The 144,179-nt window shown below is 37.4% G+C and overlaps 9 protein-coding genes and 1 long non-coding RNA gene across 11 annotated transcripts; 4 read left to right on the forward strand and 6 right to left on the reverse strand.

Moving 5' to 3' along the window:
• Positions 1 to 14,538: 14,538 nt before the first annotated feature.
• On the forward strand, positions 14,539 to 28,613 carry LOC114242881 (uncharacterized). Its single transcript, XM_028174182.2, has 6 exons — positions 14,539 to 14,882; positions 14,972 to 15,188; positions 15,279 to 15,683; positions 15,755 to 15,811; positions 24,198 to 24,325; positions 25,202 to 28,613. The coding sequence occupies exons 2-6, from the start codon at positions 15,050 to 15,052 to the stop codon at positions 25,463 to 25,465; spliced, it is 993 nt and encodes a 330-aa protein (XP_028029983.2). The 5' UTR covers positions 14,539 to 14,882; positions 14,972 to 15,049; the 3' UTR covers positions 25,466 to 28,613.
• On the reverse strand, positions 21,237 to 22,745 carry LOC149503016 (uncharacterized). The gene is made up of 2 exons (XR_016323172.1): positions 21,801 to 22,745; positions 21,237 to 21,357 (listed from the first exon to the last, which is right to left on the reverse strand). It is a non-coding gene; the product is annotated as an uncharacterized LOC149503016 (long non-coding RNA).
• Positions 28,614 to 29,593: 980 nt separating the features above from the next.
• Positions 29,594 to 35,123, forward strand: mRpS31 (mitochondrial ribosomal protein S31). Its single transcript, XM_028174142.2, is given in 7 exon segments — positions 29,594 to 30,183; positions 30,275 to 30,543; positions 30,814 to 30,937; positions 31,589 to 31,637; positions 31,640 to 31,788; positions 32,632 to 32,855; positions 33,911 to 35,123. Coding segments are annotated over 7 exon segments (1,089 nt in total). The 5' UTR covers positions 29,594 to 30,172; the 3' UTR covers positions 34,174 to 35,123.
• On the reverse strand, positions 34,216 to 67,989 carry LOC114242816 (uncharacterized). The gene is made up of 8 exons (XM_028174095.2): positions 67,847 to 67,989; positions 66,988 to 67,039; positions 42,240 to 42,298; positions 40,446 to 40,602; positions 39,815 to 39,995; positions 39,141 to 39,297; positions 38,142 to 38,293; positions 34,216 to 37,632 (listed from the first exon to the last, which is right to left on the reverse strand). The coding sequence occupies exons 1-8, from the start codon at positions 67,911 to 67,913 to the stop codon at positions 37,624 to 37,626; spliced, it is 834 nt and encodes a 277-aa protein (XP_028029896.1). The 5' UTR covers positions 67,914 to 67,989; the 3' UTR covers positions 34,216 to 37,623.
• Positions 67,990 to 69,759: 1,770 nt separating this feature from the next.
• Positions 69,760 to 82,246, forward strand: ERp57 (protein disulfide-isomerase like protein ERp57). The gene is made up of 9 exons (XM_028174114.2): positions 69,760 to 70,016; positions 70,099 to 70,307; positions 70,550 to 70,778; positions 76,346 to 76,462; positions 77,061 to 77,193; positions 78,059 to 78,219; positions 80,338 to 80,566; positions 80,891 to 81,028; positions 81,592 to 82,246. Exons 1-9 carry the CDS (start codon positions 69,868 to 69,870, stop codon positions 81,700 to 81,702), a joined length of 1,476 nt encoding a protein of 491 aa, XP_028029915.2. The 5' UTR covers positions 69,760 to 69,867; the 3' UTR covers positions 81,703 to 82,246.
• A 273-nt stretch (positions 82,247 to 82,519) lies between these two features.
• On the reverse strand, positions 82,520 to 84,393 carry Ak6 (adenylate kinase isoenzyme 6). Its single transcript, XM_028174121.2, has 4 exons — positions 84,037 to 84,393; positions 83,800 to 83,951; positions 82,900 to 83,045; positions 82,520 to 82,722 (listed from the first exon to the last, which is right to left on the reverse strand). Exons 1-4 carry the CDS (start codon positions 84,074 to 84,076, stop codon positions 82,533 to 82,535), a joined length of 528 nt encoding a protein of 175 aa, XP_028029922.2. The 5' UTR covers positions 84,077 to 84,393; the 3' UTR covers positions 82,520 to 82,532.
• A 5,190-nt stretch (positions 84,394 to 89,583) lies between these two features.
• eEF1alpha1 (eukaryotic translation elongation factor 1 alpha 1) lies at positions 89,584 to 91,853 on the reverse strand. Of its 2 annotated transcripts, none has more exons than XM_089727454.1 (2): positions 91,805 to 91,853; positions 89,584 to 91,216 (listed from the first exon to the last, which is right to left on the reverse strand). In XM_089727454.1, exon 2 carries the CDS (start codon positions 91,203 to 91,205, stop codon positions 89,814 to 89,816), a length of 1,392 nt encoding a protein of 463 aa, XP_089583580.1. In that variant the 5' UTR covers positions 91,206 to 91,216; positions 91,805 to 91,853; the 3' UTR covers positions 89,584 to 89,813. The 2 variants fall into 2 exon arrangements, with proteins under 2 accessions (XP_089583580.1, XP_089583581.1); XM_089727455.1 differs by having other exon boundaries at positions 91,742 to 91,853.
• Positions 91,854 to 93,319: 1,466 nt separating this feature from the next.
• Positions 93,320 to 114,687, forward strand: Frmd5 (FERM domain containing). The gene is made up of 12 exons (XM_089727456.1): positions 93,320 to 93,790; positions 93,874 to 93,978; positions 94,056 to 94,098; positions 94,217 to 94,393; positions 94,678 to 94,778; positions 95,088 to 95,228; positions 95,366 to 95,518; positions 104,728 to 104,816; positions 105,436 to 105,571; positions 107,151 to 107,232; positions 108,631 to 108,744; positions 112,009 to 114,687. The coding sequence occupies exons 1-12, from the start codon at positions 93,707 to 93,709 to the stop codon at positions 112,347 to 112,349; spliced, it is 1,566 nt and encodes a 521-aa protein (XP_089583582.1). The 5' UTR covers positions 93,320 to 93,706; the 3' UTR covers positions 112,350 to 114,687.
• fray (oxidative stress responsive kinase frayed) lies at positions 114,679 to 116,793 on the reverse strand. Its single transcript, XM_028174194.2, has one exon. The coding sequence runs from the start codon at positions 116,791 to 116,793 to the stop codon at positions 115,321 to 115,323; it is 1,473 nt and encodes a 490-aa protein (XP_028029995.2). The 3' UTR covers positions 114,679 to 115,320.
• Position 116,794: 1 nt separating this feature from the next.
• LOC114242890 (acyl-coenzyme A diphosphatase NUDT19) lies at positions 116,795 to 123,175 on the reverse strand. Its single transcript, XM_028174195.2, has 5 exons — positions 122,829 to 123,175; positions 122,241 to 122,385; positions 119,730 to 119,927; positions 117,691 to 117,889; positions 116,795 to 117,124 (listed from the first exon to the last, which is right to left on the reverse strand). Exons 1-5 carry the CDS (start codon positions 123,128 to 123,130, stop codon positions 116,910 to 116,912), a joined length of 1,059 nt encoding a protein of 352 aa, XP_028029996.2. The 5' UTR covers positions 123,131 to 123,175; the 3' UTR covers positions 116,795 to 116,909.
• Positions 123,176 to 144,179: the final 21,004 nt, after the last annotated feature.

Here is a 144,179-nt window from a genome sequence, read left to right on the forward strand (position 1 = left end):
TGCAACCTAAGCCATGCATCAGCTCGCTGAGTTTCTCGCCGGATCTTCTCAGCGGGTCGCGATTCCGATCCGGTAGTAGATTCATTCGCGAAGCAGCTGCTCTTGAGCTCCTCCTGCGGTCTCCTTCGGAGGCGCAAGGCCTCCGGGCCACCACCAATCCTTCAATCATAAAAAAAAACCCTGTTAAGCCCTGAATTAATACAAAAATGTAATATTTTTTGATAATAGTAATGGTTTTAAATAGTAAAGAGAATACTTTGGAAAGATTAATTATCTAGAAATGTAAATTTGATGGCAACGTTCTTATTTACTTTTGGGATTAGAACTAGAAGAATCACTCCTATTTTGAAGGTGGTAACTTTGAGTACTCTGAATCTATGAAACTTTTAATCTATTTTTTTATAAATGGAGGACGATATATCATTAAAAGTTAATAGACTTTTATTTCTGGGTTTCGGTAAGAGCATCATGTGCTTAAAAGAATAATTATATATGTTAGAGATGGTTGAGTATTTTTATATTATTAATTTTTTAACAACTCGACTTTTATAATTCCTAATACCGTTCAATACAACCCTTATACTCAGTTCAATCGTGAGGTTTTAGGTCAATATATTCTTCGTCTGCTTGTCGATTATTTTTCGCCTTGATCGTTATTAATTTAAGAGCATGGGCAACGTCAGGCGCGCTGCCAAACCTACCGTCAATCTACCACTGAATATTCTTGTAGAACCTTTTTGAAGAAACTTAAACAGTCTAAATAAGATTTATTTAAATTTTATACAAACTGATTTCCATAGCCGGTAGATATATTCTCTTAGCTCTCTAAAGGTATATCCACTCAGGCGCTTCCCTATCAGTAATAACAACAAACCGTCGTGTGACATAGTGCATACGTGACTTACTCATTGTTTCATGTTACGGTTTCCCGTACACAAGATAATGGCAACACGTGGTGTAAAACATGGTAGGCTTCTACGGGTAATGGCTTCGGGAAACTGACATTAGGTCAGGGGAGACAGACTGTAAACAACTTTGGAGTACGTACCCTATTTAAACAAGCGTTGTTTATGAATCAACATTGAAATAACGCGTTTTATATCTACACAGTTTTCACCGAAGGCACAGTTTGTGATTTTCAGCGGGTAGATTATATATGAACTGATTTATTTGACAGACAAATAAAAAACCTCAAATTGTTGATTATTACTCAAACTATCTTTCTTTACTTTGTTTTGAACTATGTTTTCCAAATCCAAAAGTACATTAAAGACTAATAGTATACTAGGTATGAGCGTTAGGATATTGAAATAGACTACCAAAGAAATTAAGAGACCTAGACGATTTTCATTTTAAGAAAAAACTAAATGATAATCTTATTAGTGAAAATTATTATCACATAAATGATTTTCTTACGGATGACATTGAAAATATCTATCTATCTATCTCTTAGGTAGATAGATAGATATTTTCAATGTCATCCGTAAGAAAATAATGTTTTTTTTTTAATTATTAGTTGAATTATGTCAAATAATGACAGACAGACAAGCATACACGCTGCTTTTAACTTACGTAATAACTCATTTTCACTATGCTTGGCGAATAAATGATTTATTTCTTTCTTGTAGTCGACATACTACCGAAAATTGAAATGCCGGCGCTGGCCACTGCGACTCTAACTTATTTCTGACGCAAACATTAATTCTAATTTCAATTTAATTGAATTCTAATTCTAATTTGAATTTAATCCTTACATATAACGGTTCTATTACTGAACCTCATACGCTTTTCTGACTTTCAAAGTAAAATGTTAAAAAAGCGAGTGACCGTCAATGACCCAACGTTTAAAGCTACAGTTTTCTAATTAAAAAAAAACCTTACACGTGTTGTCGAACGACTACGCAGTTTTGTCGTTTCTCATTATTTATTAAAAATAAATTAATTAATGTAAATGTGTAGAGAAGTGCTATAATAAGATATGCGAACTTCGCAAATTCTGTCGAGTGTTTACTTAGAGTACCTACACATGTTTACCAATATCTTGTCCATTTCTATTGCGTCCCGGTTTAGATGTACTAATACATTCAAATCTATGTCCAATTATAAGTAGCGGCACTCATATTGTGAAACATATGAGCTCAGATATCAACCTTGCCCCAGATCGTTTCGGTTTGAAGGGTGGAACTTTCGTAGAACTTATATCTCGAGGTGGGTGGCGCATTTACGTTGTAGATGTCTATGGGCTCCAGTAACCACTTAACACCAGGTGGGCTGTGAGCTCGTCCATCGATCTAAGCAAAAAAAAAAAAAAAAAAGCCGTTTTACTGTTAAAAAATGAGACCATAGAACTCTTGTCTTATGGTGGGTGATGGCATTTACGTTGTAGATGTCTATGAGATCCGGTAACCAGTTAACACCAGGTGGGCTGTGTCCTTATCCACCGATATAAGCAATAACTTGTTTTATTAAATATGAGCATGTTTGCACAGCTACTATGGTAAACGAAATTAAATCTTCCGCTCCAAGACCCTCAGTGATATTTGGCTAAATAGTTCTGAGGCGTATGTTTAGTTCCAACACACGATGATTGATGATAGATCTGATATTCACCAGTCGTATAGCTCTACCAGTCGTACAGTATCTTTTTAGACGAATTATATACATTATTAATGCAAATAGCAAATAATTTAGGCATCTATCTCCTTTTTTCTGAAATGAGAATAAATAAAAATTTGAAATACTTTTAAATAAATTCTTCGTTGTTAAATTGATATATCACGAGTAATTCCTGGATTCCCGTTCGATGTATTTGTTGGAAAAATCAGTAATTTTCACTCCATTACTCACCTTTACGAATAAACAGTGCGCATAAAATATGAACATGATACCCGGAAATCATATGAAAATACTGGGTGAGGGTGTTGACCTTTAGTGACTAATTTACGAACTAGGCGACTTGGGTTTGTTTTTAGGAACTTTCACAATTGGAGACGAGATGAAAGCGAGACTGAAGACGAAACGGTACCATTTTGTGTTTGTGACCCACATTCTTAAGGACATAACGGTTGCCGATCTTCGGGTTGACGACCTGCCGAATTCGAATATGAATTCAAATCAAGCAGCCAGCCATTCTTTCACCTTATTTTTGTTTTTGTTTCCAAAAATAAATTCCACAATCAACCCTTCTCTTCTTGCTTTTAAATACACGATGCGCATTATGTTATTCTTTAATAATTACACTAATGTGCAACAAACAGTCCTGAGAAATATTTTAGTTGGTTAAAATCAAAACATCACGTGTATTCTTAATTTAAATTATTTCTACCTCATATGACGATAAAAATAATATATAAATATTGAAACCAATTGCCACATGCATGATGGAGTATACCTTTAGAACGGCTAGATTTATTTGGCTGATATGTCTTATGTCGCATTGTCAGGACAAGGTTTTCAAGAAGAAATAATACAGGAAAATTCACGGAAAAACATTATTTTTTACACCTAAGTGTAAATAAGATATTACATGGTAACAGCAAAGCGTGTAAGGTTTCAAAGATAGATTAATAAATAAAAAGTTATTTAATGACTTTTTTGAAGTGAAACTTCTTTAGAATCGTTGTGATTTCAAACTAGATGAAACGAAAAAATACGTCCATAGAGACACAAACACATAAATGTATAGGATTCAGCCAGCGAGATAATGAGATAGAACACATTAGACGTTCTCGGTCTCCTCTTTGTACGACTCTTCGTAGCATCCCCACTATTGTCTACTAAACATTGTTTTTAAGTATGCTCCTGGAATAGTCAGTATATCTATATCTTATTTATAAGTTTCACTTCTACCGTGTGTGACTTGCACACACATACTTCTTTTTTTCTGTTTCTGCAACCCTAATGTTCTCTCTTTGTATTTAGAAGCATCCGATTGAAGTAGAAGAGCAACTACTTTACTAAGTAGGATATTATGCCCTGTTCCACAAGCGTCGGATCTTTCCCGCTCACTTCGGCGACCTGCTCCTCCGGCTGCTAGGGTGCTCGGTAAATTGGACTGGCTTTTTTCAAACACAAAGAAACCGGAACAGGCGACGCCCCGCCTCTACACGATCGATGGTCGTGTACGAAACTTTCGTATTAATTCCTAACCGTAACAATGGAGAAAAGGCTACCTGGATGCCCCAGCTCACCATCACGGTCGGGGCTAATTACAGGGATTCAATAACAGTGTTATTACCACACCTTTCTTCCTTTAAAGCGACATACATGTTAGCAGGGACGCCGTACTAGATTTGAGAGGCAAAGGCACTCGCTACTGATTACTAGTAGTGATCTCCATACCACGAGCGTGTTACGACTCGATCGTAGTACTCATGCGAGCGTGGAAGCCCCAATATCGGTAGACCACGCTGAAAGCATGGTTCAGGCGGCTGGTCGTTCCTTCTTTTTTTTATGATTGAATGTTTACTGGTAGCCCGGAAGCCTTTCCAGTTTCACCAGCACAGCTGGGCGAGCAAAGGCTCAGCCAGAAGGGATGGGATTTGCTAATAGCTGCCCGAGCGCCTCCGAAGGAGACCTAACAACTCAAGAGCAACTGCTTCGCGAATGAATCTACTACCGGATCGGAATCGCGACCCGCTGAGAAGATCCGGCGAGAAACTCAGCGAGCTGATGCATGGCTTAGGCGTTCCTACTGCCGGCCTGCGACCGTAGGGACAATTTGCCAGAACGTCTCATCTTCTTTGGGGTGCGGGAAGCCAGTCTTAAAACATATATGATGTAATTATTTATTAAAATGTGCAGATACTTATTCTACAATTTTGTCAATAACTACAAAACACTAAGAACTTTTGCAGGCCAGTTTTTATTACAATTCTGTATTACATGACACTGTTATTCTTGTTTATTAAATACATTGTATTTGTCAAACACCCGAATCATCGTAAAATATAAAATAACGCAGGACATAACCGCAAATGTTGAATCGCAATTGAATCATCTTTCACAACACACAAAAGCTTCAGAAAATACTAAACGATTTGTACCTAAATACCACAGACCTAACATAAAACCTAAATAAATCCAATATGCTTAGTGCGAGTTTTTTAATTTGTATGAAGTTGGAACAGCGTCCCTACGTTTGCCGCTAGGGGCGCTGTTCCAACTCCATACAAATGAGAGTTAATTTTTTTTTTTTTTACCCGAACGAGAATTTAAAAAACTCGCACTAAGCACACAGAACGACACTGTTTCCTACAGTTTCTATTACGCCTTGTAAATTGATGCTTCTGTTTAAAAATAATTCTAGTTTTACGTCACATAATGTGCTTTTAATATTTCATAACGTTGTTTTCATCAACATTTTTTCTAGGTACGGCGTACATGACCAAATGAAAGTAGGTAAGGTAAACAACGCAAAATGAAAAAAAAAAGGTCGTTCAACCTATTTTCTGAGTCATGGCAAAGGCTTCCGTTACTCTAACGTTTCTGAGATTTATTACACAATCTTTCATTACCTAGTACGAAATGGAATTTGATGATCGTGCTACCTCAGAGACAATAGCAGGGCTAGTCACATAGCCTAAAATGATTCTAAGAATAATTTGCGTTTAACAACAAAATACTTGTTCGATTACACCTTCACTTCAACAAAGTTTATACTTTACATAAATAGTGCCATCGATAAATGTGTTTTTTTATTGCTTAGATAGGTGGACGAGCTCACAGCCCACCTGATGTTAAGAGGTTCTGGAGCCCATAAACATCTATAACATAAATGCACCACCCACCTTGAGATATAAGTTCTAAGGTCTCAGTATAGTTACAACGGCTACCCCACCCTTCTAACCGAAAAGTATTACTGCTTCACGGCAGAAATAGGAGGGGTGGTGGTACCACTGGTACCTACCTTGGTACGGACTCACAAGAGGTCCTACCATCAGTAAAAATATGTAACGACATACCTTTTGTAAACCTATGAAAACTTAACCTTTTTTTGTGATTAATCACCGAAACATCGCCTTATCGATAGTTCTATTAACGATGAATATTTTTCATAATTCTTTTCTAATCTGATGAAAAAGAAAATAACAAAATTATGCTGTTCCACTATAACAATCGTTCGAAGTCTCGAATCACATAACAATATCGGCTTCTCTCCAATGCTGCACGGTAGACATAGACATGATGGTTATACCAACTTGCACGGGCCTACAACAAGTTGAAGTCGTTGTGGCCTAACGGATAAGACGTCCGGTGCATTCGTGTTGAAGCGATGCACCGGTGTTCGAATCCCGCAGGCGGGTACCAATTTTTCTAATGAAATATGTACTCAACAAATGTTCACGATTGACTTCCACGGTGAAGGAATAACATCGTGTAATAAAAATCAAACCCGCAAAATAATAATTTGCGTAATCACTGGTGGTAGGACCTCTTGGGAGTCCGCACGGGTAGGTACCACCACCCCGCCTATTTCCGCCGTGAAGCAGTAATGCGTTTCGGTTCGAAGGGTGCGGTAGCCGTTGTAACTATACCTGAGATCTTAGAACTTATATCTCGAGGTGGGTGGCGCATTTACGTTGTAGATGTCTATGGGCTCCAGTGACCACTTAACACCAGGTGGGCTGTGAGCTCGTCCATCCATCTAAGCAATAAAAAAAAAAAAAAAAAGAATAATCAAGTTTTTATCATCCGTGAAGTAAGATCCCTCGACTTAATACGTAAACCCTGAAAAAGATTGTACAAAAGTGCAAATGGTATATAGCATAATGATTCTGTTCCGCCCTTCTGACCTACATTCTCCAAATGGCTTTGTTTACAATTTAAACTAGATACCAGACTAGGCATGAGATTTGATAGATGACCTATTTATTTATCTCAAATTACCGCTGATCTAGATTTTGGATTGCGTGTCAAATTCGATAAGATCTAGGAGAATATAGATCAAGAGAATTTCTATTTGAATTCACAAACAAATTTTTGAGTATCTCTGATTAAGCGCTCCTGTTAAACTACAATCTATATATATAAAAATGAATTGCTGTTCGCAAAAACTCGAGAACTATTTGGCTAATTTTGGTCTTGAATTATTTGTGGAAGTCCAGAGAAGGTTTAAAAGGTAGATAAATATGAGAATGCTCGGAATTAAATAAAAATAACAATTTTGTTTTTCCTTTGATGTGTTCCCCGTCGGACGGATTCCTTTTGTTTGTTTTAAGTTTATGTTATACAAAAGTTTAGGTCCTTTAGTTATAGATTGAGGCACTATGAAGTCTGCCGGGTCAGATAGTTTATTTATATATTTTTGAAATTATATATATTTTTATTTTCAATATTAGGGTACGTAATAGTTTTCATCATTTATTTCCCGCTTCTATCTAAAATCGCTCTACGCTTTTTTCCGTCTCATTTACTCCACAATATACATAAAAAACATCTATATAGTTTAGTGTTCCTATCAAGTATTTCGGTCTAAGGGTCGGATTACCGTTAAACGATATTAAGACTTGGACATCATGTAATCCCAGCCGTAAGTGAATTCGTCAATGCAAATTGAAATTATACTATTCCATAGCTAATAATAGGGTGTTAGGCAACACATAACAATATTAGGTGCAAAATTGCCTAAAGGTTTTGTCTATTTTGATAAATCACTCTGAAGTATCGTTAAGTACATCGCAACACACCTGACTACATCTTTTTGAAAATTTCTATGGAGAAATTATATTGAGTATATTGCATTCCAAATATATATTTGGTGTGAAATGTACTCCTCTCTCTCTTCGCTCTCTAAAATCTTCGAATCATCAAATTATTATACTATAAATAAAAAGGCTTTGATGTAAGAAGGTCATATTAAAAAAAACTCCATAAAATGTAATCGTTATCATATGAATCATTTAGTGTTCGAAGTTGTTTAATTCTGAATCATTGACGTTTCAAATTACTATAATACAGGGCATACACTCATTCTTATTTAATTAATAATAACAATAATAATAATATTCTGTTTCTTGCAACAATTAATGGGTATGAAAAATTAGTCACGTAGATACTTGACACGGATGTCTTAAGTCTTAACCATATGTACATACATACATCGCTATAGTTATAAATTATTTGTCAAGTGTTGAAACACTTTCAGGTTTTATCCTCGTTTATCTAAGTCAACACTTTTATTTATTAAATCACTTCTATGGACATAATAAAAATACTTTTATGGTGTAATCACGCGTTTTTATTATTATTATATTTATTACTAGCGATCCGCCCTCGCTTCGCTTCGGGAACATTTAATTTAATTATTAATAATAGCTGAGTCCCACGATGTTACCCGCGGTTATTTTCGTACCGCGGGTGACGCCACCGGGTGAAGCTAGTCTAAAAAAGTAGCCAAAGTTACTCCTTATATCATTAGTTACCTATCAGTGAAAGTCTCGTCAAAATCGGTCTCGCTGTTCCAGAGATTAGCCGGAACAAACAGACAGACAGACACACAAAAATTGTAAACAATGTTATTTTGGTGTATGTACCGTATATACATATTCATATGCATGTAGTAAAAAGCGGTTGTTTCAATATTACAAACAGACACTCCAATTTTATTTATCTATATATTAATACGGGAAGCAAAAACTTTGTATCCCTTTTTACGAAAATTGCGCGGACGGGGGAGTATGAAAGTTTCCACACTTATAGAGAGTATAGAGAAGAAGTGCACAATGCCAATATTTTTTTAAAGAATGCATAAAACATACATTAAATCAATAAAGAAAACATTACGCACTCAACATTTTTTTTTTTTTTTTTGATCAGGAGGAAATCGCCGGATTTCCGCCCTTTTCTGGGGATACTGGGCGGGGTATGTCAGAGTCGAACTGACTAAAACCTCCTGTCGCTCAACAACCAACGTCCAAACCTCGCATGAGACAGAACTCATGACAAGGCAAAGGGGGGAAAGTGAAGCGTTTAGTGCGGAGCACATCTCTCCCATCACCCTCCCCCTCGGGACGTCGGACTGGCGGTCGTCGGCGCCACGACCACCAGCCCTCTCGGCAGACTGTCCGAAGCCCGCCTAGATGGCGCCGGTTAGAGTGGGTTACCCTACGGAATACCCCGCTGGGCCAGAACCAGCGTGGGTCGAGGATAGCCGGCCTTCCATCACCCGGATGCTCTTGCGTAAAACGCGTGCAGAGCAGCTTGCACGTCGTCTTCTTAGGCCCCCTCGCCGGTCCCCAGACCGACATGTGAGGGGACCCGAAACACTTAGAGGGCCAGGGCTTGGGCGAGATCCGCCTCCCTGGCCCCCGCTCGACGGCGGCGGGATTGTGCGTCTCTCACGCGCCCCGCCGCCTCCTTCTGCGAGATGGTGCACTCGCAGAAGTCGAGCATCGCCTTCCACGACTCGTCGTCGCCGAGCATCGATGCCACAACACTCGGCAACGACAAGTCGGTTCCTATTTTTGCGACGAGGACACGGCGCCACCCCTCCCATGCGGGGCAGGCGACGAGCGTATGCTCTGCCGTGTCCAAGTCGCAACCACAATGGTGGCACTCTGCCGTCGGCTCGGCTGTGATCCGGTGCAGGAACTCACCGAAACAACCATGCCCAGTGAGCACCTGCGTGAGCCGGAAAGTGAGGCGTCCTCTGTCACGATTCACCCAATCCACAAGGACCGGGCGAATCGCCTCGACGGTCCTACGACCAGCCGAAGGATCAGCCAGCCGTCTGGACCATGACTCCAGCACGGACGCACTCTACATACCGTGTATTTGACGCACACACGCATGCATACTATTTATTGTCAAACTTTTGTTCTTGACGTCTGTTGTCAAATTGAGAATAGAATATGGTTTGTCTTTGTTAATATTTTTTATAGTGTAGTCTTGGCGAAATTTGTGATTATAGAAGTATAAAATACAATCATAATAGTGTACAAACTTACAATTCCAATTAATTATAGTCGAATTTCGACTACTGTGGGACCTCTAGTATGTATTGCGACGTTTCGAATTCTTCACAATAGGAGTCGCCAAATGGCGGACCGCGGTACGCATCCGGACAGCCGATTTATTTTGTGCGGATCGCAAGAACGCAGCAACTTGCACTACAGAGTACGGAAGTTTCCAGTGAAGAGTTCTGGAGGAAATATGTGTGTGGTAGTAAATACCCAAACTACAAAACATAGCTGTGAAACTTCTTATTTTGTTTGGGTCAACAAATATTTTTGAAACAGCAATTTCGAAGACGAACTTCATTAAAAACTAGCCACCCGCCCTCGCTTCGCTTCGGAACATTACCGCGGGTGACGCCGCGAGGCGAAGCTAGTCTAAAAAAAGTAGCTTAAGTTCCTCCTTATATCATCAGCTACCTATCAGTGAAAGTCCCGTCAAAATTGGTCCAGCCGTTCCAGAGATTAGCCGGAACAAACAGACAGACAGACAGACAAAAATTGTAAAAAATGTTATTTTGGTGTATGTACCGTATATATATTCATATGCATGTAGTAAAAAGAGGCTATTTCAATATTACAAACAGACACTCCAATTTTATTTACATGTATAGATATAAATGTGAGGCTTAAGTGTAGGTAGGGATGAAGCACGGTGGCAGCTTCCTTCAGACCTTAAACGGTAGGCAGCGGCTTGGCGAAAATAGGAAATATTATGTACGATTACGAGAGGATGTTGGGGAAGCAACAGTAATATGTTATAAAAAGCCGGACAGGCTATTTTCATAGGCAATATAGAACCAAAATATTAATAAACATACCATTTTTATGCTCTCTATAAAACATCTGGATGCACGCGCTTTGCAAAATCTGAGCGCATGTGCAGTTTGGCGCGTGGCTACAGAAATAGCAACGTTCTCGCAGAGCCGGCACTTATTTCGAAAAAAATTATCGGTGAAAATTATGGCAGCTGTCATATCAATTCAACCTCAACCCTCAAGGTATCTTTTTATTTATTTATTTTTTATTGCCTCGATGTGTAGACGAGCTCACAGCCCACCTGGTGTTAAGTGGTTACTGGAGTCCATAAACATCTACAACGTAAATGCGCCATTATTTTATAATAATAATATAATTATAATATAATATACCGTATAATTTACTGGTGGTAGGACCTCTTGTGAGTCCGCACGGGTAGGTACCACCGCCCCGCCTATTTCTGCCGTGAAGCAGTAATGCGTTTCGGTTTGAAGGGTGGGGCAGCCGTTGTGACTATACTGAGACCTCAGAACTATATCTCAAGGTGTGTGGCGCATTTACGTTGTAGATATCTATGGGCTCCAGTAACCACTTAACACCAAGTATGCTGTGAGCTCGTCCACACATCAATGCAATAAAAATAAAAACTTACCTTGAGATATAAGGTCTCAGTATAGTTACAACGGCTGCCCCACCCTTCAAACCGAAACGCATTACTGCTTCAGGGCAGAAATAGGCGGGTGATGGTACCTACCCGTGCGAACTCACAAGAGGTCCTACCACCAGTATCTCATCGTATCACAAAATTCAATATTAAAAATTTTCATTGAAGCACATACAAACTATTTGAAATATGGAAATTGATAAACAAAAAAACAAAAATGCTGTTTCTGTGACTCGGTCGTGGGTTATTAAGCGATACGGGGTTTAAGGTTTTAGGGTTTTTAGGCTTCGACTCCGACATGCCCTGCGTGCCCTCCCCAACGACGAGAAAGTCTGTTCTCCTGTGTGCTTAGTGCGAGTATTAACGTGTTCGATAGCGTAAAAGCTAACTCAAATTTGCATGCAGTTGGAACAGCGCCCCTAGCGGCAAACGTAGGCAAACGTTTCAACTCCATACAAATTTGAGTTAACTTTTACGTTAACGAGAATATTAAAAAACGCGCACTAAGCACACTGAACCAAAAGAAAAAAAAAGTAGTTTCAATATCACAGTCAAAGCCCAAAAAGAATAGCAAAACTGAACGAAGACAAAAGACCTGAAGGGTTGTTTTATTTTAATATCTGCCTTGAAGCTGGTTCTTGTATTTCTTTTATTTATACCGAAAAACCTAATTATGTTTCGGCTTTTCAAAAGCAATTTTCCGTACGAAATTCTGAGATACACGAACCATCGTTACACAAATATTTGCGAATTTCTCAGTCCGTTGTAACTTTTGTGCTCTTTGTTAAAGGTTAAATACCTTTTCGCCCGCCGGGAAAAGGCTAACTTGACTTTTTTAATTCGTTTTTTTTTTTATATTGTTTTGATAAAGAAATGTTTTAGCTCTAAGAAAAGATGTTATTGCTCTGAATACAAGTAGGTACCTACTGTTCTTTAGAATTAGATTAATTACATATGTACTTTAATATGTTATGTAATATTTAGTTTTACTGGTATGGTATGGTATGGTATGGTATGGTATGGTATGATATGGTATTATATAAATGAATTCAACAATTGTGTACCTTTTTAAATTAACAACTTAGAGTATTCAATTCTATCAGTAAAGCCGCACTATCTAATCAATTGAATATTTAAAAATAATTTTAGTAATATTTATTGGCTTCTGTTAAGATTTACAGGCGCTGCAGAAAAAGTCTTTTGTAAACTTTTGTGTTTATGGTATTATATACTCAGCCAGTGTCTGTCTGGACAGTTTCGATCAATAGTCTTGCCAGTGATCAATTACGTCACTTAGGCTTTAGACTTTCGTTCACGTTGGGCTCCGTAGAAGGCAATGAGTTGAAAACACTAAACAAAGGATAATGAGGACTATATTGGCAATTTCCCTGCGCCAACGAATTCTTGAGTAGCAAGTTAACTGTCAAAGCGTGAAAATGTGCTAAAGTGTGCTTAGTGCGAATTTTAGATTTCGAAGGGACGTTTTCCGCTAGAGGGGCTGTTCCAACTAAAAAATTGTACAAATTTGAGTTAACTTTTACGCGATCGAGAAGTTAAAAAATTCGCACTAAGCACACCGAAGTTGTAGTAGGCGTATAACTTCTACATCATCATCATCTTAGGCCTTGCAGCCTTAGCCTAGTCCAGTATGTCTCTCCAGACTGCTCTGTTCAGGGCTTTCTCCTTCCAGTTCCTGACACCGATAACTTTATAACTTCTTCATAACAATATAAAAATATATCATTCCCTAGTATAGTCACGTATGATAAATTAAGGAATTGATCTGAATTCGTATCTGCCGTAGACTTCTATATTCGGAAATATTCAGGGTAGGCATGAACCGAGATGTTAGCAGCTGGTGCTATGTTCTGCATTCCTTATCGAGCACAATTTCTAATTTTAAGTAATTTTGATTAATTCATATTTCAGCTTTATATAATTATTAAATTAAAGAAAAAATGTGTAACAGTGTACATTAACATACTTTAGACATTACATTAATATTTAATTTTTTTAAATTAATGATATATGTACATATACCTATTTTACTTTACTATACATATTATTACCCCGTTAGATAATAATAGTAAATACACATTTACAATAAATGCTAAGTTTGACTTATATTCTTAAGGTTCGCTTTCCAAACATAAAACACTTCTGAATGGTTTTTGCATTTTAACCTCCAAAAGTATACTTCGTAAAACCATTTGTGTAAATACTCCATATCTTAATATCCCAGTTCAAATATTCCGTTTCAAATAACCTTAAGACGGTAAATGAATGCCATGTTTTGCAGGTACTACTTGTACCTGCGCTTTATTGAGAACCCTTACTTCAAAATCACTTTGAACAATGAAAAGCGCATTATCAACGAGAACAAGAAACAGTTTCTATGAGATTAGTGGTTAAAGGTAAAGCCTACGACGAAATTGAAAATTACCACGTGAAACTTTGATGTTAATTAAGATTATAACTTGCGTAATTGCTATACAATTATCAAATATATTCGCATTGTCATGCCTAATAGACTCCCGTAACCACTACATAAATTGAACAATGACCCGTCAAAAAATTTTTGCTATAACTTTTCAAAGCTTTATAGTACCTATTTATGATTACATTAGCGTATTTCAAAATGTTACCACTAAGAGGATGAACTAAGGGTTGAAAGTTTATAAAGGAATTATGATTATTTGTATACAATGTACGTTTAACGTCTATGTTTCTAACCCATTCATTCGATTGTGAGAAAAATTGAACAGTTGTTTTTAGCACATTAGGGCAGCTTTCGAAAAAAATAGACTTTAATAGCAAATCGAACTAATAATTAAATATTTTTTTGCGTTACTAGCCGGGATACTGAGCAAAATTATAAATTGCTTGTATCGTGAACGGTCCTGTGCGCAAATTTTCACAGACGGAAGTTTTAAATTTGCCAAAAATCACCTTGCAAAATGGTTATACATGAATAGTACACACCAAACTAATAAAAGCTTTTGAAATAAAGGAACCATATTATTATCAAATAGCAAAACAAAACGTGGGAAAACGCTGCGCTCACAAAAAATCTGTTAGATAAATACAAATAAAAGGGGCATCGTTGTATCATTTCGATGTTATGTAGCATCCAGTGCTCATCGATATTTTCCTGGGGCGATATACAGTTATTCCGTGGCACTTGCTTGAATCACTTCACAATTAGCATTGGCTGTGCGACGCACGCGCTTGCAACTCAGTTCAAATTTGGCGCGCCGCCGTAGCGTTCAACGTCAAACAGCTCGTAAGTTGCTCGCCCTTGCCGAATGCCGAATCGGTACGACCGACCGAACCAGGACGGCCAAGCGTAGTGCGAACGAGTGAAGGGGTCATTTGTTTCTGTTTATTTTTGTTTTTGCAAACTTGTTAAAAACCACTCGCTAAACTTTAAAGTGTAAATAAATGTTTATATAAGTGAATAAAACTAGTGCAAAATTAATGTTAAGACTGATATCAACCCAGTTCAGGTATGTGAGTGAGCAATATTTTTTTATCAAAGCGCGGTTATCATGTGCGGTCAGCGCAAACTTTTAAAAGTTTCATGTCCTTTGTTTAGGTTCGACGCTAACGCCAATGCTCGAGTAAACAGTAGTACTACACTACACCGTTCGTAGATACTACAATAATATTTATAATGGACGTTGAAAGGAAGATACATTTAGGGGAAGGTGTTCCATTAAACTCGTCAGGTGCAAATATATTTTTGAACACCGGTAAAAGCAAAGATGCAAAACTAGGCTCTCGAGATTGCCCAGTTATACATCTAAAAACAGGTAAGTTACTTTAATATAAATAATAAATTAATTACAATATACCACGAGAATGTGCGTTGATTAAAAACGTTGTTTGTTTTTTTTTTGCAGAGAAACCATCAGACCTTGGTGTACATATAAATACAACATTCTCGATAGCGTCTTCCAAGAAAATAAAGCTTTTGTTCATTTTAAATTTTATGCTAAGTGTCATATGTATGGTTATTAGTTGTTCCATAGCTTTCTATTACTGGAATGAAATGATTTTAATGAGGAGGCAACTGGATATGATAAAAGACCATTTCGTGTTTCAAAACATAGGACATGAGACACTTGTGCAGAGTGCTCTGGTTGCCCCAAAACCACAGTCCTCAGACAGAGAACCCAGAATGAACAATGAGAATGCTAAGAAATACTTTGTGGAGGACCTTGGTGAGGACATGCTACTTGTAGATTCAAGAAAGAAAAACATGACTCAAGATATTCTTGATAACAATATCTCAGTCCTACAAAAAGGTATACTAAGGCAAAAAGTAATGATAAAAGATAATTTAATAAACAATATATTCACTAATAAAAAATTTCAGATTTACTGGTTGTCCATTTCAACGGAGCATACCAGGAGAAAAATATGAGTACGCAATGTGAGTACTATTAAATTGTTTCTCAATCTCTGTCACTTTTTAGCAAACTATAAAAATAATGTTCTCAATGAGAACAAACACATGCCCATAGAAGTTTTGTTTCACAAACGTTTAACTGTCAAGGGAAGTACTAAATTAAAAATATATTGGCTCACTTATTTGGCATAAGTTGTGTACACTGACATAATAATATTCATCAAATACTATAAAGGGTACTTACTGAATTGCAACATATTGAAAATTAATAGTCGTTATTGCAAAATTATGTGCTTTACCCTTTTTTTTTTAAATGGTCTGATTTATATTGCAAACAAAACATTCCATTCAAAGCAAAATAAATAAAAGTATGCAGTACAAAATTCTTATTGACATGAATAATAATATAGAAACAATAAAAATCATGTTGCATAATTATCATATCGTTATGGCAAACAACTTAAAACAAGGTCATAAGGTTTATATTTGTTTACCAACATAAACATCAACTAACAAAGCTACCAGTACAAAGAAGTATGCGACTGGAACAATGATAATAATACAGTGTGCCACAGGATGTGTGCTTAGATATTCGCATTGCTCTGCCACTGATATTTAAGTTTATTTATAAACCTTAAGCCTAGGGAATAAGACTAAAATTAGTTGACAAATATTTAAACAATGCCACATTCGTATTGTGGAGGCCCATGTGCCATATTCCTGTAATTAATTCGATACTCCTACAATTAAGAAGCCAGACATTGTTCTATAATTTTTATTGTGAATAATACTATTGAAATTGTTCGTTCTATCGTACATACGCGAAAATATTATTACCCTTTAATTGGATTTTTCTTAAACTAATAACGAATGCTTCCTATTCCATAATTCTATTACGTATGTGAGTGAACAAGCACACGCCCCCCTGATTTTAAGTGGAAGCCTCTTTCTTTTTTAACGCGCCCCATTCTTAAGAGTTTCACCAGTATCTTCAAGAAAAGTAAAACAAATAAATACTATATTAACTACGTAATATGTTAACATCGTAAATAAAGCTAATAGGCCACATTAGGCCTGTTGGAAGCCCGGCGGTTATAATGATGTTTCTCACTTATGAGGTCAAGGTCTGAAACACGCACGCATATTTTAAATTTTACTCGAATACAATCTAGGACCGTAATCTGTTGTCAAGAGTGCTCACAGTTCGCGACCTGTCCCAGTAACTCATAATACATATCGAGGGGTGAAAGTCTGTTTGGTTTACGCGACATTTCCCTTAATACTGGTGGTAGGACCTCTTGTGAGTCCGCACGGGTAGGTACCACACCACCACCCCGCCTATTTCTGCCGTGAAGTAGTAATGTGTTTCAGTTTGAAGGGTCGGGCAGCCGTTGTAACTATACTGAGACTTTAGAACTTATAACTCAAGGTGGGTGGCGCGTTTACGTTGTAGATGTCTATGGGCTCCAGTAACCACTTAACACCAGGTGGGCTGTGAGCTCGTCTACCCAACTAAAATATATAAAAAAAAAATTATACGCGTCATTTATCTTTGTAATAAAAGATGCGTTTTATTTGGTATTAGCATCAACAGTTCGATGTTTTTAATTGAACTTCAATTAAGTATAATCCATTGAAATAGCTGAAGAAGTTTTACTTGTTCTAATATTTTTTTCCAAATTTTAAACTTTAATTGGCTCGCCAGTAAAGTTGCAAAAATGTCGCTCAAACCAAATATCGTTTCACCCCTCGAATTGTGAGTAATGTAATACAACACATTAGTTCTGATTTTATTTGTTCAACTTTAAAAATTCGTCACTGTTATCGAGTTTCACGCCCGATAATACTGTCATTGTCATGCTAGCTTTAAAATAAGCGATGCTCGCGCTATTTAATGAAATCAATAACAAGTTGTTCATGAAATTTTAACTGTTACGTGGTACATAGTGATGGTTTTGCATCATTGGCTTTGAATTATTTGCTCATAGTAAAAAGAAAAGGAAAAAAGAAGGAAAGAGGTTGTTAAATATAATTTAGAATTCGATTTCACGTTATGATTTCCGTGGGCTCCGGCAAGCACTCAACATTAGCCCCCCATAGACACAGCTCAATGAGTTTCTCGCCGGATCTTCTCAGTGGGGTCGCGTTTCCGATCCGGGGGTAGAAGCACTGCTCTTGCTAGGGCCAGTGCTAAAACTCCCGGTTTGAGCACCGTGAGCTCACCTACACGCCATGCAGAAGTTAAAATAGCCTCTCAAGGCTATCAGCATAGGTAGTAAAAAAAAAAATTAACCTTAGAACACATAGAACATTTAATAATTTTTATTCATTAATATTACTTTCGTAAAATAACAATAGAAAATTTAGTAATTTTAAATCATTAATACTACTTTCGGCTTAATTATCATAATTATTTTATGACATCCACTTTTACTAGATCATTAACATTCACTAATTTTTTTCTTGATCAGGTCCACCAAAGTAAACAGTAGTCATTCACAACGAAATAGTTATAATAAATTAGTTAGCAGGCATAACACGGAAGGAATTCACATTACTACACATCACATAAGTACAAACCCAAGTGCTTCTGAATAATATAAATAGGCGGATGTAGGCATTAAGATGCCTTCGCTGGAATGTTTAAAAACTCTGCTGCAGGAAGTCCCGTTTATCTTAATGTTAGTTTATATTAGTCTCTACTTCCGTTGTGTGGTTCCCAGCGACTGTTTTTAACCAAAACAACTAATTTTTAGGGTAGTGGATCTCGCAAAATCACCATCGACTTTACCATCTTGAATACCTAATCATTAAATGACATCGATTTCTTGGCAAAAATACGTATTCCAATGAAACCAATTTGCATGGCCACACAATATTACCTATAAGCATTATTAAACGTAGAATGTTTTTGGAAAAATAGCTAATGTACCAATCAGACTTCATCTAAAAATTGCTCAGAAGCAATAATGTACAGGAAAGCTGTGCCATTTCATACAAACTACAACATCACCATTCAAATAAAACTGAGAAAGAAAAATTAGAGATGTTTTTGTAGTTTGCTAATATATTTGCGTGCTTATTCTGCAACATTATTGTTACAGTTTACGATAAAGAATCACACTGGTTAGGCCTGAATGCAATTCCTACCTGTCTTTTTGTGTCAGTTTATATTCTGATACAAAAAATAAACAGGTGACTAGTGTTCTTAACAATTATATGCAACATCCGACCGACTTTATGCGTGCATTCCTTATGTCGATTATCCGTTAGCAGAGTGTACTTTGTAATGCTAGCTGATCGATAAACTATTTCACTTCTTTCAATACTTTAAGCTGTAGTCGGACAAATATTTCGATAGCCACGAAAATTATTGCGAGAACTTGGGACTTGTGAATTTATTTCAGTTTGAATAACAGATGTGAGGCAGAAGAACCACGTGAAAAGAACACGTGGTATGTCACAACGCTTGTATTAGCGCGCTGTTAATAAAAAATCCATGACCTCATTAGATAACCATTTGATTAACACGTGATAAAACAAAAAAAAAATATTTTTAATTAAATCACATGAACACGAAACTGCAATGCAAAAAAAAACGATTGAGATTCTGGCAGTTCTATGGTTTGGGGGAATATACATAATATTATAAACAGTTCAAACGTTGAACTCCTTTTTGGTATAAAACATAAATATTGCGTCTCACTGAAGAACACATTTGCATCGACAACATTTTGCACGATGCTTTTATAAGATAAAATTTTCTTCGGTTTTCGCGATTTGTAGACGTAATTAAAATTACATTTACGGTTTAATATCGCGTTTTTTTTTTATTGCCGTATAGGCAGACGAGCATACGGCCAACCTGATGGTGAGTGGTTACCGTCGCTCATGGACGTCAGCAATGCCAGGGGCAGAGCCAAGCCGCTGCCTACTGTTTAATACTCTCCACAAGCCTCGTTTGAAAAAGGACATGGGTAGACGAGCTCACAGCCCACCTGGTGTTAAGTGGTTACTGGAGCCCATACACATCTACAACGTAAATGCGCCATCCACCTTGAGATATAAGTTCTAAGGTCTCAAGTATAGTTACAACGGCTGCCCCACCCTTCAAACCGAAACGCATTACTGCTTTACGGCTGAAATAGGCAGGGTCGTGGTACCTACCCGCATCAAGTCCTACCATCGTAATTACGCAAATTATAATTTTACGGGTTTGATCTTTATTACACGATGCTATTCCTTCACCGTGGAAGTCAATCGTGAACATTAGTTGAGTACGTATTTCATTAGAAAAATTAGTACCCAGCTGATATTCGAACATCGCTCAACACGAATGCACCGGACGTCTTATGCTTTAGGCCACGACGACTTCGGACTTCGAAGCACTGCTCTTGCTAGGGCTATTGTTAGCAAATTCTCTGAGGTTCAGCCCGTGACCTCATCAGTCCACGCGTAGGAATAGCTCCTTAGGCTACCACCAAATAGGTAGGGGAAAAAAGATATAAATGTGATCAAACATTTTTCTATAGCGCAAAATTATTTTTTAAAATATACTATAGATAAAATGAAAATAATAGACAATATTTATCGACACTATCTACCACAGGCAATAAATAAATAAAAATGAGAAAAAAAAAACTATAAAATTTTTATTAGGAATCTTCTTTGTCATTTAAAATAAGATGACGTAATAATATTGGCAATGTACGTGTTAAAAAAGTTCCGAAGCTTACTGTGATATTTATTACTATAAACTAACATACACGTGTATATTTATTAATTGCTTACTGTGGCTCCCTGTAATTAGGGTGACGTTCACCACATTTTTATATTTCGGCCGTCTCACAGTGGGTCGATACTATGATTTTAGTGACTTAGGCACCAACTTTGTTTTTTTACATTTTTCTTTATGTAGATAGATAGAGCTCGTTAATCTAAATAATAATTGTTTTAGGCAAAAATGAAAAAAACTTTATAGTTTGGTCAGAAAAATGTGTTTTGTGATTTTTTTGTATGGAGCGGGTCACATTAAATTAAATTCCTGCTAAGTACCGCGAGGTCCCGCTTTGAAACTTTATTTTCCTTACACCTTGTCTAGTCTACTATCATTTGATGCTATGAACATGTGCATAAAGTTGCAACTCTGCCAAATAAATGGATCGAAAAAAATGAAAAAATACATAGAATAAAAACCTTTATATTTTTTTTCGTAAGTGCTTTTAAGTTAAATTTGATATGGATTAGTAAGTAAAAGCACGTAATGATACCCATAATTACATAATACCTAACAACAATACATTTAGTAGGTCTCTAATTAAGCAATCTCTCTAAGTTTTATATATTTTGTTTCACCATTCGATCTTTAGGCCAGAAGACAAAAGAAGATTGTGTAAAATATCCTCATTAGTCGACGTTCTACTTATTTTTCTAAAATAACAACTCTCTGTATATTTCCGAAAATCTTTATTGAGAGCTTCCGCTGCCTCTTCCGAGAGCTTACCTATTCGAATGGCACCAAAGTTCTTCATTATTGTATATCACCGCCATGAGCCAACAATTTATGGATACTGAAAGGCATATAATACCAGGGATATAAATTAACATACAATTCTGCAGTATATCTACAAAATTCGGAAAAATTGGAAAGGTCCACGCGCTCTCCAGATGCAACAGTCTGAAGAATCACGTGAAACCTCTCTATTCAATCTTTACGTATTCCTGTTATGCGGGCTGTTCCTTCTGCATCCCTGAAAAATCTTCTGGCAGTATTGTCATCATTGGTTGTTCCTACTTCTTGCTTGAAAACATCTATAAATAAACCGCATTCCTTTTTAAACGCTTACTGTATAGCGCTCTTTCTGATTGATATTTTTTCTTTGTCATCCCCCCCTGTAACCCCATTTCTTGAAGTCCAAACGATAAGACGAAAACAAAAAAGTGTCATAAAAAAATAATCTCACAGGAAACCACGTACGATGAAAAAATTGTGAAGTAATAAAATTATATTTACCGATATGAAGTAAGCACTCCATGCATCTTATCCAGGCATGTAAAGATGGCATTCCATACTGGAATATTTCTTCATTATTTTCTCTTTGACAAGCAAGTGACTCCAAAAAACTCTGACGGTTTTGCTTTGCAAATATCACAGATAGCAGAAAATGTTTCTAACAAATATGAGGTTATTTTGCCGTCTATCATCGTCATGTGCAATTGATGCTTCACTTCAACTTGTTTGATTTTTGATGGCTGAAGTCATTCTATTTCTTCTGTTATGCTAGCTTTTATAATTGCCACTGTTGACTGCGTTTCTTTTGTAAATTTAAACATTATTGGACGGCAATAAAAAGTTGATTAGGGTAGATCGTTTTCCCAAGCAACTGTTCCATCAAATGCCTGAAGCCTTATAAGAACTAGACTGACCATGAAAATAGATGAATCATCAAACTCTGTTTCAGTTTTCTGTTTATAATTACTTTGACCTGGGGCTCTATCAAAGCCTATTTGCTTATAAGCAGTAGCTCTCTTGCTGAGTCCAAATCCGAAGTAATCACATCTAAGAGCCTATATAGCGCCAAGTTTAGTAATGCTTGCATTTTAATAGCAGCTCCTTCTTCAGTAATAATTACCTCGTCTTTCCCTGGATAACATTTGGTTTTTCCTTGCTTAATTTTATATTAAGAAGGGTATAAATCAGACCCATTTTCACTTGCTGCTTCTCTTAGGTTTATATACTGCCACTTACTTAATTTAAGTGAAACTAATAGTGCCTTATCGGGAGAATATGTACTACTTTTCACTTTACTTGTACTTAAACACTCCTTAACTTTTTCTAGATCTTCGGGGTGATTTGACAAGTGGTTTATTATTTCTCCTACATCTTCATTTCCAGTGTTTCTCAAACTAGCAATTGTAGTAGCTTTCATTTCATCCGGGGATAACGAAAGCGATTGGTAAATTTGCTCAATGCGTCTTCGTTTTTGCCTGGATCCCAATTCTTCAAAAGGTTTCGAGGTGTAAAAGTAGATGTCGAGGCTTCTGTAGTAAATTTGAGGGTGGTACATTTTCAACATCTTCAGTAGTAGAAATCTCGAGTCTTTCCTGTACAGTGTTGATAGCTTCAGGTATCATTCCTACGGGCCAGTTTATTGCACCTTCTAACCAATCACATTTTTTCTTATAAACTGTGCTAACATGCGACTACTTCGTTTTTATATTGCACTTATATTTGAACAAAAGTGCGTATAGAATTTTTGGAGCTCAATACTTCGGTCTTGATTTGATTTTGTAGGAATTGAAAGAGTTTTTTATTATCAGACAGCGACTGTAGTTGCTCTCTTAAAATCATAAATAATTCTAAATTGTTAACAAAATTATTCATTATAACGGAAAAAGGAAGATCACAACGACAATCACGAGATGTTAGTAGTAGTTAGTAGTAGTACGAATAAACGAACACTAGTTAGTATATAATAAACATGGTCACTTTATACTTCCAGAGACAAACAAATATTTACTATATTTTCTACTACCCAGTAATGGTTGCTTAACTAGTTATCCTCATTAAATAATGTTAACTATCCTAATAATTAGAGAGATTGCTTAATTAGAGACCTACTAAATGTATTGTTGTTAGGTATTGTGTAATTATGGGTATCATTACGTGCTTTTACTTACTAATCCATATCAAATTTAACTTAAAAGCAATTACGAAAAAAAATATAAAGGTTTTTATTCTATGTATTTATTAATTTTTTTTCGATCCATTTATTTGGCAGAGTTGCAACTTTATGCACATGTTCATAGCATCAAATGATAGTAGACTAGACAAGGTGTAAGGAAAATAAAGTTTCAAAGCGGGACCTCGCAGTACTTAGCAGGAATTTAATTTAATATGACCCGCTCCATACAAAAAAATCACAAAACACATTTTTCTGACCAAACTATAAAGTTTTTGTCATTTTTGCCTAAAACAATTATTATTTAGATTAACGAGCTCTATCTATCTACATAAAGAAAAATGTAAAAAAACAAAGTTGGTGCCTAAGTCACTAAAATCATAGTATCGACCCACTGTGCGTCTGGTGTAGTGGTAAGTGACATGGTCACTACACAAGGGGGTCGCGGGTTCGAATCCCGCCAAGGGAAGATATTTGTATGGTAAATATAAATGTCTTTTCCAGGGTTATGGATGTATATTAAATATATGTATGTGTATAATAAAAAATCTTACATTTATTTCCGTTATCTGGTACCTGTAACACAAGTTCTTTACGAACTTATCACGGGACCAGTTAACGTGGCGTGATTGTTTATTTATTATTATTATTATTTATTTCGATAATGTAATATTTAAAAATATAAAATTTAGTTAATGGTTTGATTGATGTAAAAATTATTGTTACAGCATTAATGGGTCCATGGGTTCGAGACACCGAAGTCTCTTCTAAACAGAGCGACGAGAAAATCAAACTGAACAGCGACTTCAACTACGTAACGATTAATGAGAGCGGACTTTATTTAGTTTATACACAAGTGAGTCATTCTTTGTTTTCATTGCACTATATCGTAATCCGACATTAAAATCCCTAGTGTTTTGTTCAAATTCATTATTCATTAAACCATGCTTTATATTATTTATTACCATTTAAAAAAAAAAAACCGTTATAGCAGAATATTGAGTCTTCGGCATCGCATTTCAAAGCGAATGACGTAATTTTAACCCTTTGAGCGCGAACCGTCGATAGATCGACTACTAATGCGTATAAAGTGTGGAGCGTCGGAATATCGACTATTTGTGCAGTTTGATTATAGGTATTAAGTATCGACCTGTAGGGACGTATCTTAGCGCGTACATGTATAACGTTTTTAATAAATTTATTTATAAATAACCATTTAAATTTTTTTTGCTACGTAGTTAGCATTGATCATACCTGATCCTGCGGACCGAATGGTAAACAGTCGACGTCGCCCTAAACACGACATTTTGAATCCTCCCGATCCACTAACGGTGCTTTTAGGTTCCTCAAGCACCGGTCATCGTTCTCGTCGAACCCGTCGCTTGCGACGAAGGGCTCGGCGAGTAAAGTAATCCACAGACCTAGCCCACTAAATTTCTCATCGGATCTTCTCAGTGGGTCGCGTTTCCGATTTGATAGTAGATTCAACGAAGCACTGCTCTTGCTAGGGCTAGTATTAGCAACGTCCTCAGGTTAGAGCCCCATGACCTATCTACTCGCTCGGTTACATAGCCCTCTAAGGTTACCAGCTTAGGAAAAAAAAGCATTGATATCTGTATTTTTTTTTTAAGTTACTACTTTCTTTTTTCAAATATGTTTTAGCAATGTCTACAAAATATTTGAAAATCAACTCGGCAATAAAACGATGCAAATGTTTCTTGTGTCGTCCCAGGTGGTGTACTTAACTAAAGAGTCGAACTGTTACTTCGTGTGGGCCCACCAACCGGACAAGGAGCCCCGGCTGCTGTCCACGTGCGCCACGGGCGACGACTCCAGCCGGCGGCCGATAGCCAAGTCCCAGATGTCGTGCTCGGTGCAGACCGTCGCGAGACTGTACAAGGGCGACACCGTCAATATCGCTCAACGTGAACCCAACAGGAGGGTGTGGCTGCGACCCGGCTACTCATACTTCGGTTTCGTGAAACTTAGTTCCTAAACGGCTGTGAATGTAGCCTTAAGTAAGCTATAAACCCCGCATTTTGTTGATCGTTCAAATTTCTAAACGATTTTCTGGCGTGGAACGTGCCTTATTTGCTTATATGCAATAATTGAGTCAAACATTTTTCAGTTTTAGAGCTTTTGTGTGCTATTCACAAAATGTGGGGTCGCGTGGTGGCGAACTCGTCGCCGCAAGCGATGGTGCTAATACGATTTCGTGTATCCGATTAGAATAGATTTACGTGCCATAATTGTTGTACCTACATGAGGGAATATGTACTGTTTACATCACACCGCACCGAATTGAAAATAAACAAAGTCTTTGTCAAAATGTAAACAAACAGGCTTTTTAGAAAAGACAAAAGGACTTTGAAAATTTAGCAAAGTTAGAAATTCGAAGATATAATTGTCTGCACAACGTGTTTTGCTAATTATTATTTAAAGAGTCAATTAATACCAATAACCAACTAATTAATTTGGACAAGAACTCTGGCATAACACCGCTTTGAAACTAACCGAATCAAGAAACATACGATGCTAATAGTTTACCAATTAGAATACAGTGCTGGGTCACGTAATACAAAACTGGTGCAGATATTTATATTTTTACATTTTATAATTAAGACAATGATCTCGAAAATTCGATAGGATGATGTGGACCAAAATTTCGTCATTAACCTATACATTGCGTTAAGTAGATGTTACTGTGTTCAAAATACTATATATAAATTTAGTATTTTCTTAATTTTGTAATTAATACGACTCGAGGGCACATTACAGATAAATGTGTAGATTAAATTACAAATAATTATCGGTGGGCAGTCAAACTCACTCGCCGGATCTTCTCAGTGGGTCGCGATTCCGATCCGGTGGTAGATTCAGCACTGGACTTGCTAGGGTTAGTGTTAGCAAACTTCTCAGGTAGAGTCAGCTAACTCACCTACCGGTCCGCGTGAGGTTGGAATAGGCCCTTAGGCTACCAACGATTAGATATGAAGAAGAAAAAAAAAGGTTTGCGTTTTTCCGAATTGTGGGACAAAAAATGAGTGATTAGCGTTTTCGTAACGACATTGAGAATTTCAATCAAAAAACGACACCGATTGAAACATTTAACTCAAGTACTTTACAGGGATGAAAGCGTTTCGATATATCTATATGTAATAGACGTTTTCAAAAATCATATGACATTATTATAAAATGTAACTCAAAGAAATAACATAACCGTATCCAAAAACTTTAATGCAAAAACTCGGTTATTATTATTTCAATATTAGTGGAATTATAGTATTCTCTTCGGTACGCGAGTCGTAGTCATAGTTAAATATTACTTTTAAGATTTAATTTCGTGGTTTATAATGTCCGACTTTGTAATATTATTTCCGATTTTTGGAATACTTTACAGTTTTTGTGGTCACAGACGACTTTTCATTACTATTAGTGTAATTAACAAAATAAGTTACAATATTCTCCCATACGAGTCGAGGGCAATCTGAATTTTCATTTTTTGTGGAAAAAAAATATTATATGGTGGTTTCGTGAAGTATTTCCATTGCCACTATTATTGACATGTGCAACTTATCCTAATAAGAGATCAGACTAGAGATAATATGCTAGACTCGAAAAACAAAAAAACAAATCTTTCTGTTTTGCTCAAACGACATTGTAATTTTAATTGTAACTTTGTTAATAATACAATTGATAATTATGTGTTTTGTATACTTGTGTTCATGTCAACAGAAATATTTTAGCTCAATTCTTAAGTATCAATACATATTTTGCAATATTATAAAATGTATAAGTACTCATTCAAGAAAGATGAGCGCGTTCACTGGGAAGAATAGCCTGTCTTCAATAGTGACACAAACCTCTGAAACTGTTGGGGTTTTTGGGGTTTATTTTTCGAGTGATATTCAGTCTTAACACTCGCGATCAGAGCAGCATTTGAAACCACTGCTTTCATCCAAAGTGCCCTTCCAGAGATCATTGACACATACCATATTGCTCTAGCATGAACTCTCCTCCAGAGTGTTGGCTGAGCGTTATGACATGTCCTTCTAACGAGGATCTAAACGGATACTCCTCAACAGTCCGTTGCGGCTTAGCTGTGCCCTTGACATTGCCGATGTCCATGAGTGACGCTGGTAACTATAAAAGCAGGCCGTATGCTCCTCTGTTCTCGAAAACAAAAAAGTCTTAATTAATTTAAGCGTAACCATTAACACTAATCATACCAATACTTACTGATACCTATTTCTACCATAGCGAATAGATAGGTAACGGTATACGGCAAGTATTACTCTAAATAAACAAAACAAAGCACCAAAAAAAAAGGTATAATAACTGTAGATTAATTGGTAAAAAAGAGTGATGAAGTCAAATGTGCAAAAGCAATAAGATGATATGTGCATTTTCAATGCAAAAGTTCAAATTGGGTCATTTGACCCGTTATGGTATGTTTAGTGTTAACGTAACTTGTACTAACTAGCTAGTACTTATATTAAGATAAGAATAAAATTGGTAATAAGCTTATTTTAGCTCTAGTTGATATAATAAGCTTAGAATCTTCAAACGATTCGTTTATGAATATTTTGGAAACATTTAAAATAAATGTTTGTTTTTAATACTTATTTAGTCAAACTTCAAATAGTAATTAACAGTTTCTTGTTATCGAACGAATCCAATGAGTGCACTTGCACTCATTGTACCTAGGCCACAAACATCTATCCAAAAAAAAAAGATGTATATTTCAAACTTTTGATGATTTTGATTAAAGTTCAGCTAAACTACTGGAAAATAGGGAAAACTGTTAAATTAAACTTGATACTTTGTTCTTAGTAAAGCCATATTTTGTGCTATGTAAGGTAGAATCCTGTGAAATGGTGCTGCAGTGTATAATCGCCTGATTATGTAAACGTTTTTTTGACGAATGATTCATTTTTATTATTATTATTATTATATCTTGTTCAGTTGTAGAATTAAGTCGCAAATGTGATGTCTTTAGTTATAATTCTGAGTTAATTTTCATTGATTATTATTGTGTAATTATTAAATTGAAACTTTATGTATGTTTGTCTATGTTTTGTATTTTTGGTAGTAAGTAGTACCCGTCCACAAATAAAGTGCCTTGCGTATATACGCAATGTAAACGTTTGTTTTATTATAATTTAAATCCTGCCACACTTTGCTGTCATCATCGCCAAATATCCAATACCTATTAAGTTTATTGTCTATGTCCAATATCTTTGTTGAAACGATTCGCGAGCCATCTAATGCGCCAATTGTGTTATGTGCATGATATCTATTTGTACTATTTGGTGTTTGGCTTTAATTGAAACAATATTGGAAACGAATTGTCCTAAATTTGACTGAAACTTGCCAAGTTTAAAAGGTAAATTTGGGGAATTATGATTAGTGAATTGTATAATTTTGAAACATGCCTTGTCGGATCCCCCGGATTCACTCTTGGTGCTTTTAGGAGCCTCAAGCACCGGTCACCGTCCCCGTCAATTACAACGAACTAACTCATACAGCCTACTAAATTTCTCGCCGGACCTTTTCAGTGAGTCGCGATTGCGATTCGGTAGTAAATTCTGCGAAGCACTGGTGTTGCTAGGGCAAGTGCTAGCAAATTCTCTCAGGTTGAGCCCGTGAGCTCACCTACCCGTCCGAGCGTAGCTGGAATAGCCTCCTTGGCGACCAGCGAATAGTTAGGTGGAAAAACTCTCGATTTGGACTACATACGACATAAAAATATATGTATGGTAAAGTATGATTTTTTTTGCGAGAATTTTCGTTGTTGGTTTCGGTATTCGTCAAATTTAAAGGTATAATGATGGTGGCTTAGAATTTGTGAAAGTGTGAAGAGAAAACAAAATCATGGAGTGTGGTATCTCGAGTCCATCCAAAAAGTCCATGTAGAAGTCTTAGTAGATTCCCATTATTTCATTGAAATATTTTTACATTTCGCCTCATCTCCTTTCATTTATTTCAATTTTATGCAATAATCAAGTTGGGATTAATCAATTTCGTTGCATTCCAATCAATATGAACCTGTCATTAGTTAATGAACTAATGATAGGTTCATATTGATAATGTAATGACATTACTTGGGTTTCTTACAACATCAAAGATTAGGTTTTATAGCAGGTTTCTTTGATTAATATTGAAAAAGAACCACACTGTCAGTCAGGCACTTTTTGGCGGGAACGCGAGAAGTGCGTTGTGTGATTTGTTTTATTTTGTCTCTTTAGTGTTTCTTCAGGTTTAAATGTGTAATAACGGTGGTTTATTATCTGTTTAATATCTGTGAAAGTGCACAAATGTGGGAAAATGAAACAAAGCTGCTGGACGTAACTTCTCGGAATCCTCCAAAAATTCCACTGAAAAAATCTCAGTAAATGACCACCATTTTACTAAGATTATAATTCATCCCATATCATCTCATTTCATTTAATTTCATCTCAGTTGATTAATGTCTCAAATTAATCATCTTCATTTCATTTCACTCCATATTATTATTTGTCATAAAAATAAGAATATTTATAAAATAAGACATGACTTAAAGGTCTTAGTGACCAGGTCATAAAATCCTTTAAAAAAACCACACTGTCAGTCAGCTGTCAATAAATTTGTAATAACAAAACCACAGAGATTTAACCTAAAAAAGAAAAGTAAAATTGCCTAATATTTCGAATAGTTAGTTACTATGTTAACAAGGTTTGTTTGTAAATATATTTAAATATATGGTTAAAGTAAGTAAACATTGTCTTTGTACCAAATTTTATTCAAAAGTAACTATCAATTCCAGACTCAAGTTCAGAAAAGATTTAAGGGTAATCGCACGGTGTTTGTCAGACAAATCCAAGGATAATGATGGGAAGCCTCAAGTAATTCAAGATGCCAAGAAGAAAACCGTAAAAAATGATCCGGCTACTGAAAAGATTCAAGAACTGTTGAAAAGCATGATGGCACCTCCAAAAATAAGTGAAGCTGAGTACAGAGAAAAATTCGCAACATCTCCAGATACTAGGCGAAGTAAACAAGCGGACGAAATAGAAGTGAAGACTGAAAAAATAGGTTAGAATAAAATAATTTGTTTAATGATGTGTCTTTGAAACATTAAATCATAATTGACAGACTATTTAACATACCCCATACACAATCGATATTTCGATAATAATAATAAATACTCAATGCCCTGTAACCTTGAACTTAATGCACTCAATCACTTTTTGTCGATAGCCTTGCAGTGGGTCACAATCGATTCAGACCGTAAAATATTATTTATTATTACAAACTCAATTTCAGTTGTAAAAAAAGTTATTTTATATCCCAAATAAATTTCAGAGGAGAGCATCACAAAAGCTGCTATTGATGTTGCTCAAGCTATAGGGGGTGATGTCAAACAAACAGAAGCAGAACTTCTATCTCGTGTACTTGGGAAAATCAATCAAACTTCTACCACTCTCAGGTAAACATTAAATCAAATTTTAACCTCTTTTTTTGCATTTTACCATTCACCATCACCAAAAAGATTTACAAGTTGATGCTAACACATAAATAGCTCATATCATACAAGAGAGTAGGAGTAATTCTGAACACAAGTATATTAGTTTTTACTTTTTTCTTATCTACTGGTAATGGCCAAGAGGGGCTATTCCTCACCAGGTGTCTGGTGGGCTTACGAAACTCAGCCTGAAAGGCTTTATGACATCCACCCTAACAAGAACAGTTCTTTGCTGAATCTACCTCTCGATGAATATTGTGACCCACAGAGAAGATCTGCTAAGAAATTCAGTGGGTTGTGGGGTATACTAATAAAAAAGCACAACATTACGCTAATATTATTTTATTCTTGAATTATTGTATTTGCATCCTCAAATCGGATTTAAAAATATTTAAAAAAAAAGTCTTATAAGTTTATGTTTAAATTGTAGTCAATAACTTTCAATCAATGAATGGGACACAGTTCAGATTTACAGACAATAGTTAAGTAAATATTCATCTTTCATTAAGCATAAAATTAAAATCAAAAGTAATAGTTTTATAAGACCAGTGTTCTCAATGAAATGCTTTTATGTAATTTCAAGTTTTTCATCTACTACCAATGGAACATTTCCAGTGACCTTTTAGTTGGGATGAAGGTAGACAGAACAGTAGAACCTGATGAAGTCCAAAAAAACCAGATACTAGAGAGCAGCAAGTGAAAAGACTTGTAAGCAAATCCAAGACAACTGAAGCTTCTCCTACTAGATATTCACAACGGAAATCAGCATATGTTCCCAATGACAGGACAAGGCAAGGAAGAGACAGTAACAGAAGGTAATAAATATTTTATAATTATTTATCTGTTTAATATACTCCCAAAGTATTTCCGTCACCTATTTATCACATATATTTGAGTCTGGTAACAACTTCACGGTTAATCGCAAACCTGGGCATATTATGAGTTCATGTTTCTTGGTGTTCAATGATTAGTAGAGACCATAAATACAGGTTTTTATGAGACTTTGGGAAGGTCTATGTCCAACAGTGGACATCTGTGTACTGAAAGACGAGAGAAAGCGTTAGAGATAGATATCATAATCTAAATGCCACTGCCCATGATATGACAAACTGAAGGCATTAAGTACATTGGAATTATAGCTATGCTGCCCTTGAAACTGAAATATGTAATTGATTTAAGGCAACTAATAATATATGAGGTTTGCCTAGGTGTTTCAGAGTATGTGGTGTGTGTCCTTCAGTAAGGATAACCACTCATGAGCATGGGCATGTCTTTGTGTTTGAGGTGTTTGTGTCTTTGTGTTAATCACACATACATTTGGTTGTTAGCACCACTGCAAGTTAAGGTGCATATTAAGACCTCTGATATCTCAATAAAGATATTTATCTTGGCAAAAAAATATATTAGTCTAAGAATACCCTTATAGAATGTTATAGGGAATACCACAACTTTTTAAGCAGTCTTTTAAGAACTCTCTGATAGAATCATATATTTTACTTTTTTAGGTTCTTCAATAGGTGGAATAAAAAAGTTTAATTTCATAATTATTTACATAATCAATTTATTATCGCTTAAATATACAATATATGTATTTAGTGCAGTAGAATGGCATTTTAAAATTTTAATAATCTGTTTCATCTTATCTTTCTAACTTTCAGTGGTACTCCACAAATCACAGAAATTGATATATTTGGTGGTGAGCCACTTGGTATATTCAAGATAACAGAACCAAACTATGGAACAAAACTGGATGTTTGGGAGAACCTAAAAAAACGAGAGCTAAGTTTAGCAACGGCACAGCCCCCGGCCAATTATTTCCAGAAAATGATCCTGTGGACCAATCAGGGTAAAGTTTGGAAATTCCCCATTGACAACGAGCAAGGTACGTGAATTGTAATAAATAATGCTACAGCACTCAACATTGTGAGATGAGAAAGAAATCTCAGTAACAAGAAACTAGTATGAATCCTATATGGATAACGGCAGAGATGACTCCAATCTTACACTCTGCTAAGCTTTAAAACCTTTTAAACTCCTTACAAAATATACTAAGGTTTTTATAACTAATGTTGTGCAGATGTCCTCACAGATCAACTGGTATGTTGGTTACCGGAGCCCATTGACCTCGAAATGTGAAAGCCGACACTCACCTTATAACTCCGCCGCAAATACTACCACACTCTTCAAACTAGAACTCATGATTTCGCCGCGTCAGAAATATATCTATATAAGCAAGCTGCACAGAGTGCTCTAATAATAACGTAAATACAGACTAGCGTTCCCAGTCATTAAAATCTATCACTAAAACAATGTAATTTATATAGGATATTTAAAAAATAAACAAAAAGTCTGATAGCTCGGCTAAAAATCGTTAATAGATCACGCCAATTAAAGCTAGCATTATCCCTGGTTACTAGCAACACGTAAGCAGTAAGTTAATAGATACTAAACAAAACAAGTTTCATAAACAGTGAGAAAATAAACATTGGTGGTAGGACCTCTTGTGAGTCCGCACGGGTAGGTACCACAGCCCTTCCTATTTCTGCCGTGAAGCAGTAATGCGTTCCGGTTTGAAGAGTAGGGGCAGCCGTTGTAACTATACTTGAGACCTTAGAACTTATATCTCAAGGTGGGTGGCGCATTTACGTTGTAGACGTCTAAGGACTCCAGTAACCACTTAACACCAGGTGGGCTGTGAGCTCGTCCACCCATCTAAGCAAAAAATAAAAAAAAACACTTCGCTGTTTCGTCTTTGCCAGTGTAATGTAAAAGATCCATAGGTTCGATTTTCTTTTTTTTTATATTATATTTTTATCTGGAAAAAATGGGAACCAGCACAGTAGCATCACTCTATGTGTAGTGTAGTGGACACTGGCCGACTTACCTGTAGCCACAGACGCTTTACTAAGTTCAAATTGGTCGTTTTCGTTATTCTAGGACTGGAAGAGGAACAAAAGATACATTTCTCCGAGCACATATTTTTGGACACACATCTAGAAGACTGGTGCCCGAAGAAAGGACCGATACGCCACTTCATGGAGCTCGTCTGCGTCGGACTCTCAAAGAATCCATTTTACACCGCCCAGGAGAAAAAAGAACACATCATGTGGTACAAAGACTATTTTGTAACGAAAAAGGATTTATTGACCGAAGTAGGAGCTTGGGATCTACCTAACAGCAACAAAGAGGCATCGGTCTAATCATACAGTATAGAGGGTAGTTCTGTTAATAAAATAAATAAATAAATGTTTAGTTTACTTTATTGCACCTACAAAAGTACACTTCGTTGTAACAATGTCACAGATCTAAATTATTACTAGTATTACTACATTAAAACAATGGACATTATAGTCTTAATTGACTTATTCAAATGGAATATCTTAAAACTTACCGAGTAAATGAGAGCTTAAAAATGCGACATAAATATGATAACCGTAGGATAAAAATAAACAAGACATCAGAAACTACTTAATATTATAATAATATCCAAAACAGATATAAAATATTGGAAGTAAAAAACCTTAAGTTCATTATGTCGCATACAACCATTTTTAATTAACATACTAATAATAATGTTTGTGTGAAAAGGTGTACTCTTCGATCGTTCGAAAAAAAAAAACCAAGGAACTCGTATTATCTAAGTACTTAATTCTTATATTAGTCGTCGTATACTTCAAAAGCCTCCAAAAATGTCTCAAATATTAAGAGAAAAAAAAATGTATTTAAAAATCACAATTTAATACAGATTTGTACTTCTTATGTATGTACACTGTACATTTTTTTGTATATAAAATAACACATTTTTAAAGGATCCGTTAACAGAATTTACAATTGAAAAGAAAAAATCAAGAGGCTTTTATGACAACTATCGAGAAAATAGGATTAGTAAAAATGGCTGGATTATTTATTGAGGATAAATCAGTGCTTAATTCAGTTATTTTCAGATAGAACTATCATTTAATGGACATTTTTAATGGAGACACAACTGAACATTTTTTACGCTTACAATACATATAAATTTCAAAATTATATTGGGGCAGATTAAAATTATGCAAATTTAAAATTTTAATCTAATTATTTTTATTACTATTAAAAAATCCTAACAATGAACATCCTCTTAACACATCTAATAAATTGTCTCCAAAACTGATTCGTGTTCTGAACTTTATTGGTGTATTTCAAAAGCTTCGCTCAACAGGATTAAGAAGAATAAGGCGAAATTTGAAGAAATGACGCTTGATGTCGACATTGACCCAGTTATTCAAATGTCCAACTTCAAAGAAATACATGATGAATTTCAGATTTCAAAAATTATTCATACAGGGAAGCACCGTCTTTTGTATTAGAATTCATATAACTTAGACACGTAAACACAATAGAACAATATTATAACGAGAACAAGATTGAAACAAGAGAACCCTAAGGGTAAAAGGCAAGTGAGATTTACAAAATCTCTCGCTCATTATGCTTTTTTATTTTAAACTACCCGCTAAAAATTCTAAACGGCCATATAAATTTCCGAATACACCACACAGCTGACGTGTAATATTTACTTGTCTACGTTTTTATTTTAGAAATTACCGATATAGATGTTGCCAACAAATTTTCCACTATTTCTCAAATTTTTTTATAATAGTTTAAAATAAAAAGCAAAATAAAAACGCATAGGAAGCTCTGTAGTACTTAAAATATATTCAACTAAGTAAGTAAATCTGTAATTAATTAAATTTACAAAAAGGAATGTTTTTTCTGTTATGTTCCACAATCAAATTAGAAGTTTAGTATTTGATGAATTAATTGTATTATTACATTACAGTAACGCGGGCCTGCCCTACTGAACTTTAAAAACCATAAATATAACATGAACAATATTCAGTAAGAAAATCTACGTACTAAATCAATTCGTACATCAAGCATTCGGAATGATATATAAACGAAATTACCGTAGCTGCCAATGCTATATAGCTTGGTGAGTCAACTCACGACCATCTGTGTGCTTGGTGCGAGTTTCTTAACGTTCAAGATAGCGTAAAAGTTAACCTAATTTTGTATGCAGTTGGAACAGCGCCCTAGCGGCAAACGTACGCAAACGATCCCATTCCATACAAATATGAGCTAACTTTTACGCTATCGAGAACGTTAAAAAACTCGCACTAAACACACTGGTAATAAACAGTTATCGCAGCCTATGGAAATCATGTATTGTATTGCATAAAAACGGTCCCTTCAAATCAGAACGTATGACAGCTTCGCTTAAAACTGCTTTCAGACTACGCTATACTATAGTGCCATATAGTATGGCAGCCTGTACTTAACCAATAATATATAGTACAGTACACAGTGTGAACGTGTCCATAAACATGTATGGTGCGCGATATTGTTGTGCTATGAGCTATATACTATATGCTATTATATTATAGCGTAGTCTGAAAGCGGCTTCAGGAATAGTCGAGATGGTGGCACCTACCCGGACAGGCGTAAACTGTATTTTAATAAATTATGATAAAATTTGTAGGCCTCTATGAGTCATGCTAATCTTAGGAACCACCAAGTAACACAGCAACGAATGCTCTTATAAAGTTCATTCGTCAAACTGAAAGATTGTGGGTCAATAAACCGGCGCGCCATCTGTAAGGGCCTACAGTACAAAGGTCTACGTTTGGAAACCGAAGGCTGTGTTCACACGGCATTGTCCTGTACGTTTTTTTTTGTATTCGTTATTTTAACGTACAATCACTCGGGTGTTCATACGGTAGATTTTCATTCGAAGAACGAACGTGTGAAGGAGATAGAGCTATACTATTCGTCACTCCAACGTTATAGTTCATATGATTTTATCATGCATATATGCATTATTGCAGTACAAATAACATGCGAATGGTTCTATGTACAATGTACCTAAGTGCCACTATTCCTTTCTTAAGACGTATACTGCAAACAAACGTGCAGGACAATACCGTGTGAACTCGGTCTAACGCGCACAATTTAAACACAAAGAAAATTTAAACTTAACATTAACTTAACGTACAACAGATTTCGAAATTCATTTATTAACTTTTTTATAACGTTTTAAATTTTTTTTTAAATATAGCGTATTCAAGTTACCTATTTAATACAAGTAACTAGATATTGTTTGCAATTTAATAGTTGTACAAAATTTTTAAAGACGCCGCATGAAATGGAACCGAAGAAAAAAAAATAATTTTAGAGATTGTACGGTAGTTATATTTTAGAAACGGTAGCTATTTTCCGAAGACGAAAAATAATGGAATTCTTTGACATCAACGTTAATTAATTTAAAACGAGAACAACCGACGAACACTCTATGCTTCGAGGTCATCGAACCCGCGTGACGGTTGCTTTTATTCGTATTACATTACGCGTTGTTCCAAAATGTACAATATTAATTTTTTTAGTGTTTCCAATACAACTTTTACAGGCTTTTATTTTTAAATCCTTTCTATCTTTCTAGCAAAAATCGAATAAACTTAACCTTAGAAAATTGTTATAACCAGTATAGCCGAGCTGGCGACCGCAGCGCCCCGCCCCATCTATACTTATTATACTATATTGTCTCATTGTTACGTACGTTCCTCGTGAATTGACTTCGCTCGTGTGGACGGCTACATGTGAACTCCGGCGCCATCCGTCTACATTACCTATGAAATAAAGGCACAAAAATATATATATGTATATATATTGAAGTCGGAATAAAAAAGTTTTTGAGGACAGCAAAGGTTTGAAATTGTGATAAAAATCAGATAACAAGTTCATCACAAATTCTATAATATATTTTTTCCCTAACTATTCACCGGTGGCCTTTTTTTTCTTCCCTACCTATGCTGATAGCCTTGACAGGCTATTTCAGCTTCTCCTTGACGTGTGGGTCAGCGCACGGTGCTCAAACCGGAGTGTTTCTAACACTGACCCTAGCAAGGGCAGTGCTTCGCTGAATCTATTACTGGATCGGAATCGCGATCCACTGAAAAGATCCGGCAAAAACTCAGTGGGCTGTGTCTATGGGTTAATTTACTCGCCGAGCCCATTGTCGCAAGCAACGGGTTCGGCGAGGACTGAGGACTCCGACTGAGCGAGCGGTTTCCGGATTTGTTTCGGTCGCGGCCTTCAGTTACTAATGTTGATCGAAGGTTCCAGTAGAGTGAAATACCTGGAGGATCTGGCTGGCTTCGAACGCGGTGCCGGGGAGCAACACGATGGGCGCGGCCACCCGCCCGGCCTCCACGCACACCATGTTGGGAAACTCGTCGTCACCGAAGTCCGGGATCTCCTTCGCGTACTCCGACCACGGGTTCCAGATCACTTTAACATAGGTTAAATATATAAAAATACATAACATAACATAACAAGCCCCTGGCATTGCTGAAGTTCATGGGCGACGGTAACCACTCACCATCAGGTGGGCCGTATGCTCGTCTGCCTACAAGGGCAATAAAAAAAAATTCAAAGTATTTATCCCCTACTGTCATACCACAGATATACAAAGATATTTGTTGAGTTCGAAGCAAGCCCGGGAGGATGCGACCAACTGAATAATGTTACGCCTGTAATAGTAACGCCATCTATCGCCGAATAGCCGAACGAATATTGAAGCTAGTAAAATGGACAAGTACAACGACATCTATTGTCAAATAGCGGAAACACACATCAAAAACACTCGACTTGCGAGGAACGTTCTCGATAATTCTAGGGATGTGGTATAAATACTATACTATACGACTATAAAGCGTTGCAGGGATGGCACGCAGTCAGTCAGTAATCGGAACTACTCGAAGCGAAACAGCGGACGGATCACTTGAAGCGAATTGAAAATTTAAAGAAAATTTCTAAGTGATAAACACAGTTTTACTTTGTACTTCGGTACAATTTTATTTATCCCGAACCCATCGCGTAACAATATTTTTTCTACGCAGCTATAGCGTGTTCTAATATTGTGAATCGCGTGAGCGGATACAAATTAGACTTCAATCTCATGTGTCGCAGTGGGACTGGCATTCTAGTCGTGACGATTGAGAGGTCTTTTATATTTTTACAGCCTGCCTGATTCGTTGGTGTAGTTATTAACGCTTCTAAGAGCTGGGTCACGAGTTCGATTCCTACTTCGGGCAGACATTCGTGTGATAAACAGGTTTGACGTCACAGCTGTTACCTGTATCGGGGAAGTTGTACTTCTGTATCCGCATCTTCCGTCCGCTGACAACGTTCGTTATGATGTGCTCCTGCATCGTGTTCTGGTAGATGCGGTCCGTCCACTCGCCGACCGTGACCACCTCGCGGGTCTCCTGGTACACGGCACCTTCCCGCGTCTACGAACAATACGATACGATACATCAAATTACAATCTTAATACTGTCGGATGACATAATGACGAGTACTAGATTACGAGTACTAATGATGAGTAGTAGAGGGGGAAGAGGTCGACCGAAGAAGACATGGATGGAGTGTGTGAATGACGATATGAGATAGAGACAGGAGTGAGTGTTGAGATGACGCCTGATACAAGAGAATGGAAAAGAAAAATTAGCTGTGCCGACCCCACCTAGTGGGATAAGGTGACGAGAAAGAAGACTAGTAGTCGCCCGGTAGTCGAAATTCGAATATAATTAATTTAAATTATAAGTTTGAACATTATTAAGGGTATATTGTCAAAGACTATCATAAATCTCTTTAAAAAATTTAAACCAAATTTTAATTATTTAATAAAACCACATTCTTCTTCTTCATCGTTCCCTGACCGCTAAGGATCGCGAGCACATGTGACCTTCATCCAAAGCGTTCGGTCATGGGTGGCTTTAAAAAACTATAAAACCCTTATACACTGACCTTGTCAATGAACATGCAGCCGTGCATGCCGGTGATCTGACAGCGGCGCACGTCCGGCACCTTGAAGTAAGTGTGGAGCAGCAACTGACAGCTAAACGTCAGCTCCTTGCTCGGGTTGTACACGCCGATGTTGAAGTGGAGCTCCTTCTCACGCAAGATCAGCCGGTACGTCAGCCGAAACCTGACGGGACTCTTTAGCTGACTACCTGAGCGCTATGTGGCTGCACGAGATAGGTGGTAGGACCTCTTGGGAGTCCGCACGGGTAGGTACCACCACCCTGCCTAGTGGACGTGCTCACAGCCCACCGGGTTGTTAATTGGTTACTGGAGCCCATAGGCATCTACAACGTAAATGCGCTCCTCACCTTGAGTTATAAGTTCCTAAGGTCTCAATACAGTTAAAACGGCTGCCCCACTCTTCAAACCGAATTACTGTTTCACGGCAGAAATAGGCATGGTGGTGGTACCTATCCGTGCGGACACACAAGAGGTCCTACCACCAGTAAATTACTGCTACCCGCTACACATCAGTTCATATTGAATTTTATTGTTTACCTATTCAAAAATTCCACGCTAAATCGTTGATCAGCACCGCTATAATTAATACGTATTGAAAACGTAATCGACTCACTGAAAGTGCCACATCGACCTGGTGAACTCATCGTCCATAAGGCTGAAGACAGCTTCCACGTCGCCGCTGGGCAATCGCTCGGGCATCTTCTCGACGTGCCAGCGGGCCACCCGCGCGAACCCGTGCTGAGGACCGAACGCCCATTGCCCGAATTGAGCTGCAATAATGACATGACTGTTAATGAGATTTTTGGAACGAAGTTCCTTATTGGGACGATGCGGAGGGGTGCCCTAACTGGGAAAAAACGTCCGTAACGTAAGATTTTTATTAGTAATGCACACAGTGTACGACTTAACTTTGTAATAACGTACAAAAAATAACATATTTTTTATAAATCATTGTGAATAAAATAAAGTTGATAACTTTATAAAGTAGTTTTTTTTTATCAATAAATAAATCATAATAAAAAATGTATCCCCGAATAATTATTTTCTTTATACCTCGAATAGAACTTAAAATTAATATTTTATAATAAGGAACTTCGTACCTATCCGGTGTCCCACGACACCACACATCTTTTTTTATTACACAAAATACTTAAGACGAACTCAGACGTCATGAAGTAAATGACGTAACACGCATTCACACATGAGGTCGAAGTCTCAATTGTATTGCGTAACAGCTGCCTTCAAATCTAAATGGCTTCTTCGCGGCGGATATAGACAGAACGTTAGTATGTAATCGGTCAAAACATGCCGCGATCATCATCATCCCACAGTGGTCCACTACTGGACATAGGGCTGTCCCAATTTACACCACTGAAACCGATCTTTGGTTCTCTTCGTTCATCACTTACCATCCAAACTTCCTAAGTCATCGCTCCACCAGTAAAACATAAGTTTATTATATATACGTATTAACGGGTTACATATTTATCGTCATAGAGGTTAATTTATTGTATCGACCCCCACACAACAAGTTTGAAGTGTGAAGTCACAAATTGTATTATTTTTTGATTAATTAATGACTTGTAAAAATATTATTACTATTGTTTTAATTGACCTACATCAGGAGGCGAACCGGCGATCCACTCGGTTAACTGCTACCAGAGCGCAAAAACCTTAAACTATAGAGTTAATGGTTTATGTCAGTTCTATCAAATAATTTATCTGCGGATAACACAGATAGATGCTTCTCGGTGGCTTTATCAATTTTATTGTCGTCAAGCAATAGGGATGATGTGAGTAAATTATATGTGTTAATACTCTCTAGCCTTGTACTGCCTTGTAGGAGCAAGCGGTAGGGCGCGAGAGAAAACGCTCTTCTCTGGAAACGAAGTATGCGCAAGCGGAGACAGGAGATCTCTAAATGATCTCTTACTAGACCTAAAAAAACCCTTAAGTCTTGCCACGAAACAATTTAAGATACACAATAGTCATAATTCTTATTCAAGTGGTATTTCCATATAAAACTAAAAAGTTGAAGGTGGTGGTGGACCCGTGAGATCTAATAGCCGGTTTTTGTTTACTTATCTGCCATCAGCCTCGAGGGACCATTCTGACTCAACTTTACTGGTGCTCTAGATCACAGGGCTCAGCCTGAGCGAACTTGCTGACATAATAAGTGGTAGCAAGAACGGTGCTTTGCTGAATCTACCACCGGACGGAATCGCGACTCACTCGCGTAAAACTCAGTGAGTTATTAGCCGGTAAATACCAGGTGTAATGTTAACTCGTCTCAGAATTCAATAAAAATAATATAAGATATAAAAACCGCACATATCGCACCTTTTTTTTTTTTTTGTTATATTAGCATATCAGAATACTTGTATGTATATAAATTATTGGTACTTACGAAAAACGAATGGTATACCGCCTCGTATTGCCCTCTTGCCATCGAAAACGGCTTGTTTGCTGCGAACAAAAAAAAGAAATCTTTTTTTATAAAATAGACACTATTTACACTTTGGCTATAAACAACATTTTGCTCTGTTTGTTGTTCGCGAGAAAATACCGATTTATAGAGTTTCGCTCGAATTTTTACGTCTTATTTAATAAAAGCAGTGAACGTTTTGTGAACGACGCGTGTAATTTTGCTTTCAATGACGGGGTATCAAAGTTAAATTTCTTTTATACGTGTACAATTATAATCGTTCGAAAAAACTAAAAATAAATTATGTATACTTAAAAAAAAAACACCATAAAATCTATGTTTACATCGCATAAATATTCATATGCAATGAGGACACGACTTATTATCTCTTTTTTTTTACTTAATTAGTTCCAGACGAGCGACTCAAAATAATACTCAAGTAATCGTCGTGTAGCAATTTAAAACTGTGATCCGAATATGGGAATCGAGCATTACTGACGCACGGTGCACGTTTTAAACGCATTACAGACCCATTCAGTGTGCTTAGTGCGAATTTCATTCCCGATCCTGCTGACCGAATGGTAAACAGTTGGCGTCGCCCAAGACATGTCATTACGGATCCTCCCGATCCACTAACGGTGCTTTAGGTACCCCAAGCACCGGTCATTGTTCTCGTGGAACCCGTCGCTTGTGACGAAGGGCTCACCGAGTAAATTAACCCAGACACAGCCCACTGAGTTTCTAGCCGTATCTTCTCCGGCTAGAAACTCAGTGGGCTGTGTCTGTGGTACCGATCCGGTGGTAGATTCTGCGAAGCACGGCTCTTGCTAGGGTCGTGTTAGCAACAACGTCAGGTTTGAGTTCCGTGAGCTCACCTACTCGCCCGGTTACGCTGAAATGGTCTCTCAAGACCATCAACTTAGGTAAGAAAAACAAAATGTGCGAGTTTTTTAACTTACTCAATAGCGTAAAAGTCAAATTTGTGTATGCAGTTGGAACACTGCCCCTAGCGGCAAACGTAAGTAAACATTCCAATTCCATACAAAATTGAGTTAACTTTTACGCTATCGAGAACGTTAAAAAACTCGCATTAAGCAAACAGTAGGCTATTACAAAACAAAACGTAGATAATTTAGACGCAAACCGCGATAGTTAAACGGACCGCTGATCGAGCCATTACAGCTGCAGCTCACGTTTCAGACATGATCAATTTTAGCGGTTGCATTCCAGAAGCGACGAGCGACGATGCAAAAAGCACCCTTATATTATAAATGCATCGGTGGACAGGTCGGCCGAGACAAAAACGGAGTCCGCCCGAGCGACGTATAAATTATTTATGCCATTTTTAGCATTTCGGAGCTGGTGAAACGGCCTGACACCGCCGATGACGGTGCGCACTCACAGGCATGTCATCCGAGACGACAAATCGAGCCTACTTCGATTCGTCAGATCGTCACGAATATCAATTAAATTGTATACCAAAGCGGCGACGATTTTTATCGATTTTGTTCTTAAAAGAGTTTGAGTTTATTGATTAGATACGATACGATCTTTTAATTTAATATATACTAATATATAAATCTACAGTGGTTTTTACGGATGTTCCGTTATAACTACTGAAGCATGCATCCGATTGACTTGAAACTTGGTATCCATGTAGAAAATACATGTACTTAATGGATAGGCTAATATTTATATGAGTGTTGGACTTCCCTACACCAGTTGCGGGGGCGTTAATGATGAGAATCTTTGTGGGGGTGAAAAATAATAATGTTAATTTTAAATGCCCTGCGAAGCGGCGGGTACAGCTAGTTATTAATAATTTGATTCGATTTAGTATCTAAAGTACTCTTGTGGATATTTTAAATATACGTAATGTCATTAACAATTTATTTCAGCTCATGCACATTTAGGTGAAAATATTTTACATGTTTAAGGAATATTTGTAAGAAGACAATGGACAGACTTTGGACTGTTATTCTCTATATCGAAGGGGTGAAAGGCTATTTGGTTTAAGCGACATTTTTGCAACTTTACAGGAGCCATGTAATATTTAAAATTTAGAAAAAATTTTTTAACAAAAACTCCTTCAGCTATTTCAATGGAATAAACTTAATTGAAGTTCAATTAAGAGCATCGAACTTTTGATGCTAATACCAAATAAGACGCACCTTTAATTACGACGATAAATGTCGCGTATTAAGCAAAACGTCGCTTAAACCAAATAGTCTTTCACCCCTCCATATGATTCTAAGTGCCATATAGTAGTAAAACTTTCTAACATAAAATATCGCAATGGTCGGAGTGTCGGGCAATCCTTTAGACCGCCCCAAAAAATTAAAGCGTGATGCGAACCTGCACTGGTTAATACTATCATCATCTCTATTTCTGCCAAAAATCACTTTTTATTTATTGCTTAGATGGATTGATGAGCTCACAGCCTACCTGATGTAAAGTGGACACTAGAGCCCATAGACATTTACAACGTAAATGCACCACTCACGCTGAGATATAAATTCTAATGTCTCAAGTAGTTACAATGGCTGCCCCACCCTTCAAACCGAAACGCATTACTGCTTCACGGCAGAAATAGGCAGGGTGGTGGTACCCACCCGCGCGGACTCACAAGAGGTCCTACCACCAGTAGAAAGTATCTGATTAGATATAAATATTCCTCGTTCAACCAGTCGTACCTACGTTATAATATGTTCTCTATAATGTCACAATATGCTTCTTACAATCCAGTAACAGTCCTATCATGCATATAACATTGAACATTTTCGAAGTAGCTATCGTGAATTATCAAATACTTACATATGAAAACGTTAATTAAATGATAAATTAATAAAATACCATCTGTGTGAAGTTATTCACTCGGTTTTTATGATCGCCATATTTATAATAGCCCTTCGAGAATGTTACGAGGGAACCGTTAAGTCGTTCACATAAGGCCGGTATGAACTTATACGAGACAAGGCAAGTTCATAACAATATAATTAGCAAGTCGACAAACAAAGTTGTTAATGAACTTCCGAAGGTTATATTCTATTTTTTTCATTTATTACCGAAAGTTTTTAACCAAAATTCAAGAATTCACTCCTTAAATTCTATCTTTTCTGCGTCTAGACTTGACTATGTCTTCTAGTGAACATATCGATTTAGTTTAAGCTTCATTTAGTTTAGAAATTAATTTTGTTGCCTAAATAAACATCGATGCACGTAAAACTCTAGTCTCGATGTTCTGAAATAATTGGCACTGTGACGGATACGCTTTTTACAAATCTCTTAAACCAAACGCAGCATCCTTCGTAAGAGAGGCTTCAAAAAAGACATTAACATATTCACTTCCATGTATTGCAGAAACTATTTTGACGTAACAGATTTCGTATTATTTACTGGTGGTAGGACCTCTTGTGAGTCCGCACGGATAGGTACCACCACCCCGCCTATTTCTGCCGTGAAGCAGTAATGCGTTTCGGTTTGAAGGGTAGGGCAGCCGTTGTAACTATACTTGCGACCTTAGAACTTATATCTCGAGACGGTGGCGCATTTACGTTGTAGATGTCTATGGGCTCCAGTAACCATTTAAGATCAGGTGGGCTGTGAGCTCGTCCACTCATCTAAGCAATAAAAAAATAAAAATATATAAATTCGTATTAGAAAATCGTATTAGATTTCCACGAATCAGGTTAGGGGTCTAGATAAAACTTTTAATTGGAGATTCCGGATGAAATACCGCGATGAGTCGTCGTCGGCTTCGATAAATTCCCGCCTTTCGAAGCGGTCCAGTTTTTACCAGCTCGCAAACTTGTTCTCCCTCTCTCGCTGTCTTTTAGCCAGTTAAATAGCTATAATAAATATGCCATAGAGTTGCCAATTGCTTTATCTCCGAAGTGCGCTTGTCGGGAACAGACTTTCAGTAATATCACAATGAATAACCAATTTGGGGTATGATAATTTTATGAAATCTATATTGCGTATTTACTTTAGAAGGGTTTTTTAGAAAGGTTTTATTTTTTATATCTATCATTTAGACACACATTTTTTAAAACTATATTATCATCTGCAGTTTAGATCACATAGGAATATCCATGTCATATGCTTTCTCTTAATGCGGAATGTTTTTCTTTTTCGAAATTTACCATTAAACAACTCTGTGACCAAACTATTTATTTGTTCGCTTTGGAAAATTTGTTCGACAATAATAATAATAATAATAATATTTATTCAAGCCTCTTAAAATGCAAACACGTACAAGAATTCTTAACACTAGTATAATAATATACATGGCTTTTTTATGAGGTATACAATAACAAAATTCCCTGACTTTTATGCTAGGAAAACCTGTGTTACAAAAGTCAGAGCTTTAAAAAACTAGTAACTGTAAAGTGTTTACATTTATTTAAATTAATTTAAGAACAAAGTTACTTCATGAGATGTATTTGCTTTTCGCAGCAAGCTTTCGTTGTCATTGTTCTCGACTTTCAAACGACTATTGATTAAATATGTTCCAATCATTACGATTCTCAACATTGTTGTAGGAAAAATTCTCGTGTGATGCTACATTCCGTATATAGTCTCGCGATACCCTGCTACCGCATAGGTAATTGAACAATAAAGATATTATAATTGGATTTAAGTAACATTACTCTATACGCCCGAGGCAAACAGTTGCGCTTCTGAACCTTTAATATCGATTATAACGCGCTTATTAATGCTCCGCGTCCGTAGTATTACCGTAATGACGAAAATTATACATACCTACAAATTAAATCCACAATGTAAACATAAATATAAAATTCGAAATCTTATACCTTTAAACGAGCAATTCTTGTATATTAATATATATGTATGTCGACGGCGGCGGCGGGGATGGCTGAGCGGTAGCTTTCGTCATCACTCGTATTCGATTGAACTCAGTTTAGTCAATAAAACTTTTCAATAATAATTATTGAAACTCAATACACACAACTTTCACAATTACAGGATAAACCGACAGTTTCGTTGCACATACCGACAGACCGACTGACTGACTGACTGACTGACTGAGACGGACGGAATCACTGTCTGACACGGAATGCCACGACTCTGTCCACGTACCGCCATTTTATAACTGTGGCGTTACGGAGTCTACCCTTCATTTTGTGATATTTATCAAAACAACATTTCATCATTTAAAATAATAATCAAAACCACCGTCTTAATATTACTAAAAGTCGTCCACCACGACACGGCCATTCTGTCACTTTGACGTTTGTGTATCGTTGATATTCCGAACTATTGACCCGGATGCGACACGGCCATCCTGTGTTACACACGTCCTCGTGTGTTAATCTGAAACAAAAGCCAATACCGCACAGTATCATTCACGCTCGGCCATATCTGATCACTCTACTAAAATAAAAGTAGTGATTTACTACTGCTGCAAGTTCTCCCCGTACAATTCATGTACACAGTAAATAAGTCATCCCTGTGACTACAAGTGTTCAATGATAGTCATCCCTGTGACTACAAGTGTTCAATGATAGTCATCCCTGTGACTACAAGTGTTCAATGATAGTCATCCCTGTGACTACAAGTGTTCAATGATAGTCATCCCTGTGACTACAAGTGTTCAATGATAGTCATCCCTGTGACTACAAGTGTTCAATGATAGTCATCCCTGTGACTACAAGTGTTCAATGATAGTCATCCCTGTGACTCTAATCAACAGTCATCCCTGAGACTCTAATCAACAGTCCTTTTATGAGAACCATCGCATATAGATTTCTCGACAAGAGAACATTCGGCACCAAAATCCAAATAAAAATAATACGACTCACTAGATTGTTCTCATTTACCAAAAATACTCGATATTACACAGCTACCGGCATGTCGCTCCGCTCGGCCGGTGAATAGTTGACCCATCGAGCGCCGACAGACGGAGCTTGCGTCCCATATCTCGTATTGGCTGCAGCAATCACGTGTTGATTGCGACACGGTCTTCCTGACTGTACACGTCCTCGTGTGATGGTTAACCACAGTCGTTCATCAAACTTCAAATTTACTCTGTACAAATCAGGCATAGCTTACAGGAACTCAGATCAAAGAAAACTTCCAAGTAAAAATATCTAACGCCACGGCTCTCCAGCCGACCAGCAATCGCAATTGCCCTCATGATGCGCATCCACAGCGTGGATCGCCCGTGTGCATCACCCGCTGACTACACACGATGGTCTTTACAGACCCCGACCTCCGCCAGATCCAAACGCGCACCGCGCACCCACGGACTACTTGAGTTGCCTCAAGAGACAACCGATTTCTACCCGGCTACGACTACGTAATAGCTACTGGTACGGTAGAACACAATACGGCCGATAGACTATCTTTACTCGAGTTTTCACCACAATTTAAGCTTGCTCTTCATCATCATCATTTACATCAACCTCGACTGGTATGTGTCATGCTGGCATTTTTCTTAGCCTATCATGTGGGTATTTGTAAGTACGTTTTGAATTTAAAGCTTTCAATGTGTAACGGTCACCATCCAATACTTCAACTACTTTAAACGGCCCTTTAAACTTCGGATCTAATTTCGTTTGATTACGCTCTTCGTTTTAATGTGTGGACGAGCTCACATCCCACCTTGTGTTAAGTGGTTACTGGAACCCATAGACATCCACAGCGTAAACGCACCACACACCTTGAGATAGAAGTTCTAAGGTCTCAGTATAGTTACAACCACTGCCCCACCATTCAAACCGAAATACACCACTGCCCCACGGCAGAAATAGGCAGGGTGATGGTACCCGTGCGGTCGATGGCACTATACGGAGCACCCGTCTGGTGCCACGTCCTTACCCACGAGAACGTCGCCGCGCTGTGACGCCGGCAGCGCGCGATCGCAGTCAGAGTTATTCAAGGATACCTCACAGTCTCCTACGAGGCGGCGCGCCCTAGCGCAAGTGCGGCCGGAGCGCGGAGGCTCCAATCTCGGCAGTCCGTGTTGGAGGCGTGGTCTCGTCGTTTGGCGGACCCGTCGGCCGGCCTCCGTACCGTTGAGGCGATCTGCCCGGTTCTCGCAGACTAGGTAGGCCGCGACCGCGGAAGACTCACCTCCGGCTACCTGTGCAGACTCACAAGACATTTTACCACTACGCAAACTTTTTACCACAGCAAATCTTACCAGCCACCACGCAAACTACAATTTTGCGGGTTCCACCTCTCCTACACGATGTTACTCCCACACTGCGGAAGCCAACCGCAAACACTTGTCAAGCACGCACAAGCACGCACTTCACCAGAAAAACTTGCATCCGCCAGCGGGACCCGAACACCGCCGCGTCGCCAGACACGAACGCACCGGACGTCTTATCTTACAGGTCACGACGACTTCAGATGTGTCAATTTTTCTTCCCCACGGAAACTTGCTTGCTTTCTTGTTTGCTTGCTTGTTGGAGCCCGAAGTCATCGAACGTGTAATGTTATTGGTATTGAATCTAGTAGATTCTAAAATTTCAGCGACAATTCACAGTCTCATGTCCTGGTTTACTGCACTAGTGCCATGTAACTCTAGCAGAAGTCAGCCGCTTAAAATAATTCTTGTCGGAACTACCCACTCGTCATGACCGATCCATTATTGCGATCGAAGTTTCACCTGAGACTGACACTTGCCTTAATTTCTTGCAATAGCTTTTTACGCGTCGTATTTCCGCTAGTAAATGCCATGTGATAAGTCGAGAGTCAACTGGGCAACATGAGCCAGAACGTAAGATGTGACGATTTGTTCGTGGCTCAGATCTTCCATCGAGGTAGCAGACGTTATGACACGACTTACGTATGCTGCATTCACGCTCTTGTGGCGTACCACTACTAGTATTCTGATCTGCATCATGTTTTTTGCTGTACTTCGAACATGTTCAAACAAGTCACGCCAGTGAGAGTAGAGTCCTGATCCCACTTCTGATGTCGACGGCGGCGGCGGGGATGGCTGAGCGGTAGCTTTCGTCATCACTCGTATTCGATTGAACTCAGTTTAGTCAATAAAACTTTTCAATAATAATTATTGAAACTCAATACACACAACTTTCACAATTACAGGATAAACCGACAGTTTCGTTGCACATACCGACAGACCGACTGACTGACTGACTGAGACGGACGGAATCACTGTCTGACACGGAATGCCACGACTCTGTCCACGTACCGCCATTTTATAACTGTGGCGTTACGGAGTCTACCCTTCATTTTGTGATATTTATCAAAACAACATTTCATCATTTAAAATAATAATCAAAACCACCGTCTTAATATTACTAAAAGTCGTCCACCACGACACGGCCATTCTGTCACTTTGACGTTTGTGTATCGTTGATATTCCGAACTATTGACCCGGATGCGACATGTATATAATCTGAATATCGGAAACGGCTCCAACGATTTTCATAAAATTTAGTATACAGGGGATTTCGGGGGCGATAAATAGATCTAGCTACGATTTATTTTCAGAAAATGTTGTTTTATTCGTGTTTTCAATAATCAACTTTATGACTCTTCCCGACATCTATTGGCGAATAATAATAACCGCTTTAAAGACACAACAAGAGGGCGTTATCAAAAAAAAAAACGAGCAAAGCTTGGTCATCATCTAGTGAACTCATTATGAATAAACAAAAATAGATTATGTTATGATGATAATAAATTTATAAACAGGTACTAGTTCCTACAATGACATCTCCGTTCGCCATTATAACTTCTAATAAATCCCTTAATATTTTTTAAATATTTTATATGCGTAAGACAGTCTTGACAAAAAACGTAATATAAGCAAGTTCCCGCGTTAATGATTCGCAACGTGTAACTGTGACATATTAAGAAAAGTCTTCTAAACTGGTTCTCAGCAAAAACTGCAATGGATAAATGAAGCACCCGCGTTTCAACAAATTAAAGGTCGCATACGAAGCAACACAATATCCAGTGTTCGGTGCAATTAGATCTTTTAGATCGAGCCCCGGGACCGGCTATGGATATCATTAACCGGGTAGAACCGGTAATATAATATAAAAAGCCTTAAAACTCACATTTTCCAAAGTTCTTTATTACGACGACCAACTAGCTCCTGTTTAATAACCAGTATTTAAACACACTATCGCCGCTATCAGTTTTAAGTGACGTCGTTAATGTTATTGCATTGAAATTTTACTCGGGTAATTTTATTATCGATTGATTCAATACATTATATTGTGCTTGTACATAAAACATGAAATGTGCCCACGTTTATACGTCGCCAGTTTACCCTAGCATTAGTTAAATTCGCCAACGCAACGCAAGATTACTGTGGACCTAAACCGTATAATTTATTTCTCAGTAGCCTTAATCTCGCGACGCCAGTGTTCGAGCAAAAACCATCTATTCTAACACAACAGACGGCTTTAGGCTTTCACGAGATATTTCATTAAGATAATAATTATTGATGAAATAAATACTGGCTAATATTTTATTTTGTACACAGTAATCGTGCAATATTAGTATCTTATAAATTTTTGTAATGATTTTATTTCGAAAGAAAACAGGTTTTTTCCAAAACTTTCTTTAGCTTACCACATACTTTATTATTAAGTGGTTAAGGAACATATACAATCAGGTATAACTCGCCGAACGACCATGGAATGCTTTAAAGTTTCGCTTCAACGATAGGACATTGCCACCCACCCGTGCAAGCACGCCCTAATATATCCTACTGTTAAGAGATTGGAAATAAGGAATTAGGTAGAAGATTTGGTGAGATTACTAGTACGGACGAGATTATGATAAGAATTTTAGGCAGTTGTATTAGTTCGAGCCACAATTCAAGCAATTGGGCTAATTGTGCAAGCTCGCCCTAATGTATCCAACTGTTAAGAGATTGGCAATAAGGAATCAGGTAGAAGATTTGGTGAGATTACTAGCACGGATGAGATAATGATAAAAACTTTAGGCAGTTATATTAGCTCGAGCCAAAATTCAAGAAATTGGGCTAATTACCGTTAATCACCTTAAAGAGGTTGTAGAAATAACAATAGATGTTGTGTTCATAGTGTTATTAGAACCCGTGGAGTGAACATGAGCGAATCATCACCTTACTTAAGGTTAAGTTTCAATTAACACATTACAGCACTTTTATTGCGGAAATAATACTTCCATCCCAGGAACCGTACCATAAGTTGTGTTTTGCGTTTTGCGGCTAAAACGTGATATCGTATACCGACCGAAGAACTCTCAATAGTAAATATTTTTATTAATTATCAGACTATTTATTGCATATTTCTGCCGTGAAGCAGTAATGCGTTTCGATTTGAAGGGTGGGGCAGTCGTTGTAACTGTACTGAGACCTTAGAACTCATATCTCAAGGTGGGTGGCGGAATTTAGATTGTAAATGTCTATGGGCTCCGGTAACCCCTTAACATCAGGTGGGCCGTGAGCTCTTTCCCCCACCTAAGCAATAGAAATACTTTAAAAGACCCGTTTACGTAACATCGATTATGTACCGCACTCGGCAACAGACTTCTTCTGTTACTTCTAAAAGACCTAAAATTGCCTAACGTAGTAGCAACGGCTATATCAAAACCCATTAATTTGTTTATCAATTGTTAGGACCATTGGTAGGACCTCTTGTGAGTCCGCACGGGTAGGTACCACCGCCCCGCCTATTTCTGCCGTGAAGCAGTAATGCGTTTCGATTTGAAGGGTGGGGCAGCCGTTGTAACTATACTGAGACCTTAGAACTTATATCTCAAGGTGGGTGGCGCATTTACGTTGTAGATGTCTATGGGCTCCAGTAACCACTTAATATCAGGTGGGCTGTGAGCTCGTCCACCCATCTAAGCAATAAAAAAAAAAAACAAAAAACATCACGGAGATACAAGATTTAGTCAAAGTGTTCTATGAGTACGTTTAGAGCATCAATCGTTCAAGCCTTGGAGCTTACGAGTAGTAACCTTGCACGAAGCAGGGTCGGGAAAGTGTTTTTTGCCGGAACAAGCGTAGGCCGGGCTCTCTGAGCCGCACGTGCCCACTAAACACGAGCTGGTGTTCGGATACATAATCTAACCAAATGATTCATAGACTAAGGTTTTTTACTATTACAGCGTATAGGTACTTAAGTTGGTTATGATATTAATGTTGCGTTATATGAATAAATTTCAAATGGATTTCTGTAATTAAAAAAAAAGTAGGTATTTGGTAATATATTATGATTGATAACACATTTACTACCCATGGAGACTTAACATATATTTAATTAGCTGAATTTGACTGATAGAGAGTATCTAACAAAATTTCTATTGATTTATTTTAATAGTTTAATTTCTGCTAACATTCCACCAAAACGAATTTCAATTAAATTAAGAAGGTTACTGTACATCTCACCAGCCAACCTGGTCTTACCACCGGAGCCCATGGAACACGAAAGCCGCCGAATATTGAGGAATGCACGACGGCTTCCCAGCAGAAATAATATGGTATTATAGTATATATCTATGGGATCTTACAATAAATAAGCTGTCACCAGAAATAACGCACTTGTATAATTTTTGACGGGTTTGATTTTTACTGCACGGTCTTATTCCATTATCGCGATGCCTTCGGATCTGCTGTCGGTTCTTTTAGGTTGTCGATAACGACGAAGAGTTCGACGTGCGAACTAACCAATAATTACAACCCACCGAGTTTTTGCCCGGATCTTTTCAGTGGGTCGCAATTCCGATCCGGTGGTAGATTCAGCGAAGCACTGATCCTGCTAATGCCAATGTTAGCAATTCTCTTAGGTTGAGTCCGTGAGCCCACCTACCGGTTTGTGAGCAGTTGGAAGAGCCCCTTATGTTACCAGCGATGAGATAGGAAAAAAAATCGCGGTAAACATTCGTGAACACGTACGTACGTATTTCTTTTGAATTTTTTTACCTTCCTGCCGGATTTAAACACCCGCATGCATCGCTCGATACAAATAAAGTGGGTCTCTTATCTTTTACCTATCATAAAATATCTGTTTATGAGACTGCTTATGCACTTGTTCTTTAAATGTTAAAGCTTTTGTAAGTCATCGTGGTCTAAAACATAAGACGCCCGGTACATTCGTATCGAACGAAGTAACGGTTTTCGAAACCCGCAAGCAGGTACCAATTTTTCTAATGAAATACGTACTTAACAAATGTCCGTGATTGACTTCCACTGTGAAGTGTTAACGTCGTGTAATAAAAATGAAACCAGAAAAATTTTAATTTGCGTAATTACTGGTGGTAGGACATCTTGTGAGTCCGCTCGGGTAGGTACCACCACCCTGCCTATTTCTGTCGTGAAGCAGTACTGCGTTTCGGTTTGAAGGGCGGGGCAGCCGTTGTACTGTAAACACTGACACCTTAGAACTCATGTCGCAAGGTGGGTGGCGGCATTTACGTTGTAGACGTCTACGGGCTCCGGTAACTACTTAACACCAGATGGGCTATGAGTTTGTCTACCCATCTAAGCATTAATTTTTAAATTATAAGCGTATCCAACTCATCCAGAAATGCATTGTAAAAATTATCATTAAAGATTTTAATTAAAACGTAAAACACATCGTGATTAGTAATTAAAAGTTATTAAACATCATTATGTAATGCTCTAAGCTGTGTAAAATTTTTCCATTGATTAATTACCATCGAGGTAGGTACACACAATACTTCCTAGTGAGTTAACATTAAGATACACGATATTACTGTACACACTACATACATACACTTTTTTTTTTTGGTACTCTAACATAGCAACGAGTAATTTGTTCTTACGTGTTTTTAATTTAACGATTACAATCAATTACTTATATTTGACCTTAAGTTTTGAATCAAAAATTCAACGAACGTTCCGAGTTACTACATACATACTTATGTTGCTTATGATTTTTTATGTTCTAATTTTAGTATTCTTTATATTTGGTGGGGCAGCCGTTGTAACTATACCTGAGACCTTAGAACTTATATCTCGAGGTGAGTGGCGCATTTACGTTTTAGATGTCTATGGGCTCCAGTAACCACTTAACAACAGGTGGGATGTGAGCTCGTTCACCCTTCTAAGCAATAAAAAAAAAATTGTTTGGTATTGCTTATGATTTAATCGGAACATGTGGCATTAAATTTAATATGATAACATTAACAACCAGTGCAAAGTAGCACAGTCGCATACAATTTCTTCTACCAACTGTACACCTACCTGATGGTAGTGTACCCCATAGATACAGTTCACTGAGTTTCCCGCCCGATCTTCTCAATGGGTTGCGATTCCTATCCGGTGGTAGATTCTACGAAGCACTTGCTAGGGCTAGTATTAGAAGCTAGTATAACCGCTTAAGCTACCAGCGAATATTCCTATATACTAGTGACTATTCTATACCTATGTATGTTTTATGGGCAATTTAAAGAAGTATTTTCTTCGGTTTTAGCGAGTCGTAAATATTAACTAATTATTACGTAAGAGTAATTGAAGATACTTTTACGGTTTTTTCTACTTAATTAAAACACAATTAAAAGTACTTTTCAAATACCGAAAAGATACAATTTTTTACAATCATTTACCACTACCAAGCGCACAATAATTTATCTGTTCAATTCCTGTTGTTGCACGAAACAATGGCCTTACAAAGACAAAACGTCAGGGTCCAAGCAACACGGACACGTACCGAAACTTCTTCACCTCAACGACAGGGGTCAGACCGACTGTAAATAGCTCCAGCAGATGCTCCCGACAGCCGATTAATAAGACGGGACTCCGCCCCGGCAGCGGTCCGGGCCACAGGAACGACAATTCACAAACATCCCGACAGATAAGCCGATTACACGAAATCTGGGAGAGCCGCTCCGAATATTAGAGATAAATGCGAATGTTGCTAATTTCGGGTGGAAACTGTGTCACAAATTCACGACAGGGGCGTTATAGCTGGTTTTTTTTTATATTTAACATTGCTACAGGTAATTGTTTTAGAGAGATAGAGAGAATACACTTTATTGCACACCAAAACACAATTATCATTCAAAAACAGTCAAAAAGCAGATAGGTTTGTACAATAGGCGGTCTTCCAGACAACTGATTAATTTAATTTGATTTAAAAAAAAAACAGAAAATTTTCAAATTATCAAATTGTTAATTACAAATGACTGGTTTATCGTGAGGAATCACGATAAACCAGAGAATCCATGAACGATAATCAAATATACATTATACGTTGCAATTCCATATCAGTCAACGAAAAAGTTACACAGACAAAAAAACGACGAATCTCGAAGACAGCTCGGTGAATCAATACACGGCCATATTTAGACGCAGCCCGTACCCGAATATCGAGTCACGAACAATATCAGCTGTTACAAGTGTGTATTAGACGATAGATCATACACGATCCGACCATTTAAGGCAGCACGAGACATATTCCGGTGATGTCATACAAGATACTCGCAGACGACCGGGCAGCAACAACACACTTAACCTAATCCGATACATACTTGACCAAGATACTAATTCCTAACATTCTAAACTACTTGGAAATACATTCTTTATAGCCACCAATAGATAAGTTAAATCAATCTACTTATATTCCATAGTTATCAAATTCCAGATATTGCGATATGTCTATGAATCCGGTAGGATGTTGAAAACATATTTTTTTGCCATTGAAGACAGACGAGCATACGGCCCTTCTGATGTAGAGTGATGACCGTCGCCCATGGACGTCAGCAATGCCAGGGGCAGCGTCAACGTGCTCCCGTACTTAAGCACTGTCCACAAGCCTCGTTTGAAGAAAGATTATTAAACTATTATTAAATATACCTAATGTTAAAATGTAATGCATGTCGAATAATCATTGAAGTAAACGAATTTTATCAGCACAATGTGCCGCAGTGTAATCTTTGCTGTCTCATACTAATGACAGCACGAATGACTAGGCAATGTTCGGGCCAAGCTAGTTTACATCGACACTATTAGCATTAATAGTAGTAAATATTATATAAATAATAACAACAGATGTACATTAATAGCATAGTAATATCCTATGGTATATAATACTTCAGGTGTTCGTAATAACAGAGTTGAACAAACCTAATCGAGTGCCGTGATAATGCCAACGAAAATAATTATGATCGAGGCGCGAATAAAACGTGGGCCGCGCATTGCCTAGTATCAATCAGAAAATGCTTTGCGTAAAATTATTAACTTGCAGTCCGAATAAGTTAGGCGAGAACGAAAACTTGTTCTTGACCGTTCAAAATCTTTTTTTTTCCCCACCTATGCTGATAGCCTTGAGAGGCTATTCCAGCTTTACCCTAGCGTGCAGGTGAGCTCTCGGGGATCAAACCGGAAGTGTTCCTAACACTGGCCCTAGCAACAGCAGTGCTTCGCAGAATCTAGCACCGGATCGGAAACGCGTCCCACTGAGAAGATCCGGCGAGAAACTCAGCGGGCTGTGTCTATGGGTTAAAATCTTTAAGAACCTTATTCATCACGGGAAATTAGTATACATAAAAATTTTAAAGACAGGTCAAAGGTCAAGTACGTGTCGTTAAAAAAATCCACGTCTAATTAATATTGTGGCTCGCTCAGTTGTGATAAATCATCATCGAAAACGTTAATTACAGTTGCGGTTACGTAGCCACGAATAAATCATATTACAGAAATTTGCAATACCGAAGGATAAACGTACTAAATCATCGAGTAAGCAACAACACTATGAATTTCTAAGGTGGGTGTCGCTGGGATTACTAAATTACATATCGGTCGTCTAAATTATTCCGTACTGGAAATAGCCAAGTGGTACTACTACATTCGTGTTTTGTTTCTCAGCATCTGCACTCTAGACAATCAGTTCGTCGGATGACATCTGAGACGACTAAAAAAAAAATTTACAAAACGCACATGTTCCGAAATGGAGGCATGTGCACTGCATTACACGGAACTATAACGTTCTTATTAATGACAGTTCGGTGTTTGAATATCACGTACCGAATGATTCAAAACGCGTTGAACATTTTGAATGACTTACAAAACATTGAAGTGTAAACGCGTTTAGGTATAATTACGAGTGAGTCGCGGCACCCCAAGCGTTTAAATTGAGATTTGTTAAGAGAGTGGAAGGCGGGAGATAATATGACGGTAACGGAGCGGGCTTTACTATTCAACGGAGTCAATGGCGTGTGACCGACGGCTGCGGAGAGGTCGCCGGGCGCTGGCTGGGTGACGCTGACATTCTTTACCCACGTCTTGTTTCATTTTTACTTTTTTGTTGTATTAACGCTAGTAGTTGTCGAGCACGTCTACTGCTACTGTTACTAGCCGCCGGGTTTACAAATTATTTAACTGAATTAAGATTTGGTTATTATTAAAACCTATTTCTATTTATTCAACACGCTTAATCTAATCTGCTTACATCATCATATTTTGTTACGTGTTCAAATACAGCAAAACTTCGCTCTGAGCGAAATTTTCGGCGTATTCTTCACAAGACTCATCAATCTCAACAAAGTAGTGCGATAAGCTTGTTTTAGCCATCGTTAATCCACGAAGCTTGAGATAAAATAAAGCTAGAGCTCATTGGAGTGTAATCTCCTAAACTTTTCGATTTAAGTTAGCCTGTGCATCAGAAGTAGAATACAATTATCTGAACATTAACAGCCGAAGGGCAAGCGGTTGTCGGGGGCCCATTTGTCATCGCTGCCGGCGGGAGGGGGCAGGAAGAAAGTGGTGGCTACTGCAGACGAGACCACAAAAACACGACGCAGGGAACAGGGCGGGTCCCGAGCCACCGCACTAAGCACTCGGCTACAGCAGGGTTGTACCCTACAACTCTGCCACGACTGTTTAATGGCCACTATTGTTTTGTACATTGTTGCCTTTTGTAATGTGCGAAGTTTACGACGTAGTGGATTGATATATTTACGTTCATTGTTAAAACTGTAAATGTCTTTAAACCGAAAGAAAACGGATAGGAATTTCCTATAAGAAATCGAAAGATACCGTATTAATATTATACCTGGTTTCGGAGAATGGCTTGTTAGGGAAAGCTACTAATGGGAAATATATTTTTTTATAAAGATTCCGGAACTCGATATGTAGTTTTTTACTTTTATTGTATTTTATTTATATATTTTCTTATTTTCGTTCTACCTATCACTTTCTATACCACGGACAGTGTGAGATAAATTGTATTGGATTTTTTTCTGTCTTAGATTATAGACTGTTAGGCTACAGTTTACATTAAAGTATTTGGTCGGGATCTAAAAATCCCTCAGTCATAAAAGGGTCAAGCGACCATCCCACAATGGTGCAAAAACCCCAAGTGTACAAACTATATATTGGATAGAACAGAAGGCGGGTGCCGACCTCTTTTTGCTGTCGACCCGGGACGCACAAACAGGCGACATTATTTAATTTGCAAAGTACTGCGCAAATTACATATTAAATTCCATTAGATATACGAACAAAAAAGGCTTCAATGTGCATTCCATAATCGCTAAAGTGTTCTTCAAACGTTTGGGGAAATACAGACGCTTTCCGGCATAGCAACCATGAAAGATAATTATTTAAAAGATGAAAACGTTTAATATCGTTTTGTCTTGTGGTAGCGAATGTGGTCTTCGGTGATACTGTGTGTACCGCATGTAGGTATACGTGGCACAGAATCATTAGCGGCACTCGGTCGTTTGTTAGAACCATTCGCGGCCGGAGACGGGTTTTTGTCTCAACTTCCAAATTGCATCCGCACAATAACGTGTGCCACGAATTGATTTAGAATTACCTAGGTGTGCCCGCTGTTCTATCAGCGTTATTTTCGGAATAAATAATTATAATTAATGACAGCTCACCTCAGCTTCTGACCTTAGTCTTTAGCTTTTTTAGCGCTTGAAAAATTATTTAATTTTGTATTTCCAGCTCTTGTTATAATGGCGAGATTAGAATATGTATGTTACTTTTTTTAGATCGAATTACAAGCATTTAATTTTTTTTTAATAATTATTCAAGTAAAATAGTGTTATAATTTAAGGTTAGTTATGTACCGAGCGATAGACTTTTGTTTGTTTCATTAAGATTTTCATGGAAAGCGGTTTATTCGATTTTAGGACGTGTTGTAATTGGAAGCACGCACGAGTTTGTAAGTTATGCCAACTTCTGCCGCGTCTACAGTCATATTCATACCATCTAGAAAGGCATAGCAGTTTTATTTATTATTGAGACTACAATATTAGTCCTCAAATTCGGGTGGTAAGATTCTCCTTACGATGTCTACGCTTCTGTTGATTCCCCACTAGTCAGATATGTACTTGTGTAGCTTAGTGGGATAGGTAGGAGGGGGGAAATAGGAATTATGTTAGGGATTAAATATTTATAACAGAAATCTGTGGAACGAATATGATGAAAACAAATCTATTGAAGATACTTGCTTCGCGACTGCTTATCAATGCACATATGTACATAAATTATACGGGGCATATAGCTAGTAAGCACCTATGCTATTGTATTCAATTAACTGACGGATGTGAACAACGATGATTGTCTCTATGGATACGCGGAGATCACAATGCCAGATGTGTATTTCCGATCGAGAAGGCTCTCGATTGATTTAAATCAAAGAGTTGTATCCTCCTCCGCAAATTACAAGTGTGACATGTTGAAGCCTAGTAAAAATGCTTCGTTTTTTAACACAAAAAAAATTATAATTTCAAAATACATTTCAGTTTTGAACTTTAATATTATTTAAATATACGTGAGTTTACAGTTTTCTAGATGAAATATTAATGTTATTCAAATATCAAGTTTACAACTTTGAATGATGCTATTTTCGATCTCACCGCACCGCATTTGATCGCACATTTAGCAATACGTACAATACCCGACCGTATCCTACTTTCATTAAAGTTAAAATTTCAAATTACTTTATCTATTCGTTTCATGAAAAGAACTTTTTTTTAAGACTTGCCAGATAAAATACTACAAGACGTCAAAGCGAATTAAAATTGAAGTTTAGTACGATGTTAGTATGAAGTTTAGTACGATGTTAGTATGAAGTTTAGTACGATGTCAACAGTCCAAATACGAAACCTCAAGTTCTTCGGGCACATCACTCGTAATGAGGACTCCATTGAGAATTGGTGGGGCAAGGAAAAGTCAGGGGCAAAAGATCTCGCGGACGATCACCAACACGATGGACCGACCTCATAAAATCTCACTCCAACATAAATGATTGCTCTCACTCTGCGAAACATAGTGCCACATGGCGTCACATCGCGAGAGCATCGGTATCGCAGGATTCGACTGATGCATGACCATGACCACTCTGTCAAGAGTGTTTACGACTGGGAAGAACGATGTTAGAAGAGTATACGACCTACGCGGTGAATTATGTTTATTGTAAATATTGGACAACGCCAATCATTAAACTTAGGAATGTCAAAGGCATAGCAGAAATGTTTCTACTATTTCATAAATAAAGAACGATAATTACGAACAGATTTTACTATTGTCGCTAAACAGCGATATACCAATTAATTAGAATAAATATCAAACATTGGTAATAGAACACCTAGATGTCATCGAACCTTTTTTAATATAAAAAATGTGACAAAGTTCAGATATTAATATAGATGTTATGATAAACACATACTATGTATATACATGCGCAAAGATAAAACAGTTAAGTACAATTTTCCCCTGTGTTTATTGACAAATTTCCTTTTTTTTGTACTAACTAATAAGGAGCTTTAAATGGCATCAATAGTTTTATGGGAAATAGTTTTTTTTTTTCAATCACAATGCAATAAGGAAAATGTAATACATGAAATAAATTTACATCTTGAAATTTTCGTGATTATGGTCGAATTTCCCTCATAGGACGACCCACCAGATTATATTAAGTAGTATGCAAAATCACAAACTCACTTCCACTTAGTTATTTAACAATCAAATAGTTTATTGCCCGTCGACACGCAAATACGCTATTCAGTTTTGTAAATCTTGTTTGTCGAGTTTGTTCAGATCAAGAGATACGCTATACTGAAGCTAAGCTATTTTAAAGCACGGTAATTATATTTCCATTATTTATAATATTTGTATCAAAACTTTTTTGGGGAGCTTTCAAATATAATTTAATGCTTCTTCTTTCAAAAGTGATGAACTTCTTTTAGTCAACTTCTGACTCTCCTCCTTCTTTTTATGGGTAAAATTTGAAAAACGACCATATATGTACATGTACATTTAATTCTTACCTTCTGGTAAGAATTAAATCTACTTCTGTAGATGTATGTTATTTCGTTCGTCTTGCTATGAAAACTAGTGATCCCCCGGTAATCGTTATTCGACTACTATTAATTGAAATTATAAGTTTCTACACTATTATGATTCGTGATCCCCCGGTAATCGTAATTCGACTACTATTAATTGAAATTATAAGTTTCTACACTATTAAGATTCTATTGTCAGACTATTATACTTCCTATAGTCACAGATTTCGCCAAGACCCCACTTTAGACAAATATTAATGAAGACAAACAATAATTAATTTATTCTCAATTTGACCACAGATTTTACACAATAACAAAAAATTTACAATAAAAGTAGAATATATATGCGTGTGTGTCATGTTTCTTTTATTGATGTAATGTATTTGTTACGCATAATTTGAAAAAATATTAACATTTTGCACTCCTCTATATTCTCTATAAGTGTGGAAAATTTCATACTCCTCCGTCCGCGCAATTCTCGTAAAAAGGGGTACAAAGTTTTTGCTTCACGTATTATTATATAGACGACGGACTTTCATGCTAAATTTCAGCGCTTATTCTCAAGTTTCTATCCCAACAGGCTCTGCGTTGATGAATTAGTCAAGTCAGTCATGGCAAGTAATTATTTATTTATATAAAGTATACGGTATATTTATATATTGAACGTAAAAATAATACTTACTTTAAACACAGTCCCGTACCTTGAATAGATCAACAGATTCAATCTTTCACTATTAATTGCGTTTCGCACGGGACTAATAACAATTGGTCAATGATGTGCCCCTGAGGCAAGAGCTCAGCTTAACTCGCGCAGCTTTCAATCAGCAAAGATAACTAAAAGCTAAGTAGGTAGCTTCCCCTGTTTTAGTTTACATACTTTACGTTGTCACGTTGAGAGAATTCCCATGATCGTTACACTCGACCCAAACTATGGGCAGTAATGGACTTTTGTACTTTATCTGTGATGATTACCTAAGCAATACGAACTGAGCTAGTGATGTAGCTTAGCTCGTGATCTGCAACCTGCATTATGATACGAAGGCGGGATGATAAGTAACTAGCCTCTGCTATTTAAAAACTTAAAATTGAAAAATTAAATATGTCGTTTGTAAATTCCTCTCTCTGGCCACCTGTGTTCTAAATTTCAATTTGGTGGCGTGAAAATTTTATTGATTTTTTGTCATTTGAAAATATATTTCGTCAAGTGTTTTCAAAATGGATAAATTTGAACAAAGATCGGTGATAAAGTTTCTTCATATGTAGGGCATGAAGGGGAAAGATATCTATGACGAGTTAAAGAATGTTTTGAGTGAATGTGCTTCTTCTTATGCCACAGTAAAAAACTGGGTGGATTAGTTTAAACGCGGTCGTACATATGTCCAAGATGAAGCCCACCCCGGACGTCCAAAAAGCGTAACGACACCGGAAATGGTCGTGAAAGTACATGATATGGTTTTAACAGATCGACGATTGAAGTTATCTGAAACAGCTGACACTACAGGTATCTCAAAAGACCGGGTACATTATATCCTAAGTGAGGAATTAAATATGAAAAAGTCATCGGCCCGTTGGGTGCCGCGATTGCTTACGCACGATCAAAAAAGGATTCGGGTGCAAAACTCAAAAGAATGTTTGGACCGTTTCAGAGTAATAAAGCCGATTTTTTACGTCGATTTGTAACAGCAGATGAAACATGGGTTCATTATTACACGCCAGAATCAAAAATTCAATCAAAAAAGTGGACGCAATCGGGATGGTCGGCTCCAAAAAAGGCCATGGCTGTAAAGTCGGCTGGATAAGTCATGGCTTCCGTCTTTTGGGATGCAGTTGGGATCTTGATGATAGATTACCTTCCTAAAGGTCAAACAATTAACAGAGAATACTACACTAATCTTCTAGATAATCTTCATCAATGTATTCAGTAAAAACGACCAGATTTGGCGAAAAAAAAAACATTTTCCACCCTAGGGTCACACATGTGTTAAAGCTATGGCAAAAATCAACGAATTGAAGTAAGATTTGCTGCTCCACCCACCTTATTCGCCTGATATAGCGCCATCAGACTTCCACTTATTCCCTAAGCTCAAAACTTTTTTGGGCGGACAGAAATTTGCCACAAATGATGAAGTCATAGCCGCTGTAGAAGAGTATTTTACAGGCCTCGAAAGAAATTATTTTATGGAAGGCATTACTGCTTTGGAACGAAGATGGAATAAGTGCGTAGAGGTTCACGGAGACTAGGTCGAAAAATAAAATTAATATTATCACCGAAAGTTAAGTGTTTTATTATTAGGCTAGTTACTTATCATCCCGCCCTTGTACTAAAAAGGTACTTGTAACATCCGTAGATCAAACCATCAAATGTGACGTCAAACAATTGCTATACGTTTAACAATATTAATGGGTTTTAGCCGAAAACACATTGAAAAGAAGAGTTTTATGTTGTGGTAGCTTTTATGTTGTTATTCTTTAACCTTCTAACGAAGAACATCGATCATTTATTGTTGCGACGCAAGTTCCGTTAAAACTTGGTCTATGTTTTTTTTTTATTGCTTAGATGGGTGGACGAGCTCACAGCCCACCTGGTTTAAAGTGGTTACTGGAGCCCATGGACATCTACAACGTAAATGCGCCACCCACCTTGAGATATAAGTTCTAAGATCTCAGTATAGTTACAACGGCTGCCCCACCCTTCAAACCGAAACGCATTACTGCTTCACGGCAGAAATAGGCAGGGTGGTGGTACCTACTCGCGCGGACTCACAAGAGGTCCTACCACCAGTAAAATGTTTAATGATAATCTTTTATTGTATCACAAGTAACGATTATAATATCTCACAAGGATTAAAGACAACTTCTCCAAGAACTAAGGTAGGTTGTTTGGATATTGTCTTTCTTGGTTACCTTAAAATGTTTTCCATCACCGGCATCGACGCTACAAAATCCCGCAAGAACAAAACGTTAGGTAACGCTCATTCGAGCATTAATTTTCTTTTTGTCGCTAAATACCGTCAACTCAATCAATATTAATATAGACTTCGTCTCAAGTGTATCGTTACATTATATTACGCAAAATCGAATTATTTGCGACTTTGCTTTGTTGACTTACCAAAAATTATTAGAAAATAATAATAATGATAAACCTGCACACACACGCGCGCGCACGAATATAATGCAATTCAAATGTCGTCAAATAAATTGGAAAAAATTTGGTGTGGTGTTAATATTTTTTGATATAATAAACTTTACAGTCGAAAGGTTTTGTACATTGAACCCGGCAATTGGCTGGCTTAATAATTTGATTAATGCACATAAAGTTTTATAATATGTAAATATATATTATGAATATTGAATGAAATCTATGAATTAAAACCATACCGTATCGTTCGTTACTTGTCATAGATAGATTTATGGCGTAAAATTATTAATAAATTTTACAAGACGGCTTTTAATGAATTTTATTTATTATTCAATTTAAGTAACTATATCTAGTATGGAGTGCCTACTTAAAAAGTTTTTTTTTATTGCCTTTATTGCCCTTTTTTATAAGCCTCGGCGATTACAATTAGTAAAAGAATAAAAAGGACTTCTTTGAAAGCTTGCAAGCACGTTGAGCACGGGTTTTTACCTACCTACACACGTGTATACTTCCTACCTATATTTTCTTCCATAAATACGTACGTGACATTTGCTTAAGAATGCCTTCCATGATAAAGAAATAACGTCGTGTAAGAAAATCATCAAATTTTTTTTTTTTTTTTATTGCTTGCGTAATACTGACGTTATGGCGTAATGTGAGCTACACGGGTAGATACCACTATTCCTGCCAGTTTCTTCAACAAGCAATCATGCGTTTCAGTTTTGGGAGTATGAGACAGACAAATACAATATATAGGTATATTATGATTTTCATTTTATGCTTTGTGGTGGGTGGTGGTATTTACGATGTGCTGTTTTGTGGCCCCAAAAACTACTTGCTTAATATCAGCTGGACCAAAATCCTGTTGGTCCATTCGTAACATTAAAATATGGTTAATATCAATGTTGATAAACTTGACCAATATCAGGGTTTACATATTATTCGATTGCACACCATGTTTTTTTATTGTACTTGTAGGCGGACGTGCACACGGCCCACCTAATGGCGAGTGGTTACTGTCGCCCATGGACCTCAGCAATGCCAGGGGCAGAGCCAAGCCGCTGCCTACCGTAAAAGGTGTAGCTGGCTAAGATAGTGAAATGACTTATGTGTGCATGAAGTTTATTAAAAACGGCATTGTATTTTGCAAATTGGACCAAAGTTTTTTTTAAATATAAAATAACAGAATATTAATAAACTTGGTTAGTTTATGGCATTACTACTCAATTTACATTATTTTTACATAAATTACATTACTTTCAAGCATTTCAAGTTGTGCCATGATTAATAAATTAACTTTTGTAATTAAAAAAAAAACTTCTTATTTTTACTTACCTAACAAATAATTGCTCTTGGTTGTTCACCCTCCATGACACTACAGTAGCACCTAGGAGAGATTGTTTTTATTAGTTATCATATTTCCAATTTTATTCAATATAATTAATTTTAATTACAATATTTAAAAAAGTACAAGTATAGATTCTGGTAATTTTAATTTCTGCGCCCAAAATGGTGCTTTATTGTTACATTGAATCATTCAAACTAGGTAGGTTCCTTTAAAAATGTTTTATACCAAATTACATTTTAAAATTTCTTGGATTTTTTTTTTCTTTTTGGCAAAGTTTGGTACATTAATTATGGCTTTTATATTTATATATGGCTGGACTTCAAGCCAGCATAAGTCAACTAACACCAAATAATTATTTTTATGAAGTTTTAAAAGTTTAATATCACATTGTTATTGATCAGATTCTGAAACTAATCACTGATCTTACCTTTGTTTTTTTTTGTGAGTACATCAAATACCAACCTACAATTTAAAAGTATCTACAGTTTACTTCCTACAATCCAATAGCCAAGGTCAGACTCGCCGCAGACAACTCTATTCTATTCACTCAGAAAAAAAAAACTTGTTACCTCTCAACTAAACACCTAATACACGGTACATACGAAGGTGCGCTTATTACATTTTAAATTTCAACTCGAGGACATTCATACAATAGCCAAATTGTAAATCCAATAAATTTAAAATTTGTTGTTTTTTTTTAAGTTACGCGCGCGTCTCTTCAAATATAAATAAAGAACTGAGGTTATGTGGTATAACGAATGATCTTAGTGACAGTTCAATTCAGTAAATTATTTCAGTCTTATTGTTGTGTAGTTGAAAGATGCAGTAATGAAATCTAACACTCACCGAAAAGATTTACGGTACATGTTGTATTGTTGCCTCTGTCGAGAACGACAACACTCGTTGCTGCCATTTTCTGTTTGACAGCGAAGCCAACTGACAAAATATTACTATTATGACTGTCGATTTGAAGGTATTTTAAGTGTTGCTAGATCTCAGAATTTAATATTCACGGCATTTAAAAAAAAACAGTAACCAATCACAGCTTTGTGCCTTCGATGCGCAGAAGGACGTTTTAGTCATGGCACCACAATTCCAAAGGGGTATGCTTACAGCCTTCCACGGTTACTGAGATAATGGAGTCAATGTTTAATCCAATCAAATTTAATCATAGCCAGCTTATCTTTGACTCCGATAGTCAACTTGGCTTTAAGGATCCTGGGAGTCGAGCGTAGCCGAAAGAGCGAAGTGGTTCTTTACGCCAGGAGAAGGAAGCATGGTGTAGTGCTCCCACCTCTGGCTTGGGGCTCCCAAATACCAGCGACTCCCATTTGACTCCGTTTAGAAGAGCGCCGTTCGGATTGTCGTTGATCGTTTGGAGCCTCTGGAATGGCTACGGTTCTCAATATGTTTTTATACTGTATATTCCTTAAAGAGCGCTCTGAGATATTGATTGAGATGATCTCTTCATCTCGTTTTTACTACCGTGCTGCCTGTCATAAGAATTCATCCATATTAGGTGGAATCACTGCGTCTGTTCACAGTGCGTGTCTAGAAATATTTTGTGCCACATACCATCCATCTTTGGTATGAACTCCCCCTCCACTGTGCTTCCCGAGCGCTATGACATAGCGTTTTTCAAATGAGGCTTGCAAAGAAAACTCAGCGGTAGGCAGCGGTTTGGCTCTGCCCCTGGCATTGCTAATATTCAAGAGTAGCTGTATCCACTCACCAACCTGTGAACCGTATGCTCGTTGGTCCACAAGAGCAATGTAAAAAATCAAGACTTACCGATGATCTAAATTTTATACTGGTTAAGCAGTATGCATTTTTTTTTGTTACACTTAATTAGTAGAGAGACTTATGGTCTATCTGGTTTTAAATAGTTATCGGAGCCGAGTAAAGTAAAATACATTACTTTTGAACACGCATTCTCCATTTTTATGATTAAAGGTCCTACCCTCCAAAGAGGAATGCATTTAGCCATTTATTTTATAAGGGCAATACACAGTCGTATTAGCGTTCAGGTTTGAAGGGTTGGAAAGCAATTGCACTGTAAGCTACGATGTTGATGTCTATGTGTCTACTATACTGAGACTTTAGAACTTATATCTTGAGGGGGTGGCGCATTTACGTTGTAGATGTCTATGTATGACTCCAGTAACCACTTAACACCAGGTGGGCTGTGAGCTCGTCCATCCATATAAGCAATAAATAAATAAAAATGTACTCTGATAGCCATTTATTATGGGGTGGTGACGTTCTCCCAATTAAGTATCTACCATAAGTCATTAGCCATTTTCAACTGAGCAGAAATTTTCTTCATTCAAATCAACTCCATACGACTATAGATTTTTTCTTTGAATATTACCAATTTGAAAAAGATATGTAACAAATCAACCGGAATATTATGAAATAGATAATTATGACGAAAAAGGGTTCACATGACTTTAATTCAAGGCTTGCAACATTGGAAAATTTTCCTTTGAGAATCTGACATTTGACGTCTCTTTTGACTAGATATGGGCACTGGGCAATAATGAAATTTTGAGAATGCTCAAAAATTTTTGAAAAGTTGTGAATATATTTTTTGATCAGCTTTTCATGTTTGAAAGTGATTACAATAAATATATTATCTTTTATTTAAAAAAAAACGAAACAAAGTCAGATGAAACTTTCTTGAACGCAGCTTTAACTAACCAATCAGAAACAGCCAACGCTGAGCCGGCAAATGTCATCGGCAGCATCATACGTGTATTTTCAATTTTCCGGTCCTTGTCCTCTCTTTGATACTTTCATTCGTCAGGTTCGGTTGGAAAGCGGAGTAATTAGTACGGTTCTGTTGAAAAGCACCGGCTAAATTCGAAATGTTCGGATCACTAAAGTTTGTTCTTTTATTGGGCATAATTTATTTATGTAAAGCGGCCGAGGAGGATGTTCTAGATCTTACAGATTCCGACTTTTCGGCTGTTTTATCTCAACATGATACAGCCCTGGTTATGTTTTACGCGCCTTGGTAAGTATATATATTTTTAGTAAAAAATAATTACACCTTAGAAAGATTGCGAAATGATTTTAAATATGATTAAATTGTTAAGGTGCGGTCATTGTAAGAGACTAAAGCCAGAGTATGCGGTAGCCGCCGGCCTGTTAAAGACCGATGACCCTCCAGTGGCGCTAGCTAAAGTAGACTGTACGGAAGGTGGCAAGAGTACTTGTGAACAATTCTCTGTGTCCGGATATCCTACACTGAAAATCTTCAGAAAAGGGGAACTTTCTTCCGAGTACAATGGACCAAGGGAGTCTAGTAAGTTTCGAAAGTGCCATGTCATTTAACTAAAACTAAAGTGATTATTCTAGAATTACTTTAGAACAAATTGTTTCAGAAGTAAAAATTACAAACAATAATGGCCAGCAGTGTGCATGCATTAACTCTCTAAAAAATTTATAAGTCATTACTTAATGAGACATGAATATAGAAAAGGGTGAATACCTAGCACAAAGAAAGCGAAAATATCTTCTGAATTAACAATAAAAATATTTTCCTAGATGGCATTGTCAAGTATATGCGTGCCCAAGTTGGACCCAGCTCCAAGGAGCTCCTTACAGTAGCTGATTTTGAAGCTTTTACTTCTAAGGATGAAGTAGTGGTTGTCGGATTCTTCGAAAAGGAATCTGACCTGAAAGGAGAGTTCCTGAAAACAGCTGACAAATTAAGGGAGGAGGTTACTTTTGCTCATTCAACAGCCAATGAAGTTCTTGAAAAAACCGGATACAAGTAAGTAAAAATATTTTTTTTAACACACAATTTTATAACATGTTTTAGTTTAGCTCATCTAGTGTGTTGTTCAACACAGACGTTTAGTAAAAAATAAATGAAGACTCAGCCTTAATATTTAATTTTAATGAATCCAATAATAATTCGAAACATTTTGTGAATTACAATATCTTAGTAAATCCGTAAATCTTCTTAGTATTCAAACTCACTAAATGAGTACAAAATGATAAAGTTGGAGATTGTTTAAATACAATATGTTGTTTTTTTTTCAAAGGTGTATCAGACATTGTTAAAACACACATACATCATGTGTACACATACGTTATGTTCAATTTTATTTACCTATTCATTAGAACTTCACAAATATGTGACTCTAAGTTCAGGAGTGACATTGTAGTAGGTAATTAATATATAAACTTTTTGCAATTAAAATTATATATTATGTATTTTAACAAATGTTCTTGTAATTTGTTACTCATAATAAATGTTGATACAGCTGTACATTGTTCTCATGTGTTAACACATATTTGAACAATTAAAAAACAGTGGCAATACTGTTAAAATTAACATGCATAAGCCTACAGTCTATTATCAATATGAATAAAGACAAAAGTTTGAATGGCAAAATATACAATGATATGATGTATCTGAATTGTGAAACGTTTTAATATTTAATAATAAGCATTTTACAAGGGCTTCCCTTGAAACTCTTGGCTATTGAATTGAGTAAATAATTCAAGAACAGAACAATTCCTTCAAGAACAGACTTGAAAATTCATGTCACTAGTGACACACAACAGTGAAAACTGCTAATGTATTTACAATATAATAATCTATATGATAATAATGTTTTAAAATTGAAACATTATGGGAAAAAACAATGTACAATTGTATTTTCCTTTGAAATTCATCCTCTCAATCCTTCAGAATCTTGAGTTAAAAAGAAGTATACCAAAGAAATCAAACAAAAGATAACCAAACAGAAGGAGAATGTCTATGTTTGTTGTATGGTTAATATATAAATAAGAATAATTAATGTGAAACTTTGTAGAAACAGCTGCAATTCTTCCATCTTTAAATTAAAAAATTACATTATTCTATACATGTACCTAGTGCTAAAATGATTATAGTAAAAATATATATTATTTCTGAATAAGAAAAAAAAAATGTAGATGAAACATCTTGTGATTTTTAGCAAATCTTACATTAAGTTTTCTTATGGATTACTATTTTTTTTTTTTTTTATTGCTTAGATGGGTGGACGAGCTCACAGCCCACCTGGTGTTAAGTGGTTACTGGAGCCCATAGACATCTACAACGTAAATGCGCCACCCACCTTGAGATACAAGTTCTAAGGCCTCAAGTCTAGTTACAACGGCTGCCCCACCCTTCAAACCGAAACGCATTACTGCTTCACGGCAGAAATAGGCAGGGTGGTGGTACCCACCCGCGCGGACTCACAAGAGGTCCTACCACCAGTAATTACGCAAATTATAATTTTGCGGGTTTCATTTTTATTACACGATGTTATTCCTTCACCGTGGAAGTCAATCGTGAACATTTGTTGAGTACGTATTTCATTAGAAAAATTGGTACCCGCCTGCGGGATTCGAACACCGGTGCATCGCTTCAACACGAATGCACCGGACGTCTTATCCGTTAGGCCACGACGACCACAAAAGTTCTTACACAGTTCCACAGTTCTCAAAGGCTTATGGTAAGCCTGCATTATGTTGTGCTACAGTTCAACAATTTACCTGTTTCAACAAATGGGCATTTTGCTACTTTCGTTTTATAAGCGGGGTAATACTAATTCTAATGAATTGCAAACTAGGTCTAATGAATTTCAAACTAGGAATTTCAAACTTCTCTTAAAATAGGTGATGCTTACTTTTTTTTTTACCTATTCGCTCGTAGCCTAAGAGCTATTCCCAGCTATTCCCAGCTATTCCAGCTATTCCCAGACGGGTAGGTGAGCTCACGGGCTCAACCTGAGAGAGTTTACTAACACTAGTCCTAGCGAGAGCAGTGCTTCGCAGAATCTACCACGGGATCGGAATCGTACCCCGCTGAAACGATCCGGCGATAAACTCAGATCGATTAGGTGGCTCGTCGAACTCTTCGTCGTAATAGACGAGTTCGACGAAGACGGTGACTGGTGCTTGAAGGACTTAAAAGCACGGAAAGTAAATACGGGGGATCCGACAAGACATTTATCGGGCGACATCGCCGCAGCGGCTCTGCGTTGCCCCATTGCGGTCGGATAAAGACGATTACATTTTGACATAACAATGTGAAATCTTTTTGCAAGAATCTCTTTCATACGATTCATGTACGGTTTTCTTACTTTATTTGTGGGGTATTGGACTGTAATTATTAGATTAATTATATAAGGAAAAATTATCTCAACAGCACACATAAGACCTTGTGCCTCTGAGATGCGTAGTCGATATTGAGGGACTCCGTTTATCGTTGACGGTAGTAATTTCATCTACTTTTTCACGGACAATTTAGTAGGTAAATTAAATTATGAATTAAACTATGCTAGTAAGACTCGGTGATTTGATGTTTCAAAAGAACTAAATAAATTATACGACATACCAGACGTACAAATAATTTGTACGTCTAATACGACTTGTTTTGTGAAATTTTATAGGGTTATCAAGTTTCGTTTATTTCTTCTCTTCTTCCGTGTTATAGACGTAATTAAAACTATTTATACGGTTCAACCCTTTGGCTACGGTAGTGTGCTCTGTCGGAGTTACAGTGTTGAACGGGGATCATCATTACCGCACCAAATTCAAATTCAAAATCATTTATTTCAACTTAGATGTTAGCATAACACACTTGTTGAATGTCAAAATATAAATAACAATGTTAACTCTACCACCGTTTCCAAAAAAGCCACAGTCCTGAGAAGACCCGGCGAAAGAAACTCAGCGGCCTTTTTTTTGTTTTTTCTTATATATTTTCTTTTTTTTTAAACTACCACCACTAGAGTCAAAACTAGAGTAGCGCGACTGAACAGCTTTTACGGCCCTTCGTGTTTATTGGAAGCTCACAGGCATCTACAACATAAATGCCGCCACCCACCCTGGGACACGAGTTCAAAGTCTCCGTTTTTTTTGTTGTGAAAACCGGTTATTGTGAATATTAGTTCGCCGACTTCATATTAACAGATAGCCATTTATCTTAGGAACCGTAATGTATTATTGCAAAATCTGCGCTTCCACCGGAAACAACGGAATGAAATTTTATAAACGAACACGCTTCATATCTGTGGTGTTCACAGTAACCACTTAACAATAATCTATCTAAAAAAACTGTACCTACCACCAATACCGCCTTTACCATAAGGGCACACGGGGCCCGTGCCCAGGGGCCCCGAAAGACCGACAATTTCTCTCACACGTTTATTCTCAAACATTTTTGTCGGGCACATTACACTTTTTTCACAAATCAGTAATCACAAGGCATATACTATGCCTATAATAGAAGATTTTGCTCAACAGAAATCCCGAAAGAAACCGTTCTCGAAATCGTAACCAAAAAACCAGCAGCATTCTAATATCATTAATGACATATTATATCATACTGTATTTGATTACCTATAATAAATGGTCATACTCAGTAAAAAAAAGTTATTATAATTCGCTTTTTTTACTTTCCAAAAGGGCCTCAAATTCTTGTGTGCCCAAGAGCTCCATCCTAGTTTAAGACGTCCCTGCCTACCACCAAATAGGTTAAATTCTCATTCGTTTGTGTGAAACCGCGAGTACACGCTTGTTTCTGGAATCGGCAATGCAACAGTGGTAGATAACGTATCGGCATGATATTTTTTTTTAAAGTGCCGATGTCGATAAAATTAAAATGTTCCTGTTTGTCGAATCTGATAAACGTAAAATTCTAGTTCATTAAATTGCTCTTTCGTGTTTAACGAACTGCGATTAAAATTGTTTGAAAACTTTATATGTGAATGTATTGTTGCGTTAATTTCATCATAATTATAATATTGTGGTGGGAATGAACAGTAAATCGATGACAAATTCGAGTTATTATTCCTTTTTTTTTGTAAAATATGAAGGCGGGTTATACTTGTGCTGCTGGCTTGCCGATATTATGCCAAGAAACTATTAAAACTGTATTTCTAATTTAAACTTTTAAACTTATTCAATCAACAAGTAAAATATGTAATTGAAGATGTAGTAGTACCTACGAGGAATGTTCTCTACTCCCCTTTGTAACATAATTTAAACATTTTTAAAAGCGAGCAACGATTTCAAGAAATTATGTAATGTTATATTTGTTCTTAGAAATAATATTTATTCTTTAATTATTCTTTGACTCACAGAAATTTATTCTTAGAAATAATAAATATAACAATATGACTTCTGTAAGTCGAGGCTTATGATACGAATGACAAGAATAATATGATAGATGATAACACGTTAGTGATTCGAATTGAGATAATCAGTAAACGCACCGTGTTTTGAGTGACAGCGCGACTAAGAAACTGTATGTTATCATGATATTATATTTGAGAAGGAAATTCTTAACAAAAATAGGTTTAAAGAGGCTAGATGACCCTGTATTATTATATATTTTTTAATTAAATAACATTGACTCTAAATTTTTCTCCGTCCGCGCGAACTTAGAATAGCCCCCTAAAATTAGTAGGGAAAAAAAATACATTTTTCATGATCACGGACTACTGAAACTTTAAAAGTATTGTTCATTGCGTCTATAACTCTGGAAGATCGAAAAAAACGAAAACTATATCGCTTATAAGTTCAGTCTGTTAATTATAGTTGCAAAATAAACATATTGGAAAATCGTAGGTGATATTCTGATATCTTTTAGAGTTATAGGCTTTTAACTTTGTTGGATTATAGTACAGTACGTGAGTTTATAGTTACGCAAGAGCTTTAAATTTTTTATTCGTACCATTGAGTATTTCAAAGTTATCATCATCATCATGCTTTCCTATTACCCTCTGCTGGGGTGTAGGGCTCGAATCAAATTTTTCCATTTGTATCGGTCTTGGGCAGTCTGTTCTAGCTCCTCCCACGTCATGCCCAAGACCCCTAGCTCCTGCTCCACCGAGCGACGCCAAGTTGTTCTGGGGCGGCCTCTCTTCCTTTTACCTTTTTTTTTTACTTTTTTTAAAGTTATAGCAGCGAAAAATAAATTCTTATCAAGTTTCACGTTAATTCTCTGTGGCGATGTCAATGACCGACAATGACAAATACACGTGTTATGTCTACACTAGGAATTATTGATGGTTGTGAAAATGGTCCGAAGTTTTCACGGATTTAGACGATTTCCCGCAATTACATACATATTACACGGCTCCAACAAATTGATTTGTAAGAAATTAATAACTGTTTTTTTTTTTTAAATTAATTTCCATTGAATTCAAGTTTTTACGCTAATCATTTTCTTTTAAACAAAGAGTGGACAGTAATCTGTGAAAGAGCGTGACGTTTATTTGTTTTAGCTGTAACTTAATAGACGTGCAAAGTATCGTGTAAAAACAGGTTCATATTATGTTTTTCTATTGTTTACAGAAACAATGTGGTCTTGTATCGTCCCAAGCGACTCCAGAACAAGTTTGAAGACTCTTCTGTTGCCTTCGACGGAGACACCGAGAAAGTGTCACTCAAAGCTTTCATCAAGGAGAACTAGTGAGTGTTTTAAATTTAAATGACCAACACAAAATGAGCCCTATGAGAATGAGAGATTGGGTTGTTTTTCCATCTTCGCTAATGACATTTGTCAGCTAATGCGATTCAGTCATTCCCTGAGCAATGGAATCCACAACAAGCATACAAGAACCCATTGAAGAATCTTAGCAAGCTATGTATCTGAAAGTACTATTTCTAGTAAATAATAGGAAAATAAGCTTACAATCTTCAGGTATTGACTTGGAAAGTTCTAGAAAGGAGACTAGGACATAGCAATTTTAGATTTTGTGTAGACAAACAGTTCTTCGTTTTCAAAGTTGTAACTAATGTTTATCAATAACTGAAGTATTCAATGCATCCCTTTATCTTCGGTTTGATCATGTATGTGATAGTATATATGAAAATATATACGATGCTTATAAAATAAATGTCTGTCTGTTTGTTCCAGCCAATCTCCGAAACCGCTTAACGGCATATATCTGATATTATATGGACAAACATTGGCTACTTTTATAGTAACGTCGTTAGACACACATTTGGTCTCAGATTAAATAAAGGTTTTATTCTTTGGTTACTAAGATCGATATTTTCTCCACAGCCACGGTCTGGTCGGCGTTCGCCAAAAGGACAACATCCATGATTTCAGCAATCCCCTTATTGTCGCTTACTATGATGTTGATTATACCAAGAACCCGAAGGGCACTAACTACTGGAGGAACCGTGTCCTCAAGGTATGTAGATTTTGTGCTACATATATATAACACATAATGTGGGTAGTTTTTTTTCATTCGCTTTTTAAGTAGTTTTGTTTAATTTAAAGAGGTCAACTATCTCTGTAACTCCATCTTTTTGCACTAATTTTGAAAAAAATCAAAAAAATTTGTTTTTTTTTTGTATAATATATCAATGTTCCTTACGAAAAACATATTTACGCATATTTTTAATTTATTTATTGCTTAGATGGTTGGACGAACTCACAACCCACCTGATGTTAAGTGGTTACTAGAGCCCATAGACATCTACAACGAAATGCGCCACACCTTGAGATAAAAGTTCTAAGGTCTCAGTATAGTTACAACGGGTGCCCCACCCTTCAAACCGAAATGCATTACTGCTTAGGCGATAAGCAGGGTGATGGTACCTACCCGTGCGGACTCACAAAAGGTCTGACCATTACCTCAGTAATTACGCTAATTATAATTTTGCGGGTTTGATTTTTATTACACAATTAGTTGACCCGGCAGACTTCGTAGTTCCTTAATCGATAAATAAAAGACCTAAACTTTTGTATAAAATAAACTTAAAACAAACAAAAGGAATCCGTCCAAGGGGGACACATGACAAGAAAAACAAAATTGTTATTTTTGATTCCGAGCATTTTCATATTTATCTACCTTTTAAACCTTCTATGGACATCCACAAATAATTCAAGACCAAAATTAGCCAAATTGGTCCAGCCGTTCTCGAGTTTTAGCGAGACTAACAAACAGCAATTTATTTGTATGTATTACACGATGTTATTCTTTCATATTGTTGTTAATTGATTTGAGTTTTGATGTAAAGTTTGAGAATAACATGAATACGTTTTATCAACAGGTAGCCAAGGAGCAAACCGAGGCGACGTTCGCAGTCAGCGACAAGGACGACTTCACGCACGAACTCAACGAGTTCGGCATCGACTTCGCTAAAGGCGACAAGCCCGTAGTGGCCGGCCGCGACGCAGACGGAAACAAATTCGTCATGAGCGCAGAGTTCAGGTACGCCAGCTGCTTTTTTTAATTTTTTTATTGCCCTTGTAGGCAGACGAGCACACGGCCCACCTGATGGTGAGTGCTTACCGTCACCCATGGACTTCAGCAATGCCAGAGGCAGAGCCGATTAGCAGTTGGTAGTAGGCAGTTTGACCGATGTCGTGTTCACTAACACGAGAGCTATAAGATGGGAGAAAGAGGGGATGCTCTATCCTGTTTGCTTAGTGCGAGTTTTTTAAAGTTCTCGATAGCGTAAAAGTTAACTCAATTTTGTATGGAGTTGGAACAGCGCCTCTAGCGGCAAACACAGGTAAACGTTGCAATTACATACAAATTTGAGTTAACTTTTACGCGATCGAGAACGTTAAAAAACTCGCACTTCTCTGTAAGAGTAGTCACGTGCCCACTCCATGTGCTGATAAAAATCTCACTCCTATACCATGAAGCGGTTAGTCTTTCGCAAAGGTTATCGTTGTAGTTTATAGGTACGTGTGTATATAACACCACGTTTTAAATACATATTGGAGTAATATACAAAATATTCATCAATAAAAAAAATGCATTTATTGACATGCTCTAAACAATAAGATAAATCAATTATAAAAGGCAAAATTTTTAATTAAGGAAACACTATTAGCAAATTTATAGATAACAGAAGGAAAAAAAACAATCGTTAATTTATTTATTAGAGATCAAAATTTATCGTAAGAAACTAATTGGTATTCTCGCACCGTAATTCTCGTTTGGAAACCCCTGAGACTTTTAAAAGTATTTCAAAGTCGTAAAAATCGATAGTCAATTTTCGTACCTACTAAATTTTACTGTCGATATTTTATACGACTTGGCGCGCACGATTTGACACGTGTGACACCTCCATTAGTTTCGAATAGGTAATTAAATTCACGGTATTCGTGTAACGGTCTTATCTTTGTGGTTCACGCTTCATTTGTTTAAAGTTTATACTCATTCCGAATTTACGGCTCGGTATATTTACGTTTATAACTTTGAAATTATGTTTAGAAAATGTATACCAATTTTCTGTTATCATAAGCAAATATAAAAATTACTCTTTATGCATTTTCAGATTTTTTGTTCACGCATTATGAGAATTCTTTTATGCTTCATAAATTACAATTAATAATAAAGCAAGGCTGCTCAGTATTATAATTAAAATTACTTTTTACAGTTCAATATCTTTGTTTGTGCCATTAAATCGTTTCCAACGTTTCGAATGCTATACAGTGTGCTTAGTGCGAGTTTTTTAACGTTCTCGATAGCGTAAAAGTTAGCTCATATTTGTATGGAATAGGATCGTTTGCCTATGTGTGCCGCTAGGGGCACTGTTCCAACTGCGAGAACGTTAAAAAACTAGCACTAAGCACATAGTTTTCGTGGTCGCAGACGATCAACCCACGACGGTGGTGTTATTCTTCGATATTTATCAAGTTTTTCGTTCTGTGTGAAACATTCCGTCTAAAAATTTACGTTAGTTAGCATAATATTCAAAGGTCGTAAATTAACAATGGTCCATGAGACCACGAAAGCTATAAAGCGTTCCAAAAACGTTGGAAATAATGTATTAACAAGAGAAAAACACGAGATTAAACCGTACAAGGAGTTTTAATTATTACTAAACGCGTAAACCGAAGAAAATAAAATCAGTATTGATTTAGGTATCTGCATTTACATAACTTAGTACTAATTATGTATTACTTTTTATTATTATTAATGGATTTTATTATAACATGAACATTAATTGTATCATTTTAATATGTTTGTTAATAGTCATTCTGTAAATTGATATGAGATGATTAACTGGAATTTCTATAGTATTTTAGTAAACTATCAAACTTTTTAATTATATTAATAATAATAATTTATGTATTGCTATTGCCACATTTATTATTCCTTGGGGGATCAAATACTCGTAATTATCATACTCTGTCTTAAAGTGGTTAATAGGTGAAAAAAGATACGAGCCTATGTATGCAAGTTAAAGAAGTTTTGATTTAAATTCAGTCTTTCCCCTGATGTCCATTGCACACTTAATTAAATTTTAACAATATCTATGGTATGCTGGGGACCAATACTATTTACACATCAATGTGTTGTTTCAAATTGCAGCATCGAAAATCTACTAACATTCACAAAGGACCTGCTCGATGGCAAGCTGGAGCCATTCGTGAAATCCGAGGCCATACCGGAGAATGACGGCCCAGTGAAGGTAGCCGTCGGCAAGAACTTCAAGGAACTGGTCACGGACAGCAACAGGGACGCACTCATAGAATTCTATGCACCATGGTGCGGACACTGTCAGAAGCTTGCTCCTGTCTGGGAAGAGCTCGGTGAAAAGGTGAGCTTATAATATTTTATAATATATAATTTATTACAATTTCCAAGTTCAAATATACTTTTTGCATGTCCAAACATGTTATCTCCTTACAGTTCACTATAAAAGCCATAGTCTTAACAAGTACAGGCAAAACTAACAGCATCCTAGTTTTTTTTAGATCTTTTGTTTAAATTAAAAATACGTTTATGAAATATTCAAGTTTGTTTAATTTATTTTTACATATATAAATAAGTATGAGCTTCATAATTATGGAATATGTGTACTTGTTAACTTAATTCGAGAATTGCCTTGACCTTTAGTTAAATATTGTTCTTTGTCCATTAGTTGAAAGATGAAGAAGTTGACATCATTAAGATCGATGCAACTGCAAATGACTGGCCCAAATCACAATTCGACGTTTCCGGCTTCCCCACAATCTTCTGGAAGCCTAAGGACAGCTCCAAGAAACCTCAGAGATATAATGTAAGTTATAGTGAAATCTTTAGTTTTTTGTACAAGCTAATAGTGGGGCAGGTCCAGAACATGGCCAAGAGACACTCAATTAATCTGATGCACTGGAAAAATAACTCTTTGTTGGAACAACTCATCCAGTCCATCAGACTAAACGAATAGATTAATCAGTGACAGAAATGGACAGGTTTGGCCTGATCAGGCCATCCAAAATAAACACGCCTACTACAAATTTTCTATGGGTCTTTCACAGGGTTTTGTAATTTGTTAGCAAATATTTCAAGAGGAAGATGGTGATTCATTATTACTACAGCTACAGTGGATCTTGTCTCTCAGAAAAGATTTATTGATTAGTTATCAGATGTTAGGCCCTGCCATTCCAATTGTTGTCCTGAACTTCATTTTGATAGTCAGCACTGCAACATACCAGTGATATTCAACATTAGCGCAGTCAGTGTGACTGCTGTGACTTTGTCTCAGCAAATTTCCAATTAAGATTCTTTGAATATTCAGTAATTGTATGAACAGTTTCGAAAATTAGTTGTTGACGCATTTAACGATACGTTTTCTTCCAGGGAGGACGTGCTGTAGAGGACTTCATCAAGTACGTTTCTGAACAAGCCACAAGTGAACTTAAGGGCTGGGACAGAAAGGGTAACGCCAAACAAGGAAAGGAAGAGTTGTAGGCGTGCTGTTGTGATTCAAAACTTTCCATGAAAGATCTGCGTGTGTATTTGTGTGAAGGATGAATGTAATGTGAATAACAATGAAATATGACTTCTGAGTTTATGTGTGTTATATCTGACCAAGGGAAAGCAGATATAAAAAGCATTCTTTGGGTACAGAGACATTGTCGTTCCTCTTGCAATAGTAATGTTGCATTCATTAACCATCATATTTACTGATAACAGGTCTAGGATAACTTTACTAGATTGACAAAATAACACAGATGCATAAACACAGTTTCATCTCTCATTGCTTTCAGTGTACGGGGCACAAATGTATGATAGCATTTTAGACCTTTTAGTAAGGAAATAATAAACATTTTTATAAAAATCGCTAGTGTTATCATATGTTGTGTACTGATAAACCTCGACTTGTGGGTGATAAATTAGTTACATAAGTTGAGATGTCCGTTTATAATTAAAATTGTTCTAAATACAGTAAGTTTGATTGCATTTTCTTACATTATGTCAGTGAATAATAATAAACTAGGTTGTATTTATAAAACTGTGTATTATTTATTTACTAAAATTAACTGGTTTTATTATACTGCATTTTTTATAGTACAAAAAAATGCCAAAAAAAATAATCCTACAATAGGTTAATGCATGCTAATCTAGTATGTTTTAGACATGAGATCAATTCCTTTTTGACACCTCTTTAAAATTCCTACCTTCTATATTTACAGCAGATGTTTAATTATTAAACTTCGAATTTATTAGTCATGTGAGCAGTGAGCACCATCATCAACACATTTAGTTACAGCAAAAAAAAAAAACATTTATAATGAAAACTATATATTTTCTTCTTTCCACCTCTCTATCCATGCAACAATAGTATCAACATTTTTCTGTATCTGTTCCTCAGTGTCATTTTGTAATTCGTGGATTATCACCGGTTTATATGATGATTGAGCTTCATCCAAAATTGTGGCAAAGATCTCGCATTGAATATTGTCTTCAAGTTTTTTGCCTGTGTAGCCCCTGATAAAAAGATGTCTTTTTAAAACAAAATTGAAAAATTATATTAATCTTGCTTAAATTAAAAGAAAAACTGATGACCTGACTCTACTACTGATTTAATTTAACTTTTCATTATCAGGTTGATAAATAAAATAATGCATTTGATAAATAAAATTAAAGTAAGTAGTGACATTGTACCTAGCTGCAAGTCTATCATAAAGCATTGTATTGTTGCACCGTATAACAAATACACCATCAAACCACCGCTCAGGGAAAAAATCACAACTGTGATAGTCAACTATGTTTCCTCCTTTTGCCATCATACCTTCCATAATGTCCAGCAACTGAAAACATTCATGTAGCAATTTCGTGTTTAATCAATTTTAGGCAAGCTTCTTGATATGTTGTACATGTAATAAATACCAATTGTATATAGAGGGGTGCGAAGCTATTTGGTTTAAGCAATATTTCGCTTAACACTCGACACTGATGATACATTTATATATTTAGTTTATATAAAACTAAGAGTTCTTTCTAAATATTTAAATGTCTGTAAAGATTTTGATGAAATTTCAGGCAATCTTCCAATTAATCTAGTGGGTGATCCTTTGATGATCAGATCATAGTTCGGCCAGCAAGGCAGCACAGGTTTGATTTATATTAAATGTAAGGTGTCTTTATTGCAGTGGCCTTAAATTTCCAATCTAAATTTTTTACTATCATAGTTGGATATAAAAGTTTTTTTTTTATCGTAAGTTAGTAATATCTAAGCCATGATTTTAAGAATAAATAAATTGATTTCATTATTAGAAGACTACTATAAGTAAAAAAAAAGGTGGACTTATCAACAATTTGTTATGTTTCAATCTGTTCATCATTATTTTACTATATTGTCAATACCATTTAGTAACATAATGATGATTTTGTAAGTGAACTAATCTGCCATACAATTTTTATATTTACAATATAATTAATCCAATGCTCAAAATCATAGGGGAAATTTAATTTTACTTAAAGTTCATCATCATCCGTGTACTTAATACAAAAAGACTTTATACAATTTAGACTAGATTATAGAAGTTTTGTGGATGTAAGCACCTTATCTTCATTCAAAAACGGGCATTGATATTCAGGATCATATTCATCCAAGCAATTGTGTTCTTGGGCGATCTTTGATACATCCCTCCAAGCGAATTTAGTTCGGTCAGCTAAATTTCTGCACAATGTGGACTTACCTACTCCAGGAGTACCTATGTTATTCAAAATAAAATTAGTTAACAGTTTAGAATCGTCTGGCGGTTTATATTCAATTATTGATTTGAATTTAATACAAACCGGTTACTAAAACATTTGGAAGGGTGCGACCTAAATTCATTTTTAGTTGATATTTAATAAAGCTCGACGAAAAGTAACCACAAAATCACCTCTAATAATTTCTGTTTTAGTGAGGAGCTAATATTATTTTCTCATTGTGATTAATAGTTCAAAAATAGAACAAAAAGTTAGAAACAGTTGCGAAATAATAATTATTACAAAAAAATCCACAAATAAATGTAACTTAAATATCGTAAAAAGACAGAAGAGTTCAATGATTTTTGATGTAATAATTTTGTCTTGGTTTAACCATATTTATGTACTTTAATGAAATATGCAAACACGTGTTGACCGTGTTGTCAATGTTGTCATGTTGTCTCAGTTGTCTTGTCTGTCTTGATTTACTTTTTTTAAACATCATTAGGACTGGCAATAGAACGTACACCATACATCCAAATCTTTTAAGTTCCTGTGTTTAAACATCTTGTCTATGCTTTTAAGTTTTTATAAAAAGATCGATTCGTTGTCTATATTGAAAATTATAAGAATTTCCGAAGAGCTCAATAGACTTTTTGGGAAGAATCAATTTAAGCTTTAACAGGTTAAAGCGACTAAAAAGGCCACTACCACATTTACGTAGAAAGACTTCAGCCTATTTAGAGGAAGTCGGAAAATATGGATGGTAGAGGTAAGCAGCACCGTCTTGTATCGGGGACAAATTGAAAAAGTGGCCACATCTTAACAGCAAGTTGTCGTTGAAAGACTCACCGAGATCTCTCTTCCTATTCGTACACTCTTGACAGAGTGGTCGTGGTCATGCATCAGTCGGATCCTGCGATACCGATGCTCTCGCGACGCGACGCCATGTGGCACGATGTTTCGCAGAGTGAGAGCAAACATTTATGTTGGAGTGAGTCACAGATTTTATGAGGTCGGTCCATCGTGTTGGAGATCGTCCGCGAGATCTTTTGCCCTCGACTTTCCCTTGCACCACCAACCGCTCAATGGAGTCCTCATTACGAGTGATGTGCCCGAAGAACTTGAGAATGAACTTGAGGACCGAGATAGCGCTAAGGTAAGAATAGGAAATTATATGAATAAAGCAGTTTTGAACAGAGTGAAGTATGTTAGGTTAAATGAAGTGTGGTAGCTTAAAGCGCTGTTTTTTATTTTTTCATTTGCCACTATTGCGTCACCTTAATTGGTCTCCGTGGTTCATGGGGAATGTTGACCTATACGACGACTTGGGCCTCGAATCAATCCAGAAACACTCACTGACTTTACAGTCAGCGTCGGAACGCTACTTCGATAAGCTATGCTTCATGATAATCGCCTTATCGTTGCCACCACTGATTACTCCCCGAATCCTAATCACGCAGGCGCCAGTAACCGTCAATGCCTTAGACACGTCTTTAAGGATAAATCAGACTTATTTTTTTTTCGGGCCAGGGGCCGAACCTCTTACGAGGTCTCCGCGCCTAGGGGGCACGCGGGGTATGTGGGACTTGACGATCTGCAGATGTTGGGAGCAGAGCGCGGGCCCAAGGAGTTTTAGGGCCCTAACGCATAAACAATCCCCTGCACTCTTACACCTGACGTCCGATCTCCGTCTGGGGTCAGAACCCGATCAGAGTATGGGGTTCCCGCGGTCAACACTACAACCAAACTCGCGGTGCCACTCCGAGGACGGCCGATCGATAGGTAGTGGACGTGATTATCGACGACCAACGACGCCGATCTCCACGGTACGGCCACCATACCAGGCCACCCGGGCGATGCAGCTAGTGTTCCGGGATACCCCGCTGGATCAGAACCAGCCTGCCGGGTCGGAACGCGATACACCGCTGACCGGGTTGCTCTTCCACAGTATGTTCGGTGACGACAGCGACGACGGCAATGTGGACCACATTGCGGACCGCTGCCGACGACGCGTCGTCTCATCCTCCTGGTGCCAGCGCGCTAGAGTGACGGTAGCGCGTGGCGCAGCCTCAACCCCCTCAGGTCACCCCATGACCATCATCGGGATGAGACTGCCTCCTCACAGGGGCCGGACCTGGATGAACACCCTCCGGCTTGGCAGCGGCAGCACGGCGCCGAGAGGGAAGAAGAGCTTTCCCTCTCCCGTTTCGCCGCCTCCTTCTGCGAGATGGTGGACTCGCAGAAGTCGAGCATCGCCTGCCAGGACTCGTCGCTGTCGAGCATCGTAGCCATGACGTTCGGGAGCGACAAGTCCGGTACTATTTTACAACGAGGATGCGGCGCTGCTCCGCGAAAGCAGGGCAGTACGGGACCGTGTGCTCCGCCATGTCTTCGTTACAGACGTTGCGATGGTGGCACTTCAGCGTTGGCTCCCTCCGGGCGACGAGGTGCGGGTAGCGACCGAAACAGCCGTGTCCCATAACTACCTGCATCGCCCAGTGCGAAGATAAGACGTCTTCTGTCGCGATTCACTCAGTCCGAGACGACCGGGCGGATCGCCTCGACGGTCCGTTGCCAGTAGGCAGGGTCCGCCAGGAGGTGAGACCACGCCTCGAGCGCGGCACGCCGAGGTTGATGCTTCTGCGCTAGAACTTCCACCGTGCTGGGCCGCGGTTCCTCCGTGGAGCGGAGATCGCATCGCCACGCGTAATCTGCAGCAAGCGCCTCCGCTTCCAGGTCCCCCCAGGAAGGCGTCCCGGCGAGCACCGACAAACGGATCCATCAGATCCAATAACCCTTGCATTAGACGCCTTTAACACTAACACTAGGAGCCGGTTTACGGACTCCGGTAACCGCACTCGTCGACTTGTGCTACTCGAGCTGATAGTTTAAAGTTTTTTTTAATATTGAGAGTTAATGCGACGCAAAGTTAACCGTTTAGATCTAATTTTAAAAAGTTTATTCATACTTCTCTTCGAATTGAGAAAAATTGATTCTAACGCAATTAACAGTCAAAGTACAAGTCACAGTATTCGTCAAAAAGTTTCTATGCCACACTTATTCCATAGCTTTAGCTCATTGAGTTATTCACCGAATCTTCTTGGTAGGTCACGATTCCGACCCATGGTCGATTCATTCACGAAGCAACTGCCCATAAGCTGTTAAGACTCCCCTTGAAGGCGCTCAGGCAATCGTGGAGCAACCTCCTCCTATTCCAGCTGAGTCCTTGGGTACATCCATTTTGGTGGAATTGACTAAGGGACGCCAGCAACCTCGGTAAAAAAAGTATAACAATATATTATTACGCTAAAGAAAAATTTCTTTTTTAAAATAAACTAGCCTTTATGAGCTTGGGTTTCCTTGCCTGTTGACATGGACGAAACATAACCTCAAAATTGCATTAATTTTCTGACGAAATAAAAACATTGAGTAAAAAGTTACAATATTATGTTACAAAATTCTGTTATTACCCGTTTACTTTATTCTTAGTATAATGCGTATTTATAAGCCACCAGGAATAACAAGAGGTCAAATTATTTTGGTATCAGTAATCGGTGTCTTGGGCGGCGTTTATATTTGGAAACCACTTTTCGCAGATTTTTTTAAAGAACAAAATAAACTAGCAGAATCTACTTCAGAAAACAGGGTAGAATAAAAATAAATTAAAAATATGAGTCGTCTAAGCGGAGCTAGTCCTTTAGCCAAGGTCCTTATGGCTGTAGCAATTACATCTGGTGTCGTCGTTGTTCATAGAATGTTTTACGCACCTTACGTAAAACGAAAGCGGTATCAAGTAGCTGAAGAATGGGCTAATAAAATCATAGAATCTGAAGAGCAAACGGAAGAAACTAAAGCAAGTATCTCGACATCCCAAATCTCATATTGATGGATATAAACTAATTAAATATTAGATTGCCTAGCCGGTAGTGTCATTCGACTTATGTATGTAAAATAGATATGTAAATAAACATTAGAAAAATAAAACATATTTTGGTTTTAATTTCATAATCCCTAATCCATATAATAAAATAGGAGCGTAGTTTTGTTCTCACTCATTAAACGTGCATGACTACAAATTGTTACATCTTGTAATTTGAGTAAAGTGAAATGTAAGTAATCAAGGATTTTACTGATTAATAAAAACAAATTGATCTTCAAAATCCACAGTAAAAATAAACTTACTGATAGTTGTGACAAAATGGAATATTTGTTTCACACTGGATGCGTAAACAAGTTCAGCTCCCTGTAGCTGGTCAGTGATTACCGAAGCTCACTGACACCACAAATCACAATGATAATTACAATCAAAATTACAATACTTTTGCAACAATGCAAACTCTGGGTCTATAGGATGACTTCAGATAAGCACCTCTGTATTTTGCACTGAATGTTTTAAAGAATTGATCGTGATGAAACTATCATCTTCCACGACCACTATCAAACTAGAACTCAATACTTAGAACTATGGTGATTATCCATTTTCTAGATTTACTTACAACATACCACGGCAGTAGAATGAGTTTAGTTGCAGTATTTACTGAACTCTTATTTAAAACTTATTTAGATTTATGTTTACTCATTTAACCTTAGGTACCATTGCATACTGTGTAAGGCTGCCAGTCCACCGGAGCGGAGCGGAGAAACCGAGAAATATTAACCAATAAGATTGCACAAAATCATTTTGCAATCTTATGATTTTGATGACTAACAGGCAGCATGAGAGTACCTAAATCTCTAATATCTCTATAAAGGGCTTTGATTGATTTTGATAACACTACATTGAAAAACAAGTTTTTTCATACGTATCGAGAGCCCTTTCTGTCGCGGAGCAGCCGGGACTATTTTTTCATGACGTATGAAACATTCACTCTGATTTCAATGAGCTCCCGTATTTAGGTACCTACATAACAATTGTGCTACGGGTTCATGTATAAGTGATTTAATTTTTTTCATTTCCTACCGTTTTTGAAACACTGCCAAATGAGATATTTTTTCATTGTTTCGAATACTAGTTTCTGTAGCCTGGCCCCTTTTATGAAATTTCTTTTAATAGGTCGAACTACCTACCTACCTACCTAATTGTACTAAAAATTATTAAATCATCTCTAAGGACATAAATCATAAACTTCGAAACATTTAACAGCATCAAAACAGCCATGCTTTCCGTGCAAAGTAATTTAGTAATTTTGCATTCAGTTTCAACAAGTGTCTTTAATTCTCGTCTATTTCTTATCGCTCGTTTTACATTCGACTAAGATCGCTTTTTTGTTTTGGCAAGAAAATGAGCATCTCAATAAAGCAATGTTTAAATGAAAGTATAAAATCAGGTGAGCATTTCGAAAACTATTTTCTAACCTAACCGTCCTCTTTATTTGCTTTTGACATGAGAATTATTTACAAAAAAAAGTAGGAATTTCAAAACTATAACTTGAAAAAACTTCAGAAATCGACAGTTATAAAACTTGAATTAGTAGTAACAGCTTTTGGATGAAATAGCTCAACCATTGATCAAATCATCAATCAGCAAATAAGTTTAAAAAAATTCATTAAAATTCAAAGTTAAAATTAAAGTCAAAGTTAAATCCTGTTCATAAATCAGTAACATTTTAGATCTCTTAATTTAAAGCAGGTGCAAAATAATACAAATAGTACTGGAGGCTACCTTTATTCTATGAATTTACACTTTAGTTTGCAGTCATAACAAAATGTTTCAGATATATTATGTATAACCTTATATAAATTATAAAATAATGTTACATTACAAGCCTTGTAAAAAATATAGAAAAGGAATGAGTTTGTAGCCCTTTTTTCCTTCGAAACACCTTTCGGTGAATGAAGTATCGCAGTTGTATGAAAAATTGTGCTGTTAACAGCTCTAGCTACTTCTTGCCCTTGGTGGCCTTTTCGGCAGCTTTAGTGACCTTGCCACCACCAGCCTCCTTGAAGTTGACAGCCTTGATGACTCCGACAGCAACTGTCTGCCTCATGTCACGGACAGCAAAACGACCGAGGGGTGGGAATTCCTGGAAGGACTCTACACATAGAGGCTTGGAAGGTACCAAGTTGACAATGGCTGCATCTCCAGACTTGATGGATTTTGGGTTGACTTCAGTAGATTTACCAGTACGACGGTCAACTTTTTCTTTGATTTCTGCAAATTTGCAGGCAATGTGGGCAGTGTGGCAATCCAACACTGGTGTGTAACCGTTTGAGATTTGACCAGGATGGTTAAGCACAATAACTTGAGCTGTAAAATCTGCAGCACCCTTAGGTGGGTTGTTTTTGGAGTCACCAGCAACATAACCACGACGCAATTCCTTGACGGACACGTTCTTTACGTTGAAACCTACATTGTCTCCAGGTACAGCTTCTTGGAGAGCTTCATGGTGCATCTCCACAGACTTGACTTCAGTAGTGATGTTGGCAGGGGCAAAGACAACAATGGTACCTGGTTTCAACACACCAGTTTCAACTCTGCCGACGGGCACGGTACCAATACCACCGATTTTGTATACGTCTTGCAGGGGAAGACGCAGGGGCTTGTCAGTGGGGCGGGCAGGTGGCAGGATGGCGTCGAGAGCTTCAATGAGGCATTTTCCGTCAGCTTTGCCTTCCTTACGCTCCACCTGCCATCCCTTGAACCAAGGCATTTTGGTTGAAGGCTCCAACATGTTGTCTCCGTGCCATCCAGAAATGGGCACGAAAGCGACAGCAGCTGGGTTGTAGCCAATCTTCTTGATGTATGAGGATACTTCCTTCTTGATTTCCTCAAATCTGGGCTCACTGTACGGTGGTTCAGTGGAATCCATTTTGTTTACTCCTACGATGAGCTGTTTGACACCGAGGGTGAAAGCGAGCAAGGCATGCTCACGGGTTTGACCGTTCTTAGAGATACCAGCTTCGAATTCACCGGTACCGGCAGCTACGATGAGCACAGCACAATCAGCCTGAGAGGTTCCTGTGATCATGTTCTTGATGAAATCTCTGTGTCCAGGAGCATCAATGATGGTAACATAGTACTTGCTAGTTTCGAACTTCCAGAGAGCAATATCGATTGTGATACCACGCTCACGCTCAGCCTTTAGTTTGTCCAATACCCAAGCATATTTGAAGGATCCTTTACCCATTTCCTGGGCCTCCTTCTCGAACTTCTCGATGGTACGTTTGTCAATACCACCACATTTGTAGATCAAGTGACCAGTGGTGGTGGACTTGCCGGAGTCGACGTGTCCGATGACGACAATGTTAATGTGAGTCTTTTCCTTGCCCATTTTTGGTTAGTCTAAAACAAAATAAATTAAATTGTAGTATGAAGACAAAAATCGCATGATTGAGATGCAAACCGGCGTTCGCAAGGTCGTCTTCGTGTACTTAGAGACCGGCAATATGGCTGCCGCATGGCCGCCTCGCCCTATCTTGACATTTAACAAAAGATGTCGGCCATTTCATTAAAAAAATTCGAGCAACGTTGTGATTGTCGAGAAATTACAAATAGAGAACTACAATAATGATGCAAATATAAACTTCGATAACTTTGCAGAGATTAAAAAGAAATAATGCAATGTCAACCACGTGGTGGGTTAAGCCGGTTGGCACTATGTGTGACGCGTAAGCATAACCATAATGCATTCTACATTTAAAATAATAAGAGAATTTATTAAACAATTGAAATAATTGTTAAATGACAACGTGGACACTCATTAATCAGTTCAGTAATAAACGTGATCTGAAATGTGTTCGGCTAATCTTACTATTTCACACAATAATTAGTTTCAAGAAGATTAAATCTAAAAGAAGTTATGCTTACGGAGTTATGGGTATATTGATTTCACTTTTTCACTTCACAAAACAATTTTTTTTTGACACTCACCACGGATTACAAACTGCGTGTAATATCCGAGATAGACTCCAACAGAATGGACGAGAAATGCTCTTTCTTCCAGCTGAACAGTGCTCGAACAGTCACTTCCGTTCTGAAATGTTGCTAGAAAATTACTCTAAAAACCTTCAAATTGTTTCTGTTAAAAATTGCTCGGTCTTTTTCAAGTTCAGAAATATATCAATTCTTTATTTGATGATTGTTAGAATTGCATGAATTTTGGTTTTTGGTTTTTGGAAAGTGGTTTTACGTGGTATTTTAACATTCAATGGGTTGTGACATTCCAAATGCAATCTTTTTACCTATAAATTTATTTTATTATTTATGTACTGCAAATTTATTCGATTTTCTGTTTTTCGTGTATTGAACTATACAAATCTTACTAAAAATCTGATTGAAACATTTTTGAGGTTTCTTCATAAAACTGGGGAAGCTCCTCTTTTCTTGTAACATTAATATTATTTAATTGGCACGGAAATGACGCACCATCGCTGCGAAACGTTCGGAAATGATCATAGCATTTTCTGATTAGCCCATTACAGAAAATAATCAATATTGAAAAGATCTAACGGAGACTTAAGATGCCAATCGTTTGAATGAAATTTATTGTTCATGTACTTATTTATTTGGTCACTTAAAATAAATGTTGCAAATAGACTAATAATATGTATAAATATTAAAGTAATATTATTTGAGAATTCACACTTCATTTAAAATCAAATTAGGAAAATAAATTCTTAACAGTAAATGAAAACTATAATGTATTTTTATTTTTGTTCAATCAACACCTATGAGGTAGAGAGAATATCAATCTATAATACATAAAGCAGCTATAGAATGACCATATGCTGAAAAACTATCTACGTAAACGGTCGTCCTGGTTGTGGTTTAGCAGAGAAACTCACGCTTCACCAAATTTTCAGTAGGTGTAGTAGTTGACAGAATTTCACATCCAAATTGTAGTTTTTAATGGCTACTCTTCCTGTAAAAGTAAAGGCATGGCTGCTTCGCAGCATAAAAAGCTTCGTTATTTTTACTTTTTAAGTTCAGTCGCGAGCTTCCGATAACGCCCTGAACCATTATTGACCATTACCAAAATAACTCCTACACAGGCATAAGGGCACTGCTTGCCGATGCAGCCCCACTAAAATACCCTAAATTGGATTTTAATTTTGTCGTATATTTCCATACTTTTATGAGATTTATCTTTTTTAAAGTCATTTTTTACAGGCCAGTATATTATTAAATTTGACAAAAAGTTTTATGCTTTTGCGATTTCATAGATTTTTTCACCCTACTTTATACTTAAACTTACTATATATAAGATAATGTTTAATTAATAAAATATTAAGTTAGACCTTACTTCAATGAGGAGTTTCTCATTTTTTTCGTATTCATAATAAATTTTTTAACAACTACATACATAATTGGATTCCAATCGTTTGTACATACTCAATCCTAAGTTCACAAATTTTTCATCATTTTTATTACTGACATCAGACATTTTAGTCTGTGAATGACAGTGACGGAACAGCCGAACAGCACAACCGCTCCGTAAAATTTACATCCGAGTTTTTAATACTGTATCGTACCTACACTAGTTTTGTGTCAGTTTGCTTGTTTCCAATAATAGTTCGTTAGTTAGGTATACTCTACGGGTAGAAATTGAACCTCACTATAGGTGGTATCACAGATTATTTACTAATATGGGATTTCTACTCTCCAATTTTATTATTCTCACCGAAACAAACCAAAAGTGAATCGAATCGAAATGCGAAATAAAAGAGAAAATAAAATCGAAATTGAATGTAACTCACGTTATATTTAGGGTTTAAAAGTTTCACAACTCCTAAATAAACTAAGCTAGTGTGTTATAAACAAAAAAAGTGAAAAATGTTTAAAAGCCGTGGAGATATTGTTTATAAATGCACTGTGCGACTTTTAGAGGATACTGAAATTTTAGAATGTGAATTTCATGTAAGTAATGTTCATATAATTCTATCTTACAATTGTTTCATTTATTTGTTTTTCGATTAACTGAGAATTAATTGATATTTCAGCCTAGTTTTAAGGGTAAGTCTCTGCTAGAACATGTGTGTCAACAATTGAATCTCACAGAGTCTGACTACTTTGGTTTAAGATATGTAGACGCAAGTGGACAGAGAGTAAGTTTCCAACATATTAACCTCATAAGACCGGAACCAAAAATTGGGAATGCTCATAGATTTTTTTTCGCTTTCAGCACTGGCTACACATGGCTAAACTCATCCTGAAACAAGTCAAAGGTATTCATTATTTTAGATATAATATATACAATAAATAATAATAATAAACAGCTTGCAATAGTATAAACTTATTATAAACTATTAAGATAACTTTTCAGGCATTCTATTTCATTTTCAGATGCTTCGCCTATATTGTTCAGTTTTCGAGTGAAGTTCTATCCACCTAATCCTTTACTACTAAAGGAAGATGTGACTAGATTCCAAATATATTTGCAATTGAAGCGGGATCTACTTCATGGCAGGTTGTACTGTACAGCCAATGAAGCTGCCATGCTTGGAGCTCTCATCATTCAGAGTATGCTAGAGTATAAATATTTTAAAATAATTATTTTCTTCTTCATAGTCTTTTATTGATAAAAGCATTTGTTTTATTTTATTCTGGTTGTGGTGATATTGTTTTTATCTCAGTGTAATAATAATAAATAATAATAATAAATAATAATAACTGGTGGTAGGGTATATTGTGAGCGTACAGACAGACACAATACATGCATCTACTGGTGCAGGTCATTAAAAAAGTATAATACAAAAATTATAACAATACTGAAATATAATAATATTGAAACAAAAATATTCCAGTTGAATTGGGAGACTATGATTCAACTATCCACATTGGTAATTATGTGAGCGAAATGAGATTGTTATTGAGACAAACAGATGCAATTGAAGGTAGGATACAGGTATGTGAATTAATAAAACTTTTAAATTTGCTATTTTACAAATTTTATGGAAATAATTGATGTAAAGGATCACTTTAGCTCAGTGGGCATGATTGGTTGTTATGTTAGGGGAAACTATGTACACTGCTAAGTTGAGGACTTATAGCTAGCTTATTCTACTTAGCTCTAATTCTTTGATTTGTCCTGTCCAGTGACCCTCCATCACTGCCAAGTATAAAACTTGGCAGTGATGGTGGGTCACTGACTTGCTATATGTCACCCTTGTTGTTTTCATTATTTATTTATATTTAAATTAGATTTCTTTTCTAGGAACTACATAGGGAACCATTGGAAGGCACACCCATTGGTGGTGGAGGAGTTAAGGGTATGTCAACTGAAGAAGCCGAAAGAACATTCCTAAAGATTGCTTGTCAACTTGATACTTATGGAGTGGACCCGCATCCAGTTAAGGTAACTTATCTCATATTTTTTTTCCTTCAAATATAACTTAGAATCTTGCTAGTCAAAGTGTTTGAAGTTCTGCAAATATGAGACATGTGCAAATTAATTAAATATATTAATTATTATAATAATTCTATTTGCTTTAGGATCACAGAGGAAACCAGTTATATTTAGGTATCAACCACAGTGGCATATTAACATTTCAAGGCAGTAGGAAAACAAATCACTTCAAATGGTCAGAAGTTCACAAGATCAACTTTGAGGGGAGAATGTTTATTGTTCACTTGAATTACCCAGAGGTAAGAGTTTGGCTAAATTGATATCTTGAATTCAACAATATTAATAATAGGGTTTTGTGGCAGATTTATAAGTGAAATGAGCATAATTTTTTTCTTTGTGCCAGTTTTACTACAGTAAATGCAGCCACCCACTTTGAGACATGAGTTCTAAATTTCAGTTTTAAAATACAACAGCTGCCCTACCCTTCAAATAGAAACGCGTTACTGCTTCACTGCAGAAATAGGTAGCGTGGTGGAACCTACCATACGGGCTCACAAGACGTCCTACCGCCAGTATTTACGCAAACTATATTTTTTTTGCGGGTTCCATTTTAATTGCATTCTTCATCATTCATCCTTCCTTCACTATGGAAGCTACTCCTGAACATTTATTGAGTAGATATTTCATTAGAAAAATTGGCATCTGTCTGCGGCATTCGAACAACGACATCCGGTAGGACCTCTTGTGAGTCCGCGCGGGTGGGTACCACCACCCCGTCTATTTCTGCCGTGAAGCAGTAATGCGTTTCGGTTTGAAGGGTGGGGCAGCCGTTGTAACTATACTTGAGAGCTTAGAACTTATATCTCAAGGTGGGTGGCGCATTTACGTTGTAGATGTCTATGGGCTCCAGTGACCACTTAACACCAGGTGGGCTGTGAGCTCGTCCACCCAACTAAGCAATAAAAAAAAAACTATCGCATCGCTCGATACGAACGCACCAGGCGTCTTATCTCGCAAGCTTCAACGACTTCAAATGTGTGTACAGGAACTATTTCCGAAGGCGATTAGAAAATAAGGATGTGCCTTAACATAGACGGATAATTATAATCATTTATTGAGAGTAAAGCATGGATACTTTGTTGTTTGTGGCCGTGACCATCATAAAAACACAAGATATTTGACAGATGCCTGAATCTCTTCAATGATAGATTCGTTACGGCTAGAGAGAAAAGATACAATTTAGGAAGTGTGAGAGTGAGAAAATAGACAGCGTCTCACGAGCCCCTTGACCGTTGAGAGAGGGAAAGGACAAAGCAAGATAGTTCGTTTCTCGATCGTTTATTTTATATACATCATTCCCTATTACAAGAGAAATTTGATTGTAGAATGAAAAATGAAGAAAACCACAATACCACACACAGAAGTTTCACTTCTTTCACGTGCACAAAGTTGCACGCACCCCATTTTTAAGATTAACTTGCATAATTATGAACAAGTTCCGAACCGTTGTGGTTCGGACCGTCGCCTATTGCGTAATTACACTCGTTCGGTTGATGATCTTCTCTTTGTCATTAACCTTCCAAATGTTGATTACTTTGGTAGACAGATGAGCAATGTAAGGGACAATTTAGTAAATTCAAATTTCGTTTAGCATCAAAAGTGAAGTGGATGTGCGCGTCCTAGGTCGTACGATGCAATAAAAATTAAAACAGGTATATACCCCTTTATTCGAGTTCTGTTGAAAGTTTATTTCTGGTTTAACGGTAGGCAGCGGTTTGGTTCTGCTCCTGGCATTGCTGACGTCCATAGCGACGGTAACCACTCACCATATGCTCGTCTGTCTACAGTGGCGATATACATGTATATCAGTGGCAAAAAAAATAGATATTTATGTATAATATTATATAATATTATACATAATATTTTATAGAGATTAGTGGAGGCTTTACAAGGAAACTTTTATTTGTAGTATTTCTCAACTTTGTGTCACTTTAATTAATTTAAAAATAATATTAAACTTTAATTAGTATATTATTATGTCTTAGCAAAAAGTTAAAAGCGCGTATAAGAAATTGTAACATGTTATTTGTGGTGACGGTCACCACTATTAGCATGTATCTGTCCTTCGATTTCGCGATTCAACTTTTCCTGTATCCCAGGATGCTTCCAAACAAGTTAAAATAAGATCGAATGTTATTCATACAGTACTTATTAACAATGCAATTAATTATGAAATATCACTACTGGTATTCAAAGAAAAACAATGCGTGACATTATATTGTGTGTGTTTTAATTAGATTTAGTTAATGGAAAGGTCAGCGCTAACAGCCTGGCCACGGGACATTCGCCGATACGAATATTCGCGCGGTGCGAACGGCGAAGCGTCTAGCGACTAAAATAAGAGCATAGAAATGTACCTAACAAGCCACGCGCACCGGCGACCGGCGAAGCGACCGGCGGAATGTACCGAGCGAATCGCGCGGGCGACTTACGATGTGGCGGGCGAGCAAAACAAATGCATGAATAAGGACGGCGCAAGCCACGGAGTCGAGCGGTAGTCGCGGCGAATAGTGCAGTGATTAAATGAGTTTAGTTGTTTTCGCCGCGAAAAATGAACGCCGAAATTTTTATATTTTATATTTTTTATTAATTTTTTTTTTTATATTTTTAAACTCGTCGTGGCCGAACGGATAAGACGTCCGGTGTTGAGCGATGCACCGGTAGTCGAATATCAGGCGGGTACCAATTTTTGTAATGAAATACGTACTCAACAAATTTTAATGTTCACGATTGATTTCCACGGTGAAGGAATAACATCGTGTAATAAAAATGAAACCCTCAAAATTATAATTTGCGTAATTACTGGGGGTAGGACCTCTTGTGAGTCCGCGCGGGTGGGTACCACCACCCTGCCTGTTTCTGCCGTGAAGTAGTAATGCGTTTCGGTTTGAAGGGTGGGGCAGCCATTGTAACTATACTTGAGACCTTAGAACTTATATCTCAAGGTGGGTGGCGCATTTACGTTGTGGATATCTATGGGCTTCAGTAACCACTTAACACAAGGTGGACTGTGAGCTCATCCACCCATCTAAGCAATAAAAAAAAATTAGCTGAAATACTAGCTAGACCAGCTATTTGGAAGTCTAGCCACCCAAAGTATTTCTCGTACTTCTTGTGGAATTCTCCATCTATAGGTATACTCCGATTCTTATTCAAATCATGTACTTCACAATCTTTTCCAAATAATAGGTCCTGAACCAAAAAACTATTAATTTGTAAGCAATATCGATATAGACAATTCGCTGTCGGACTTCCTTACTAGTCGCGGCGGCGAACGTGAGTACCCGTGGCCTGCAAACGGTGCTGCGCGAATGGTCGCCTCGTCCACCGCTTCGCTGTTCGCACCGCCGATCCCCGTGGCTAGGCCGTAACGTGTGCGATGTTAAGGTCATCTAAAACGATTTAAAGGTACCTAATTAAAAATTTCAAGTTCTGACAAAAATATGTCAGTAATTTCTACATAGTATTTTTTTTCAAACCTAAATTACAGATTTAAAAACGAACATTAATATTCATGAAATCATGGTCAGATCTTTTAAGTATCGAAAAAAATCTCTATAATTTTCCCAAAAATAAATTAAAAACAACTTTATATTATTACATCAAACTTATTATATCCGTAGTTCCACACGTGTATCATTTTAGAATTGGCGGGAATTATTTTGGGGATATACTCGTATATTATTTTTAAATTTAAAAAACCATTTGGGGAATTTTTGGTGCCAGGTTTTACAGTTGGCCCGGTGGCTTTTCTAGTTTCACTACAATAGGTTAGAGTGCACGGGGTCAGCTGGGGGGGGGGGGGATTTGCTAAGTACTGTTCGAGTGTCTCCGAAGAGACTTAACAGCTCAAGGGTAGCTGCTTTGCGAATGCATGTACCATCGGATTCGAATCGCGAACCGCTGTGAAAATCCGGCAAGAAAATATATATCAGTATATTTGTGGGTTAGATTGCCGGAGTCCGACATAAACCGGTCCGTTACCCCCCTCGACCGGGTATCCGTAAATGGATTCCGCAGCGTTAAAAAAAAAAAGGTTGCGCATCGAAATATTCAGTGGTAGTTACTTACCCCTGTAAGATTAAAGATTAGCTTACGCCAGAGTTTCAAGGCCGACTTAGTCACCACTTCCAAGTGTCCGGACTGACGATTTTATAGACATCCATAGACAGTATTAGATAGCACTGGACACGGGTCAATCGGAGTAGAGATTAGGAGTATCCTCATTGCAATGAAATTAGATAATAAACAATATGTAGTAAATAGTAATTTACATTACAATATGTTTCGCAACGAAATCCTTATCTACTTGTACTTGTGAAATAACGCATGAATATTGCAACATGTTTCCCAACATTAATTAATGTAAGGAAATTTGTTATTATGACGTAGAATATAATCTTATCTAATTTTCGATTTGGTAGATAGATAGATGGTCTAGCGATCGAATAAGTTCTGGAATCTACGAATATAGCTGATAATGCTTTATTGCAGACCGAAGTAATTTTTAAAATAATATAATGTATTGTTTGATTTATTTTGAAATATACAAAGTAAAGAAATTTTTCATTTCAACAACCAGGTAATGTTGCTCGGTAGACCGACGATTTAAATGTTATTCGGAACTTAAATTATGCAAAGTTATTTTAAAAATGTAACATTTTTTTTCCTACTTATTCTAATAACCTTGAGGGATTATACTAGATTCTCCGAGCAAGTAGATGAGCTCACGGGGCTCTAATCTGACGACTTTGCTAACACTAGCCCTAGCAGTGCTTCGCAGAATCTACTACCGGATCGAAAATGCGACCCACTGAGAAGATCTGGCGAGAAACTCAATGGGCTAAATGTAGGCGTGATTCAGGCATCTGTCATTTATGTGTTGTATGATGGCTACCGCCACAGCGCTTGAGTGTAGTGGGTGCTGTCATTATGTGTATTTTAGACGCGAAACAGCGATCGGTGTCTTTTGAAGAGCCAACAGCTGTTATACAATAAAGTCGAGACTAGGCCTCTCTCTGTATGTGATAATCCACATCTTGATATCCATAAACTTTTGTAACCACTTAATGGTGGACTGCGCTCACATTTAGAGCAATCCTTTTTTTTACATTATAAAAGTGCAAGTGTGTTTATTTGTTTGTCCTCTTTTCATGTCGTAACGGAGCAAGGGATTATTATATTTTTTTTTTGGAGTTTATTGGAGTTTACTCCTTTAGAATCGATTTACATATATAGGCCCGGGGTATGAAAATTATGGGGACCAAAATCGTACTAGCATGTCACACGAAATGCGTTATGCGCATTTCGTGTGACATGCTAGTACATGCGCCGGCAGTCCGCCACAAAGCCTCGTACTGATCGCGCGTTTCTCTCATTATTGTATTTTCATATATTTGTTAGTCGTTTGTTTTGTGTCTCGTTAATTTGTTAATAATCTGTAGTGTATCGTGTTGTCGTAATATAGAACTATTTCTCGTATTGTTTCGTTTAATTTTTTATATCCAGTAAACTCCAGTCGTGCGTCGGAGCGGACACACACACTTTTTTTTTTTTTTTTTTCCTTGAGCCTTGAGAGGCTATTTCAGCTTCACCCTAACGTATGTAGGTGAGCTCACGGGGCTCAAACCGGAGAGTTGTTAACACTGACCCTAGCAAGAGCAGTGCTTCGCAGAATCTACCACCGGATCGGAAACGCGACCCACTGAGACGATCAGGCGAGAAACTCAGTGGGCTGTGTCTAGGGGTTAATTCGCTCGTCGAGCCCTTCGTCGCAAGCGGACGGGTTCGACGAGGATGGTGACCGGTGCTTGTGGTGCCTAAAAGCACTGTTAATCGATCGGGAGGATCCGTAATGACGTGCTTTGGGCGACGTCGACTGTTTACCATTCGGTCTACAGGATCGGGTATGTAGTTTCCAGCGGCCACGACAAGAGGGTTCTCATGTCGTGCCGCCTTCTCGAAATGGCGCAATGATGCCGACTGTAGATACTTACTGACAGAGTCGAGCTCCAGGTCATCGTGAAGATCCACGTTCCTCAGGAACCATGGTGCTCCGACGGCTATCCTGCAGAATCGGGATTGAATAACCTGAAGGGGCTTCAAGTTGGTGCGGGCTGCGTGAGCGAACACTACGCTTGCAGACGTCATAACGGGGCGTATGCAAGTTTTGTAGAGAGTTACCTTATTACGGAGGGACAGTTTGCTTCGCTTGCAAACCATAGGGTAGAGACGTCCTAATATGAAGGCGGCACGGTCGCGTACCGTTTTAATATGGGGACGGAATGTCATCCCTCTGTCGAGGGTGACGCCTAGGTATTTGACCTGCGAGGCCCACGGTATGGGCTGGCCAAAGAGAATGACGGTGCTAACGGCGGAGGTGTTTGCGCGCCTATTAGGGAGTGGGATGCTCGAAGTGGTATTCGGAGGGCGACCCCTTTTGAAGAGCACCGCTGTGCTTTTCGTGGGGTTGATGTCGATGCGCCACTTCCAGAACCACTGTCCCATGGTGGCTACTGCGATCTGGAGTCCCCGATGCAGCAACGACATCTTCCTACACGAGTAGTAGATAGCCGTGTCATCGGCGAAGAGCGCTAGATGGGTCTCCGGAGACCGGGGTATATCATTGATATACAAACTAAATAATAACGGGGAGAGCGCGGAGCCTTGCGGGACTCCGGCAGTCAGATGACGGGGGCGAGAGCGAGTTCCCTCTACTCGATATCGAAACAAACGGTTCGACAAGAAGTCTCGTATGATGAGCACGAGTCTGTCTGGCACTCCCATGTTGTACAGTTTGTAGATCAAACCGTTGTGCCAGACTTTGTCGAACGCCTGATTTTTTGTGGTATATTATGTGGTATGTGGTATAATAGTATTAAGTTAGGAGCGCGACATAGGCTACCTTTAATCCCGATTAAACATCTCATTCCGACGGGAAACTACACTGATACTATTCCTTGACCACGCGAGTGTAGTCGCGGATTCTATTCTATCAGCCCAAAAATGCCCACGGCTGGACATAGGCCTCCCCCAAGCCTCGCCACAAAAATCGGTCCTGCGCTGTCTGCATCCAGCGGATTCCCGCGAACCTCAATAGGTCGTCGGTCCATTTTGTGGGAGGCCTACCCATAACAACTAGTATTTAATAAAGATGATGTCATTTCCTTAATGCCACGATATTGCGCAAGGATATCAATGGATAGTGTTATGATCACTTTGCTCAGCTGAGTCATGTTAAGTCAACGTTAAACGCTCGTATCACATTAACGTTATTGTGTATGTTTGATCTGTGATTTCTCGGGTTGTTTGAAATTATTTTTAATGTTGTAGCGTCTTCTACTAATTAAAAATTCTTTTAAGGCTTAATCTCGCTTTCACTATTTTCTTTACTGCGAGTCCGTGCCCACGAAAACTTGAAACGTCAAAAATAATGTAATACGAAAATCAATAACGTAGTAGTAGTAAGAGAGTAAATCGTAAAAGTTATTTTAATTACATTTTTAAAGTATCAACAAATTGTTTATAATTCCATTAAAATTATTGAAGAAATTTAGATTATTATCCTACAGGAATTCAAATTACGACAGGTTACCTTTATTAAAGGACTTCGGATCCCTCTGTATTTTGTACCGTATGTTCCATGGGGAGTGCTCTGAAAAATTGTTCGAGATGATACCGGCATCTCGTTTTTACCATCGCACCGCCCGCCACCGGAGTAGAGTTCATCCATACTACCTGGAGCCACTGCGGTCATCCACAGTGCGTTTCCAGAGGTCTTTTTTGCCACGTACCATCCGGCTATGGAATGAGCTCCTCCCCTCCACGGTGTTTCCCGAGCGCTATGACATGTCCTTCTTCAAACGAGGCTTGTGGAGAGTATTAAGCGGTAGGCAGCGGCTTGGCTCTGCCCCTGGCATTGCTGAAGTCCATGGGCGACGGTAACCACTCACCATCAGGTGGGCCGTATGCTCGTCTGCCTACAAGGGCAATAAAAAAAAAAAATAAAAAGAAAAAGCTGATTTCATTAAAAATCTATTACGTTTTAAAAGAAAGCAACTAGAATTAATAAAGCGTAAATATGCTGTTAAGAGCTTAAAACTAAATATTATGATCATAAACTTTCAATATATCCTCGTAGTTTGCTTTCATCTTTTATGATGTTAATTTGTTTCGTTTATTCGCTACGCATTGTTTGGATAGTTGAAACAATAAAGTACCTATAACTCATGAGCGTCTGAAAAAAAAAACGAATAACTCATATTTTGAAATATTGCGGCTGGACCGATTTTGACGGGACTTTCACTGATAGATAGCTGATGATATAACTTAGGCTACTTTTTTTTAGACTAGCTTCGCCCCGCGGCGTCAATCGCGGTACGAAAATAACCGCGGATAAAATCGCGGGTCTCAGCTAGTATTGAATATGTACATATAAAAATTTCAGCAGTGTTTGATACGTGTCCTAATTTTCATGTAAATTGGACGTCTTGACGTTGACTAGATCAGACCTAGACGATGAGGCTCTTCAAGCACCTCTCACCGTCCTCCTCGAACTTGTCCATTACGCCGAAGATTTTTTTTTAATTGCTTAGATGGATGGACGAGCCCACCTGGTGTTAAGTGGTTACTGGAGCCCATAGACATCTACAACGTAAATGCGCCACCCACCTCGAGATATAAGTTCTAAGGTCTCAGTATAGTTACAACGGCTACCCCACCCTTCGAACCGAAACGCATTACTGCTTCACGGCGGAAATAGGCGGGGTGGTGGTACCTACCCGTGCGGACTCACAAGAGGTCCTACCACGAGTGAAAGTCACTAACTACCGCCTAAGAGTTCGAACTAACCCCTAGATACAACCCACTGAGTTTCTCGCCATCTATTCTCAGTGGGTCGCGATTTCGATCCGGTAGTAGAGTCTGCTAAGCAGGGCTAGTGTTAGTAAATTCTTTCAGATTGAGTCCGTGAGCTCACCTACCCGTTTGCGCATAGCTGGAATAACCCTTTGGGAAGAAAAAATAAGTTGATGTATATTAAGTTGAATTATGCCGTTACATACATAGTTAAAGGTCATACTAATAAAAGTGTCTTAAAAAAAAAGACATAACTGGCGGTGAGGCGAAATGTGAGCTCGTACAAGTGTCGTACTTCTAGAGAGAGAGAGAGAGAGAGAGAGAGGAGTGAGTGTTTAGATCACGGCTGATAGAAAAGTATGGAAGAGAAAAAATAGCTGTGCCGACCCCATATAGTGGGTTAAGGTGGAGAAAAAGAAGATTAGCATCAAGAATACGATGTTTTTAATCGAACTTCAATTGGTAAACATCTATATTTAAATAGCTGAAGAGGTTATTTTTGTTAACATATTTTTTCCAAATTTTAAATGGTTCTCCTGTAAAGTTGCAAAAATATCGCTTAAAGCTTTCACCCCTCGTAATGATGTTTCAGAAAAAACACACGGTCGGCTTCAAGTGTCCGAGCGGGGCGGCTTGTCGTCACGTCTGGTGCTGTGCCATAGAGCAGATGCTGTTCTTCACGTGAGTACCTACCTACACTTTGAATGTTGTCTTTAACGTGCCTTACAAATAATGATATATGTGCACAATCCTTAGACTACGTTAAATAATCGTGAATATTTTTTTTGCTTTCGAACGACTTAAATGAGTATTTTTATTTTTTATTTAATCACTGGGAGATTCGTTTTGGTATTAGTCACGAGTGAATTTAAAAATGTAATAATTTGGCTCTGCGTTTGGTCTACAATCGGCTTAGTCATATTTAGCATAGGACGATCCTATCCCAAGTATTAATAGAATATTTTTTATAATAACTATTTACGAACAGATGAGTTCACTGACTATTTTACTGTAAGTGATGAGTAGATACATAGACATCGTAAATGCCACCATCCTTCTTGAGGTCTGAGTCTCTGAGATTGCTCGGTATAACGGCATCACTGCTTCGCGGCAGATATGCGTAAGGTGGTGGTACTTACCCGTGCGGGCTCACAAGACCCCCCACCACCGGTAAAACATAGGTTTTATTACAATATTCCCTCCATTTTACTCGCATAGAACACGTTTTAAAATGTTTGTCTGTATTTAGAAACGTCATGTTAAAGATTGGTGTGGTAATGGTAATGGTGTGGTAATACAGTTTGTCGTCATCGTCGGAAGCGTGCGTGTACTCTGGCGGGGGACTGTTCTCGTGGGGAACGAAATTCAAGTACGTGGGGCGGACAGAGAGGGAGATCCTTGAGAGGGACGGCCTCCTGGCACCGAGGGAGCCTCAGGTACAAACAAACAGATTTTGAAGTCAAATTTCAAGGTTCCATATCTAGCAAACTTCGTGTGCAACTCTTTCTCTCTATGTTGTTAAACTTTATATTTTTTTTCTTCACAATGCAATGACACGGTATTAACTGTTTAAAAGTGTAAGTATTCTTGTATTGTCAATAATCACTGTGATGATATAAATAAATAAAAATAACTTAAAAATCTATAACATTATCAGAGTAGCAAGTTATAAGAACGCATGTGTGTGGCGTTGAAGTGAAACTTTCAGAAGTGTTCTATCTCATTCTAAAAATGAGAGGCAAAATCATATAACTGTACATATATGTTTGTTTCTTTTTAGTATAATAAAATAGTGAATTTGAGATACATGGAATTAAAAAGAAAAAAAAAATTATTATGTACTAGCTGACCCGGCAGACTTCGTAATGCCTCAATCTATAAATAAAAGAGCTAAACTTCGGTATAAAATAAACTTAAAAAAAAACAAAATTATTATTTTTATTTTATTCTGAGCATTTTCATATTTCTCTACCTTTTAAACCTTCTCTGGACTTCCACGAATAATTCAAGACCAAAATTAGCCAAATCGGTTCAGCCGTTCTCGAGTTTTAGCGAGACTAACGAACAGCAATTCATTTTTATATATATATAGATAAATTCCAGTCTGTACTTTACAAAAACGAACATACCAATGGTCCTACTCTGGAATATAATATAATTAAAAATATATTTACAGAGACACTCTATAGCAACCCAGTTTCAGAGCACTTAGTAATTTTTCTTAAAATTAAATAGATAAAAAAAAAATTCGATGCATCATTTACCTAACATATTTGTCAAAATGACTATTATTTAAGGGTATCTTAAGAAGATTCCATTGATTTAAATGCTTTTTTAGTATTCTGAAAAATCTGTTTATACTTTAATTGGATAATATGTATTGTTTGGGCGAGTCGTCGGGTTCCAGTGGTATCACTGAAAAAAAGGGCCCGGAAGAGGGCAGACAGGTATGTCTGCTCTTAAGATTCAACCCAGTCTTCAGTCTGCCTGTGATTATGATTTGCAGCACCGTCCAAATATCGGGAACTTAGTAAAATAAAAGTCCTTGTAAATACCCGTTAAAAGTTTTCATAATATCGGGAGGATTTAAAACTATATACACATATACCATTGTGGGGAGGCTTAAACAACGAAAGGAACGATCTTCCACCGAGCGGGTGATATTGCTCGGTAGTCCGACGGTCTGAATGTGTTTTTTTTTGTTATTTATTTCTTAGATGGGTGGACGAGTTCACAGGCCACCTGGTGTTAAGTGGTTACTAGAGCCTATAGACATTTACAACGGCTGCCCCACTGTTCAAACCGAAACGCATTACTGCTTCACGGCAGTAATAGGCAGGGCGGTGATAATATGTACCCACGCGGACTCACAAGAGGTCCTACCACCAGTGAATGTTGTTGTTCGAAACTTGTATATACCTACGCAAGCTTGTCTTGAAAATGTCGTAAGCGAGATTCAGGCATCTGTTAAATATCTTGCGTTGTATAATGGCTACCCGCCACACCGTATTCCAGGAAGAAGGCTCCAGTGCTGGAGGAAAGAGGAAAGCTTCGAGCGTACCGGCGACTCCGTCCACGCCGATGACCGGGGACTTTGGTGAGTTTATTACATGCGCATGTGACACCCGGGGGACCGGCGAACTCATTGGGGTCGTCGGATGTGAAACTGTAAATCTGTAACTGTAGGTTGAGGAAGTCTGAAAATTTGCCGTCCTACTTCTCACATCATATTTTCCTCTAACGGCTTTCGGCTTGCCAAACGTTCCTTTAACTTGCAAAGCTTTGGGCACCTAATCTTAAAACGCACGTAGAGATTTCTTTGTTGGTTCTGAAAACAAAATTAACTATTAGTCGTGTTTATATATTTCATCATATGGGGTTAAAATTAACGACGATCCCGCCATGCACTTTTACATAGTGAAGCATATAAATCAATGAACTGTGTTTAAGATAAATTATAAATTATAAAGACATATTTTTAATGTAGTGACTTAAATTTGACAAAAAAAGCAATTTTATTTTATTGCTTAGGTTGTTGGAACGAGCTGACGGCCCACCTAGTGTTAAGTGGTTACCGGAGTAAATGCTGCCATCCACCAAGGTGGATGAGACATGAGTTTTAAGGTCTCGGTTCAATACAACAGCTGCCCCACCCTTCAAACCGAAACGCGTTACTGCTTAACGACAGAAATAGGCGGGGTGGTGGTACCTACCCGTGCAGACTCACAAGACGTCCTACCGCCAGTAATTATGCAAATTATAATTTTGCGGGTTTGGTTTTTATAACACGATGTTATTTATTCCTTCAACGTGGAAGTCAATCGTGAACATTTGTTAACATTAACACCGGTGCATCGCTACATACGAATGCACCGGACGTCTTATCCTTTAGGCAACGACGGTTTCAAAAAAATTATAGTATTAATTTGATTAATATGCCTTCTGACTGCTTGTTTGCGATTATGTCCATACAGAAGAGAGCCGTTCGGATTGTCGATAATCCCATTCTCACGGATCGTTTGGAACCTCTGGGTCTGCGGAGGGACTTCGGTTCCATCTGTATTTTGTATCGCATGTTCCATGGGGAGTGCTCTGAGGAATTGTTCGAGATGATACCAACGTCTCTTTTTTACCATTGCACCGCCCGCCACCGGAGTAGAGTTCATCCGTACTACCTGGAGCCACTACTGTCATCCACAGTGCGTTTCCAGATATCTTTTTTGCCACGTATCATCCGGCTATGGAATGAGCTCCCCTCCGCGGTGTTTCCCGGGCGCTATGACATGTCATTCTTCAAACGAGGCTTGTGGAGAGTATTAAGCGGTAGGCAGCGGCTTTGCTTTGCCCCTGCCATTGCTGAAGTCCATGGGCGATGGTAACCACTCACCATCAGGTGGGCCGTATGCTCGTCTGCCTACAAAGGCAATAAAAAAAAATGTAATTCGTGTTCACCTGGGCAGTGGTAGTAAGAGTCTCGCATGTTGCATGTTCCCAGGGTACAGCAGTCTGCCGCGCTCGACGCACAGTGCGCCGCTAGAAGAGAGCGGGGACGGCGCCGCGCACCTCGCGCTGGCGTGCTGCGAGCGCGCGCCCGCCGACAAGCCCGCCGGTCGGTACCCGCTCTTACCCTTAAGTACCCGACTAATTTTTTTTCCGTACCTATGCTGATAGCCTTGAGAGGCTATTTCAGCTTGACGTGTGGGTGAGCTCACGGTGCTCAAACCGGAGTGTAACACTAACCCTAGCAAGAGCAGTGCTTCGCAGAATCTACCACCGGATCGGAAACGCGACCCACTGAGAAGATCCGGAGAGAAACTCAGTGGGCTGTGTCTATCCATGGGTTAATTCATTCAGCCTTTCGTCTCAAGCGACGGGTTCGGCGAGGACGGTGACCGGTGCTTGTGGTACCTAAAAGCACCGTTAATGGATCGGGAGGATCCGTAATGACGTGTTTAGGGCAAGACGGCTTAAGCGAAGCAGTTGCTCCTATTGAGTACCGCAGGGACCACTCCACGAAACTTTACTGGTGGTAGGACCTCTTGAGAGTGCGCGGGTAGGTACCACCACCATGCTTATTTCTGCCGTGAAGCAGTAATGCGTTTCGATTTGAAGGGTGTGGCAGCCGTTGTGACTATACTGAAACCTTAGAACTTATACCTCAAGGTGGGTGGCGCATTTACGTTGTAGATGTCTATGGGCTCCAGTAACCACTTAACACCAGGTGGGCTGTGAGCTCGTCCAACTATATCAGCAATAAAGGAAAAGTGTAACGATGCTTTCCTTGAGTGATCAACAGCGATGTTTGAGGAGAAGTCCTCCGGTGCCGATGTGAAACGTGGCTGTCCACAAGGTGGATCGACGAGCCCTTGGAGGTCAAAGGGGTCTACTGGACACGGGCGTCATAGGGCTTGTTCTGCATCTTATTCGTGGCTTTAGATAGTCTTTCTCTAAAAAGATGGAACAGAAATTAAATAATCTTATTTTTATTATCTTCGTAGTTATTACCGTTTCTTTGTGTCATCACGTGTGGGGACTGTCTAAAGCCTTCTTATAATACCCCACTACCTACTATATTAAAAAAAATACAGAATAAAAATAACGTTATCTTCAACTCATTATGAACGAACCGCACTAGAATGTTGATAAAAAAAAACTACAAAAACACATTTGACCACAATCTGATATCGATGCATTATTTTGCAGTTATTTTACGTCATTCATGTTTGTACGAGGGCTGCACTAAAAGTATCGGGAATGGAATATTTCCACTGTTCCTGTCATATTAAAATCTTTTTAATTGAAAACTCCTTGGTTTTAAAAATAGAATACCATTTATTTATTTAAAAAAAGATTCTCGGTCTTGTCACGAGGTTTTGTCAAACTTGTTTAGTCGTTGAGAAAATGGAATTGACTCGAGAAAATTCAAGAGCGATGATTTATTATGACTTTCAAAGTGGTTTAACACAAAAAACAGTGTGTTGACCGGATGATTTCTGCATTTGGTGATGATTCCCCATCCAAAACCACAATTTATCGCTGGTTTGCTGAGTTTCAACGTGGACGTGTCAAGCTCAGTGATGATCCCCGTCAAGGTCGTCCAAAAACTGCAGTCACCCAAGAAAACGTTGATGCTATGCGTAAGCTGATTGAGGAAGATCGACATGTGACATACCGCGAAATTCAGGCAACTGTAGACATTGGCATGAGTCAAATACAAATAATCTTGCATGAACAATTAGGTGTAAAAAAGTTGTTTTCCCGATGGATACCGCATTCGCTCTGTGACGAGCAAAAAGCGGCTCGCGTTACTTGGTGCGTCAGAACTTTTGAAAGATTCCACGCAGGATCCTCAAATGCTGTATACAACATTGTATCAGGTGACGAATCCTGGATATACGCGTACGAACCCGAAACAAAAAACCAGTCACGAGTTTGGGTGTTCGAAAATGAGTTAAAGCCAACAAAAATTGTTCGTTCACGGAGTGTTGCAAACAAAATGGTGGCCACGTTTGTCTCCAAAACCGGCCATGTTACGACTATTCCTCTTGAGGGACAAAGAACGGTTAATGCAGAATGGTATGCTAGCATTTGTTTGCCACAGGTCGTTTCTGAACTCCGTAAAGAGAACTGCAACCGCCGCATCATCCTCCATCACGACAATGCGAGTTCTCACACCGCGCACAGAACAAAAGAGTTTTTAGAGCAAGAAAACATAGAATTATTAGACCATCCGCCGTACAGCCCCGACCTAAGCCTTAATGATTTCTATACTTTCCCTAAACTAAAGAATAAATTGCGTGGACAGAGATTTTCATCACCTGAAGGAGCTGTGGACGCCTACAAAACGGCCATTTTGGAGACCCCAACTTCCGAATGGAATGGTTGCTTCAATGATTGGTTCCATCGTATGGAAAAATGTGTCAAATTTCTCGGAGAATACTTCGAAAAGCAATAAATACATTTTTAAATAGTAATGTTGCGTCACTTCGTTAATTCCTGAAATTTTCAGTGCCGCCTAGGTACTGGTGATAGCTTATTTTTTAATGGCGTCCCGACGAAACCCCTCATCTCTTTCTCGTAGCTTAGGTTCCAGGGATCATTATTACTGCTTACGATCCGACTCTAAAATGAACATCGTCTCTTGAAGTTTATATGTGCTTTTTAAAACTAAGTTTAAACGTGTCTTCACTTGTAGGTAGGGCTCGACTGTGCCCCTAACATAGGTGATGTCCATTAGCCGATCCATTAGTTTGTTTGCCTTATATGGCAATAAAAAAATTAACTCGGGTGTATATACTGATTGACTGTTCAGAAAGTTAAATTAACAAATGATTATTATAATATAGTTGTATGATACTAAGTTCTGTAATGCTGACATCTTTTGTTTGTCACACGTAACAGAGAGAAATGCTATTTCGAAATGTTTATAAAATGATTTAGTCCGATGAGTATTATTAAGTTCTAAAGAGTTCGTTGATGTATATTTGAGGCCGTCAGCACAAAAGTGGCCTATCTTACATTTTTTCATATTCGTGGTTCTACTATATTGCAATTTATTTAAAAAAAAAAATTTTGATGCAAAACCGGCCTATCCCTAGTTTCGCCCATAGATAACAGATGGCTTTGTCAACATTATTTTTGCGCGTTTTGTTTTTGCCTATGTTTTGTATTATAATCATACATATTCATGTGAACATTGAAGGTACTTACTTGGGATAAGGTACTTACTGTTAGGGTTCCGTATATACTTTTGTGTTTTTGAAAGAAGTCAGATAGACATTGCCTCTATTTATTGTGTTAACATTGATACTGTATAAATGATTGAATACATAGTCGTACATAATGTTAAACGATTTGTTCTCTGTGTGCGCAGTATGTCCGTCCGAGTACGGGATGCGGGACTCGTTCGAGCACTCGTCGTCCGAGTCCGGCGTGACGTCACAGACGGGTCCGTCTCAGGGCGAGGAGTGGAGCCGGCCGCCCACCGCGGCGCCCCCGCCCCCCGCCCCGCGTCCCTTCAGCCTCGTGCGCGCCTTCGTGCCGTCGTTCCTGTTCGTGTGGCTGTCGCTCGGGATGTTCGCGCTCCTACTGTTCGAGACGGACGTGAGTTTCCTGCGCGCCGTCAAGCACAAGCCGGAAATGGTGGCGCTGCGCCGGTACTACTACGCGCCCCTCAAGGAATACGTCAAGAGAAAGGTCGTTGAACTGTTTTAATATCATAATAATATGATATGTCGCAAGCGTCGAATCCTCAGTAGAACTTAACGTGAACCGCGTTGTGCCGTTTAAAGATTAACCCGACGAAATTAAAGTGTCAAATTTTGGGACACGTTTATATTTAGAATTTAGTAGTTTTTAAATGATGTTATTATACAGTTTTAAAAAAAAACGTTATAAAGTTTCATCTTTTAAAATACTCACATTCCCTTTTTCAGTATTAACTTTTCATTCTTACTGTGTTTTTTTCTATTTCTTCGATAATGACGAATCTCTTTTTTTATATTTTAAAATGAAATATTAATAAAAACAAGTCATTTAGATTATTTTAGATATTAAGTCACGCCTATATACGCTTTTAACAGTACAATTTATTGGTAAGCTTAGCACATTATAGCACAATGGATTTGTATATTTCTCGTTCCTAATGTAAAGCATTTAGAAAAGAGTAAATAATGTGTAGTAATTAATCTATAATTTATCTGACAATTAAAAAGTTAAGTAACTTTTCTTTTATCTGTGCCTTCATATTTGTGCAATCTCAAATTAATTTATTTACAAAATTAGGCTATTTAAAGAGATAAGAACATTTAGCATTTAATAATTGTTGCTTGTTAAATATATTTTTTGCTATACTTATTTATTTTTGTTAATTTATGGTGATGGTTTATATTTATTCCAAAGAACAAAAGACAACCAAAAATGTTCGAATTGAATCTCTAAATGTTGTAATTTTTTATAACATTCCACGATAATTAATGTTTGGTCTTCCATTCAGAAGGTATCTTGAAAATATGCACCATTACGCACAATGCAAAATATAGTGTTATTGCAGAGCACAAGTTATTTTAAATTTTATGAATTATAACGTTGTTCTTACTAGTCAAATAATGAGCTTAATTTATAAGAATTTTTAAAGTTGTTCAATAATTTATTTGGTTATACAATTATAATGTGGGTCAGAGTGGAATTTCGAGTAATCAGATTAAACATTTCAAAAAAAGGATATTTGTTGATTAATTGATTGATCAATGTTTTAATGAAAAAACTATCTCAAGTCTGTCTTTGTTGGCTCTAAATATTTTAATTTCATCAGAACATAACTCTATCCTTTGTTGATGCAATAAAGCCTGTTTTTTTCACGCTGTCTTTCCACATTGGCTGTGCTATAATTTTATAGAAAATAAAGGATTCATTTTTAAACCTTTGAAATATATTTTTATTGTATTTGAATGTACTTTGGAAAATGTTCATGCCTTACTAGATTTTTAGATATTAGAATATTTTCTCCTCCCTAGTCAATGTTACATTTTACAAAGTATATCCAAGAGTAAGCTATAAGTAACGAAAAGCAATTTGTATGTTTTTTAGTTTTAAACATTATTTTTTACTGATGTAAGTCTATTTCAGAATGTTTAATCATGTATGTATATTAGAATTTAAATAAGGAAACTGCTAGAAATTGTCGATTATTTTTATTATTTTACTTACTTTTTACCCTTAATGATATAATGTTCATGCAGTACATACTTAATACCGAATACTTAACCTAGCAAAGGGTGTTATTTTGAAGATGGATAAAAATTTAATATTGATCTTCGATTTTTTTACTTACAATATTATTAAAATAATATATTTCCAACAAATTTTAAGTTCTAAAATTTCCTAGTGTAATTATTCACAGTGAAATGTCTAAGAGTCAAATTACTTGGACTTTTTCTTTCAATATTTTATAAGAAAAATAATATTTTCTTAAACATGACTTATTCACGTTTGAATTTCGGTTGTTTGAAGTAAAAGTATTTTTTAATTTGTTATAAATCATATCTCATAGCGCTTGTTAGTTAACGCAAGAACTAGCGGATAAATAAAAAAATCTAAAGAAAATGTCAATTAAGCTGATCTAGAATATTGTACAAAGCTACTGATATTTCAACTTCGCTGCGAAGTAGAGTAAAAAGAGAGAAAAAACGTTTTGTAGCATAGAGATACGAATGTTAGCTAATAATAATGATGAGAGTATAATTTTTCTTTGTGGACCAACCCGCGTCGCTATTACAGAAATGCAAATGAAACAGTAAGTTATTTTTGTACCGCCATCGCTTAAAGTCCATAGTTCAATGTAGTCCTAAGAATACAAAGTAAAGTTAGATTATTGTGAAGATTATTTATTTATAAATTATCAGACCTATGTATGATGCCAAATACAATAAATTTGTAATCGTTCAGAAATTATGTACGTCAACAGTTTCGAGTCAAATATTCGTAGTGGAAAGGTAGTTTTAGTCAAATGTGGACAAAAATATTGTTTCAATAAAACATTCAGCCGATAAAATCATGTTTTATTTTATTATTAAAATACTTCCAAAATAAGCAACAAACAAAATATAACAATGTAAAATACCGTCTTATAGTGCAATAGAAACTGAAATTTTAAATTCAAAGCCGTAGCGACTGTACGGCCAATGTTTATTCATCGTGTACAAGAAACATACTCATATGGCACTAACGTTACATAGGATACATTATGTCGCTTTTTACCACCAATGATAATACAGGATAGCGCAAGTTTAAGCTCCTTTTCACTCCACACGGCCACAATGTCCCCGTGCCTTGTACGATGATGGGGCGGCGTTAGTTCAAATGAAAAATGACCGTGTTTAGATGACAAAAGTACTTATGCGCCGTAAGACTTTCTCACATTACACAAGATCTTATCCAGCTAAACTATAAAATAATAAACTTTACAAAATAAAATTATGAGCAAAACAATACAATCGAATACAATGTTCAATAACGAAGCGACTAAAATCGACAGAATACTATCACAAATTTTTACAAATTCAGATTCACTCCCACACGACCCAAACGGATCGCGAAACTCGCATCTCATTCGATCGAACTACGTTACATTAAAGAGCTAATGGGATCCGTCGCGGAGGGTCGTCAGGTTGCAGCGCGGCGGCGCTTAGTCCACTACAGAGATCTGCGCGAACCCGAGCAGCGTGCTTTCGTCGGAGGGCGCGGCCGGGTCCGCAGAGTCCAGCCGGAAGGTGAGCGAGCGCGGCGGGGGCGCCGAGCCGGGGAACAGGCGCGCGTCCACCAGCCGCTGGAGGTGTCGGGCGATGCACGCGGCGTCCCGCGCCTCCACCAGCCCCGCACCCACCAGCTCCGTGGCGATGCCGTCGGCGGAATCCTTGCCGGCCGAGAATTCGAACCGGATGTCGTTCAGCTCGCGCTTAGAATTACGCATGCGCAATACGAGGTCGATCTGTGGAGCCTCGCCACCAGTGAGCGAACCGATCGTGAAACCAGCGCGACCTTCGCCAAGCTCCTCACCCTCGGAGTCGGAGGAGTCTGCACGTGCGAGGGTGTTCATGGGTCGGTCCCTGGCGGCGTCATCATCCTCGTCCTCTTCGTCGTCGCTCTCCCACACCCACTCCCCGGTCTCCATGCGATGCAGACGACCGGAGGCTCCAGGTTGTCGCTTGCTGGCCTTGTTCACGCGCGTCTCCATGCTCGGGCCGTTTGAGACGAGCGTCTGCACGAGATACTTTCGATCCTTTGCTTTCTTGAAAAACGAGTGCTTGAGCAGTTCAGGCGCCGAAGGTCGTTTCGTTGGATCTTTCTGGAGACACTCCGATATCATTTTCCTGAAAGTCTTACCGTACGCTTTGTACTGATCTTTTTCCTCGGCGCCGGTGTCGAGTGTTGGCGGGTCATTCTGCAACGTGAGCATGAGTACCTTCATCGGTGGGTACTTGTGGTACGGGGCGGTGCCGGTGGCCATCTCGATCGCGGTGATGCCGAACGACCATATATCCGCTTTGAAGTCATAACCGTGATTTTGTTCCATGACCTCGGGAGCCATCCAACAAGGCGTCCCGACGAATGTATGTCGCACCTTCTGTCTGGACAAGTCTCGGCCGGTCGCGAGCCACGCAGACACACCGAAGTCGGCGATCTGGACGGTTCCATCATCACCGAGGAGGATATTTCCTGCTTTAATATCCCTGTGAATTTGCCCGTTCTGATGAAAGTATTCTAATCCCTTAAGCACCTCCTTGAGAACCGTGGCGATGGTCGCTTCATCAAACACTCCATGTTTACAATTGGAGATCCTCATCTTATGTTTGATGATGTCAAGAAGACTTCCTCCTTCGAGAAGTCTCAGAACGAGCCACAGTTCTTCTTTGACCACAAAGCTGGTGTAATAGGTGACGACATTTTCGTGGTTGCAGCTTGACATGGCCTGAATCTCTTTGAGCAGTTCATCCATGGAGGTGTTCCATTTCTCGAGGTTGATTCGCTTGATGGCGCACTTCTCTCCCCGCGGGCGGCAGAAGGCGGCGTGCACGACGGCCGTGGCTCCGACCCCGATCACTTCCATCAGTTCATAATCATCCTGGCTGTTAGGCCACGAGTTACCGGAGGTAGCCATCTTTTTGTGATTCTACACTTGCAAATGTTTAATGTTAAATTGTTCAGTGGTTTTGTACTAATAATAGGATCAATCGATAAAGCGATTACTCAATTTATATTTCGTAGCAAAATTATTTAATTTTTTTGTAATGTAATAGTACGATCACCCATGTCGATATGGTTGTATGGTTTGTAATTCCTAATTACAAACACTGGTTTGATATCTTTCGATTTTGGGTATTCCGCTCTGTGGATAGTTTTACAGTTTTCTCTTAATTCTAAAATCGTCTTGTCTATATATTTATTATTATTATTATTGTCGTTTACATCTGAGGGATACAGGTCGTCACCTGAAAACAAAACGAAACTAAAATTCAAATGCGCGTTTTCCCTTCTAGTATAATATATTATGTAAATGAAGTCTGATCTGAGTCTGATGAAATGGAGTCTGAAGATGCTGAAGTCGTCGTGGCCTAACGGATAAGACGTCCGGTGCATTCGTGTTGAGCGATGCACCGATGTTCGTATCCCAGGCGGGTACCAATTTTTCTAATGAAATACATACTCAACAAATGTTCACGATTAACTTCCACGGTGAAGGAATAACATCGTGTAATAAAAATGAAACCCGCAAAATTATAATTTGCCTAATTACTGGTAGTAGGACCTCTTCTGAGTCCGCGCGGGTAGGTACCACCACCCTGCCTATTTCTGCCGTGAAGCAGTAATGCGTTTCGGTTTGGAGGGTGGGACAGCCTTTGTAACTATACTTGAGACCTTAGAACTTATATCTCAAGGTGGGTGGCGCATTTACGTTGTGGATATCTATGGGCTCCAGTAACCACTTAACACCAGGTGGGCTGTGAGCTCGTCCACCCATCTAAGCAATAAAAAAAAATACAATTTATATACGCACCAGGTAATATTTGCAGAATTCCATCGGCTACTTTTACGTACACAGGAAAGACAAGTTCGTGACCATAACAACTGTTGCTCTTGGCAAATTCAATCAGTTCATCCAGGTCCTTCACGTGAGACAACCGTGTTAGTTCGTATGTTTGAGGCGGGTATAACTTCACGTCACTGCTGTTGAGTATCTCAGTTGGGTCTGACCACTGAAACATTAAAATTGTTCATATTTAAAATTGAATTATGTGAGATGAATTTATTGAAAATTGAAATGTAATAATACGCCCAGTATCTCGTCGAAATGATGGTACAATTTTAGGGTTCAAATATTTAAGTAGTGTTTCAAAAAAGATTTCCATAATCAAAGAATATCACTGTGTACTAGAATTGAACTGATAATTAGCGGTAGGCAGCGGCTTGGCTCTGCCCCTGGCATTCCTGAAGTCCATGGGCGACGGTAACCACTCACCATTAGGTGGGCCGTATGCTCGTCTGCCTACAAGGGCAATAAAAACAAAAAAAAACTTTTCGTAATTAGTAGCGGTAGTTATTGTCAGCTTAGAAGAGTATGACCAATCAGGCTATTTCTTCCGCGAAGCAAACGCGCCTTTTGGTTGGAAGTGTTGGATCGGCATAGTAGTAGTAAACAAATAAAAAATAAACTTCTACTTGATGTCTAGGCCTCAAGGTGGTGGCCGTGAGCTTGTCCATAAATCATTGTGATAAAAAAAAACAAAATATAATTTACCGTAAAATGCATTCAAAGCTTTGATAATTTGGCAATCATAAGGAGATAACAATGATAAGTAAATTGTATAACATCTTTAGGTAATAATGCACTTAACAGATATGCGACAACATCTGATTCAATACTATGATTATGACGGAGATGGTGAGCTTGGTGTTGAGAATAAATTACTTCGTTAATTATCAGGTTAACGCTATTTTGTTTGCATTGCTATTAAAAACGAAATCAAGTATTTTTTGTTATATTTATGCATACTGACATGTCATATTCAAGCTGTTTAGACAATACAAAATCAGCCCAATGTCATTTTCTTTTTTATTTAACTATGTAATGACAATGAAAAGCTTCTAATAAAATTGTGACATTGAGAAATGTCTCATGAGGAATATCTCTTTATATACTTAATTTTCAGAAGTGCCACTACTATGTAACATTTTGACATTTTTATGTTTTTAATCAGTATTTAATCTAAACAAAATGGATTCAGTTGATTAAGTTTGGCGACCCAGCAACATAAAAATATTGGTATACAGTCAAACCTGGGTAAGTGAGAACTGGATAAGTGAGAAAACTCTATAAGTGAGAGTAATAGCCAGGACCCGTCCTTTTAAGCTCCCAAAACCTCTATTAGTGAGAAATAGAAACCTCTGTAAGAGAGAGTCGTTTTTCCCTCATGGACCTCCGTAAGTGAGACTGCTACTTATCTATACCTCTATAAGTGACAGTCGAGCTTTATTTATTTATATTATTTAGGAGGAACATGACAAAACAAATAAAAAATTTAACATCTGCTATTTTATGACTCATTCTTAACTTTTGTGGAACTTCCTTCCATTGTTTTTGTATTGTTTTCTCGTCAATATTGAACCTATTCTATTTCGTGGAACTAATTAACGTTGTTATTTTATCGCATTCTTTTCGAATGGACACGTGTGCCTGTGTACCTGTCTGTCGGACTTACTCAGTTTATCGTTAATCAATTGCGAAGGAAAGTTCTGTTCTCCATCATATCAAAAACGGAAAATTAAAGTACTCTCATTAAGTGATAAACTTAAAATAATGAATGCGTTTGAATCCGGAAAATCGCGAAATGAAATTCAGAGGGAGCATTAGCGAGAAACTCGGGTTAGTGAGAAACCTCTATAAGCGAGAATGAGATTGTGCTCCCTTGAACTCTTGCTTATCCGGGTTTGACTGTATATGGCAATTCTAGTGTATTATTGGTATTGACAGGGGACTTTTATATATTTGAATATATATAAAACCAGAAAGGAATTAAAATAAACAAAATTACCTACCTTAACAAAGGCAACTTCTGTAGAGTAATTTTTTAACTCAGGCTTTTCCTCTAGCGCTGTCACAAAGAAGGCTGTGTTGAATCTTTTCGGTAAAGTGGCTGGAGTTAACCAATTGCTCCAGTAATGTAGTGACCATATGTCTGGATAGCACTTATAATCTTCACACAGGTTCCAAAGGCTTTCTGGATTCTTGCTTACCTTAAAAAAAAACAATTTTTTTTTGTTTCTGTTATAAGAAAAAAGAATTTGTTTCTATTATAGGCCAAAAGGTATTTTACTATTTTAGTTTTTTTAAATGGACTCTTATTATTAGATATCATTATTGGTCAATAGTTGTACAATTGGCTACTTAGGTCTACAGATAATATAATCTCTCCATATTCATGCTCCTTGATACTGTTTCGAGGGTTTGTTTATGATAATATTTTAGATTTTTACTTCTACTTTATACCAGTCTTCGTGCTGTAATTATAACAAAAAAAATCCTTTGCTTCTGTGTTATGGGTGCCAGAAATATATATTATATAAGATATATTAGAAGGCAAGCAAAAGACCAATATCTTTAAAACAAATTGCTATGTGATGAGAAAAAGACCATAAAGTGACATAATCAATAAAGACCAAAAAGTTTATTCAAAGAAATTATCAAATTATTCTTCTAGGAGGAAAATATGCAATGTCATTATATTCGAAATTATTTATTCGTTGCATTAAATAAATGCTAACCATAGGTATCACAACATAAATGCTTACATCTGCATTGCAATATGAGGTTGAAGTATCAGTTGTTTTTAAAATGGCAGTCCCACCCTTCTAACTAGAAGAATTGATTACTTGTGGGCAGAAATAAAAGGAAAGATGGGTTTTTTTAGTTTTTTTATTGCCCTTGTAGGCAGAAGAGCCCACCTGATGGTGAGTAGTTAACTTTGCCCATGGACTTCAGCAATGCCAGGGGCAAGCTGCCTACATTATCTGTGTAAGCTCACAATACTATATACCACCAATCAATTATATCATAAGTTCACATAGATGATAAAAGTTTTTGGTGTACATCATTATGCATATGTTTATTATCCATATAAAATATTTCAATATTACTGTTAATACGAAAGTAACTGTCTGCCTGGTACCTCATACCTAAATCACTGAACTAATTTTGATCAAATTCAGTATGTGTAGTCTGTTTTACTTTAATTTTTAATTTTGTTTTACCAAGCGTCTGCTGACTATGTGCCAGGAAAGGATCCGGAGTTTCTTTGGGCACATAATGCGATCCTCATTGCACAGCCTGGAGAAACTCATCATTATCGGACAAATGGAGGGTAAGCGCGCTAGAGGAAGAGCGCCAGCTAGATGGGTGGACCAACTCAAGGAGATGACTGGAGGCCAGATACAGGGAGCGGTACATATGGCGCAGAACCGGACCGAGTGGAGAAGATTGACATACAGTCACGATCCTCAGCATTGAGGGAACGACCAGAAAAGTCTGTTATTAATAATTTGAACTTTGGGAAGAATTTAGGTTATCTATGATCCCACTGCTGAGTACGGGACCCCGCCAATGTCTTTTTAAGAGTAGTTATTGCAAGCTAAGCAGCGGGCATGGACGAGTAAATATTTAAAACGGGTCAATTTACATTTATTGTTGTTTAAAAAAATTACACTTAAGTGCTAACAAAAAGGTGTAGAAATACTTTATTTTTATTCAAGGACTCCAAGTCATTTACAGTCCGTTTCATATTTGGCTTATGTAACATTGTAAATAAACATTGTTGTGAAATTTAAATTATATCTATAGCAAAAGCAAACAATGTTTTATGCAGAGAAACATGTTTCCATAAAATGAATAAAAATTACAAGTTTCTGATGAATTTGACATTTAAAATGTTGTATTACACTGTAATAGAATTGATGTGAAAGCTACTTAGCTCTAAACTTTCATTAATTTTAGAACTCTGTAATCTTATGTTATCTAGTAATTTATTAAATGAACATATGGTGAGTATCTAAGAATATAGAAATATTATGGTTATTTTTTTTCCTAACTATTAGAGGGTTTTGCCTGGACGAGTAGGTGAGCTTATGGGTTCAACCTGTGAGAATTTGCTAAGACTAGCAAGAGCATTTCTTCGCAGAATCTACCCCCAGATCGGAATCCATCCAATAGCAACCCACTGAGAAGATCTCGCGGGAAACTTAGTGGGTTATGTCTATGGGTTATTTCACTGGTCAAACTCTTCATCATAATTGAAGAATACAATGAGAATAGTCAACGGATATTAATGATCTAATATAATCAGAGACAACAAGGATTGCATGGTGCTTACAACACTTCTGAAATAGGGACACCCAAAAACAAAAAATCATAGTAAGACTGATTCAATATTAGTGTTTCAAAACTGCAGCATGAAAATGTAAGGTATTATAAATATAATATCAAGTTATATTTGTAAAACATTTAGAAATTAAGAGGAAAACGGTAATTGTCAGTAAAGTTTCACAAACACTCACTCTGTCCTGCCAAGTTTTAACATCAATATTAGATATGAAATCCGCCCTTAAGCCGTCCTTTTGCTTCTTGTGCTGCTGACTGCATAGCAGAATTCCTAACTCTTCAAAAGTTTCCCTGATGGCTGTAATTCTTAATGATATGTGCCTAAAAAAATGTTACAGACAGTAAGTAATTATCTTTTACTTTTCATGAATAATGTTAACATCAATTTAACACGAATTTCATTACTTTTATTTTTGTGGTACTAACTCAAAACAGGTTTTTAATGACGCAGTTGAATGAGTAAATATGTGTTTTAGCTTTTGGATATTGTGGTTCTAAGCAGACATAGATAAAAGATTTAGGCAAAAATATATTATTAATGTAATAATCTATATTACCTGTTTTATAGGTATCTTTTAATTTTACATTAAAAATAGGACATTTAATGACATAGTGAAAAAGAAATTCCAATTGTTTTAATGTAAATTGCCAAATCAATTTAGTCTTCACTAATGATATCCATTAGAGGTACACCAGATTGGCAGACTGCACGTCAGAATGTAGTTGAGATGCCCGATTAAATTTAAATAATATGTTAATTTTACCTTCGAATGGGATTCTTTTGTAAAATTGGAGTGATAGGACCATTAGCGTGATGTAGAGACTCTAAATCTCTGTTCGTGTAACCAAACAAACTGAACAGCTGTAGCCAGCGATCGTCTTCGTCAGCGTCTTCGGTAACTCCGCCGGGGAACACCACGCTGTTTGGAAACGCACCGCGACCCGTCCGAGTCTGCAACAGAATTTCGTAATTAACACCGCCGCGCGACAGCGACTGCTTACTACGCTTCGTGAGCACTATCAACGTAGCGGCGTCACGCCAACTTTTTCCAATAACATTTTTCATGATGCGGTCGCGCACCGAGAGGCACCGAGGCACCGCAGGGTTATAATTCGCTATGCAAAGGTCAACTTACACGTTTACCGCTTGACACTCATACGTCTTGATAAGAACACTTACTGTTTTATCTATAACGAGAGCTATATATGTCTATACTACAGGACATAAACTAATTTAAACACAAAAATAGAACAAAATTATTGTTCCTTAGCGATTGTGTACTATTTTTTGTACAGTGTTGCCATCGCCAGTACTTAATAGGTATCGTAGTTGATGGACGGTATAGTATATTAAATTGCACGTATTTAGTAGCTACTAGTTTTAGAAAACATTAAAGAACGTTGTAGGTGTTAATTAATCACTGTACGTTTTATGGTTTTGGTTTTTTCTTACCCAGAGCTAAAAAATATATGAAAAATGATATGAAGCGAAATAATGAGGTGAAGTCGATTAATTTGAGACTAATCAATTGAGATGAAATTGAATGGAACAAAATAGGATGGGATGAAATATAAACTCAGTAAAATGCTGGTTATTTATTGATAGTTCAGTGGACCTTTTAGAAGAACCCAAGAAGCCACGCCGAGTGGCTATATTTTATTTTCCAATACTTTGCACTTTTGCAGACTAAAAGGATCGATCGAAAACAATATTGACAACTTATGGCAAATTGTATCGATATTTTCGTTAAGATATTGTAGGCTATTGTACTATATCTACGAAATCGTTAAAGAACTATTCCTTTTAACCTAAACCCATCGTAAAGGTTGAAAGTAAAATCGTAAAGTGGTAAAACGCTACAATTTGAAGTAGCATAGCGATCCACAGCAATGATCATGGTTTAACTTAGTGTGTTAAGTGAGTGGTAGACGTACAAACTTTATGTAGCCAGTTTTTAAGATCGTCGGTCGGATACTCGGTCGACGTCGCTGATGCACGTGGAGCTTACTCACACGATATTGATAGAAGCAGCTGTGTTATTTAGGAGATTTATCGTATTGCGTTTTAAAAACTATTGAAGAAATACAAAAAAATATGAAATGAAATATAGATTATTTAGGAAACCTTTTGTACATTTTCGTCGTGGCCTAAAGGATAAGACGTCCGGTGCATTCGTCCCGCACTGGAAGGTACCACCACCCCGCCTATTTCTGCCAGGAAGCAGTAATGCGTTTCGGCTTGACGGGTGGGGTAGCCGTTGTAACTATACTGAGACCTTGAACTCATATTTCAAGGGGGGTGGCGGCATTTACGTTGTAGATGTCTATGGGCTCCAGTAACCACTTAGCACCATCTAAGTCCGTCCATCCATAAGTATAGTTATGTATAGTTAATAAGATGACACACGAGCGAAAAGGTCGTCGAGCTATAAGTATGCGTACTCACTCGTACGTCTATCATCCCCTTTACAGTGTTACAGACTTTTACGTAATAGCCATAATGAGTACGGAACGATCTTGTGACGTGATATACGATTTTAATACTGCTTTTGATTTGGAGAACTGTTTACGAGTCCTTCGGCTTATACTGAATTTATTATTTTATCCTGAACGTCGTAAATTAGTTCTTTTTTCATTTTTAATATTCTTTATTCTATAAAGTGTTATAAAAATAATACCACCTTAGTTCTCCGTGACCATTAAAACTGTAAAATTTTTCGAAACGTCCGCAATAATATTAGGTATGACATTTTTTATTTATTTTTATTGCCCGTGTAGACAGACGAGTACACGGCCCACCTGATGGTGAGTGGTTACCGTCGCCTATGGACTTCAGCAATGCCAGGGGCAGAGCCAAGCCGCTGCCTACCGCAGAGTATTCTCCACAACCTCATTAGAAAAAGAGCATCCCATAGCCCCCAGGAAAAACCGTGGAGGGGAATTAATTTCAAAGTCGTATGGTGCGTGGCAAAAAAGGTCGCTGGAAAGGCACCGCTTATGACTGCAGCGATTTTAGGTAGTATGGATGAATTTTGCTCTGGTGGTGGGCGGTGCGATGGTAATGACGAGGTTATGGGATCATTTTAAACATTTCCGCAGAGAGATACTGGAGCCCTCATAGAGGAAACAATATGACTGAGGCGTATAGCCTTAATATATGAGGTTGAAGTCTCGATTAGATTGTATTACGGCTGTCACCCTTTAAACTGGAATATATGATGATATCGCGACAGAATTCGGTAAGATGTCGAGCAAATGTCCAGGTTTTTACTTCGATCAATAATAGTACTAGATTAAGGATCAGGAACAAAAATAAGACGCTCGAATGGCCACGTTTTCAGACTCGAAAACATCTTCATTTCTTAGAAAAAAGGTTAATAATGTTAACGACTTCAGTTTATTATAAACCTTAATGCTTAAATATAAAGTTTAATTACCGTTGCAAATTATATTTATTTAGGTCCTTTCGTCATATTGTGGCATAAATTTGAAATGTCACTTGAACATAAAAAGTCATCAGTACAAAAATATTTATTCTAAAATGATACATAAAGACTAATTTATAAGGTTAAAAATATTTATTTAAAATTTCGTGCTTATTGTATTGTGGAACTAGATGTAGTTCTTGGTATTACATTTCAATGCTCAGAACACAGTAAGTATTGAAAGACGTACAGTTGCAGAATATATTTGTTTTAGGTTTGTTTTGTATGGTCGCAACTATTTTTGACCGATTCAAAAAAGTTGTAGATAATATTTTACATTGCCGCTATTACAATAAATAGGTAATAAATAATAAAATTGAATAAAGTAAAAAAAAATATGAAAGGAAACAAGGGAACAACAACGTTTTCACGTATTCTTTATACAGAAGTAATTAAAACAATTTTTTTTTTGTTTAATTACCTTTAAACAGATTCAGCTTGTTATAAAGCTGTTTTTTAGAAGTCATTTTTATATGAGCGGTTTCTTTTTTACAAATTTTTTTTTTTTCATAAGATAAGATTAATATAAATTAAAGAATTTTTCTATAATCAGTTTAATTTAGGGTTATTTTATGGCTGTTTTCGTTTCCCCTAGAAAACAAATCCTTTTCAGCATATACGCTTAAAATATTTACACATACATATAAAGTTTTTATAATACTTTTTTGCATTGATTTGCCACCACTATTGAACAATTCTAGAATTTTTATAAGGGTTCTATATTTCTTATCCTCTTTCTTTCGCGACAATATATATCCATTGTGCACAGCGAAAAGGGGTTACTAGGAAATCTACAAACAAAAATAACATTATAAAATAACAAAACTACTCTATGCATTCCCTGTTCAAGAATAGGTGATGTTTGTTACAATAGTTGGTGCCTTGTGGCAAACATTGGCCAAACAATTACAATATTCGTAAATTGAATTTTACTTACTATATAATTCTGTTTATTATTTTATGAAATTCACTTAATAATATAAACTTACCAAAAAAATATATTCCTTCCAAAACCTTGGTGTTACGGTGGTTTTTTACTCCGTTTTTGAACGCGCAGTGCAGCGTTTTGACGTCTAAAGCGCCTTATTCACGATCCATCTTGCTGTACGTCCCGCCAAGGCCATGCACGATGCACGATGCAAAAGGATCATGAATAGGCTTGACGTACGTCGATAATTATTTATTATTAATTGTTTGCTGGATTTGCACGACCGATTTTGCGTCCATCGAGTACCCCCACCACCGCGAACGTCGTGCAGATAGACAGTGAATAACGCTGACGTACGTCAGAGCGGTCCTGCGTCGTGCGTGCTTGATCGTGTGTAGACTTGCTGTACAGCAAATTTAACATTTTGAGCTTGCTTCGAGAGGAGACTGCACGTCAAAATGGATCGTGAAACACTTTCAAGATTTATTGAAAGATATAAGTTCCACATGTTTGTGGAATGTCTCAAGCGCAGACTATATGAATAAACAAAAAATAATAAACGTATTACAATTTCTTAGGTCCATTTTAGGGGAAGCTAGCAAGGATTGATAGCGTGCGTAAAAAATGATATTAATTATTTGAGTATACTCTGCACGTTTAAAAAAATCATCCAAAACCTCTTGCTATTTTTTGCCTCTCTTCTGCTGCTGCAGCTCACAACATCAGCAGGACTCCCATTTTTGGCGTTTTGATAAAACAGCTGGCATTTTAAATAAATTAAAACCCTCTCATTTAATTCGTTCGATTTATACTGTTCGCGCTTGATACATCCAGCACCGCGGCCTTGAGCTGACGTATAGCCGTGACGGATCGTGAATAAAGCGCTAAATGCATCGTGCATCGTGCATGGCCTTGGCAGGACGTACAGCAAGATGGATCGTGAATAAGGCGCTTTAGTGTTGGCTATGATTGGACCATACTAATTTGAAATAAGACCACAAATTTATTTGTGGTCTTACAAACAGACTTCTTAGGGGTAAATTTTCGTTTGGGGCATTGCTAAGTTGCTGAACAGAGGCTTAATGAATATGATGGCCTCTTACGATTAATTAAAAATACTTAAGTTTTCATAGATTCATCAAGTGATAATGTGGTTCAAAATTCCTTAATTTCTGTGTCTGTTATACAAGGCGTACCTTAGCTACCGTTGCTCTATTGATCGTACAGTTCGTACGGTCAATACCGTCTTTACCATAAGGGCACACGAGGCCCGCGCCCAGGGCCCCCATTCTCAGGGGGCCCCGAAAGACCGACAATTTCTCTCACACGTTTATTCTCAAAACATTTTTGTCGGGCACATTACATTTTTTTCACAAATCAGTAGTCAGAAGGTATTTAGAAGGCATATACTATGATTACTATGCCTATAATAGAAGATTTTGCTCAACAGAAATCCCGAAAGAAACCGTTATCGAAAACGTAACCAAAAAACCAGCAAGCAGCATTCTAATATCATTAATGACATAATAAATCATACTGTATTTGATTACCTATAGGAAACGGTCATACTCAGTAAAAAAATGTTATTATAATTCACTTTTTTTACTTTCCAAAAGGGCCTCAAATTCTTGTGTGCCCAAGGGCCCCATCCTAGTTTAAGACGTCCCTGCGTACGGTGCCCATTTATAAAGTTTTTGTACCTCCTAATTTGACGCAAATGGACCGATATTGTTTCGATGCTAACGCACAAAGCTGTGCCGGCTCAACTGTAGAGTGAGCATCGTCAGCGTGTTCTATTGTCTTTAATTTGTCGTTGTTGACTTTAGTTTTGAGGTGACCATGGGGATTGTTTTAAAATCAAAATCTTTTGAAATTTGTTACTTTATTAATGTACTAGCTGTGCCCGCGACTCCGTCCGCGTGGAATGGCGACTTAGGGCAGCAGTTTTAGGACATATCTTTTGGTTTATAAGCACCGTCATTTGGGTATTTAGAAAAATCTAATTTAAAGTAATGCTTCTCTATACACGACATTACACGTATAGCCATCGGGGATCAAAGCATACAGGTTACTAGGATTGCTAACATGTGATAGAGCTACATAGCCGTGTGACCGAGTTGACTGTGTGAAAAGCAGTTAACACTAAGATCTACACCCACTACTTTTAGCGTCTGACCTTGGGCTTTATTCATTATCATCACGAAACATAGGCTCACTGGAAACGGGATCGGCAGTGAGTTCCCGATCTTCTATTGTCTCCTGAGACCGGGCATTTGCTGTCCGAACCCTCTGAGAGCTCAGGTAGATTTCCCTATCAGTAAAAGTCTCAGACTCAAGCGATAGTGCATGAGCCTCGCGATCGGCAGTGAGACGTGCTTCGCGTTCTTCAAGTGTCTCTTGAGACCGGATATTTGCTGTCTGAACCCTCTGAGAGCTGAGACGAATTTTCCTATCAGTAAAGGTCTCAGACTCAAGCGATAATGCATGAGATTCACGATCGATGGACAAACGTGAGTCTTGCCTCATGATTTCCTTCAGATTCCTGTGATCGAACTAATCTCATCCTTTTAGCATTCCTGCTGCACTGGGAGAGGTTGGATCTTTTTAGAGGCATTCTTACAATAAGTAGTACCTACTAACACAACGTTGTTTGGTAAACACGTACTTATCATAAAACATAACTTATCTTAAAGTTTACCACAGTAAATTAGTGAAAACCACATCTAAATCCGATAAGCTGTTTCTGAGATTAGCGTGCACAAACGCACAGACAAACATACAAAAATTCTAAAAATCATTATTTTGGGTTCTATTGCGTTCATAAAGCCCCAAATAACAGTTTTTCTGAGATATCTTCCATGTACAGAGATTGACCAGTTACGATTTTATTATATGTATTGATTGATTGATGATGATGATGATGTTGTATTGATGATGTCAACCTAATCTTTTAACTACAGAAAACAAACGTACCTATGGGTTAATTTACTCATCGAGCCCTTCGTCGCAAGCGACGGGTTCAGCAAAGAAGCAGCGGCGCGGCGTCGCGGCGTCGGCGCGCTTCATAGACCCGCAAGCCCGTACAGGCGTAAACAATCTACAAACGCCCAGCTACGTGAGATTCTTTAAATTGGCATAACTTTTTTATTTATGAACCGATTGACATGAAACAAACATTAAATGTTAAGTAATACCACACTTACCACATACTACATACTTACCACAATAAATAAGTGAACACCACATTTAAATCGGATAAGCTGTTTCTGAGATTAGCGTGCACAAACGCACAGACAAACAGACAAAATTCTAAAAATCATTATTTTGGGTTCTATTGCGTTCATAAAGACCCCAATAACAATTTTTGGTGAGATATCTTTCATGTACAGACAGCGACCAGTCACGATTTTATTATAATATGTATTGATGAGCCGTTTGTGTCGTATCTCTTAGTCTACGCCACTACCGTGGCGGATCTCTTAGTCCATAATTACACGTATTTTTATTGTTTCCGTAATGATGAAATAGATACAGATACAAATGTAATGAAAATAAAACACTAATCAATAAACAATTGACTGAATTTGAGAATACACTTTTACATTTTTTTTAAATAAAATTTATTTGAATTTAAAATTTATTGCTAGTCGTACATAAATTACGTTTTAAATGACCAGTATTGTAAAACGCCAACTTGAAGACCTATTATTTTAAGCGGGGGGCTCTCCTTCTAAATCCAACGTGGAGTTCGCCTCAGAACTTTTTCAACCTTTTTAAAGTATTTCTTTGATATAAAAAAAATCGAATTTAAATTACAACGAACTTTTGCTTCTTAGTTATAAAACCGTAACACACTGCGAGGAAAGTATGACGTCCTATCAAGGGTAGTATTTATTTAATAATACTTTTACCTGATCTGCAAGGTTCTCCCCTAGGTGACTAAAATGCATATAGGTATTTCTTTTATGTATTCTTTTCCCTTTCTTATCTGTAATAAATTGTACCTTATTTATATATCACCTTCGAAACGTTACGTATTGAACATATAAATAATCGAGGTACTATACTTAGTCTGGCCATAAATACTGTTACAATTAAAAATAAACAAAATATTACATTTGAATTTGGAATCTGTCATTTTTATATGATTGCTCATTGAGTTTCCTCATTTTGGCGCCAATACATTGTACAAGCTTTTGCGATATTAAAATGGAGTGGGGTGATAAAGAGAACCGAATCGCTGTGATTGCACAAAGTAGGTATGGAGCCAAATGTAATTTTTAAAACTCTCCATACGCTTGGTATTAGTAAAATGTTTGTGTACCGGGCTATTAATAGGTACAATGAGACCTCCTCTGTTTGTGACAGAAAAAGATCTGGCCGTCCACGTAGTGTTCGTACGAAAAAGGTGGTCAAAGCAGTAAAGGAAAGAATTCGAAGAAATCCTGTCCGAAAGCAAAAGATTTTATCTCGGGAGATGAAGATAGCACCTAGAACCATGTAGCGTATTTTAGAAGATGACTTAGGACTTGCAGCCTATAAGAGACGTACTAGTCATTTCTTAACTGATAATTTAAAAGAGAATAGGGTGGTAAAATCGAAACAACTGCTGAAGCGGTACGCAAAGGGAGGTCATAGAAAAATATTTTTACGGATGAGAAATTTTTTACAATTGAGCAACATTTTAACAAACAAAATGACCGTATTTATGCTCAAAGCTCTAAGGAAGCTTCCCAATTAGTCGACAGAGTCCAACGTGGGTACTATCCGACTTCAGTGATGGTTTGGTGGGGTATTAGTTATGAAGGAGTGACTGAGCCATACTTTTGTGAAAAAGGTATCAAAACATCGGCACAAGTGTATCAAGATACCATTCTTGAGAAGGTAGTGAAGCCCCTTAACAACACCATGTTCAATAATCAAGAATGGTTCTTCCAGCAAGACTCGGCGCCAGGTAATAAAGCTCGGTTTACGCAGTTTTGGTTGGAAACGAACGTTTCGGACTTCATCAGAGCTGAAGACTGGCCGTCGTCTAGTCCCGATCTTAATCTGCTGGATTATGATTTATGGTCAGTTTTAGAGAGTACGGCTTGCTCTAAACGCCATGATAATTTGGAGTCCCTAAAACAATCCGTACGATTGGCAGTGAAAATTTTTCACATGGAAAGAGTGCGTGCTTCTATTGATAACTGGCCTCAACGTTTAAAGGATTGTATTGCAGCCAATGGAGACCACTTCGATAAGCTTTTTATACTTTAAATTGTTTTATATTTATGTATTAAACTAACACAATGTAAAAGTAATAAATGTTATTTGCAATAAATAAAAAATCCTTTGTCTCAGTATTTATGGCTAAACTAGGTATTATTATAATATGTGTAGTATTTATGGGTATTATTGACAGAAAGAAATTATATACTAAAATTTAAGTCATGTGGTCATAACATAGAAACACAGGACAATAACAATGATAGCTGGAACAAGAAATTACCAAAATTTACGTCATAACATAGAAACCCAGGACGATAACAAAGACAGCTGCAACATAGATAATTATAATTAAGACTTAAAGCTTAAACAGTAACCTGTATAATAAGTAGTTACGTATTGTCGTACAAAGTCGTAATTCAAAGGGATTGTATTTTACACAAAACACCAGAATTACGGCCTATCTAGTATGTCTTGAACGACCACTAGTGTTTTAGCGACACAAGAGCTACTAAATGTAACGGTTATGTTGAAACGACCTTTGTAAGCGTAAGCTTAAACTGCCTATCTCGGAATATCGTTGTATTTCAGTGTGGTTTTTTGTTTTTGTTTGAGTAACTCACGTGATGTATTAGTATATTTAGTATACGGATTACGCATATATGTTTAATAAAACATCATATGTTTTAAGGTTGACTTTACAACGTTCTTTCGGTGGGGAAGATTTCTTTTATTTTTAAGTAGGTACTTACTAAGCAGATGTCTTTCCCGCCAAAAGATATATGTCTGGAACTTGGTGAAAAAAAAATCTAACCTTATTGGACCTTACTAGATTATATTTTCAGATGAGATATGCCATCTTAGGTAATCTTATACCTTTAAACGAGCAATTCTTGTATATTAATATATATATATATAATCTGAACCTCGGAAACGGCTCCAACGATTTTCATAAATTTAGTATACAGGGAATTTCGGGGGCTTAGCTACGATTTATTTTCAGAAAATGTTGTTTATTCGTGTTTTCAATATTCAACTCTTCCCGACATCTATTGGCGAATAATAATACTATTTTTCTTAATTGAGGACAACTAACCGCTTCAAAGACACAACAAGATGGCGTTATAAAAAAAAAACCGTCATCATCTAGTGTCTGATTAAACAACTAGCTTAGTTAATTTATTTTGTTCCTCCTGTGAAAATAATTGAAATTGAAAGTTTCGTCTTCGATTTTCAATCAAAACTATTATTTTCAAAACAAATAGATTCATTGATGAATAAATCGTTTCACGAAACTCGAAGTTCTAAAGTTTCCTCTACACTCTGTGCGCTGTTTACTTTTGAATCTACCTCCTAGCCGACCTTTTGAGTTTGCCCATCCGCCCTAGCCCTAAACAATTAGGCTCAAGAAACAGAAGCGAACATTCCATTTTTTTTTTAAAAGTGTGTAAGTGTGCAAGTCACACACGGTAGAAGTGAACTTATGCGGGATTTACATTACGAAATTAGTGTCATGCATGTTGAGCTCAGTTTCACGAAAGTAGTTTCGATATATGCGAAAGTAATATCGTCAAAAAATTAGTGTCGCGAAATCCACAGTATCGCAGTAGCCATGGCGCCATCACCATCAAAGCTATATTCTATGCTATATGCTATATTCAATGTAGCTAAAGAAATGCTTATATATCTATAAACTTAAAAAAAAGACTATCAAGAAAAAAAAAAGTTGGTAGATTCGAGGATGGTCAACAAGAAGGCATTTAGGTGCAATGAAGTTAGTCTCTGAATTAGCAAATGAAGATCCTGATAGTTATAAAAAATATTATCGAATGAGTGAATATAATTTTGCTTTTTTACTGTATGTGTTTCGGGTCTCAGAGACACCCTTGTCGCTGATATTCATTAATAAGATCTATATTTTTATCTGTACTCCATCGTTGGTTTGCCATTTTCAACGCTTGAAGCGCGTCCGAACTAACAATACACACGTCCGCACAGCGCAGGCCCTTTCGCGACATTAGTTTCACGTCGCGTCTACACTATGAAATTAGTTGCATGACATTAATTTCACCAAAAAATCGCGCAGGGCACGAAACTAATTTCCATGCATGAAATTAATGCATGCATTACGAAAGTATTAAATTACACGTGAGACTGTTGGTAAAACTAATGTCACGAAATTAATTTCACGCCACTAATTTCGTAATGTAAATTCGCCTTTAGAAATAAGATATACATATCGACAATGTTTAGTAGACGATAGTGGGGATGCCACGAAGAGTCGCACAAAGAGGAGACCGAGAACGTCTAATGTGTTCTATCTCATTCTCTCGCCGGCTGAATCCTATACATTTATGTGTTTGTGTCTCTATGGACCTATTTTTTCGTTTCATCTAGTTTGAAATCACAACGATTCTAAAGAAGTTTCACTTTGAAAAGGTTCTGAATATTGTGTATACATGCGCGTATATTTATATTTTATTTACCTAATACCACTAATATATTTGATTAAATTAGGACTTAATTTTGGTTGAAATTATTTTTAAAAACGTATAATTATTGAAACGTATAATCCCTATACATGCGAATTTCAGTAAAAAACGTAAGCTGAAACATCGACAGCCACAACAAAATTAACATAGACAGTTTGGTACCTTGCAAAGTTTTATCGTGCGGGTTTCGTATATAATAAAACGGAGAATATAAAATGTTACAAGGAGACGACGCGGCGACGTGTAGCAACGAAAGAAGAAGCAATCACCATTTTAAAAGAAATTTAAAATTTATTTATCGTTTCTCACATCATCTATAAATTTGAAGCCGCTGTGTATATGGTTATGTTTATGTCATACCATGACAGCAACTCAAACTCAATGAACATACAGCGCTATGTTAATTTTCGAATGGATTTGGTGGTCCTACCTATCCTAAATACTAAATAGTTAAGGAGATATAAAAAAAAGCAGTCCTCTACCTTCTTTGTTTTAAATTAATAAATGTATGTTTTATATTACTAGCTCAAAGAGAACTGCTCTCGAAAGCGAAGCGGTAATAAACAACTACCTAACCGGTATTTAATATTAGTCTTACTATTTTAGTAATTTCTTAGTTTGTGAAACCGCATTGAAAAGCAAACAAAAGTTGGGTTCAGCAACCTAACTCGTTCGATCTAATCGATTCACTGGTCGCCTTATTCATTAAGCTCCTAGTGTTTTTGTGATAAAATGCAATTTTAAATTTAATTTCTTTATTTTTGGAACCGGTCGTTTTTAGTGTCATCATTATCACGATTCGTTTTTACGTTATCCTCGTTTTTAACGATGGATCTCTTGTTCCTTTTATAATAATACCAGTACTATGTACGCATGTGACAAAGATGTTGCCACAATGCGAGGCTGGCCGAAACAAAAGGGTCTACGATGGAGGGGTCATCTTGATGTCTTTATTGTACATCCTTTAGCCACTTACGGCAACCCGTTACCCGATACGCTTACCCACGTTTCTAACACAAGTACGTACTTACGTACCCGCTCGAGTGATGGCTACTCATGTTGATAGTAGACTTTTTGCGTCGTAAGGGCGGAATTAGCTTGATGACTTACTGCATCCGTGGGGTCGTGCGCGCAACAAGTGCGGCGCAGATCGAGGGGGAAGGGGGTGTTCATTGATCAGCAGCGGCGCCTGTTGCTCCACCCGAACCCCCCAAGCCTCGGGTTGTGTGTGTAATCAAACTGGCACATGGGAATGATGTTGCTGCCGATGTCTATGTCGTTGTGTTGCGATATCACAAAGTACTGACGTTAGCGATTGCTCCATTATCTTTTAGTGGTATTGTTGACAATGTCAGTTACGCGGGCTTTGTTTTCCTTTGTTGTCCTAGGCACTATTAACCATCTCAATGTTTTGATTAGAGAATTGCGAGTATGTTTATTTGACAATTTTTTTTCTCAATCGTCTTAGGACAGATAGATTATAAATGATGCGTTTAAAAAGGTGGTTCCTTATAGTAAGCCGACTATGTTTGTCTTTGTTCTTCTTTTGTTGTCATTCTATAGAAACCTCACACGAATGTACTTGGATAGTGAACCAAACTTCCATTTTCATTAAAATAATTAGCATCTTACTGTGGTCTTCCGTAAAAGAAGCGACATCTAATTTGTTAAGATATAAAGGAAAAACAAGGAAATTAATTGTCCAGTTTATGAGAGTCTACGTATTATTCAAACATATTTTTTGTGTTGTTTGATTAATTTAATGTAAATATTATATTTACTAATTTGAGAATAAAGCGTTGTCAAAGAAACATACTTTTAGTCACTTAAAATATTTATCAAAACATTATCTAATTATAATTTGAAAGAGCCGTCTCGTTGTTTCCTTAATGCTCTTGATCACAGCCGAGCTCACGGCTTATCTGTTGAGAAGTATTTAAGTTCATAGACATTACGACATGAATTCCGCCACTCAATTTGGGCCATGAGATTGGGGACTCAATTGTATTGTATAACGGTTATCCCTATTAAATCGGAACGCATGATTGATACGCGACAGGAATAGGCAGTATGGACCCGTGATGGCCATAGCACACATTACTGCCGTCTTCAGCAATTTTAAAATTTCCCAATAGTGCGTGTATAATTATATTTTTTGGTACAATTAGAACCTATCTTTTGTAGCCGACTACCGGGAATATTGACATTTCTCTGTACGTGTACTCTGGCCCTCTTACCCATTACTTCGCTTTCTGGTGGCGTCATTTAAAATTGAAATTTTACAATATAACTTGCGGCACAACAAAATAAAATAAAAAATATGATTTTTTTATTTTTTTATTGCTTAGATGTGTGGACGAGCTCACAGCCCACCTGGTGTTAAGTAGTTACTGGAGCCCATAGACATCTACAACGTAAATGCGCCACACACCTTGAGATATAGTTCTAAGGTCTCAGTATATTCACAACGGCTGCCCCACCCTTCAAACCGAAACGCATTACTGCTTCACGGCAGAAATAGGCGGGGCGGTGGCACCTACCCGTGCGGACTCACCTTTTGTGAGTCCTACCACCAGTATTTACGCAAATTATAATTTTTGCGGCTTTGATTTTTATTGCACGATGTTATTCCTTCACCGTGGAAGTCAATCGTGAACATTTGTTGAGTAGGTATTTCATTAGAAAAATTGGTACCCGCCAGCGAGATTCGAACACCAGTGCATCGCTCGATACGAATGCACCGGACGTCTTATCCTTTAGGCCACGACGACTTCAAAAATTGTTTCAATTTCAATTCATTCAATGTTCATAATTCTTATGGTAAAGGACAGTTGGAGTGGTAATTATTGCTCTCATAAAGAATGCATAAAAAGATAATGACTCAGCCGACTTCACTTTACTAAAACATCTAAATAAACATCACACAATTCTCTTCCTTATTTTCCATTAAATAACTTTTTTAAATAAGCCATTCGCTCAATAATACTATGCGATTTAAAAGTTTAGTTGATTTGGATAATTCTATCCTATTTTTAGATTCTGGTTGAATTGCTCACGATTATACACTGTAGTGCTATTTCCCGGAGCGTTCAATACGAATTAATAAGGGTTTAATTGGATGAGTTCGGCTTAAAATGGATTGAATAATATATTTGCTTGTCTTTAATCAAATGGTTATGGGCTATACAGGATTGCTTGTTCGATTCATGAGATTCATGCTTTGTTTTATGGCTTTATTTCGGGTAAGACTCAGTCGAATGCTGTGTTTGATATTATCAAATATGTTATATTATATGTTTTTAAAAGGTAGATAAATATGAAAATGCTCGGAATTAAATAAAAATAACAATTTTGTTTTTCCTTTTTTGATGTGTCCCCCGTCGGACGGATTCCTTTTGTTTGTTTTAAGTTTATTTTATAAAAAAGTTTAGATGTTTTATCTATCGATTGAGGCACTACGAAGTCTACCGGGTCAGCTAGTTTGTTTACAATTATATATTTCGCAAGCAGCTTCAAAAGCAGCTTCGGGTAGAAATGCTTTTAAAGCGCAAGTAACGATTAATATCGTTGTCGATCAGTACTTACCACTAGTCTACCAGTGTAGTTAATTACCACCGTCTTGACTGTTTCTACCGCAAAGAGTTAATGCGTTCCGGTTAGAAGCGTAGAAAATCTATACAATACAATCGAAGATTTGGCGTCTTAATACCTAGAGGGTCGTGAGCTCGTTCATTCATCTAAGCAATAAAAAATATAAAGTCATAGTAGAGCGTGACCGGATATATATAATATAACTAAAAATATCCTATATAAATATAATTATCTTTTAATTATCTTTTTTTTATTGCTTAGATGGGTGGACGAGCTCACAGCCCACCTGGTATTAAGTGGTTGCTGGAGCCCATAGACATCTACAACGTAAATGCGTCACCCATCCTGAGATATAAGTTCTAAGGTCTCAAGTATAGTTACAATTGCTGCCCTACCCTTCAAACCGAAACGCACTACTGCTTCACGGCAGAAATAGGTAGGGCGGTGGTACCTACCCGCACGGACTCACAAGAGGTCCTACCACCAGTGTCATATCTACACATACAGCTCCGAACTGGTGCACACATTTTACATACTATCAGAAAAACGTACATATTAGTCGACTATTATCAAAGCCGGCAATCTGACTTTTGGACAATTATTGGTAAATCAGAAAAACGAATTATTGACTTTGTATTCCATTGGCAGTCACAAAACTCTTCGGAACGACATCTTAGATAAATAACAGGTTAACTATTAACCTTTATTTAATGCAGGTTTTGAACCGTATTCTTTGAAGGAGACGATTATATTCAAATCAATCTGTATTGACATATCAATAACATTTTTTTGTCCAAATGCACAGATTGCCACCTTTGATAATAGAAGACTCATATATAAGTTTAATCATAAAACGAACGCATGATTTTTGAGCACGCAACATTGCCTCAATACAGCCTTTAAATCGGTATTAAAATCATACTTACCCGAGACTGGTTTAAAGAAAAACAAACACCATTATCAGTCTACCCGACTATCTGCGGGAGCACGTCTCGATCCTATTCCATTAACCAAATCCACGTATTAGCGGTACTCCGATATGCATTAGCAGTCGGGGAAATCCTATAATACTTGATTCGTATTCGCGTGAGCTTGCAGATTGTGTTTAGATATTAGACGTGCTTAGAGCTATTCATTGTATTTTTATAATAAAACTAGCTGTACCCGTCCGCTTCGCTGGTCATTTAAAATTAACATTATTATTTCTCACCCCCACAAAGATTATCATCATCAACACCCCTGCAACTGGTGTAGCGAGTCCAACGCTCATATAAATATTATACTATCCATTAAGTACATCTATTTTCTACATGGATACCAAGTTTCAAGTCAATCGGATGCATGGTTCAGTAGTTATAACGGAACATCCGTAAAAACCACTGTAGATTTATATATTAGTATAGATTTATAGTTTTAAGTGATTAATAACTCAACATAATCTTGTAAATTATCCTAATTACATTAATAGCGTAAAACGCCTTATTCACAATCTGACATGTCCTTCTTCAAACGAGGCTTGCGGAGAGTTCTTTATGGTAGGCAGCGGCTTGGCTCTGCCCCTGGCATTGCTGACGTCCATGAGCGACGGTGACCACTTACCATCAGGTGGGCCGTATGCTCGTCTGCCTACAAAGGCAATAAAAAAAAAAAAAAACTTTTTTTATGGTGAACACATTTAATCCGCATACAGTAAGTACTTTAAGACTTATTGAACAAAAAAACATCAGTAATTTATATCGCAATATATATAATTTGTAAGATCATATTAAATAGCTTCTAAGCTTAAACTTAGTACCATTCTGACAAAATTGTAAGATGTCGTATTCAAAAACCTCAAAATAAATTCTTCTAAATAAATTCTCAAAATGAAAGTCTGGACTTCCACAAATAATTTAAGACCAAAATTAGCCAAATCGGTCCAGCCGTTCTCGAGTTTTAGCGAGACTAACGAACAGCAATTCATTTTTATATATGTATAGGTATATAGATAGATGTTGCCAGCACACATGTTAATGTTCACCCATCGACGCAGAAAAAAAAGAAGAAAAAAAACCTATATTAAAGCATACATTGTATGTTTGTAGCTCGAATAACTGAAGCGGGATCCAGTAAAATAAGTTTGTGACTCGGATATGTGCAAATGGGGATACCTCGTCCGCCCTCCCTCGGGGGATGAATGCAACGCGACATCGTAAATTGAGGAATAGCGTATTCGCGCACAAACCGACGTTTGATTTAAAAAATATATTGTAATACCCTCAAAAGATGTTTATATAACGGCTTGTGGAACTGCCTCTAAGCTTTTAAGCTTAACGTGCTTTAACCACTAGTCCAAGATAGCTAACTAGTAGCCAACACGAAGTTTTTAATTTACCTGAAAGGTGTACTAATTTTTTTTTGTACATGTCAAGAAGTGATCAAGGCTGGCTGTTTGTTAGCAACGCAAAGATCAATACAGATGTTTTAAGCAAAAAAATACGTGTACTGAGCTCGCGATCTCGGACTATTTATATATAATCTACATGCATTTACTATAAATATTCGCTATTACTGTTTAGTTCGATCGTCACCTACAATGGTCTAACCTTGTAACCTTTCAAATCTTTATACTTACAGTCTTTGTGTCCGTTAACTTGAATCATCAATTGTGTATTTATATATTTAATTGACTTCAGCAATGCCAGCAGGGGCAGAGCCAAGCCGCTGCCTACCGATAATGTTTTTCATTAGAGCTTAATATACTTTAACTATTACTGTGTTTTATTTAAGTAATACATTTTTTTATTTACTTTATGTACTTATATTTATTTGTCCGATTATATTTACTGGATTATTTTTCCATTACTTCCTACATGTAATCTCTGCTGTCTAACATTGTTTCTAAGGGCCTTATTTAACAGCAATTGTGAAATACATTAATTACTAATAACTGTGAAAAAAAGTCTGAAATTATTAGGACGTTAACATGAATCACTGTGTTCAATAGTGAAGCTATTCTTTACATTTGGACTAATCAAAAACCGGTCCGCATTCCTTGGTCGGTCTGCGATTTAAATTTGATCCAATCACTAACAAACTTCACAGGATCACTCGCTAGGTTAACCTGAAAATTTCATCGAAATCGGTCCAGTCATTTCGTTTTCTATACGGAACTGTTAGAATTGTATAATTCCTAAACGCATCTATAAACATAGATTATACCACTGAAGTAGGAAACCTATGGAAATGAAACGTCAACAAAAAATTCGTGCCACTGTGACGTCATCTGACCACAAAACATGGCGGTTTTAGTGCCGTACAAAAGATTTCAATGTTATCAGGTTTTATCGATAAACGTTCTTGGCTCATTTTATTTTAAATATTGTTGAGTATTATTTATTTGTAGAATTAATACTTTAATGGGAAGTAAGTAGGTATATTGTTATGTGCAAATATTATATGATTTAGATGTGTGAAATCTAAGACAAGTTCGTCCTTCGAATTTGCCAAGTAAACGATATGATGATTTTTAAAAGTTGCTACACTGATTTTATAAAGTTGTCGTTTGTCGCAAAACATAAAGATATGGCATAGTACAGTGCCATCTGCCCATTTCTAGCATGCTAAATGTTATCGTATTTTGAGTACGTGTTTTTCTTAGACTATTACAATCTATTTTAATTGTTTTGCTGACTCTAAAGTCCGTAACACACTACCGCAGCGCATCTCAAGGAAGGTACCGCACCATTTGAATCACTTTCACTTGAGAGGACCGCGTGAAGAAAAAAACACCTACAGAACATTTATTCATTAATTACAAACGTCATTCCTTGTGACTTCCTCTCTAAAATCACTTATTTATTAAATATTTAACGAATTTACAATAGTGTTTTACTCACTGCGGAATAAAACTATTTTATTTAAATAGTTCCGAAGAGATTTTGTTGGTAGCCTTTTTCCCGAAATATCTAAACAGAATGTCTAAATATGTTTTGATGACATATTTTAAAGAGGTATTTATGATTAGTGTCATGATCAATACATTCCGACCAAAAAATGGTGTCCGATTTTTCGGATGAGGGCTCCATAATGAATTTAAATATATATAGATAATAGTTTTGGGGCATCGACTTTCTTGAGATCCTATAAAAGACGGTTTAATTATTATTTTTGTATGTTTTAAGCATGATAAAATATGAAAATTTATATAAGCAATCATATTAAATCGATATCAAAGTCAATAAATAATGTACAACCCAAAACAGACGGCCGAACTGACGTGACAATGACATTTGGTGCGCTCAACATGGCGGATTTTCGACCTCATTAGACATTTACGTATATTCATGTTTCATTATATGTACGCACTGAAATACTGCTATATTGTTTTCCTGCGAGTTAAAGTGCTGAGTAAGAACGAGATAGATATATGTTTATGTGTGTGCCTTCAAAATGGGTGCTATTTATATAAGCAATTGTATGTATAGAACAATGTGTCGTATCCCTACTATATAAGTCTATGGATTATACACTTAAAATAGCACCTGACAGCTGTCACGTGCTATGTGTCAATGTCAATTGAAGTGGTCGTCCCTTTTTTCTCCCTGCGTACGGTAGTCGATGACCACTGACACAAAATGTGTATCGCCGTTTGACTATCCTATCCTTGCAAATCTTCGTCTTTTCATATGAAACCCAGACGATCACTCCAACATGGTAGCAGAGCGTGGTTGTTGATCTGGGAGCGGTAAGATTTTTGGAAAATATTCATTAGGTCTGTCGGCACAGCTTCGTCAATTCAGCATTCCGCCATTACCATACACACATCGACTTTTGTGAGTATAAATTTATTTATTTATTGCTTAGGTAGGTGGACGAGCTCACGCTCCACCTGATGTTAAGTGGTCACCGGAGCCTATACACATCTACAACGTAAATGCCGCCACCCATCTTGAGATATGAGTTCTAAGGTCTCAGGTTTTACAGTACATCGGCTGCACCACCCTTCAAACCGAAACGCATTACTTCTTCACGGCAGAAATAGACAGGGTGGTGGTACTACCCATGTAGACTCACAAGACGTCTTACCACCAGTAGATGATATATTGTTAATAACCTTAGGGCTAGAGCTTAATAATCTAAAAATCATAGTACAAATGCCGAAATATCCGAAAGTACATACAGGTAAGAGTTTTTCCTTAACAACGAAGCTATGATTAGTATTTTTTACGTGAACGTAAATCAGGTATGATAATATTCTTGAAGACGGATTGGATGTATTAAAAATATTTCTGTTGTAGTATGATATCACGGGATCCCTTCCGGAATGTAATGAGATGTTTGCTTCGGGTCCTTATTATGATTGAAAGATTACAATTTATATTTTTGGGTGCTTTCTTATATTTATATTTTAGTGCTCGGAGATTTGCGATATTTCGTACGCGTGTATTGATGAAGTAAAACTTCTTTGAGTGTATGAGAGTAAAATATCAAGGCTAAATGTTTTTATCGCATAAAGACCAGATATGTTTATCTTTGTCTCTTTCTGACGTAGCTTTTTGGTTTCGTTAAGGGTAGACCTCATAGACACAGCACATTGAGTTTCTCGTCGGATCGCCGGATATTATCAATGGGTCGCGATTCCGTTCCGGTGGTAGATTCTGCAAAGCACTGCTCTTTTTTTGTTTTTATTTTTGATTGCTTAGATTGGTGGACAAGCTCACAGCCCACCTGGTGTTAAGTGGGTACTGGAGCCCATAGAAATCTACAACATAAATGCGCCACCCACCTTGAGATATAAGTTCTAAGATCTCAGTATGGTTACAACGACTGCCCCACCCTTCAAACCGAAACGCATTACTGATTCACGGCAGAAATAGGCGGGGTGGTGGTATCTACCCGTGCGGATTCACAAGAGGTTCTACCACCACCAGTAAAGAGTTGTTTTAAAGCATCAATACAATACTTCCTCTATTAACTATTTTGATTTGCTAGGGCTAGTGTTGGCGAATTCTTTCAGGTTGAGCCCGTGGCATCTCTTACCCGTCCAGGCGTAGCTGGAATAGGCTACCAGTAAATAGATAGGAAAAAGGGCTGGATCGCAACAGCTGCTCATTAACATTAGCAATGTCAGGACACGTTACTGGGACATGAAGCTATGTTCTGCCACAGATTCTTTACAAATCTGGTTTGGAGACGGACATGTTCTGAAAGCGATAAGGAAATAAGGAAAAGGCGAGTTCATTCTATAACGAGGCTGAACTGCGATTTATGCTCAATACTCCATAAAAAATAGCCGAAATTTGCATGGGAGATCGCAGGCGGCATTTATTATCACCGAAATCTAACCGCTCCAGCTGCATGCATACAAATCGTTCTACGGAACAATCCTTCGCTCGGAGCGCTCTTTTATGCAACTATAATAAAAAAGTA

The sequence above is a fragment of the Bombyx mandarina genome, chromosome 05, assembly GCF_030267445.1.
Source record: "Bombyx mandarina strain Sakado chromosome 05, ASM3026744v2".
Classification (NCBI taxonomy): Eukaryota; Metazoa; Arthropoda; class Insecta; order Lepidoptera; family Bombycidae; genus Bombyx; species Bombyx mandarina.

What these genes read in the sequence shown, in the direction of transcription:
- LOC114242881 (XM_028174182.2), top strand. Translation starts at nt 15,050, where the DNA reads ATGGACGTTGAAAGGAAGATACATTTAGGGGAAGGTGTTCCATTAAAC. An exon ending in AGTTATACATCTAAAAACAG is followed by an intron (nt 15,189 to 15,278) that starts GTAAGTTACTTT and finishes TTTTTTTTGCAG; the next exon opens with AGAAACCATCAGACCTTGGT. An exon ending in TATCTCAGTCCTACAAAAAG is followed by an intron (nt 15,684 to 15,754) that starts GTATACTAAGGC and finishes AAAAAATTTCAG; the next exon opens with ATTTACTGGTTGTCCATTTC.
- LOC114242816 (XM_028174095.2), bottom strand. Translation starts at nt 67,913, where the DNA reads ATGGCAGCAACGAGTGTTGTCGTTCTCGACAGAGGCAACAATACAACA. An exon ending in ATGTACCGTAAATCTTTTCG is followed by an intron (nt 67,040 to 67,846) that starts GTGAGTGTTAGA and finishes AATCTCTCCTAG; the next exon opens with GTGCTACTGTAGTGTCATGG. An exon ending in GCTGCATGTTCATTGACAAG is followed by an intron (nt 39,298 to 39,814) that starts GTCAGTGTATAA and finishes TATTGTTCGTAG; the next exon opens with ACGCGGGAAGGTGCCGTGTA.
- ERp57 (XM_028174114.2), top strand. Translation starts at nt 69,868, where the DNA reads ATGTTCGGATCACTAAAGTTTGTTCTTTTATTGGGCATAATTTATTTA. An exon ending in CAATGGACCAAGGGAGTCTA is followed by an intron (nt 70,308 to 70,549) that starts GTAAGTTTCGAA and finishes ATATTTTCCTAG; the next exon opens with ATGGCATTGTCAAGTATATG. An exon ending in GTCATGAGCGCAGAGTTCAG is followed by an intron (nt 78,220 to 80,337) that starts GTACGCCAGCTG and finishes TTCAAATTGCAG; the next exon opens with CATCGAAAATCTACTAACAT.
- Ak6 (XM_028174121.2), bottom strand. Translation starts at nt 84,076, where the DNA reads ATGAATTTAGGTCGCACCCTTCCAAATGTTTTAGTAACCG. An exon ending in TCCAAATGTTTTAGTAACCG is followed by an intron (nt 83,952 to 84,036) that starts GTTTGTATTAAA and finishes TGAATAACATAG; the next exon opens with GTACTCCTGGAGTAGGTAAG. An exon ending in TATGATAGACTTGCAGCTAG is followed by an intron (nt 82,723 to 82,899) that starts GTACAATGTCAC and finishes TCTTTTTATCAG; the next exon opens with GGGCTACACAGGCAAAAAAC.
- eEF1alpha1 (XM_089727454.1), bottom strand. Translation starts at nt 91,205, where the DNA reads ATGGGCAAGGAAAAGACTCACATTAACATTGTCGTCATCGGACACGTC.
- Frmd5 (XM_089727456.1), top strand. Translation starts at nt 93,707, where the DNA reads ATGTTTAAAAGCCGTGGAGATATTGTTTATAAATGCACTGTGCGACTT. An exon ending in CAATTGAAGGTAGGATACAG is followed by an intron (nt 94,779 to 95,087) that starts GTATGTGAATTA and finishes TTTCTTTTCTAG; the next exon opens with GAACTACATAGGGAACCATT. An exon ending in TTCACTTGAATTACCCAGAG is followed by an intron (nt 95,519 to 104,727) that starts GTAAGAGTTTGG and finishes ATGATGTTTCAG; the next exon opens with AAAAAACACACGGTCGGCTT.
- fray (XM_028174194.2), bottom strand. Translation starts at nt 116,793, where the DNA reads ATGGCTACCTCCGGTAACTCGTGGCCTAACAGCCAGGATGATTATGAA.
- LOC114242890 (XM_028174195.2), bottom strand. Translation starts at nt 123,130, where the DNA reads ATGAAAAATGTTATTGGAAAAAGTTGGCGTGACGCCGCTACGTTGATA. An exon ending in TTAAAACTTGGCAGGACAGA is followed by an intron (nt 119,928 to 122,240) that starts GTGAGTGTTTGT and finishes TTTTTTTTTAAG; the next exon opens with GTAAGCAAGAATCCAGAAAG. An exon ending in AATTCTGCAAATATTACCTG is followed by an intron (nt 117,125 to 117,690) that starts GTGCGTATATAA and finishes TTTTGTTTTCAG; the next exon opens with GTGACGACCTGTATCCCTCA.